A 127,794-nucleotide genomic window follows, 5' to 3' on the forward strand; every position below is an offset into this window, starting at 1 on the left:
TCATAACCCGAGGCACGCGTCACCATATATATATATATATATATATATATATATATATATATATATATATATATATATATATATATATATATATATATATATATATAGATATAGATATAGATATAGATATAGATATAGATATAGATATAGATATATATAGATATATATATAGATATAGATATATATAGATATAGATATAGATATATCTATATATAGATATATCTGCTCTGCGCACGCTGTAGAATAAACACCAGATTTATTTAGTCTCAAAGTAGTGTTGATCTGAAGTTCTATCGTTTCTCACTCACTGGCGGAGCAGACAGCTGTGGGGCACACACTACGTCACGGGTGGGCGGGGCACACACACGCTCTTAGACTACGTCACGGGTTGGGCGGGGGAACCGGATCACTCTTCGCAATATCAAACCAAGCCGTTTGCATTTCCGGGTTGGTGAGGGGGTCCAAGGTCTGGGTGATATTTCTTAACTATTATGTTAAGGGTGTTGCACAACCCTTATTATTATCAATTATACACTTAGGATAGACTACGAAACGTGAAAAAAAGCATGTTATGGCACCTTTAACTGAAAGATCTGGAGGAAATTATACATTGAATAAAGTGTCAACTTATGTCAGTATCAGCACTCAAAATGAATCCCTATTGAAGCAGCTGTATTCTCAAAAATACCTCACATTTTTAGACAAACAAGACACAAGAGGCATTGGGTGAAAAAAGCACTTTTGGTGTGTGTGTGTGTGTGGATGAAAGATAGGCTGGAGTTCCAGAGAGTGTCATCTGATTTGATAAATAAATGAGCAAAGTTGAGCATCTTAAACTGTTTGCTTAATCAGATGCTTCTAGCAGACAGTTTTGCAAATGAGTCAAACATATTTCTGGCCTTGTGTGCGCTACATTCCTTTAAAATGATTGCTTCCTAATTTAATTTCCTGCTCTTGCAATATGCACCATAAATACACGCGCCTTTACAATAATGAAATGACTACGAGCTCTTGAGCTGAGAATCGCGGGTCCGTTTGAGGCTCAGTCCCTCTCTAGACCCACAGAGGAGAGCTCCTATTGGCCAGAGTGTCTTGACTGTCCCCCGGTGGCACCGGGAGCGGGAGGAGCGAGCGCGCGCCGCCACTCGAGCGGAGCAGCGCGCGTGAGCCGCGTCACAGCAGCGGGACGCGTCTTGGAGAGCGAGACGCGTAAAAGGCGCATTTTACGCACGGCGCGGAGCAGATCGGAACCCAATACCTGACAAAACTGAACTCTTCCTGTCCAAGTGCGTGTCATTCTCAAGACAGTTATGTAGTGTCAACTTTCCCACGCGGGTGTTTTTTTGGAGATCTATTATAAACCATTTAGCGGCACAATCCTGTCACTCAAACTTGCAGAAATGGACCCGCTCTACAACAGTACGTGGGCCCCTGTCGGCACCGCCAGCGGCCCCAATGACACGCACAACGGGACCGAGTACTGGAACCAGTTCGTGCAGCCGGTGTGGCGGATCGCGCTGTGGGCCGCCGCGTACAGCTGCATCGTCGTGGTCTCCGTGGTCGGGAACGTGACGGTGATCTGGATTATCATGGCACACAAGCGCATGAGGACCGTCACCAACTATTTCCTGCTCAACCTGGCGTTCGCCGAAGCCTCGATGTCCGCGTTCAACACCGTCATCAACTTCACTTTCGCCGTGCACAACGAGTGGTACTTCGGCTACTGGTACTGCCGCTTCCACAACTTCTTCCCCATCGCCGCGGTCTTCGCCAGCATCTACTCCATGACGGCCATCGCCCTGGACAGGTAACTCTAATGTGACTCTAATGTGACTCTAATGTGACTCTAATGTGACTCTTATGTGACTCTTATGTGACTCTAATGTGACTCTTATGTGACTCTAATGTAACTCTAATGTGACTCTAATGTAACTCTAATGTGACTCTAATGTGACTCTAATGTGACTCTAATGTGACTCTAATGTGACTCTAATGTGACTCTAATGTAACTCTAATGTGACTCTAATGTGACTCTAATGTGACTCTAATGTGACTCTTATGTGACTCTTATGTGACTCTAATGTGACTCTTATGTGACTCTAATGTAACTCTAATGTGACTCTAATGTAACTCTAATGTGACTCTAATGTGACTCTAATGTGACTCTAATGTAACTCTAATGTGACTCTAATGTGACTCTAATGTGACTCTAATGTAACTCTAATGTGACTCTAATGTGACTCTAATGTGACTCTAATGTGACTCTAATGTGACTCTAATGTAACTCTAATGTAACTCTAATGTGACTCTAATGTGACTCTAATGTGACTCTTATGTGACTCTAATGTGACTCTAATGTGACTCTAATGTGACTCTAATGTGACTCTAATGTAACTCTAATGTGACTCTAATGTGACTCTAATGTGACTCTAATGTGACTCTTATGCACACAAAGAGTCAAGGAATTCATGCTGTAATAAAGCTGAGTCTGGATCAAACACGTCTTTACGCAGAGCAAAGTGGAGATTGAGGTCAGGTTCATTGATAATTGTGATGATTCCGGTCGCAATATAGTCAAAAAAAAATAATAGATAATTTTAGTGCCAAAATTAAGTATTTTAGTCCAAAAAATAGACTTAATCGTAAAGTACATTTTATCTGTTTTTGTCATTCATAAAGTTTGATTTTGTGACGCTGATCACCATGAGGACGTGTTATGTGACAGTATGAATGAAATAATGTGACGTTTCTTCTCACAGTGATAGCAATACTAAAATGTTATGTTGCGACATCCCCAATTGTTCATTTAATTAGTCTCTGCTAAGCCCGTTAAAAATTTAAAATTGGAGATGTATTGATTATGGGTGCTACTGCATTTAGGGCTTACTTGTAAAATACATGAAGAGGATGTTATTATTATAAATATTAAGAGGATGTCATTATTATATTTAAGAGGATTGTCATTATTCTTCCAATTCTGTAACAATTTTTATGACAATTGCTAATGCTTATTTTTATTATTGAGATCTTGAAATAATTTTGCCATGCTGTTAATTATAGATAGTAAGTAATCTGCTCAAGAACTGCTCACTCTGATCCCACTGACCAAAGACACAGAACAGAACACACAACACACAACAGAACACAGGAATCTCAATATGAAGACATTTCAGATTCAGACTGCAGAAGGAATAAAAAGCACAACATAAAGACTTCTGCAATGAAAACAGTGTCTGAACCAGGTTTAGATACAAAAGCTCCACTGTCATCAGGTAATAAACAGTACATTATTGATTGTTACATCAATTATTAGTCTAATATATTATACATTATTTGCAGCATAAACCAGGCTCTAAAACAACAGAAACCGTGTCCTTTTTATGTGAGCGTTTTCCATCTTGTTCACAAAGTTCACAAACAACCTGTAAATACAGTTTTGGATGGTTGGAATCCTTCCTCCGCCACCATCTCTGTGACTTTGTAATTACTTTGTCCTTTTGCCTCGTATCGGCCGCTTCAGCTGTGAAAAGGGTTCTCGCTCCTGTCCACACTGACTTGTCTTCATTGATGGCCGGTTGATTGGAGCAGCTCTGTGGTTTCACACTGGTTCCAGCATGTGGCATCGGGCTTGGGGTAATTGTTCTGAGACGCAGCAGGATGTGGCTATCGAGGACTGCATGGAGCTATAATGAGGCTTTTTGTAAGCGTATGAATGCATAGGTCTGTGGAAATAGACATTCAGATTGAGCTTTAAAAAAAACATAATATTGTGAAAATAAAATGTGGACTAATCCTTCAAAGTGAAAAAAAAGCTGCAAAAATAAATAAATAAAAGAGCTGAAATAAGGGTATATATGGTGATATTTTTGCAATTTTGTGAGCAATATCAATTTAAAGACATGTTTGAGCTTTTTTCTGTTTGGATTGACATCATCTCATTTGACTATCGTTATCTGGAAACATTTTTTTTCATCAACATCGCTCCAGGCCTAGTTTTTGTTGTTTTCGGGCGCGTTCACACGCGCAAAAACGTTAAATCTGGGACTAAACTAGAGCTAAAAACGGAACAATCTGTCGACCAGGCCAAGGCTAAACCAGGACTAAAACAGGTCCAAATTAGGGCTCAAACGAGAAAATGTGAACGCACCTTTAGTGATGGTTTGAAATGTCAGTTTGAGCCTTCATCCGTCCTGGAATGGTCCATGGTAGTAAAGTTTGAAGTGAAAATTCATTCATTCCTTTTCTACACTTGTTCCCGGCTGACTGGAGCCTATCCCAGTGACTTTGGGCCATAGGCGGGGCACTCTCTGGACAGGGCCAGCTCGTCGCAGGGTTAACACAGAGACAGAGACGAACATTCACTCTCACATTCATTCACTAAGGCCAATTTGGATTTTGCCTTGCCCATGCTTGTGTTTGGACGTGGGAGGAGAAGCAGACATGCAGACTCCGACTACAGAGATCATGTGACGTTGGGCTGGAACTGAAGCTGAAGCTAGACACAGGGCAAGTTTCAGGGTACAATTCCTGACAGTATCTTCGGAGTGAAAATGGCTTTAAAAAAACATCTTAATTTCTAAAACATTGTTCATTAACCACAGAGCTGTTTCTCTTTTGACTTATTTATTGTTCATTGTTTTATGTTGCACCGGATCACCAAGACAAGTTCCTATGTTTGTGAATCCTGTTCATTGACAAAGGCAATAAACCCTTTCTGATTCTGATTTTGATTTTGATTTTGAGTTTGATTTTGATTTTGATTTTGATTTTGATTCTGATTCTGATTCTGATTCTGATTCTGATTCTGATTCTGAGTTTGAGTTTGAGTTTGAGTTTGAGTTTGAGTTTGAGTTTGAGTTTGAGTTTGAGTTTGAGTTTGAGTTTGAGTTTGAGTTTGATTCTGATTCTGATTCTGATTCTGATTCTGATTCTGATTCTGAGTTTGAGTTTGAGTTTGAGTTTGAGTTTGAGTTTGAGTTTGAGTTTGAGTTTGAGTTTGAGTTTGAGTTTGAGTTTGAGTTTGATTCTGATTCTGATTCTGATTCTGATTCTGAGTTTGAGTTTGAGTTTGAGTTTGAGTTTGAGTTTGAGTTTGAGTTTGAGTTTGAGTTTGATTCTGATTCTGATTCTGATTCTGATTCTGATTCTGATTCTGATTCTGATTCTGAGTCTGAGTCTGAGTCTGAGTCTGAGTCTGAGTCTGAGTCTGAGTTTGAGTTTGAGTTTGAGTTTGAGTTTGAGTTTGAGTTTGAGTTTGAGTTTGAGTTTGAGTTTGAGTTTGAGTTTGAGTTTGAGTTTGAGTTTGAGTTTGATTTTGATTTTGATTCTGATTCTGATTCTGATTCTGATTCTGATTCTGATTCTGATTCTGATTCTGATTCTGATTCTGATTCTGATTCTGAGTTTGAGTTTGAGTTTGAGTTTGAGTTTGAGTTTGAGTTTGAGTTTGAGTTTGAGTTTGATTTTGAGTTTGAGTTTGAGTTTGATTTTGATTCTGATTCTGAGTCTGAGTCTGAGTCTGAGTCTGAGTCTGAGTCTGAGTCTGAGTCTGAGTCTGAGTCTGAGTCTGAGTCTGAGTTTGAGTTTGATTTTGATTTTGATTTTGATTTTGATTCTGACTGCCTTTGAAATTATGGAAAATTATGGAAAAAAATCCCTTTGGTGCTATTTATTTGCTTTGGCTACTGTTTTAGCACCTGTTGTTTGGTCATTGTTTCATCCTTATTTTGTGACTAAATGTAAAATGGCAATATATTTTCTGAGATGTACTTGGCGTAACTACTAAGCTAAAACTGTAATGTAACAATTTGAAAATATTCACTATTGTTGGCACCAAACAGTGAAATCCTTCATTTAACGATAACAATTCTTTATGAAATCACTCTTTATGAATTAAAACAGAATTATATTATTACACATAAACCATCAGATAAAAAATGTACACAAAGTTTGATTTTTTGGAGCATAAATGGAACTGAAATGACTAATTATTAATTCAATATTCTAGTTCTTACAATGACTATACTGTGATTTGAATAATCACACTTATTGAATAACTAAATAATCCTGACATCTCTGGCTAAAACATTTGAAAGAACTGATGAACAACCTGTGAATTTACATTTTAATGGTGTCAATGTCGATTCTCGTCACCTGAAGACTTGATTTGAGGATGATTCACGGTCTGTCTCTGTACACTACACCTTCATACAGTTCTGCTTGATCTGAGCATTTGTCCTCAAGTAAAAGTACAGTTACATTTCTCAAAATTTCCTCAATCACAAGTACAAGTACTGAAGCCAAAATCATACTCATTTTGTGTGAATGTCAATGAATCTCTCGGTTAATTAGACACTTTAAATGTTTCACTTTCTCTAAGCTCTGTCCAATCAGAGGCGGCGATGCTGTCATGTGTTTGTGGATGTAGAAATCAGCAGAGGCAGCGAGACAAGCGTGATTTGGGATGATTAGGACTGCAATCAGTACTCCGTAACTCCTATGGTTTTAAATGTCATGCTAGAAATACACTCAGGTACAAGTACAAGTACATACAAACATTACAATACAAAGAGCTATTCAAAAAAGTACAATTGCCCCAAAAAGTGAACTCAATGACAGTGATGTGAGTATTTTTAATTTAGTTGCACCACACAATTTTACAATAGTTTCAGAAAGAGGCTTTGACCATATGAAAGAAGGCCCAAGACTAAAACACTGTCTAGACATTGTACCAAAGTATAAAAGTCATAACCTTCAAGCTGCTGGACGTAGTTATGTGGCTTTAAAGTCATTCCAAAGACATTGACTTCCATTAAAAAGTGGGAATCAATCTCCTTTGATGTGACTCCTCACTGCATTGACCGCGTCGGCATATTTTACCTTGCCACCCTTTTGAAAGATATTGTAGAACTAATCTTCAATGATTCATATCTCTACCATGGGCCATATACTGTTACTTCAACAAATGTTACTCTGAATAGTTGTATAGTTGTATAAAGTAGTAGTCCATTAAATCACCATTAGGGGTACAAAAAGTATTTATGTAACGTTTCATAAAGAAATTACAATACAATTAAATTCAAATACACTTGGTGGTCAGTATATTGAAAATTAGATAATATTATCAATGTTATTTTGAAGATATGCAACATTTTGATATCAAGCTTCAATTGTAAAGGTATAAAGTGATATTTCTGCACTTTTAACTAATTCATTCATCAGACATGTCACATTTGTCTGATAAATAAACCTCAACTCACACATTTAAAGACCTTTTTGAACACATTTCTGTTGGATTGACATGAAATAGTCTGAATATCGCAATAACGTGATAAATATGTAGATTTGTCACCTTTGGAGGAAACTGCTATCGTGATTTTGGGCGTTACAAAAATGTTTAGATAGATATATATGTTTAATGCTACACAGTGGAACTTCCAGATAAACCTGTAACTTCTACAAGCAGGTTTCGAGCTCTCCGGCAGAAAGACAACACATTTCCTCTTATGTGGACCCGTGCAGCGAACAAATAGCCTCTAGTCGATAGATAAACACGTATTCAGACGCAGTGATTGTTACGATCTCTATGGGAGCGATCATTAGCGTGTTGTACGTGAGGAGTCTTAACAGTGGGGGAGGAACATGTTTTTAAATGCCTCTTCTTTGCTTGATGAATGAGGTGTAGAATGTTCATTTTCCAACCACATCCAGGAGAGAGTCTGCAGGTCGACACCAGGGCTGCAAGATTAATCACAATCCAATCGAAATCGCAATGGGAATGGGCACAATTAGCAAATCGCAAAGGCTGCAGTTATTGAACTAACATCATTTCCTGCACACAATAAATGATCCTCTTTTACTGCATTAAACATGGCCAACCCTGTAGTTTAGATTAGATTGTTCAGTCTTTTTGTCAGTTCTCCTGGATGCATTTAAATTTACTTCTAACAGAATCCTTTTATTCAAACAGAAATTGCGATTCTTGTCAGAAACAAATGCATTTAGATAAGTTTCTCCTAATCGTGCAGCCCTGGCCTACAGACTTATCCCCACAAAGTTGTCTGCAATAAATATTCAAATCATAACGTGACCGCTCATACGAATCCGTTTTTCTCAATAAGACATTAAAGTCAGTGTGACGTACAGAGCAAATGGCCTTGGCGGTGTCTGAATGGATCATTATTCTCTTTTGTAAAAGCCCAATTGCAGCAGGACGAGTCACGTAACATCTGAAGTATCATATAAGTAATAAAATAGGGGAATAACAGATTGTGATGCCTTTAAACCAACAACACACTATCTTAAGCTAAACACGTGATATAGCAGAGTTTCACAGTGCACAGAGGGGTGGACGATATTGAAAATGGTTGATATTTCTTTGGAGCATCCCCATAACGATATTTATTATTATTATTATTATTTAGACAATATGTAAATTCAAATGAAATATGTTAAAAAAATAAATGAATCATCAAAGAGATGGGAAATGTCTGTAAAATGAATAATTAACGTGCCAAAATACAAGCATTTGCACTTGAAAGTTTACAACAGAACCTTTTTGTCATTTTAATTTTTAATCAGTTTCATCAGTATAAACACACTTTGAATATCTTCAAAACTACAATCACTATATTATTTAAAATTTGAAAGATTGTGCACCTTTTAATGCCACTTTGATCTGATTTTTACTATTTTGAAATGTGAAAAACAGAAAATTATTGATGATGACATGATTCTTTTGGCTGAAAATGATAAATCCAAATCTGTTTTCCCCAAGTAAAGATATATTACATCAATTTGGAGACTGCTTTCTCTGCATCTAAAGATAAAGCGTTTTTATTCTCCGAGAAAAAGGAAGACTCTTGAAATTCCATCAGTTTCCACCTCTATGGCAAGAGTGTCACTTTTCTACATTGGACAAAACTAAATGTCGTGTTGCGTTTTCCCTCAATGACAAACTGCGTAGGTTGTGATAACTCCAGTGTCTGTCGTATCTGATCGTTCCATACAACATATACAAATGAATTCCAGCTGAAGGTCAATGTTGTCGGCCCATAATTCCTGATAATTATGCGTTTCTTTTCTGCTCTAATCACACAATGCACCCTATATATGCCTGTATACGTCTGCTTTGTCGCCTCTCAGGTGATAATGGACAGCAATATCCCAGCATGCATCGCTGTTAATGCACAAGCCGTGAACCTGACCTTTGCCTAAATCAAGTTAAATCTTGGTGCTTAGAGAGAGGAGCTGAGGGAAGGTGGTAACAAAGCAGGACGCTGCATGTGAGAATGTTGGAAAGAGTTTGCATTATGTTCTCTCTTATCAGGGTCAGTGAAATCACTCGGTTCTTACCGTCAGCAGGCGAGCGTTTTGGAGAAGAAAGATCAGCTTATCACAGAGGAGGAAGACGGGCACAGTGTGGATAAGCGTTTGAGATAAGCGGATGTACATACATTAAAACAAGCTACACAAAACTAGTTTATATTGTCCAATATTGTACACAATTCAATCTTCTACCTTATTGCATTTCACAATTAACAGTTGAAAATATGTATGTGTTTCTTTGATTGGTTAACTCACCTCGCCTATCAGCTCTACAGGGGACCAGCAGGGGGCGACAGGGAGCAGTTCTGCTCTGTTCTTTTAGTCAGAAACAAGTTAAAGGAGACACATTCTGCCGTTTTCAGGTGCTTAGTATTGAACTGTAACAAAGTAGATCATCATTTTCCATTTTGCTTCATTGTGAATCACAATACTGACCTAAAGCAGCTTAGTAATAGTAACAGAATAATTTACTTCCTGTTCAAACCTGTAGATCTGATAAGCACCGTCTCTTCAGAGTGACATTTCACTGTAACAAGCAGCAGATTTTCATTAACATGTTTGCGTGACATGTTTAACTCTACGGCATCACTTGTAGTTTTAGTTTTGTCCAAAACATCACAACTAAGTACAGGGGTGTGGGCGGGGATAGGGGGGAGGTGCAGTACATTCAAACATGCATGAATCAATCAATCAAAATATAACTTTGAGTAAACCAATGATGAGGAAACACAGTTCTTACAAGGTAATACGCTCATTACAGTTTATTTTGTATAATATGTCCCATTTACAGCAGTTTGCTTTAGATTAGTTTATGTCACACAATTCTAAATAGAAGAAAAGAGTCCGTGGGGTTCAGAGAAATACAGGATTATTCAAACAGGTGTGAATAAAGACATGATTTCACGAGGAACCAGCTGAAGCCCGGGACATGTTGCACACAAGGGGACGCTCCCTGAGGCCAAATGGACATGTGGTGAAAAGTCTCAATTACACATCTTAACATTACAATTGTTTTAATATTTACTTGGTATTTATAGTTAATTTATCCCTTCAGTGACGCTGTTCTCTCTCCTGTGGAACGAGGCGCTGCAGGATGTTCAGCAAGTTCAACCATAGTTCACGGCTGATAAAATACATAACCTTGTGTCAGGCTCCAAAACTCTGCGTATTCGATGAAATTGGCCTCATATTCACAGGGAAAGGTGAAAATGAGTGAAAAGCCAACGACAAACAAAGCAGCAAAGGGTGGCCTGTCGAGCCGTGGCGTGTTAAGGCATAGACAGCACTACTTAAACGCCCTAAGAGGAGCGTCAGTCTTGTCTCTGTCGGCACAGCACAGAGCGAAGGAGGAGAGGAAGTGATGCAGATAAACTCAGGGGCCATGGGGTTGGGGGGGTCAACAAATAAAACATCTGATTCCCGACTGCCAACAATTCTTCCAAAACTGGAGCTTCGGTCCCTAGAGCTCACAGCAAACCAACTCCCTTGAAACCACAGACGAGATACTGCAACTGACTTCTATAAGGTGTCTTTCAATCTCATAGTGAGTCATAGTGCTCTAGATTTTTTTATTATGCTGATTTAATAAAAACCTTACCCATATGGCCCCAATTAACTCATGCTAAACTGCCTTTTAGTTCATTTATGTTTATGTGATAACGCGTACTCGCCAACCAAACTTGTAAATTTGTTAATCTATTGCCCTGTAATATTAGCGCTGTGGGCGAGTACGCTAATGGATATTTTAATAGGACCAAAGCTTGGTTGTGCTGAGTGAGCAACCAAGCAAAATAAATAATAACAAATCATTATTATCTCATTGGTGATGGTAATTAGGCTGCTGTCCACTGCAGCCTGCGGGCCCCTGCTTATACTGCGATAGACGCCCCCTTTTGTGTCGCAGATCGTTCATAACAGGTTCTGCTCGTGCACAATAACCACGAGAGTGCACGAGTGAGCGTTTGTGAGTGTTTTTTTAATGCGCTCTTGATTGTCCGGACGAGTGGCGCGACACACTGTCTCATGCAAATCACAGCAAACAACGTGGACAACATTTGCATAATTAAAGTGAGCCGAAAGCAGCGTTCTTTTCAGCAGAGATAAAGGAAGCTGTGTAAAAATGTTACACAAATTACCGTGTGTTTATTTACTTATTTATTTATTAAGTGGTGACTGTGGTGACTCTGGTGTGTGGAATTTTAAAAGGGGTCATGTGATAAATGCGTTACCTGTCCTGTCCTGAAATAGGTTGAATGGCCTGCAGAGGGCAGGGAACTGATCTATTTCTATATATATTTATGTATTTATTTATTTACAGTAAATATGGCAGGTAACACAGAAGACAATTACAAAATATCACAAAAAACATAACACAGAACAAAAAAGGCCAGTTAAAAGTGATCACAGACTTGGTTTTCTTTTAGTTTAAGGTGGAATTTGATGGACTCTTATGATGGACACCGCACTCCCTTTTTCCTCTTTCCTTTTGTTTTCAATTAACACATGATTTAAATATGAAAGAAAATGCCAAGGATATTGCCCATTATACATGCGATTAAGCCATGTTTATTCAAATGTATTGACAATTCTATGTCAATAGGCTTGCTAACTTTACTGTAGTATAATTATTGATGATAAGGCCTTCAGTCAGTCAGTACGTTTACATGCAAACGAAAAAACCGAATAGTTGCTTTAATCTGATACAATCACACTTCTTTGTGTGCGTGTAAACACCTCACTCCGATAGAAATTGGCGTTCAAAATCTCCGATTGAGACACCCAGATTATGCGGTTGCATAATCACACTGAAACTAGACAAGGCTTGTGCGCATGTGCCACGACCCACGCTGACCTATGACCCCGGAACAAAAACATTCAAGGAAGAACAACACCATGCAAGGAAGAACACAACACCAGGGTTAGCGTGCACTTTATCGGCACAATAACTAACGCGGACATTACATACGAGATGAACAAAGCTGTACGACTGCTGTTGATCGAAAATGCGCATGACAGTTGTTTATATGTGACGCAAAAGATCAATCGGAATGGGGGGCGTATTAGTCCGCTGAAACGACGCATATCGCCACCTAGTGTTAGGAGGGCGACACGTTCTTGTCAGAAATTCGATTTTCTCGTCTGCGTGTTTACTTGGACAAGGACAGAGCTTGTCCAAGACCTCAAAACCGATTTTTTGAGTGGTATGTGGAGTTTGGGCATCATGTGATCTCATAACTGTGACGAGCTGCTGTTCTGTCGCTCTATGCCAAAGAGGAAAAGTGCGTTTTTAAAGAAGAAACATAATTCGAGTCTTCCTCCCTGAGAGAGCGCGCAGGGCTGCAGCAGGTCCGACAGATAAGGTGATGTTTATCAGTGCCAGTTAAAAGCTGAACAGTGCAATCCCGCATTATTTAAAGGTGCGCTGAACAGCTCCTGCACCCACCGTGAATAAATTTGCTGAGGATGCAACTACGGCAGGGAAGATATAGCGGTAATAACTGACAACGAGACTTTTGGGGTTATGCAGTTGTGACTCAATGTAATAAACACCCAACAAACTGTAAGCAAATGAAAACCCAAATCGATGCAGAAATACATTTGTAACTTAAGTCTTAGTTTAGTTGCAGAAATCCACTTCACTCTTCAATCTGGAGCGTTGTGAATCTGGTAAAAGGCTCCGGTTTTCGTCTGTCCTCCATCATTTGTACATCCAGGTGCACAAAATGAATCCACACACATGCAGACGTCGTTAGTTTCAATGCCACCGGACAACAGCAGGAGCTCTAGATAACCATTCTAGAGAAGGGTCCGCTACCTGCTGCTATTGCTTTGCCTTGGGATAGTTCACAGTCTGGCATTTACAGTACATAACACTGAACCTCCAACATTTAAACATGCAACGGAGCCGCTCAATGCTTTTCTGTAGCACACACACAATCATTGCCTCATGAAAGAAAAGCATTATAAAAAAAAAAAACAGCCTCCCCCACGTCAGGCCTGGACCAGAGTAACAAATCAGAGCATGACCGGTTGAGACGCTGTTGAATAAAGCAGTACGATCACTGCACCACAGCACAACGCACCTCCTCCACGGCACAACGCACCTCCTCCACGGTACAACGCACCTCCTCCACAGCACAACGCACCTCCTCCACGGCACAACGCACCTCCTCCACGGCACAACGCACCTCCTCCACAGCACAACGCACCTCCTCCACGGTACAACGCACCTCCTCCACGGCACAACGCACCTCCTCCACGGCACAACGCACCTCCTCCACGGCACAACGCACCTCCTCCACGGCACAACGCACCTCCTCCACGGCACAACGCACCTCCTCCACAGCACAACGCACCTCCTCCACAGCACAACGCACCTCCTCCACGGCACAACGCACCTCCTCCACGGTACAACGCACCTCCTCCACAGCACAATGCACCTCCTCCACAGCACAACGCACCACCTCCACGGCACAATGCACCTCCTCCACGGCACAACGCACCTCCTCCACGGTACAACGCACCTCCTCCACAGCACAACGCACCTCCTCCACAGCACAACGCACCACCTCCACGGCACAATGCACCTCCTCCACGGCACAACGCACCTCCTCCACGGCACAACGCACCTCCTCCACGGCACAACGCACCTCTTCCACGGCACAACGCACCTCCTCCACGGCACAACGCACCTCCTCCACGGCACAACGCACCTCCTCCACAGCACAACGCACCTCCTCCACAGCACAATGCACCTCCTCCACGGCACAACGCACCTCCTCCACGGCACAACGCACCTCCTCCACGGCACAACGCACCTCTTCCACGGCACAACGCACCTCCTCCACGGCACAACGCACCTCCTCCACAGCACAACGCACCTCCTCCACAGCACAACGCACCACCTCCACGGCCGCACATCGGTCATGGTTGTGTATTCATAACCCCATATGTTCTCCTGTCTTCTGCTCCTCCTGATTTACATTTCTCTGCACCCGCTTGTCGCCCAAACGTTGGTTTTCCGGAGACATGGTGGTTTCAGTGAGTTACGGTGGGTTCAGGCCTGGGCTCGATCTGACAAATCTGTGACTCAAATCCACTAGGCAAGGCAAGGCAAGTTTATTTGTAGAGCACATTTCATACACAGGCAATTCAAAGTGCTTCACACAGCAGGAAAAATACATTCAAATCACAAAGAAATTACAGAAACAGAAATACAATAAAATTAACTAAATAAAAATTGTAATAAAAAAAAAAAACACCTAGCCACAAAGGGTAACGTGTTTCCTTTTTAAATCCTTTTTAAATCAGTCCAACTGATTGTACATACTTTTACACGTCCAACGTGTTTCGGAGTCCAACTCCCTTTTAAATCAGTCCAACTGATTGTCTAAACTAATGAAATCACAAACAAAAGAGAAGAGGGCAAATAAAAATCCTTTCAGTAGCTAAACAAAACAGTTTTTAGCTTAGATTTGAACATTGTCAGAGTAGAACCTGTCTCACATCTTCAGGAAGACTGTTCCAGATTTTAGCTGGAGAAAACTGAAATGCAGATTCCCCATGTTTTGTCTTGACTCTGGGCACCAGCAGGAGGCCGGTCCATGTTTAGTCCTGACTCTGGGCACCAGCAGGAGGCCGGTCCCTGAGGTCCTCAGAGTCCGAGATGGTTCATATGGCACTAACATATCCAAGATGTACTTTGGTGCTAGGCCATGGAGAGACTTGTACACAAGCAGAGCTGCTTTAAAGTCTATTCTCTGAGCCACAGGGAGCCAGTGCAGAGACCTGAGAACAGGACTAATGTGATCATACTTCCTGGTTCTAGTCAGGACCCGAGCAGCAGCGTTCTGGATGTACTGCAGCTGTTTTACAGCTCGTTTGGAGAGGCCAGTGAGCAGACCGTTACGGTAGTCTAATCTACTGGAGACAAACGCATGGATAAGTCTCTCTAAATCTGGTTTTGACATTATATATTTGATTTTGGCAATGTTTTTTAGATGGTAAAAAGCTGCTGATGTTATTGATTTGACGTGGCTATTAAAGTTCAAGTCTGAGTCCATTATTACCCCCAGATTTCTAACTTGGTTTGTAGGTTTTAGAGCGAGACTCTGGAGGTGACCACTAACCCTTGCTCTTTGTTTCTGTGGCCAAAAACGATTATTTCAGTCTTGTCCGAGTTCGGCTGGAGAAAGTTGTTTTGCATCCACACACTGATCTGTTGGATGCAGTGACAGAGTGAATCTACTGGTCCATATTCACCTGCCGACAGTGAAACATAGATCTGAGTGTCGTCTGCATAATTGTGATAGGACACATTTTCACTGCGTATCAACTGACCTAACGGCAGCATGTAGAGGTTGAACAGAAGGGGACCCAGGTCTGACCCTTGGGGCACTCCACAGGTCAGGGTCATGTGGTCTGAGACACAGCTACCAATTTCAACAAAGTACTTCCTGTCTTCCAGATAGGACCTTAGCCAGTTTAGGGCAAAGCCAGTGATGCCCACCCAGTCCTCTAGTCTCTGTAAGAGGATCCCATGATCGACAGTGTCAAACGCAGCACTCAGATCTAACAGAATTAAGACTGAGGCTTTGCCCGTGTCAGTGTTCAGGCGGATGTCATTTGTCACCTTGACAAGATCAGTCTCAGTGCTGTGATGAGGTCTAAAACCTGACTGAAAAACATCAAATGAGTTGTTTATTAAGAGGAAATCAGTGAGCTGTTGGTAAACAACATTTTCAAGGACTTTGCCCCAAAATGGCAGATTAGAGATGGGCCGGTAATGACTCAGTACTGCGGCATCAAGACTGCTCTTCTTTAGGAGAGGCTTTATGACCGCAGTTTTCAAAGACATTGGGAATGTTCCAGATTGAAGCGACATGTTAACTATGTGAGTGAATGGTGCAAGGAAACTGTTCAGCAAAGACTTTAGAAATCTGGTGGGTAACACATCGAGGCAGCATGTAGATGAAGACTGGTGATGATCTCATGGACAGTTTTGTCAGTTACAGGTGCAAAGTGGGTTAGCTCTAAGTGTCTTGGTGGTTTTAGGGTAATTTTTTGCATTGTAGGATTTGTAGCATTGTTAATGCCCTGAACTTTGTCATTAAAGAATAATGCAAACTCATTACACTTGGATGTGGAAATGAGTTCTAACGGCAGCTGAGCTGGAGGGTTTGTTAATCTTTTTACTGTGGCAAACAGGACACGCGAGTTGTTACTGCAGCTTCCAGTAATTTCAGAGAAATATCTTTCCCTAGTTCTACATAAAATTAGGTTGTACATGTTCAGCTTCTCTTTGTAAATCTCTTTTTGAACCTGGAGCTTTGACTTGCGCCATTTCCGTTCGGCCCGGCGGCACTCGCTTTTCTGTGCCCTGACCGAATCATCATTTCTCCACGCGCCTTCTGCTTATTTTTAACCATTTTAGCCTTCATAGGGGCAATGGTGTCCAGAACATTCAAAACACTAGATGTAACAGAGTTCAACAAATCATTTACATTAGAACATGAGACATTTTCAAAGTTTATCATTTCCATAAACAGTGCACCTGTGCCATCACTTATGTGTCTCCTCTGAACAACTGCAGGACTAGCCGGTGGTTTGGGAAAAACAGACAGGTCAAAGAAGACACAGAAATGATCAGACAGAGCAACATCGATCACATTAACATTTGAAATATTTACCCCCTTTGTAATTATGAGATCTAGAGTGTGTCCTTTGCTGTGGGTGGGGCCCCTCACATGCTGAGTAAGACTGAAGGTTTCAAGGACAGCATCAAGCTCTTTAGCGTTTCTGTCACAAATATTATAAACATGTACATTGAAATCACCTGTAATGACCAAACCATCAAAGTCCGTGCATAAGACTGAAAGCATCTCAGTACAATCATCAATAAAACGTTGGCAGTGCTGGGGAGGCTTGTATAAAACAATGAAGAGAATGGATGGAGACTGTTTTAGCTCCATTTTAAAGGATACATACTCAAATGATGAAAACACCCCCAAAAGACTACCTGCGGGTAATTATTTCATCTCTAAAGACAGCACAGACTCCACCCTCTTTTTTGTTTTCTCGTGTTTTAGATTCAAACTTAAAGTTAGGTGTAGCAGATTCTATCAGAAGTACATTTCCTGTGTTTTTGTCAAGCCATGTTTCAGTTAAAAACATAAAATCAAGATTATAAGGAGAAATAAAATAATTAATTAGGAGTGATTTGTTACATAAGGATCTGACATTTAGCACAGCAAGTTTCAAACTAGTTTCAGTGGGACTGGGCTTTATCTTTTCACACGGAATATGAATCAAATTTCTCAGATCGGGCCGCCTGACTCGCATTTTGTTTTTCCATCTGTGTGATGTGACTACAGAAATAGCACTAGGGGGGGCTCTTTTTACAAAGGGCCCCGGGTTGGTTTGATTTCTAATATGACAATAAGTCGCAGCAACGCTGAGACCCAGTGCATCCTATTTATGGGAGATACCAGGTGAAATGCGAGGGGGGATGGGTGGTGGGGCTTTTGTAGCTGAGGAGAGTTTGGGATCAGGTGAGAGGCGAGGGGGGATGGGTGGTGGTGTAGTCGGCTTGTGCAGGGAAGAGTTGTTAAGTATTGACATAACCCTTGATCTTGCTATATTGGGAGTGAGTGGAGCCATCTTAATGCCTGATTTGATTAGACTTTCAAAATGGCTGGGAAGGCCCATGGGTGAGAGTGGAGATGAGAAGGAGAATGATGAATCTTTAGTGGGAGTAGATGTTGCAGGGGGAACCCAGGGCTGGTCTGAAGGCACGGGCAATGACAGGGATGCTGTTGGGCCTGTCACAGATGGGTCCAAGGCCTTTGAAGATTGTTGTGGTGCTGTTGCTGATGAGTCCTTCGCTGGAGGCGGTGGAGGTGAATGTGGAGCAGCTGGAGCTGAATCCTTTGCTGGTGGTGGTGGTGGTGGTGGTGGAGCGGCTGCTGATGAATCCTTTGGTGGAGGCTGAGGTTGTGGTGCTGTTGATGTTGAATCATTGGCTCGGTCTCTGGCTGATGGAGCAGGAATTCTTCTCTCATTCCTCTCTTCTCTAACTATCTGCTCAGGACCCTGTCCAGGCCCAGTCCAATGCCTCAGAGCGTGGAGCAGGTTCTCTGTCAGCACCCTCACTCCACCTCTGCATAGGTGGGGGCCATTTCTCTTATACAGGTCCTCTCGTTTCCAGAATAGATAGAAGTTCTCAATGTAGTGTAGTCCTCTCGGTGCACACTCTTTGGACAGCCATGTGTTCAGCTGAAGCAGCCGGCTAAACTTGTTTATCCTCCTGTCGATGTTTGGAAGAGGTCCACTTATGAATGTTTTGATTTCCACTTTATCAAGCACGTCAAAAAACTTCAGTCTCAAAACTAAATGAAAGTGCAGAAGGAGCATGTGCTGTGGATGGTGTGGGAAAAGGCTGCAATTGAAAGTAAAATAGTTAAATGTAGAGAATAGATATAAAAAAGGAGACCATGTTATGTCTTCAATCAGATCAAAATGCTAACGATTTAAGGAAACTTAAGTAACAGTGTTTACATGTCAGGGAGTGAGCTTCACTGTTACAACATGTGGAAAGAATGATATTTTTCACCCTCATAACTGTATTTGATCTTCACAAAATATAATCTGTTTTAAAATATACAAATTATCTGTAAATACAAAAACGTAATGTAAATGTTTGTCAAATAAGACCTAAAAATTCAGATTTTGTCCTCATCCAAAATGCGATGTTTGTGTGATAATCTAGTAAATAAGAAAATAACTTAAAATACAATATGTGTTTGTATCTCTCATGTGTATTGAATGGTTTTCTTGTGTTGTGTTGCACAGTGTGTTGTGTTGCGCAGTGTGTTGTGTTGCGCAGTGTGTTGTGTTGCGCAGTGTGTTGTGTTGCGCAGTGTGTTGCGTTGCGCAGTGTGTTGTGTTCCGCAGTGTGTTGAGTTGCACAGTGTGTTTTGTTGCACAGTGTGTTGTGTTGCACAGTGTGTTGTGTTGTGTTGCACAGTGTGTTGTGTTGCACAGTGTGTTGTGTCACACAGCGTGTTGTGTTGCACAGTGTGTTGTGTTGCACAGTGTGTTGTGTTACACAGCGTGTTGTGTTGCACAGTGTGTTGTGTTGTGTTGCACAGTGTGTTGTGTTGTGTTGTGTTTCCCTATGGGGACAATTAAGTCTTAAGAGAATATTACAGCTTGTCTAATTATTACTTAAATTGGTATTTAACATAATTTTACAACATTGAAATCACAGGAAGTAGAGCTTCTGTTCCATCAACGTCAACAAACACATTTTCATGACAGTTTAGACAATCTTTTCACAATCATATGAAGTAATTTTCATCATATGAAGTCAAGTTCCTCAGATTGAAAAAGACTTTCAGTTGGAAGTCTAAATCAAACACTGTCCAGATGACTATCTTTGAGACTTTTTCTACGAAAGATATTTTTTTACTTCAAATATAAGTAATTCTACCACAATCTGAATACATCACATTGTATTGTATTGTATTGTATTGCACAGAACCAAAGTGTTGAATGTACCCATCTGAATGACTCACTGTTTATCACCGTCTGGGCCCCATGTTTCATGTGTGTGTGTGTGTGTGTGTGTGTGTGTGTGTGTGTGTGTGTGGCCCTCGCAGCCCTGCGTTAAATAGATGATTCCACAGCACAATGAACATAAGACACTCCGTGATCTCACAGTTCTCAGGCTCGTGCCGCCCTTCGCCCTGTGGCTGCCTGCCTTGCCCAAAAACACCACTAAGCTGCACAGGCTTACCACTCAGTGGAGAATGAATAATGACTAGCGCTCCGGGGGATTGTCAACCGCAATACAAATGTAAGCCTTTATGAATTAAACTACATGAATGTATTTAGTCATTAGCTCTAATAGCTCTACAAGGGACAACTATTAACAGGCGATCTCGGCATCCAAGAAATGCAAAGTGGGTTTATGACTTTAAATCAGCAACATCATGTCTGTGGCTATAATGAGCACAACCTTATCTTCATGTGGATTTGATAATATAATATTTTTTTTGCTAAAATCCCAAACCAGGCTTAAGGGAATCATCTAATGTACCGTTTGTGCCAATTTAATCTGAAAATGGAGATGATTACATCAGAGTAAAATATATCATTCCATTAATCATGTTTTAGACCACGTTGATTGAATGAAACAAAGCCATGTATATTCTTACATGCTGTTGAAAGGCAGCGGATGCCTCACAGCCATATCTCTGTAGTAAACAACAGTTTAAGCAACACCCGTCATTTCTGTCACATTTGTTCAGAGTGGAGACAGATACAAGCCTCCAGGAGACAATGTCCCTGTTTCAGCTGCTGTAAGATGTCATGATATTAAACTATACCACCAGAATATGGTGGCCCTGCAGGGACAATCTGTTTAACAAACTGTGGACATATTGTTTTCCGTGTCAACATTCTTTTCAGTTCAGTAGATGTTTTTACTTTATGTCTTCTTACTTTTTACTTTTTATTTTCTTCTATCTAGAAGAGAGCTACATTTATCTTTATAGCTTTATTTATTTATTTATTGACTTTATTTAACCAGTAAAGTTGCACTGAGATGTATATGTTTTTGGTTTAAAAAGGCATATGCTGAAAACTAACCACAAAGACAAGCCTACAAAAAAGTACATAAATCTGTATATTTTAATGCAAATTGTGGTATTTCCATATATAGGTATTGAAATTGTGATAATTGTTTTAAAGATATGTAAAATTTAAATATTAAGTTTATAGCAAATATGCAACAAATAGAGCTGATGTAAAATAACAACTTTATATTGAAATAAGGGTAAAAAGCAATATTTCAGCACATTTGTGATACATTTTTACAGACATTTCACATCCTGTTCTGCAGAACAAAAAGAGGATCTAGAAAACACTACAGACTACTGTTGATGCTTTCTGTTGCATTTATGAAAACAAGATTTAGACATCTGTAAGAAGTTGAGCCACTTTGTCTTTGCATACCTTCGCCAACAGGACGCATCACACGTCTTGTTTCATTCTCTCTTTTTCACGGTTTTTGCACATGAGGCTCATTTTCATCATCTAAAGACCGTTTTGCTCTTTGTGGTTTGTAGAATATGTGAAGGTCACAGCTGTGTCCCTAAACTACAATTAAAGCCCATATAACAGGTTCTCGTGCTTTTTAAATTATGTTGTTTGAACTGTGGCTAGTGTCCCTGCGTCTGCGTCTGCGCATCTCGAACTTAATATGGAGAGAGGCGACGCTTGAGTCCTCGCTTGAGTTGATAAAAACTGACAGACATATGACTCTTTAGACTGCACTTTTCTGTAAAACGAAGGGAGTATGATTATATTTAAGATTTTACCAAACATTTTGCATGTTTTTTTCTCCAATTTGACCATTTTGATCATGTTTATATTGTCACTTCCTTTGACATAGAGGTGATTCCACAGCTGTTACCTAGCAACCAGATCGCAAACAAGGGCCAAAATCTATTTAAATCCTATCTATAATTTGACAAATAACAACATCTGACAACACCTTTATTTTGTTAAATTTTATAATTTTCTCAACATTTTTGGTGGGAATGGCGCTTTTTGGACGACATCATAGAGGTGGAGCTATTCTGTTGTAGAATTCCTCTTTTTTATTTGTCAAATTTTCTTCACAAACTGCAACTTGATCAATGGAAAACTATGAAAATGATTTACCACAGGGACTCTCTTACCAAACAACGTAATTTAAAAAACACGAGAACCTGTTATATGGGCTTTAATTGTAGTTTAATTGTAGCACAAACAGCCCTTCGGAGCGCTTGATGCCCTTCGGAGCGCTTGATGCCCTTCGGAGCGCTTGATGCCCTTCGGAGCGCTTGATGCCCTTCGGAGCGCTTGATGCCCTTCGGAGCACTTGATGCCCTTCGGAGCACTTGATGCCCTTCGCGCTGCTCGTTACGTGCTTAATGGAAGCAGGGCAGGAGCTCAATTCTGTAAAAGGTCTTTACCTCCAGCCACTTCAGTTTATTGACGCCGAATAGTTTTCTCTATTGACTGTACCAGACTGTATCCGTGGCCCTTTGCCCTGAGCATAACCTTCATCTAATTTAAGCCATAAATCAAGTCTTAACTTCAGCTCCTCCGAGTAAACAGGATATTTCCATTAAGAAATAATGGTCTCACAGGCGAGAGGCGAATCTTGTTTATTTTAAAGGGACAATACTGAGACGTACAAACAACCACTCTGAGCTACATTTGTACAGACATCTCTATTGACTTGTAGTAATTTCCTGATGGATTCAAATAACAAGATCCAATAAAGTGCTGTTTTTCTTGCGCTTCCTATGTTGATTAATCATGTTTGTTTATGCCAAAGACTGCACTCCAAGGGTATGTTTATGCAAAGATTGACTTCAGATCAATAGTCATTTTAACTGCCGGGTCATACGTGGCACTCAAGGGCAGACGCAGGCTTCTTGATTAAACATTGCATTTATATCTTTCCTGTTCCAGCAAACGGTGACCGGAGATGATTTTCTTAGGTGCCAGAAGACTGAGTTCAGATGGGCGTGGTTGACATGTGGATTAGCCAATTAGTTTAATTATGGCTGTTAACGATGAAAAAAAGTAAGTAAACAATGACAGGGAACGTTGGCTATTGTCACGGTTCATGTACGCTCAACTTTCAAAGCGCGGCCACTGTAGCATAATTTAAATGTACAACCGTTTCTAATGTTCAAATAACAGCTAATAACAACAACAAAAAACAGCCAAGAAAACGAGTTGAGAAAATATTTTTTGTTTTGCATTTTGTTCACTTTTTAACATGTTGAGCCCCCACTGCTGTGCTGTGTTCACTACTGCCCCCAGTGGTCGCCACATGTTGCTGTGCATTCATAATCTGGGAAAGCAAATCTCATACAGTTCAAATGAGCATAAATAAACCTTGAATCCGAGGGCAGAGATGTCTGATTTTGTTCTCCTTTGTTGTTTTTTTGTATCTGGTTGCACGGTTCTGTCAGAGTTTGGCTCGAGGCACGATGGAGGTGGTGGTGACCAGACGGACATCTCTCTGTGTAAAGAACAGAATCTATGTGTGTTTTATTGGCTGATACTTAAAAACATACAGCGCTTCTTGTGGCCGGGCTCGCCTCTCTACACATCTGGAGCCACATTTATAAAGCTCGCACTGTAGAGGCTGCCCGCTGTGTCATCCATGGTATTTATACAACTTCCACAAGGCGCAGGACTTTGCTTATCTCTGCGTGAATTGAGACCCTCCCGTAAGTTCTGGAAAGTCTGGAGACACTGGGGAAAGATGACACTCGTGGAGAGGAGCAGAAATGAAGAGAGGAAGTGTTTGATTCAGGAACTCGTCAGCGAATGCATTTGTTAGCCTGAAATGATTTAATTCAGACAGAAGTTGGCGGAGAAGGGCTGTTTATTCCTCTCATTATTCTGGACAACCCATGACATGAATGAAGCCGTGCTCTCTCCCCGTGACCCTACAGAGAAGACCCTCTGCTTGTCTCTCTTCTAAAATAAGCTAATTAAACCGTGTTGGGTGGCGTTCCATAAACAGTAATCTTAAATGACCTGCCCCTTGTCTACCTTCAGGCCTTGTGTCCTCACCGCATCTGTTTTATTTTTAGTCTACAATTTTCTAAACGCGCCCAGCACACAAACAAACCGCAGGCTTTCTCACATTTCACCTTCAAATTATTAAGCGGACTAACAATGGACCAAATTCATGAACACGTTTCTATGTTCCACTTTGAAATCTGTTTGTGAGGAAAAATACAGGGAATAATGTGAGGTGAAGGTTTCTCTCAAACCTCATGGCAAGCACCTCGACACCTTGACACCTTGAGGAGGATCGGTATAAAAAAACATGAGAAAACAATACAATGAGACTAATATTAGAAAATGTGAGACGAATATGCGTTCAATGGATTAAGATGTTAATGCTGCTTGAGTGTTATAAATAACTTACTCCAAATTCAAGCTTTTCTGTTGATTATGTCAGAACAGGGCACTAAAACTGCAAGTTGCCTCCACACTTATAGGCAGGTGTGAACATTTGTATTTAAAGTACCATATTTTCCGCACTATAAGTCGCACCAGCCAAAAAAAGCATAATAGAGAAGAAAAAAACATATATAAGTCGCACTGGAGTATGAAATGTGGTTGCAAGTGTGAAAATAACAAATAATATTACACACAAGTCACTCCAGAGTGTAAGTGTAAGTATATAAGTATAAATATAAGTCGCACACCGGCCAAAACTATGAAAAAAGGTGCGACTTGTATGTAAAATTGTTCTACTTTTGCCCCTTTCTCATTCACCCACTCACTTGTATGTAGAGTGATTCATGCACGTTTGAGTAATCTTTATTCTCCTGCAATCAAGACGCCATTAGTCCTGTCCCCATTTCTATCGACCACAAACACGCCCACTGCCCGGTACTTATGTCGTTTTCTGTTGTTTGTGTGTTTTTCAAACGGTGATACGTACGATTCAGCAGTGCCCTGAAGCCTTTTTGGCACAATAACCCTAAAGCAGCTAAGAATAAAACCAAAAGGGCTGTCCATGATGTGATGTGTCCTCGATATGAGACAAGTATTGTATTTTCAACCAGGGCGACACCTTGTTTTGTCTGTTGAATGTTCTGCTGAAGTCTAACAAACGTATTTACAATGTTTTATGTTGTTTTCTGTATATGCTTTATTTTCCTTTTATATGTCATGAAATAGCAACACAGAGAGCAATACAAATATCACTTGCACTTGTTTTTTACTCAAGCATCCAAAGAACCAGACTATGTACCAGCAATACCACTTTAGGAGCTATTCTTTTCTACACAGCACGAGAATGTTTAAATCAATAGGCTTTCGGGATGAAGGAGTCATTTTTTTTGAAAGTAAACGCAACCTTTTTCGCAGGCGTATGATGATGTGAATGGGAAGGAATGAAAAGTGCACCATGCTCCGTCCGCATGCTGAGGCGGGGGCTTTTTGTTTAATGAAGTCAGTGATTTACAGCCGAGGTGGAGGCGAGACCCTGTGAAGGAGATGTTTCTAATCAAAAATAGGCTTCCACTCGCTCTCTCAGGACAGGAAACATGCTGAGTGGATTAAAAGTGAACAGAAAAGTGTGAAAAGACAAAGGCTTAGCGTGTGGAAGTGCAGTGTTAAAGTAGATCCACTGAAATAAGACAAGACACTGAGTTATAAATGGAAGAAATTTTGACCTTTCCTGAGGTTCTCTTCTTTTAATCAGGATTAGCATGAACCAAAAAGTGTTATCAGTGCTGAAAATGACATTATAGTGTCTAAAAAGGATCATTGTGGTACTGAAATAGCATAGAAGTTTAAACCGTTTAGTGATGACAATAAAAAGCACTAAAACCCAAACTGGATGTGTTGATTTGGCACATTTTAGATGATAATGTTAAACCTCATTGATCTTGTCTGATCTAGGAAGCTAAGCCGGGTCGATCTTGGTTAGCACGAGAATGCGATACTGCTGGGAATTCAAGGTGCTGCTGTTGTGTCCTTTGGCAAAACACATCACTCACCATATGACTGTGGTGTGAGTGATGGTGGTGGATGATACAACTATAGCTCAGCATGTAGAAAGGCTCTCCCAAAACTCCAGATCGTTCCATGTTTTCTCATTTCTCGGGTCGAACATTTAAAGCCTTAAAGGTGGTATGGACGATTTTTTTCAGCAAATTTTTTATCATATTTCCTCGTGGCGTGGATAAATCATTTGTCCTGCCACGTATCAATCATAAAACGCACCTACCGCTCACCTGCAGCCGCGTCAGGTTCGTCCCCACGTTTCCGCGTGCCTAAGCGCATGGATCTATCATAATATAGTTCCCTCAGTGTACGGGGCAAAATGAAGACGGAGAAAGACAGTTCGAGCTGACGCAGAAGTGGACAGAAATCTACGGGAGACGAGAGATGCGATGCGATCCATTGCGCTAATAAACAAACGCACGTGTGTGTTGTATCAGTCCGAACGGGGGAGTGCGCATGCGCACTTCCGCCTGCGTTCTCAAATCGCCGAAAAATCGTCCATACTGCCTTTAAGATCATAATAAAATAAGTTGACTAATAAAAACGTGTGAAGACCAAGACTAAGATTGATTAATCAGCTAAACGACTGAATAACTACAGTCCTCACAAAATTTTAAAGCAACTTTGAGCATCTAGAACAACTCAATATTAGACCATTATTATTCTTTAAATGTGATTTTTAACTATATAAATGCCATTTGTAGTTTGAAAACCACATTGAAAAACACAGTGAAACATTTAAAACAACCACATGCCAAGCAAGTGTCAAGAAACACGATAAACACGATTAAGTTGCTAAATAAATAACATTTAAAAAAGATAAGTGTTCACAGAGCGTTGGGAAGAAGCTCTTGCATAACAGCTCATTATAAGGTGCCCCATGTAACAGAATGGTTTATGGTTTATGCATAGAAGCAGCTATTTGATAAAACACTAATTTCTTTGATGAAAAGGAGATAATTACACGCAGAGTACATCGTGGCCCTATATGTGATATGTCAAAAGTACACTCTGTAAAGCTGAAGTGGCTCAAGGTGTGTTAAGTTGTTTTTTGGCCTTCAACAGTAATAAATCATTGTAACTACACATATAACCTTCTTTGTAAAAATTTGTCAATGCCAATCATGTATTATCTTGTTGTTTACAAGGTCACGGACATCCAAAACAAGTTGAATCTTGTATTCTTTTGAAATATTGTCATGGAATCAGACAAACACCAATGCTATTCCGTAACACATCGAGAACACAATTCAACTTAGAATATGAAACGACACAGAAATATCAGACATTTGTATGGCAAGCTTGGGAGAAAACGCGGGGACTGATCACGCAAGCTGTGGTAAGCAGCCTGCGTGATCCTCCTGCGTCTCACCCCGTTTTTTCCCATGCTGGTTGGTTTTATTAGATATTCTGGAATAGGCGGGTCACATTTCTCATTGGTCAGCCTCACATCAAGGCACTTGGTATTTTTCCGTAGAGATAAAGCCTGCAAAGGGGGCTGCAACTCCCCCCCCTGGGGCAACATTCTTTGGCCCATCTTTAGGATAACTTCACAAACAAATGCAGTTTGTCACACATCCGTTCTTCTCTTAGACTAATGATGCAGATAATATATCACTATTATGCAGATAAAATACATCACAGAAATATAATCATATTTTCACATTTTATCACAAATATGCTTCATAAAACCAAACCAAACACCCAAATACTGCATATACATGGCCTGGAGAGCAATACACACAATGGAAAAGGCTTTGTGGGGGCGCATGGAGGACGGGGGGACTGGGAAACTGGCCACTGGGGCCCCACAGCCGTGATGGAGGAGTTCGTAGTCCCATTCAACAACACATACTGTATTATTCTGCTGTAGAACTCTGAACCCAAGCATTATATTCTTCATAAATGAGGCTCCTGGTCACACTAAAGCACCGGCTGATGGAGGCGGGCTGCGGCTGAGGCGGTGCACGCTGACATTTTTGGACCTTTTGCAGCACATAGCTCTGCCTAATGTTCCAGCACCAAACTGGAGTTCAGCATTTCCATTTTAGGATTGCCATGGTCGTGTATGTAACTTTGGTCTCTAAATAACAAGTCATTTTGTTGGCCTATCACGGCAATAAAGTCTGAGACAGAGTTTGTGTATTTTAAAACTTTCACAACTTTGATCTGGGCTTTTCGCTTCAGATATATTTGCACCGAGCCTGGACGTTGAGCTCCTTTAAAACAGTTAAGATGCAGTCGTAATGCTTTTTCTCTTTAGTTGAACTGACACAGCTTGGTCAGTTTGCTCTCTATTTCATTTAATCCACTTCTACCACAGAGACATAAAGTAGCACCTACACACACTAAACTTTACAATCTTGTACTTAACAATAGTTTGATGGAACATACTGATAGATTTGCTGTTTGATATTCCAGTTTTAACCCTAAAAAATTGGCACATTTTGAATTTTTAAGCCAATTTTCAGTCGGATACACACAAAAAAGAAATAAGAGATCCAAAATCCTTTCGATAAATGCTTTTGTAACTATTATGCTTTGAGTACAAAAGGAACAAAGACATTTAAACCTGGCTCTGTCCAATTTTCAAATTAAATGTCAGAATATTGAGAAAATTGGACATTTTTTACACATATTTTATACACTTATTTTTCTATATGAAAACCTTGTATGATAAAAAACATGTACATTTTATTTCTTACATTTACCACAAGAGAAGTTTCAAATGTATATACGGTATTTAAATTGTATATTTCATTGACACACAAGGTAAATGATGACAACATCGAACATACAAAATAAAATAAAACAGGAAAATATGAAATACAACAACAGAGAAAACAGTCTTGGTCGAAATAATTGGAATGGACATACAATACTTTTCCTGTCTTGTATCAGATGCCCTTCCGGACACGATGCTCGCCATGTGGTTTACTCTGGCATTCTCAAAAGAAAATAGCCAGACATAGAAATTGTACAATCGGCATCCAGAGCTGGACCTGGATCGTAACACATGTTGACAACACAATGGGACAGAAGATGAGCTGTCAGAAACATAATTGAAGCGTACGTCTTTACCATGTCAAAACCAAACTCGCAACGGAGCGGAAAATGCAGGCGCTGGTGCTGATTCTATTGGTGAGCCATTAACTTGCCAAGAACCATTAGGAAACTTCAACGCCTAGAATTATTGCCATAAACTGAGCGCGTGATTGGAATTGGAGCTTCTTGACTTTCAAACTGTGAGAGAAGGAAGTACGTCTGTGAAATGTTAAACAAAGACAGCCCGCAAATGTCTGTTTTCTTTAAATAATCTATGATATGAGGGGGGGAAATGAATAAAGTTGAGTATCCTAGTTTCAATTTGAGTTTGTTTAAGGATAGCTCTCTAGAAAACGATTGAATGCTACTCTAAAGCATGTGGTCTTTGTCTGTTGTGGGACCAAAATAGTGTTAGCCCTGTGAGAATGTGCTAATTATTCTGGGATGTACTCCGTCTCATGCTGCTATGACGCTCAGGGCTTCTCAAACTATTAAGACTTTGCCGAAGTCGGATTGATTGTATTTGTTTTCCTTTCGTTTCGTCTACAGAAATAGAGACGGTCGCTCCGAGGGAAAACCATAAGTGGCCCATCTATTCTTTGTGTATGAAGAGGACGGATAGGATTACGCATGAGTATGTCTGATATTTTGGGACGTTTTCAGAGGAGTAATGGGACGATGTGTCTGTAAATTGGTTTTGTCACAGAAGCCCTTTAACCAGGAAAGTCCCATTGACTTTCGGAGATCTCGTTTACACGGGAGTCCTGGCCACGAGGCGCCGCTTATTCATTTCAAGTGCGCGTTCGATCGTGGACAACGTGAGCGTGTGCAAAGAACTCCCTCAGGACAAATGACAAATGCAGCGCTGCGGACTTTATTTACACGTTTGTACTACGTAAAGCAGGAGAAGAAGCGGGGAGATATCGATTTACCCGCGTGTGCTGTTTGTAAAGGGCGATAGTGCACCTTTAAAGCTCAGATAAGACACCTTTAAGTATCAGCATCGGATATTCTCCAAAGCTTGTGTGCCAACGTCTATATTTTTGAACTTTTAGATATGTTTTTTGAAGGCGCTCCGGCCTCTCTTCACCTTTATCCTCTTGTTGTTTCTTGTATCATTCTGTTTTTGATAGTCCAGTCACTTTTGGCTGCAGGTGTGCGTTTGATACGTACAACTCCCCTCACGAACCTTTCTCTTTTTCGTTTTTTGAAGCATCAAGAACATACACACAGCAGTTGGGAGCGACTCATTTCAAAGGCCGCCTCGTGTCCCTGGTATAACTGAGTGGGGACGTCCATTTAGCTGATTAATTTGTCCTATTAGCGGGATTAATCTGTCATTTACACCTTGTTAGCGCCGGTTGTCAGAGGCTCAAAGGTGATACAAACACACTGGACTTGATTGGCTCATAACATCATTTATAGATCTTTTAATGCACGTTATTCTTGTGGTGGAAGTCAGCCGGTGATGATATTGGATTTTTTATGATATTTACGAGCTTTATTTACGGGCTAGTTTGTTTTTGCCATAAGAAAGTTGACAAAGAACAGAATTGGCAACAGTACGAATGTGTTCTGGTATTCACAGTGATTATACCAGCAATAGGAGCAATGGTGGTGGGAAAGTAAAGTTTATTTTGGGTAAACAATCTGTCTTTTCTCACCAAAAGTGGTTGTTGTTGTTGTTGTTGTTTATTCTTCGATGAATGGACAGGTGCTGCTTTGAGGGACACATTTCTTTCTGAGCACTCTTTTATGTGTCATTGTGGTGTCCCAGGATTGCCATTTTCTTTTAAATTGGAAATATTTTTTTGATTTATTTTGTATTATCTTTTTTATTTTTTACAATTTGTAGAGTCCTATTCTTTCCATTGTTACACTGCAGAGGTTGTTAACTGTTCTCAATGATTGTCTTGACCTCTCCACACCACAGTACATACACATATATATTTTGTTCTCATTTGTGTTAGTGCTAGAGGGCATTTTTCTTATTGCATTATGTACATTTGATTGACATAAATAGCTTTTGCCGTTGTTATTTTCTGGTGTAGATTTTGTTCATTCCTCAGACTTGATCTTGATTTTAATTTTGCAAAGAGTTGAATTATTTATTCCCTGGTGTTGGGAAAAAACAATCACGGTCTAATCCAGATTTAATCCAGGTTTATTAATTGAGGGGAAATGGAATGAAAAGTTGAAAACTAGTTTGTCCTGATGAGACTGGGTGTTAATGAAGTAAATGTAGAGGTTTTATTCATGCTTGTCTGATTAAGGCATGAATATTACATGTCCAACTGATTGATTATAACGCGCTGGATAATTAAAGTAAATGCTAAGTTTAGACCTCTCAACTCAATTCTAAAGGGAAGTTGTCTTATCTTTCAGGGTGGTTAGCAATAGTCCATGTGTCTGTTTGGGATTCTGCTCAGTTTTCATCAAACTTCTACTCACATAAACTAATCTTTACCTTCCAGTGATGAAGGTTAAATAATTGTATTTTCTTTAATGTTACCTTGTGGGCTTTGACTTCTGATACAGTGTGTATATTGATTTAATTTTTTCTCCAACCTGGTGTAAACGGCGGCTCAAGTTGCCCCAGCAGCGGCATTGAAAAGTGGATCCTGAGTCTGGTCACGCCTCGAGCCAAACGCAAACAGAACTGTGCAATCACATCAAATATTATCAGATCTACATGAGTGAGACATCATTGGAAAGCTTTGAATTCACACTTGCAGAATCTGTGAATAACTCAAAATGTCTCCGGGTAGACATGTAACTGGTTTAGCCACGGTCAGACACATTTGTTTATTTTAATGGCACATGTGAAACGAATGAGTTCATTGGTTGTTTAAGCTTTAGAACCTAATCGGAGTTTAGGGCTTCACTCTGGGTTGTCAAACACATCGGAAATCAAATCGATAATAAAACTATTGAAACTAATGTAGAGACTCATTTGACTAATTATCACTACTAAAACAAACGGCATAAAAATAACTAGATATGATACAGTTTTCTTGAGCTATATCAGAACTAGTGTAAGACAACATGGCAACATGAAGTACTATTATGTCTTGAAAATGACAATTATCTACTGTGTGAAAAATCTGTATCAAGCCTTTTCCTCATTAACACAATCGAGTTTGACATTGTTGTGACAAACACCACTTTTACTCATAAGTTCTGCACAAATCAGCAATGTTTATCGTTTTTTTGCTATGACATTATTCCCTTCTTTTTTCGTATTTGTTTTTGCCATGCGTGCCCCTGATTGGCCCATCCACCTGTCAATCACACCCAGACTGACATCGATCTGTACTGGGAGATATCATTTCAGACTTTCCTGAACTATGGCTAGGCAGGATTGGGAAAGTTGCATTATCATTATAGAGTTTCAGGGATCGAAACTAAAAACCAAGTACTAAAATCTATGAAATGCCAATGCTCAGTTACTTTCTGATCTCTAAACAAAGACTACAAAAATGTGTTATGTGTTATGTTATGTATCGTTCCCTTTGTAGATTTCATGTTCTGTTGAGTCGCTGCTGGACCGACAGTGTATTCCTCAGGTACATTGCTTATTACCATAAGAAGAAAGACCAAAGCAGTCCATTCCTGTTCTTTGCATCGCAGCGTGGGTGTGCGAATCTTTGTTTCCACGTCTGGTCTGATTTAACAGCGTTCTATTTTAGGTCCATGCCTTTCACACGAATTAGCCTTTTTACACTTGTCTACATTGAGACGTTCACAGTTCAGTCTCTTCGTGCACTTACTCATCCTTAACAGCTTTCTTGAACATGCGCCACAGAAAATGCTGCTTTAACGACAGCGAAATAAGAAACAATCGTCTGTCGTTTCTATAAATTACACAACGGCGCGTGCTCAGACTGAATCGGCGTGTATTCTGTCGAGCGGTTGGCGAGGCAGATGGCGCAGATGTGCAGTGTTGCTCGTGGCGAGAAGTGGCTCACAATCACCAGGTATGGAGAGTGCACTATAGAAACGGTGTATCAGCAGTATTTTTGCTGCCATGAGGAAATATCAACTTTTTCAGTGAATGTGAAAAAGAACACATGGGTACTTTTTGTTTGTAATAGTGTGGGCAGTACTTTTTGTTACTTATTCAACTGGCCACAGCTGAAATCTTATCATGTTACAGGAAAATAACTACAAATGAACAACTAATTCTGCTATTTATTTATCACAGCTCAGTTTTTCAGTTGTTTTTTTTTAAAGTATTGTACATTTCGAATACATTTTTTGGGATTATCCTTCTTTTCTATTATGTCAGTGTCATGAAATGCAACATTATCGTTTATAGTCCACATTCTCTTCAATATATCACAGTTTTAAACGTTTTATGGACGGGCCCAGTTTGTACGTTTGTATGGCTCGAACTGCAGAGCCTCCTGTTAGTGGGCGCATACTCAACCCCACTGCACCACCGTAGCTCCAAATGGAAATCTTGTCTTTGATTTTGTTCATAGGATGTGCCTGACAGTGAAGTAACAGGAATGACAGCGGAGTCTTTGTAGTGTTCATTTGCATTTGGCCCACAGTCACTTTCTGTTTATCTGTCTGTGCAAAGACTCAGTGAAGGTCAAACAGGCACAAGACCACCCCAACAATTAGAGCTAATTAGAAACTGTCAAATGTTAAGAACTGTGGTGTGAGCTCTGACTTCACCTTGAAAACGGAATAGAAGAAAATGATTTGCTTTTTAAAATCAGCCTGAAAGAAAACCCTCGCCAATTTGCAGTTTTAACAATCATTGGTTCAGGATCTGGACCAACTGGACTGAACAGGAGAAAGTACTTTTCACTTGGTTTTCTGGAGTTATTTTAGCGTTTCATGGTGACATCCTGACATGTTAAGAGTTCAAGAATGTTCAAAATAAATGCTTAAAATTCCCTTTGACATGAATTGACCTTTGTTAGCATTCAAAATCACCACTTGTAAAATTAATATAAAATACTTTTACTTTTTACTCTTTTAAGCTCATTTTTAAACAGGTACTACTTTTGTATGTGCTATTTACAATTTAATTTGAGTTTACATTTATTTTTGTCTGCTGTATCTGTCCTTTTATCGTATTTTCCGGACTAAGTTGCACCTTTTTTCATAGTTTTGGCCGAGGTACGACTTATACTTCTGTTTATACTTATATACTTATACTCTGGAGCGACTTATATGTGATATTACTTGTTATTTTCACACTTGCAACCGCATTTCATACTCCAGTGCAACTTATATATGTTTTCTTCTGGTGCGACTTATACTCCGGTGCCACTTATAGTCCGGAAAATACGGTACTTGAACTTGAGCACTTCTTCCACCTCTGGTACAGTCATATTCCTTTATTGAACAACGTTTGAACGGGGAGTACATCTTTTTGATTTCCTACAACAGGCTGAAACTTCAGAACATTCAATCATTACATAAACATGACTGTGTGATGCAGTTTGTCCTCAAAGCTTGTGGCTCCCAAAGCTTCTTCTCTTCAGAGACTTTGCAGGTGTTTTGTCCAGATGCTGTGTGTATCAGCCGCTCCATTAGCCTTGTGTTTTGTGTGACAGGTACATGGCCATCATCCACCCCTTGAAGCAGCGCATGTCGTCCACGGAGACCAAGGTGGTGGTGGTGGTGATCTGGGTCCTGGCTATGCTCCTGGCCTTTCCTCAGTACTACTACTCCGACACGGACCAGCTGCCTGGCCGCGTCGTCTGCTACATCGACTGGCCCGAGTACACCTCCTGTGACTTCAAGAAGATGTGAGTCGGCACGGGGCTTTACACACCGCTTGGGCACAACGTACACACTCGATAAATACATACATAAACTGATACACAGCTCTTGATAAGAAGAAGTGAACCTTTATTCGTCAAACAATGGGGAAATTCAATGGGGAAATGGGGAAGTTGACTACAAATGTCTCTAAAATGTAGTGTACATGATTGTAAACACACATAATGATGCTTTGTACATTTGTGGATAAGAAAGGTGACTCTCTGCTGGATTTAACTCAATTTAGATTGTTCGGCTTCTTCCTCTTTTGTGGCGCTTTCACCAATCAGTGTAAATCTTTAACGTCCCAATGTCTTTCGGTGAAAAACATTCCAGATTGATTCATGTGAACAACTCAATTCAGAGTGAGACACAGATCACAGTTCCACACTGCCCTGCCACATGGGTTATTCAAATGTGTAAAAAGAGCAGTAATTGAAGCCGAAGGACCGGCCGGGTTGCTGAGTGACCATGAGCCCCGAACGCAGCATCTACTTATGCCTGTGTTAACGCTGTCTGCCTGTCTAACGCTGGAAATTGCTCAAAATTGCGCTATAAACCATTGGTCCTCACTTTATGACAATATTTGCATGTATTTTGTCCAGCAAATGCTTTATTAAAAAACAAAACAAAACATAAAACAAGAATATTTGGATGAAAAATGCAAGAAATTATACCACCTATTCATTTTTTTAATACAATACTTTACATTTCGTTGTCAAATGCAGTTCAGGTGAAATGCTGAAGTGAACTGTACTGTAGCTTTTCACACTCATGTTAAGGCCTCCTGTAGCTTCCCCTTTAATAGCACTTTAAAAGGTTGTATAGTCCATAACACACGCTGGTGACGCACTGCACAGTAAAGCACTTCATTTAGCCGCATCTCACAACTCTGCATTTGTCAGTCTATGGCAAGTTGGAAGTGACTTGGGGAAACTGCAGATTTATCATCCAACATTTTGACCATGGTGCTCAGTCATTTAGAGTTTGTGGGGGGAAAAACTGTCTGCATTCGCTGTTCAGGAAGCCGGGTTTTCATCTCCCCATCTGTTCACTGTGCTGGGTTCAGGGCTCGAACAATCTGCGCTAATCCTCTCACACAGACGAGAATGGCCACAACGTGAGGCCAATATGTGACTCTAATCATATTAGAGTACTAGGCATACTGAAGTGTAGCATTGTAGAGGTGTGAGCAAAAACACTGTTCATTTAAATAGTGTTCAACATCAATACAAAACTACTGTCTAGTGATAAAGGAAAGATGAAGCTGCAAAAATAATTCATGAACTATTAACAAAAAGAGAGAAACGTGTAAATGGTGTTATACCACAAATCCAATGGTCTTTTCTACAAATTCCTCTATCTTTCCCGTATCCCCCTCATCAAATCAGTATTGACAAACTCGGCTGCGTTTATATCCACGTTCAAAAATCTAATTATGAACAAATCCTCTGTTATACCCCTGATTAAATGATTTTATCCATAAATGAGATTATAGTTGGCTTTCGGTGTGCATGTGAGTGAGCCACTGAAGCAGGGCTGAATAATTTGGTAAAAATATCAATATATTTTGGTTGAGCATTGCATTTCAGAGCATAGAACATAGTAACAAGACAGAATATGTGTTTTTTTGTCACTTAAAACCAGAAAATTACAAAAAACATGCATGCGTGTGTATGTTACTATGAGCACGTTTGCATCTCCCTGAACCTGACTCCATAAAACTGCTTGTTTCCATGGAAATGTTGTTCCTTTAGCTATAATAGTGTGGCAGAAATCTAACTCCATGAAATGTGCATTGTATACATACTCAAATGAGTGTACGAGGCAGACTTCATCGTGCCAGTGTCCTTCTAAACGCTGTGGACAGTTGTTTTACCCTGACTGGGCAGAGGCCGTCCTGTCCCCTTTGCTCCAAATATCATGTTTCATCAACCCTCCAAAAATAGATGAGAACATATTTTTATATCACACTTCTCACCTTATAGTGGTAAAGTTATGCAGATGACAGGAACCAGAGAGCTTTCAAACCTCCAGGAAGTCCTCCTTAAGTCCCAAAAAGAACCGTTTCTTTTCTGAGTGGTGCTGAAGGAGCTGATTGAGCACTCTGAAAAGGCTCGTTCATGATTGCACTGTTCAAACGCCTGTTGCATGCAGTAAGTGACAGGAAACGTCGTAGAAGTCAAACAGGAGTAAAAGTAGAACAATAATAACGAGGCACTTTCTTCTAAATCCATGTAGAGAGCATTGGACAGTGGCAACAGGCCAGGTTACAGGTTACATCTGTGGACAGGTGTCAAGAAATTACACATAGATCAATGCTATTCCGTCAAAGAACATAATTCAACTTAGAATATAAAACGACACAGAAACGTCAGGCTTTGTATGGCTTGCAAGGGAAAGACCGGCCGGGTCATCAGGCTGTTGTGTGCAGCCCGATGACCCACAAGTCTCACGGCCTTTCCCCCTCTTGCAAGTGGTTTTATTTCACATTATGGATTTTACACATAATAGTCACTTTTCTCATTGGTTAACTCGACATCCAGCACTTATCTTTACAACTGTCTTGGTATTTTCCTTAGAGATAAGAGCTTGGGGAATGTTTACCTACGTTCCTGGGGGAGATGAGGGTAAACATTCTTCACCTCCTAGACTAATGATGCAGATAATAATATATATATCACACAAATACAGTAATATTATCATTATGCAGATAATATATATCACACAAATATAATCATATATTTACATTTTATTAAAACAGGCCACTCCCTTCACTTCACAATAAGAAAGCATGTTTTTTAAGGCATGACATTCTTTTAATTGAAAAATGCTCCTCAACATTCTGACTGAGTGGCATGAGAACGAGCAGCACAACAGACTAAATGTGTTTCTTTACTACTTTGCACTATATTTTCTCGGTGAAGTTTTGAGCAAAATTCTCGTTGTCGCTCCGACTGCAGAGTTTAGCTACAGTAGCTTGTTTGCGCGCTTCAGTTAGAGGTTTAGGCCACTTCAGCTGACACACAACAGTTAAGCTCCTCAACGCATGAGTCAGAATCATATTTGAAGGACAGAAAGGTAAACAGTTCAACCGTGTGTGATCCCAAAGCCTGTATCGGTGGTAACTGTGACTGTCGCTGCAGAGTTCTGTTGTTTATCTGGGTTTGTTCAACTGTTTTCCTGATTTTCTACTTTTAGATGTCAAGTACAAACTAAATATTCATTGTTATAGAGTTGTTGACTTATTTGTTATTAGACTGTAGCAGCTCTTTCACTTTAAGATGTGTTCTGAGCTCATGTGTTTTTGCCTCTCACTGCATAATCCAGAATGCAGTGTTGTCACCTGCTGAACCGCTATGAAATAAAACTGTAACTGAATCAAAGCAAGATACACGTTTAATGCCATATTATGGGACAGTCCAGACAAAGCAATAACATTTCTGTGGATAAAAGCAGGTGGCGGACGCTTTAAACGTTTATAGGTGTATTTATGATTTATTATGTGCTCAGTTGCATTATTTTCCCTGATACCACAGCACCAACAATCTATTTTCAGGTGTTTTGTTTATTATTTAGTATAATTATATTGTATTATCATATTTTTAAGTCCAAGCCTTTAACTCCACCATTACCAGTGGTGAAAAAGTGACATTTTATTTGTACTTAAGTAAATCTTAAAGTGGAAACTACATTTAAGAGTGTACTTTCTACTCCACCACATTTTGAACTGAACTGAAAAGTAAAATATTTTTTTCTCGTGGTTTTTGACCTGCAGAAATGGCTCAGGGGTTTATTTTTTAGTTTATGACAATAATACAGTTTGATGCTTTAATAGTTCTGTGTATTACTTTTACTTTTTACCCTTCACGTACATTTTTACGATGTACTTTACTTAGGTAGATTTTTGTATGTAGTACTTGATATTTTATCCTCCTTTATCTGTACTTTTACTTAAGTAACAATACTGAGTACTTCTTCCAGCACTGCTTATCACAAACCCTTGATATTTTGATTGTGTGCCAATGGAAAACAGCCATAAAATACGAGCTTTCGGGGAACTTGGCTGCTTGATTGCTCTAGATCCTGAGTTTATTTATGTCGCACAGTGAAAAATGATGCTCGCCACCTCAGTAATGCAGTTTGGACTCTTTGCCCGATAAGATTGATGATCAAAGCTGAGCCGAGGTTGGGAATTATTGTGTGAATCTTGTCCACTAAAAGCTCCCTGTTGTCCCCGTCCCTCGTGTTTCCATATGAACCACTTAATAAAAGTATAAATGCACAGTCAGCTCCAGTTCCAGATAAATTAATCATATTTTATGGCGTCAAGAGGACACCTATGGCAGAGGTTTTGTTTTTGTTCTTTTCAGACTTGAAGGGCAAGTACGTGTAGTACTTTACAAAATATTTAGTATGAAACAGTGGTTCTCAAACCTTTTTTTTTTACGGACAATGAATATGGACTTATGATGTTATTTCTGATATGAATGCTGATATCAAAGACCTGTGGGCTGTTTCTGCTCAAACTCAATATGAGCTTATTATTTTTGATGGTTTAAGCAGCTTAAGCTTAGTGATAATCTATATATTTTCATGCTGTCTGGTGAAAACAATGAGTATTCTAATTGTATTTATCGTCACAGTGTCCAACTCATCTGTCACTGTCACATTAGTGTGGACAGAGGCATAAGGGCGGTCGGAGCTCACAGCAGCTTCGCTCTGTCATGTTTTATTACACGACCTGTGTCAAACGTTACCTGTAGCTCCTGATCTGTCCAGGTTTTGCACTTGTTTTCCTCACATAGAATCATCACAGGAGTTTGGTTTCTTGTTGTTAGCTCCACGTTTAGCGTAGTTCAAATGCTCATAAAACAGTGTTCTCGCTTTCATGTGTTTCCCAAAGCCACATGTTCCATTCCCCCGCTCATTTGTCGCTGCTGAAATCAAGTCGGTACATTTTGGTGGGAAGGGGCGCCTGCTGCAAAGGCTTATGGGACTCGTATGCCCACATATGCCCGGTGGTCGAGTGGTTATGGCACAGGACGCGTATGCCTGGCTCCGAGTACAGCCGGCCGCAGTGTTGTAGATGTTGTTCCTTTAGCTATAATAGTGTGGCAGAAACATATCGCCATGAAATGTACATTTTATACATTTATACTCTTCTAGACTGTTCACCAAATAGTGTATGAGGCAGACTTCGAATCCCGACTCCGACAGTGTACTGCATGTCCTCCACTGTCTCTCTTCCCCATTTCACACTGTCACACATCTACTAAAGAAATGAGAATGTCTTTTAAGTGCTTAGCACAGTGTGAATGTGAGTAGTGAGAAAGCTCTAAGGACATGACAGCCTCCTACTAGACCGCAGAAGTTTATATCCAGGTTCTTTGTGGGCTCTCGCCATCAAAAGTGTGGCACCCAACTGAGCAAACATGGCCAATCCCCTTTTTAATTAGTCACAGCGATCTCTACCTGGCTACAACAGCAGTGGTAATGGGCTCCTGTGCAGCCGTCCTGTTGCGCCTCTCTTCCAACTTCTGACAGGAGAGGAGCAAACGGGGCTTGTATGGAGCGCTGCTAGGAACACAAGGCGTTCTCCCGACAGGATCATCATCATCAGTGTAGCCCGCTTTGAACCTGGGTTACATTAACATGAAATGACTAAACAAGAAAATAGAGCAACAGACTGACTAATGCATTGGCCTCTGCATTGGAAGAAACACCTAAAATACAAATTCACAAACATTGAACATGATCTTTATTTGTTTGAGATTGGCTCCACAAACCTGGCATATTAACGTTATTTCTTAAAGTCTAAAAGAGGTTATTGTGAACAAATAATTTCACTATAAAAGCAAATTTAATAATTGAACTCTGACTTGCTCCAGCTCAGTTTAAAATATAAGTTTTAGAATGTTGTGATGTCACGTGAACGCAGCTTATTTGATGAAAAGATAAACCAAAAGGCTTGTTTAAAATACATATAGTCCCTATTGGCTAATCCACTTGTCAATCACACCATCGGATCTGCACAATTGGCCCTCTTTAAACTTCAATTCTTGTCAATTCCAAGAAAATATTTCGACGTGACACTGGTCTGATCTATTTCATTTACGGCTTGTCAGGGTGTTGTAAGTTTTGTGTCAGACGTGTTCTTTGTTTCTCATATTAACGTTTAACGATTGGATGGATTCAAGTCTTCTCACTAAATCATTTCTATTAGAGTTTCAAGGACGGGCTATAGCATTGCACTGCTGTCCTCTGGTACGATATGTGAAGACTCCCACACACTGACGCACATATGCAGCCGCTCTGGTCAGCACCACACTGTTTCCAGCCTCCGTCTCTCAAACAGGAAACGATTACCAGCAGTAATGTGCACCATGTGGTCGCCATCGCACTTATTCTTACCGTTACATACAACCCTAAGACAACTGAGAGAAATGGTGTGGAACTGGAGTTGAAAATGATATTGGACAGGTTAAGTTAAAGGGCAGGTTAAGTTAAAGGAGCTCTTAAGCATGTTAGATTGGTTTTTCTTCATCGTTGGCTTATACTCAAATAAGTCTTTTGATTGATTGATTCATGAATGTCTGAGTAATCCTGCCTTTCCTACATGTGAAGCTTAAGTGCTTAGCTGTAGACAGTTATAGGGGGTCCTTGTAACTGCCCACAGCCCTGCACTTAGTTCATTGTTTTAATTAACACATGTTGGGAGGGTTAAAAAATGTTGCACAGCTATTTAAAAAAATAAAAACAGCAAGTTACAGTAAAGTAAGTTGATATGCCACTTACAAAGTTTAGGTGTTTTTGATCAATGAAGAAAATGTTGAACAATATAATGACATTGAGCATCCTGAGGAATACTTACAGAGATAATTATCACAGTGCAGGTGTAAGGTTGATGTGAGAAGTTTAAGTAGCAGAGAAAGCATAATTCCACTCCAGGAATTGAACCTAAGACCTTGTTTGGTAGGCAAGAGTTCTAATCACTCCACCATTGTACCACGCAGGCACCATTTGTAGCTTGGCATCAAGAAAAATGAAATTGAACACGCCATGGAATTATAAACACCACTTTTTGTGAATATTTCCCAAATCTGAAAAGAAATCATTATTCATCGTTCACCAAGAAACTGAAGCACTTGCAGAATACATTTACAACCAGATATATGTAGAATAATCATGACGCATCATTTCAATAAATTACACAATGACAAGTATTATAAACCTAGTTAGAATTTGTAAGGCATAAAGAACATTATAACACGAGCTAATTATGTTACATGCATTTGAGTGACTTGCTTTAAAGGCTGTGAACTATTGAGATACAGAAATAAGCCTGTTTTACGATTGTCTCCTCTTGTACCATTGATGTTGAAGTAAGCATAGCACCATGTAGTCAAAGAAAGAGCAGAATACATACTGCACTAAAGCACTCATCTCACGCTTTGAGCATATGGCACTGTGTTTGCATGTTTACTCACGGACTTTGGTGTTTTTTGAAGCTGATGCCATCGTCTGGAGGAGCTGCTGTGGGTAAACAACTCTGGCTTCCAAAAGACTTTCATGCAGATGCCTCTGCTTGGCCTGTTTCATTGACTGAATGACACGTGTTTATTTTATGCTAAGCTTTGTGGGATCATTACTCACAGACTAGCACAAAAGGTCATTTTATGGTTACACAATAAATAAAAACATTTCAAAGATAAAGTTAGCGGTGGAATAGACCCATCACACCAGCGTGATAGCATTACTTGAAAAGAAAACACTCCTCTAAGACCTGGATCAGCAGTGGTGTGTGCACAGAAAGGAGAAGCACCAGACACAAGGGAAAACAAGCAAACTCCAAACAGAAAGGTCCCAACAAAAGGATTTCAACCTTCAATTGTTCGTATGTCAGGAACTTTGCCACTGAGTTTGCTCTGCTGCCTTGAACAACAATACTAATATATTGCTAAAACTACCTGGTTATATAATGAATGTCATTATTTCCGCTCCAAAACACTTTGAAAAGTAAAAGAGCCAGTGTCCTGCTGTCAACTAGGGATGTAACAGTAACCGAAATATAGTGCTAATGTACGACCAAAACTCTTACAATAATCCAATCCAACTTTATTTCTATTGCACTTTAAAAACTACAGAGTTGACCAAAATGCAGTTCTCAACAGTAATGAAAAACTAAGAAAAAATAGTATAGTTACAATGTAGTAAGGCATGATATGTTGTTTACTTGCTGTGGTTAAAAGACAGCCAATCGATGCTCTAAAATGACATAGAGGGCAGAAACGTACACAAACAGATAATCAATAAAGGCCAATGTATACGCCAGTGTTTACCCGCATCTTCAAGCCCAGGGACACTTGGGTGTAATAACAGACGTAGCCTTCACACTAAATTGGTGTATGGGTGTCAGGGTGCTGGGATAAGTGGTGCCCTGTTTGCTAGACCGCAGACAGCTAAAGTCAAAAGTACAGCTGCCCTTTGCCAAAACGCTCATTAATTATGTACAAGTCTCAAAACTCCCACATGCAGTAAAATACAGGCACCCTTACAAGTTCATCATGGCTGTAAACATTTCACCTCTGAGGTATAGTGTGCAAATGGAATGACGAGGTGTGAGATGATGTGATTTGTATTTCTTAAGTGCACTATTATTATATATGTATTCTGGCATAGAACAGTGAAAGAAATGCTTTACCCCAGATAATACGTACATATCTCACTATGTATGTCCATAGATAATATATCATTATTATTGAAATGTTCTGTTTAAATTAGGCCTGACTTAAAAAAGTAAGCTTATATACAAATTGAATACATTCTTTTTTTTTTTTTGAGAAAGTAAAAATAATAAATGTTTATACTAATATTGCAATGTATTATTTTAATTTTGAAGGTAAATTCTATATGTATTCTTCATACCATCCACTTTTCTGCAAGTAATAAATACACAATAGTAATGAATGGGCTATATAGATGGTCTATATATGGTATATTGTATGGGGTATGACATAACAACATTCCTGTATCAAATAAAAATGACTAAGCAAAGAGTATCATTCAATAACCTAACTTTAATCCATGCATGTTATTGAAGCAGATCCAGGACTTGACCAGGTTTGAATTTAAGATTTTAGCCAAAACTAAAATGTACCTGACCTAATCTAATCGAATCTTGACCAGGTCTAGACCACAACATCTGAACCAGGACTATATGGTCTTAATATATTATAATGGCATCGCAACATCTGGTTCAGTTGACGCTAAAAGCATTTGTATTACTATTTAGTGCACAAAGGACAACCGCAGAGTCTGTTCCCATTCAAACAATGGGACCGTGCTGTTTTTGCCAGATTTAGTCTGCGGGTTGCCATTTGAATAGGACTGGTATTACCAACATTATTCCTTGTGTAGTTATGGACATTTCACATCTTACAAATGTTACTTGTGTGTGCTGAAGAACCAATTTGAGCAGAGCAAACACTGAATTGAATGGAGTTGGCAGTGCTTCCAAGTGTAATCCACGTCTGTAGCGAGAATGAAGTCGCCCATTATGAAAGCGTATACTCACCTCTTTCAAACTGTCTCAGTTTATTGATTTACATTATCATGGCTTAATATGTCCCACACAATTTCATTCACAACTTCTTTTCAGTTTCCTCTTAATTGTGCCATACTGCAGTTCAGGGATGGAGTTAAAATTTGATTACTAATTATGGTAATGATGGTAGTATAACTAATAATAATTTTATGTAATTGTTATTTTGTTGGTTTTTGTTTTTGTTTTAGTAAACGAGCTGCTGTTTTCTTTTTCACTCTGTATGTATTATGTGTATGTATATGTATGTATGTATATGTATCTATGTGAGTGTATTTATATGTATATGTATATATACTGTATGTATGTAGGTAGATATATATATATAATACCTTGGGCTTTTGTGTGTGTGTGTGTGTGTGTGTGTGTGTGAGGTATGTGTGCGTGTGTTTTGTGTTTAGGGGTGTTAGTGTGTGTGTGTGGGTGGGGTATATAAAGAAATGTATGTAATGAATTTGAGGAGACCCCTGGAAGAATAGCAACTGGTTTGCAGGAGCTAATGGGGATCTTAATAAACTAAACTAAACTAAACAGTGAACATAGAACCCAAGTAGACACTCCTTATTTTCAAAGGTGATAAGTTTTGCATTTAAAGGCTCGTAGCTTAGTATGAGAGTCTCTGCGTCTCTGAAATGAGCAAACTGTGACCAGACAGTACAGAGAATGTAAAGACATCTCCTATCTAGCTGCCTGGTTATGGGTTGAGCACCACAAAGCTTTAATGGATAAACAATCATAGAATCTGTTAGGTGCACATCAAGCCACACACCTCTGAACTGTAATCAAATCAAATTGTGAGATAGATTCCCACCCGTGTTCCCAATACTGTAAACCCCTGTGAATCAATTCTAATTCATTTTCACTGTATTGTGTATTTTGAGGGTCTTCGTGTCTTGAAGGCCAAGGCCCCGAAATGAACACATCTTCCCTTTTCACAGCGGTCACTTCTGTCATGTGGAATATTGATTTGGCTTGTTTGTGACAGCTCCCAGACACTGCGCAGCGTCTCGTCTCCTAGCGCCATCTATCACTGGGGCTGAAGCGTTCAAGCAAGGACCTATATGGACACGGAGTCTGCAAGCTGCATCATACAAGACTCACTCAAGCTAAATTGACTGTCAAAATGAATTATGGGTAATATGGAAAGGGGGGAAGAAGATGTTTCATGATGTGTTTTGTTCAAATGAAGCTGTGATAAGAACAACATGATGCACTAAATTTACAGCTGGTATTACTTCTTAGTTGGATCAAATAGAGGCTGTAATAGAAAGATTTATGAAGTTTGAAAAGTAATGGGTTATAATTTACTGTTGTTGACAATAGTAAAACTAGACTTTGAGGTCCAAATCAAAATCCACTTTATTTATTAACACATTTTATAAACCGTTTCCAAAGTGTAGCACGGACACAAAACATACAAATTGCTAATAATATTCAGAAACAGAAAATGTTTATTGCCAATGTCAGTGAACAAAATTCACAAACAGGAACTTGCTTTGGCAATATTCTGCAACATGGCAAAAAAAATAGTAGTAAAATATAAACTATGATAAAACAATACATGCAGTCAGAACAAGCACTGCAAATGGATAAGTGGACAAATATTATGTATAAGCAAGGCAAGTTTATTTGTAGAGCACATTCATACACAAGGCAATTCCACACAACAGGGAAAAAAAGCATTTAAATCACAAAGACATGACAGAAATCACAAAACCTTCTTTTCTATTCATTCAATTGAACAATTTGGCTGACATGAATCATGAAAAGCTGACATTTTGTCCGTGCTTAGTGATTTGCCAGATGGAAAACCACATCTATTGGACCACACTGGCAGACACTCCAGACACTCTTTCCCATATGTATGTGACATTGCCAGCGTGACAGGCGTCTCCGGGACGAGCAAATCGCTTTTAGATTGATTCTTTCCCATGTTTGACCGTCCCTAGATGTCAGCGCACTATCTGCCTCTGCACACGTCTGTGCCGGGCGTATGTTTCTTTTACCACGACACTCTCTTCGACGCCTCCACCTTATGTGTGGAGCTTTTGTATCTTTAACAACGGACCTGGTCTCGTCTGCCCCCTCACTAAACTAATATCCCAGACAAAACTCGACTAAAGCTTTTAGTTCAAACTCTTGATCAGTGGGTAAGTGCAACAGGCTCTTCCTGGACTTGGCAGTGGCCTTAGTGCTGACTGACTAACCGTTGGGTATAAAGGTATAGTAAGTGTTCAATTTGATCTTACTAGTCCCTAAAACAAACAAAAACAAACATAAATTTGAGTTTATTTATTGATTACATGAAGTAAAATGTCATCATAGCTTAATTTCCCAGTGAAAGCAAATAGAAAGCCATCAAATATGAATGATTAAAATGTTTTAATCAAAATACTATCCAATATTTTCTATGTCTACTTTTTAAGTATAAGGGTTCAATAATAAACAGGCGAACATTACTTTAAATATATTTAAAAAAAAAAAAATTGGTGGAACAAATGGAAGAACGTCAAACCCAAAAAAGACGATTCTGTTGGGCTCATTTTGATGGAATTAAACTTTGAGCTCAGTTTTGATTCTGCTCGTTACCTACACCACAAAATCAACTGGCAACAACCCCATCAACAGCAAAAAAGGTCACTTCAAAATTGGGACTAGTGGGACTATTAGAGCAAAGCAGGGCTGGATCAGGACGACACCAGGATATGAACTGGACACATCCATACAGTTCATTTCTTTGTACCAAGGATGAATGAACACATTGTAAATATCCTCCCCATCCAGCCCGCAGAACATTTCTAATTTATCTCCATTCATTTCTGATCCATATACAGAGTTTTCCCCTCGCTGCCCGGCGGTGTTTTATTAAAATGTTGTGAATTTAGGCTTATTGTCTGTGGGTTCAGTGTACAAACGGATCCTGATTCACCCCAGAGTGGATTATAGTCTTTTATCTTTAACATGCCCAGCAGCTTGATTGTGTTCTTTTATCAGATGCAAAAATTGAAAAGTTATCTTTCATTGCATTTGTACTATTCATTCAAAGTAAAATGACTATAAAGCTGCACCAGATACACTTCAAATCACTAACACAAAAACACATAGACATTGCAGACAGTTTCTCTCTCTCTGGCTTAAGACTTTTAGTTCTGATTTGGTCCTGGTTTAATTCCACCTTGTCGCAGCCCAAACATAAAGTAAAACGTTTGTACAAAAGGAAATAGCTTTATTTAAACTAACAATAGTTATTTGTGGAGAATGTGAAAGTCCATATTCATGCATTAGTAACAGTGCATGAATATGGACTTGATATGATATGAGTTCTGCTGAGACATGTTGGCTGTTGCAAAATGAGCTCACTATGTTTTATAGCATAAGCTCAGAGATAATAAACTATATATGTAGTGAATAGGGATGTGAAGAATATTAGGTGAATTGATATTTGTGATTATTCAGGTCACAATATATTCGTAAGAACCAAATTATTATGATCCTGACAAGTTTAGAGGCAAAATTAAGTATTTTTAGATCAATCTATAGAAAATATATCTAAATTTAAATAACCTTTTTGTCTTTCAGAAATGTCAGTGTCCTAAAGCTGGTCACATACTTATATAGGTAATTTTATATTTCACTGTTGTTTAGAAACAGTCTCAATAATCATGAAGAATCGTTACATCGTGATGTTTTTTCTCACAATAATCGTCACGCTACAATTCGATATCGTGAGATCCCTAGTAGTGAATCAAATGAGTTCCTTCTGATTGTATCCAGTGTCCAGCTCCTCTCTTATATTTATGTCTGTAGACACAGGACTCATGGCGGTCAGAGCTCACAACATGTTATTTTAATGCTTTATTACACTCTGCAGAGAGTCCTGACCTGTGTCTTTACCTGTAACTCCTGATCGGTCCAGCTTTTGCACTTGTTGTGATGTTTTCTTGTATTTAGCGCCACTATTAGCACAGCTCTAACATCCACAAACACAAGGCTCGGATCCAGGCCAAACTGGGTGCGAAGATTACACTCTTCCATTAAGTGTCATTATTTAACACACTTGAAATGAGGGTGCAATCACTGTTAATTGAGGTTACAATGCACCTTTTACACCCCCCTGTAGACCCGGGCCATATCTCTGACACCCGTGTTCTAGAATCAATAAAAAAAAGCCACATAATCCAAATGACATCAACGTTACATAGTGTGAAAATGACCTGTAATATATATATATAATAATAATAATGTGTGATAGGTGAGCTGTGGTGCAACATTCACACTCCCCCTCCACTGTCCCGCTGAGCTCCTTACAAAACCAAAGCAAACACATGGCAGCCTCTGTAATAAGAAATCAATACAGCTCACAAATACATCAACACATGCTATAGTGACTTTAGAGCCTGCAGTGCACAGCTGCTCTTTCTGCCTCGTGTTTTTAACTCACTATTGACTTGTGTCAATCTCACCTCATTTTGTTCTGCCCTGAAATCAATTCTTATAATACGATGCAAACAATGCTACTGTCTGATAGTGACACTGAATAAGATAAGATAAAATAACATGATAGAACCTTAGTTTATGTTGCAACGCACAGTTTAAGAACAGCAGAACTGAAACATGCTAGAAAAATATCACTAAAGGTAGAGCAAAAAACTAAACACAAATGCTTATGTAAAATGGAAAAAATATGGACAAATTTGACCAACTTTGGACTTAATGAGACAATTATGTTGGACAGTATGTGCTATAGCTTCTTTGCATCTTTTGTTTGCCTTTATTTCTTTAGCTCTATCTGTTCTGTGTGTCGTTTTTGTTCACACATTAAAAACTGTAAAAAGCAGATAAAGGGACTTATATTGTTCAAACTACTTAATACGTAATAATGAAATGTACTCTTTTACTCGATCAGTGTGTTGATGTGTGGATTTGCCTGAACGTTCCCGTGTGGTTTAGAGCTCATCTGCAGCTGTTCATTGTGTTCTGAGACAATCTGAGAATTGTGTGTGAAATTATCAGGTGGCAAACACGCGAAGCACCTGCTGCTGTCGACGGAACCGGGCGCGCTCAGACTGAACTGTGTGGGCGAGCCTGGCACCGGAGCCCGATGCAGATGTTGTATTATGTGGCGATTCCCAGGATAAATGTAGTATTTAGTGGCCATCACAATTGTGCACAGACATGAACAAGGAATGTGCTCTCCATCCATTGAGAACCAGTAAACAAGTCCATTCAGGATTGTGTTGCTCCTTAACACGTTTGTCAAAAGTATTTGTTATACTTAAACTAGGATTGGAACAACATGATCATTTGAAGTATTGATGCTGAAAAAAATCACCGTATTTTCTTTTTCTTTTTTCTTTCTATTCCTTATTAAGAATATGAGAGGTTCTTGTCTTTAAGAGTTTTGTTTTTAAGAGTTTTTCTATTAAGAGTGTGTTTTAAAGCTTCCTATAAGTTATCTGCTCTTTTACTTCTATATCTACTTGCGTTGCAACACCGACATTTCCCCATTGTCTGGACAAATAAAGGCTTATCTTATCTTAAATTGGACAAAATTTGACCTTTCCTGAACAAGCTGGGACACTCCAAAAGTTCTCTAAACAACTGGAAATGTGGTTTGTAATATTAAAATGTTTTTCCTTATCGTTGTAGTATTTAAAGTGCTATTGAGTATCAAGCCTTTTCCAACAAAATCTTCCCTAAAAAGAAGACTATTAATTAAAGGTGTTTGCTTTATTCATATGTTACAACAAAGTGTAAATATAAAGCACAGTTGCCCTATAAGTAATTGTAGTTATAATATCAAATCAAAGTCAGTTATATTGCATTGGTTCCTGGGACTTTCACACAGACTTGGACACTAACTATGCCGATGCTAACTTTTCCTCTCTGGTTCTTGCATTCTCCTCACCCTCCATTGGATTGTCTGCGGCTCGGAGAAAGCTCTTGAATCAGGCTGATAACAGTGTGGTTGTGCAATCATGTGACGATGCTTCAGACAGGAGAAGCGGCTCATGCATATGTCATCCACGGCACAACCACAGAGCGACTGCGACGGCTCTTATCAGGCTCTGTTCACTGATGATAGAGCACTGAAGTCACCTCCGAATAGCTCAACACTGAACAAGACACATGACAACTGACTTCAACTACTAGTTTACCACCTGCCGTCAAAGATTACACCTCTGAACATAGTATTGCAGTTGATGTTTATGATTGCACAGTGTACTGGGGTCTTTGTCGTTCATTCTGGCTGCAGTGATGAAGTACTCTGCTTCCCACATTATTTATTATTTGTATTTAGTTTGAATTGCAATGCTATACTGGCCATCTATTTGAATGTGGGTTTAAAAGGGCACATGTTGAGTAGGAGTGTCTTTGCCATTAGTGCTCATTAAACAAATGTATTCAGTGTGATGCATTTGATTATCATTGTGATTACCATTGATTTTTATATCATCTAGCTTCATTTGAATGAGCCTTCATGGTCTTTTATTCTCCTTCTGTCTTACAAGAAAATAGCCTTTTTCCGAACAAAACAACAACTTGAAATTGCCCTTGATGAAGTACATGTTCGGTTGATGACAAAAAATGCTTTTATCGCTCTGAAATTGTAGTCTTATTTTGAACAATGATCGCTGTGGTTCAGAAGAGTATAGTCATTACTTACTTCACCACCAAAGTGACTGCATGAAATCCTAGTTTGTTATTTCCCCTGCCACTCAGTGTTTGTTACTAATACTTACAAGTACTTTATGTATTTAAATTACATTAAAGGTCACACATAACCATTTGAAGTAACTAAATACATGTGTCAGAAATACTTTTTCAGAAGACTCATGTTAGTAATAGTAGTTAGAGTAACAGTATTCCAGTCGCTGTACCGTGGGGGTTTCCAGAATACAGTCACTTTCCTCAAATACATGTTGGTACTTCATGATATACTTTTGGTATATACTTCTGTTCACTGCACATAAAGTAACACACAACTGTATCACAAAACACTCCCAAACAACAACAAACACCAGCAGAGCATTTCAGCACCACAAATTAAGAAGTGGTTTAAAGAACATACTAGTGTTACGCATTAGTGGGAAATACGTGTAATTAATTCACAGATAAAATACATTGTTATTGACGGATGTTAAATGTGCATAAACTTATACTGTCAGGTAAAACACCTCTAAGTCAGAGAGGAGCCGCGTGCCACCTTCAACGATAATGTGCTGGTTAAAAACATGTTTTAATGTTGTGAAGGGAGGAGTTCTACTACAGACGCCTGTGGTCATCCAGACCCACGGGCACAGGCCATAGACAAAGGAAATGTTGATGTTGAACGCAGTCTGCAATGCCTCATTATAAGAACAGGCCCAAAAACATGACAGTAATGTGCAATTTGGAGACCACAGTATCTCCAGAAACAAGTGAAAAATGTGCACTTTAACATGTCACAAAATACTCAAAGTAGAGCATTTTCCCACAGAATTCAAACGTCTCAAGACTTTGTGCTTCCCCATTTTTCTTCCCCATGTTCCCAGGTAATTACTTTCTCAAGTCACTGAAAACACGATCAAAGTTCACCTTTCTCAGTTATTTTAGTATCTTTACTTGCTCATCATTCTTTTGTAATGATCTAGTTTCAGGACCAATTCACTTACACAATTTGAATCAGATTTTTAACATTGATTTGCTCTTTTTTTTAATACGATTTGTAGAACATGAGCAGTGCCTAGTCAAGGTGGTCCAAGGGATGTAGGCTACAATAACCAATAAACCTGATCATAATACGCACTACTAAGACATGTTTCTACTTAAATGATGAAACCAACAGAAAAGGCTTTTTTTGTGACTCAAATGTGACTGATGTCCCAAACCTGACTCGAAATAAGCCTGGACAAAGCACTTGAGCTAAAACATACACAGAGTTAAAGCAGCGGGAAGAAGTCAACAAAACTCAAGCTACTTTGGACAAATACCAGATTTCTGAAACACTAATTGCATTCCTTTAGTTTCTCTGCCGTTCATTATTTCTGAAGGCTGAGTTATTACACCTGGCACTAAACCATGTAAACCACTAATATTCCCAACACGACAGCAGCTATATTTTGTCTTTGCTGCATTAGAAAAAAGAAATCACATCATCTTTTTATACGAAAATGTCACATATCTGAATTCTTCTGATATCTGCTTCACAAAGTCTTGAATCAGACCCATCGGACCAACGTCAGGGCCACATTATAGTTTGGGCAGAATCAATACGTAAATCACAAAACTCGGTGACGTCGCTGGACATAAAACATACTCTTTTAGCAGACTATTTAAGTTTTGAGCAGAGGGAAGCGCTTTGTTTATTTGTGGATGAGATAGATGTCTTTTCTCTGGATTCAGCAGAAGTTTGATTCATCACCTTGTCCCGCTGTTGTGATGCTTTGCCCAATCAGCCTGAAGTACTCAACTGAACGTTTCACCTTTACCAGATTGCTTTTAACAGGAGCCATCCCAGATTGCTTTGTCATGTGTAAAAGTCAGTGTTTCACATCAATCTGGCTTCTGTCAGGTTAATGGTTTATTTAAAATGTACCATTTCCTGTTTGTTCTGTTGAGCCCGTCTGCTTTTTTACACCAACACATGAACAAATGATGAACCACAAATTGACTTGAACGGCAGTGACAGTGTGCAATGATAAAACTCACTACTTATACGTTTAGAGCAAGAGAAAAAGTGTGTTTCTTGTTTTTTTTGTATCATTAATGTTTCCTTAGGATGGATACAAAAAGTTGGTTCTTTTTCATAGTTTTACCAATGGAATCACCATCATGTAGACACAAGTTCTGTGCCAAAAACATGGTGTATTTCCCATATAAATGATGCCAAGTCATTTTAGTTTGTGAAGATATAACCGGCCCCAGACAGACCAAACATCGTCCAGAAGTTTTTTTTAATCATCTTTTAGTTTTGTGGTTGTTTTGAGAAATTGGCAAAACTTAAACTTCCTCTTAACGTTATTTTTCACACGAGGTACTGCCGGTCCTACTCGAAAAGAAAGAAAGAGCAGATGGTTGTGATGCTTGTGCCCGTGTGCTATAGCTGGGGATTATCCAGAGCAGTCCCTGTAAGCTCTTCTGGGTGGACAGGCTCTGCTTCTGTTTGCTCTCGATCGATTCTCCACGGCTTCACTGTGAAAGACGACTTGAGCATGCTCCGTGCGTCCCTGCTGGTCTTTATGGTGCTTCATATCAGGGCACTTCCAGATTAATTATGCAGATTAGATTAGACCCAATCACGCATGAAGATGAACAGCACTATGTCGGCGTTATGTGAAATTGTTAAGGAAAAGAGGCTTGTGCTTTGAATGTGGGATTTAAAGCACTTCCTAATTGGGTTAGAACTGTCTGATTAATGAATGAGAAAAACAAGCTCATTTAAAACAAATGAAAGAAGACTATGTGGATTTTTTGGCACGAAGGCTTTATTAGATAAGAAAGGAGTTTGAAATGGGGGGTGAGTGAGAAGGAAGGACATGCAGGAAATTGAAATAATTGCAGGGATTTGAACTCGCAACACTGCAGCCGCCGTCGAAAAATAAATGACACTGTACCTGATGTTTACTGTTTTGAAACGTGAAAACAGAACTAGTTCCTTTTAAACTCTTCATACCACATGTATCGCTCACTTTCCTAATATATTCTGAGCATCTTAAATAGTCACCGTGATGAGTTCAAAAGCACTTTTCACTAATGTCTGAGCCAAGAGTTTTGCCGTCCCGGGTAAAGCCACGCCCCCAGGAACCAAGATGGCGGTCCATTCCAGTCAATGGGCCGTGCTCGCTAACGCATGTCACCAATTTAGCCTTTAGCGTCTAGCTATAGCCGGCAGCCGTGTGGCCCGGAAGTAGAGTCAACTGATGCGACTGGTGTACACGTGACCGCTCTGACCAATCACAGAGAGCTCGTAGAGTGAAACCTGTTTTTAAGGAGCATTTTGAATCAGAAAAAGGGTTGAAAAAAGGCGTAAATCACCACAAAATCCAAACTTTGTTAAAGCTGTATGTGGCCCGCACTCTATGGAAAAAAGGCTTTCTGGACATCTAAGGATTTTTCCGCTATAGTTCCAATGGACTGGCCAAAGAGGGCAACTCACATCAGTAAATATCGGTAATCGGCAACAACAGCAAGACAAATATTGGTATCAGCTCAACAAACTTCACCCTAATTATTAGCTGCAGACAGAGTGCAGCGGTCTGATTTTGTCACAAACTACTGCTCATACAATATAAACCCATGCTGTTTAGGGGAAAACACTAACACTTTACAATACACAAATGTAAATATGTGGTGCTTGGTGAGATTAGAAATGGGGGGGGGGTAACGCACATTTTAAATACAGCTAACAATGAAGCTAAATTAAACATACAGTACAGGCCTTTTGTTAACTAGAAAATTCTTAATTAAATCAGAATTCAAAAGATACAAGGCAGTGTCCAATTAATCTTCTGTTTATGTCATTAAATCCGTCTTAAATATGTAATATTTCCAGTGTGTGCGGAAACTGTCACGCTGCTGTTTGGATTTACATAATTGAGCTTAATTAAATGAGAAATGGTTCACACCGGGCTAACAGGCTATCCCGTGAGCAGCTTTGAACTCACTGAACAATTTCACTATCTGTGCGTGTGGGGTATTTAATGGCCATTGTCTACTTTGCAAAGCATTAATCACGGCCTCAGAACAGAGACTGGACATTTAACGCCGAGCTAATCTGATGAAGCAGATAATCGGCAAAGTATGCAAAGTGCCAATCCAAATTTAACGGTGAACTGTAAATTAACTGTTGAAGCAGCAGGACAAGGGAAGCGGTGCAATAATAAAACAAATGATGATTGATTTTGATGAATGACGGATTTGCTCAAATTTGTGGTGTGATACTTAATGCATTGGCCCGACATCATTTGGTTGAAGTCAAAAGTCGTAAGTTCATTGTAAGTTTGCTCGAGAAGCTGAGAATGTGATTTATTTAAGCACACTTTGAACATAGTATACGGTCACTAGATAAACGATTCACTATGTAACTTGCAACTGCACTTCAAATTCTATTATATACTATTTTATACTGAGGAAGTGTCAAAGAAAGGCCTTAGAGCTTAAACGATTAAGAGTGTTATCTCCATGGGCAAGTTATAAGTGAGAGCTCACAGTGATGCTGCGTACCAGTCGTCCTCGGAGATCGGTTTCTGGAGCGGAGATTGAGCGATTTTCCTTGGTTGTCTTGTTGTCTTACAAAGGTTGAATATTAAACCAAAAAAAAGATGCTGACCACGAGGGCACCCTGGCTCCATGTCCCTGGCTCCATCTCAATTTGGCTCGAACAAAACATAATTCAAATCCTTCTTAGTTCAAATACATTTTCCTGCCTCTTGTAAATCACCTATAGATACTTTTTTACTCGCTGGCTTGTGATTTGTACTACACATTCCTCCCTCTGTGGTTGCAGGTACTACGTGTGCGTGGCCATCCTCATCTACTTCCTGCCTCTGCTGGTGATGGGCTGTGCTTATCTGGTGGTGGGCTTGTCTCTGTGGGCCAGCGAGATCCCAGGCGACTCCTCAGACCGGTACAAGGAGCAGCTGACCGCCAAGCGCAAGGTGAGCGCTGCCAAAGCAATCTAATGTGAAGGGGACTGACCTATAACGCCTCGGGAATAGAAGAACTATATCGGATCATGCCAACGTACGTCACTTATCGATACTAGAATTGGGTCTGAGAGTTAGGCTGTATGGATTGATCTGAGAGGAAAGTGACTTGCAGTAGCAATAAAATACAATATAAAAATAATCTTGTCTAAAAGAAGGCAGGATAGTAAGTATGTAAATATGATTTCCCAATGATTTTTATAGTTTATACTGAAATGACACAATTTGCCATTTAAACAAGCCTCTGTTAAGAGAGACATTGTTTCCATCCTTTTCTTTGGAGCTCTTTATGGATGTATATTTGTATTTAGGAAGAGAAAGTAAGAGATGGTTTGAAAGAGGAGTTTTTTCCTCAAAATATTGTACATATGCATTTTGAAGACATGGGGCGGGACCAGTCCATTCAGATGCTAATCAAGTATGCATCAGTGATGAGGGAGCTGCAGTCAGCAAGATTCCATAAGTAAATTTCACATTGATGTTCCCCTTAGACTTGAAAAATGTAAACAGAAGTTATTAATTAGCCTCCATCAAGCATTAATATTGGATCATTTTTAAAAGGCTATTGAAAAATGAATTGGAAATTTCCTTGCAGAACCTCAGCTGGTTCATAGTGTGTCATACTTTCATACATTTGTTGTTCTAAACCTTAATTGGTTTAAAGCAAGAACAAGGAAACCACTAAAGAGCATGCCAATCACAGCTAATGGAAGTGAACAACCAATACAACTAAAACAAACACAGGTTCTTCCAGGAACAATACAGCTCATAGTTCCACAATCTGCTTGCTCTGTCATATTTACAAATGGGATGAAATCTACTTCACCACAGCAGCGACCACAATGCATTCCTGATCGTCTTATCTGCCCTATATTGATGACACAAGCCCTTGATCCTGCTGTATCTGCACCTCGCTGATGCCCAGCTTCTTGATATAATGAGACGATCTCTACATAAAAGAAACTGTCCAGCCCTGCACATATTTATACACCGTGTATCCACCACTAATGATTTACTTCATTCCTCAGGTGGTTCTGGTTTGAGCTAGACGTATGGGAACAGGAGTATTGACCCTTCCTAGAATGTTTAAAGAATAGCTACGCACACTTCCACACGCGGTAATGTTTAAAGAGCCAGCCTTAGATTTTCATACGCTTGGGGGCTAATGCTAACTCTCCTTTTGAAAAATCAATGGAGCCAACGTGTGGAACGACACCAGTGTTGGGAAGAATTCTTGAAAATGTATTAACTTGGTCTTGGTCTAATCAGAGTATTATATTATGAATGCTATCACACTGGATTGCATTGTATCATAGTGTAAAACAGCTTTTCGTTTCACTGTTTTTTATGCATTTATTTATAAGATTAAACCTTTATCACAAAATAGAGAAGGACAAAATAGCACATGTCATGCACTCACTATAAAAGCTGCGTTTTCTATTTTTCTCACTAATTCAGCGCAGTTCAAAGCCTAAATTTCACAATCAAAAAAGCTCCTCTGAGCACACCCAACACTCTCACTCACACAAGACAACTGGACGGTGAAGTGTCATGCCCAAGGACACAATATGCACAGAGCTGGGTCACCTTTTGAGTTTGTGAGCCATTACTTCCACGATTTAAAAATCCCATAACCACCAACGTGTTCCTCCATTCGTCTGATTAGTGACACATGGCCAGCCCCTCAGTTTAACGAGTTTCCTGTCTATATCAAATACTCCTGTCCAGCACCACTAACGATACCTCTCCCTGCTTTACATTGACATCTGACTGTGGGTAGCAGGTCCTCTTATCGCATGCGTTCGCCTCTGACACAGGCTAAGCAATAGGAGGAAGCAAAGCGTGCAGACCTCGAACGCATCCCGCTGTACCATTTATCTTTTATGACACTTGGGGGGGAAAGGAAGCCAATGAACCTGCGGAGGTATTGTAAAAGCCGAGATGGCGTGGTGCTGATTGAAATAACAGGGGTGGAAGCTCAACAATTGTATCTCTAGAGCGTTCACATTTCAAAGCGTACGCACCAATTAACAGGTTGTCAGTGACACAATGGGGTGAGAGAGCTAGTTTCCATCTACAGTGTCTGATTTACAAGAATACAATGTATGTCGCAATTGCACACAGTCAACAATTAAAAACAACTGACTATGTCCACTCTCTTTAGTCAGCAAGTATTGACAGTACACATACTTTTGTCTTACAGAGTGTGCATTACCTGCCACCTGTCTGCTTTTCACTGTTAAATATGTGCATAAGTTACATATTACAACTGATGTTACTGTAATTCAAAGGACAAAATATTAGATAATAATGATAAAAAACAAATCTGGTATTTTCAAAGTACATATCACAAAGAAATAATAATAGAAAATAAAACTTATTTGGGATTTGTGAAAGAAAGCACAAAATGTAATGTTCAGAGTTTTTAAAGTTACATTACTGCACTGTAAAATATACGGTGTTCAATATCAGAAAAGTGCAAATGAGTCAGTTATTTTACTTTGAAAAATTAGTTTGGAAATGTTTAATCAGCATTTTAGCTCGTTGGCTGTCAGAGCAAACTGTGGCTCAGTGTGCACTGATTAAGAATATGACTTTACAGCAGAAATGTTGGTGCAGTACCTAAACCACACACAGAAAACACCCACACCACACGTTCAAATCAAATCGCCCACATAAAGTCATCCAGCGTTAGATTTGTATTTGACTTTATTCACTCTCTTCTCTTAAAGGTCCCATAACATGCAAAATCGACTTTTCAGAGCTTTTAACCTTCTTACATTGCTATTTGTGCTTCATTTATTGATTCCCGCAGTGTTTAGCTATATTACAGACTATCTCCTTTCCTCCAATCTCCAAACTGACGGGCGGTGGGGCAAGACCGCGTCATAACCCGAGGCACGCGTCACCATCCCCCCTCCCCCCTCTCCACCCCCCTCCCCCCTCTCCACCCCCCTCCCGCCTGCCGCCTCGCCCCCTTCCCCCCGGCTCCGCGCTGCTCCAGGCTAACCCGTGTCTCACCATACAAGCCCCGGAGTTTTTCTGCTTCGATTTACGACGAAACACGGTTCAAAGAGGCCCAAAACGTCATTAATGATATCGCACTCTTTACTATTATCACAATGGTGAAGGTTTATGTGGCAGTTGATGCAGCAACCGGGAAAATAAACGAAGAGAAGTTCTATCCGATACCGAAAAAACAGGAAATAAGAGCGCGATGGACATAAGACTTTTATATATATATATATATATATATATATATATATATATATATATATATATATATATATATATATATATATATATATATATTAGATCTATAGATATATAGATATATCTGTTCTGCGCACGCTGTAGAATAAACACCAGATTTATTTAGTCTCAAAGTAGACTCTTTCTCACTCACTCGCGCGGAGCGGCGCACCGCGGCGCACCGCGGCGCTTACAGCACACAGCTGTGGGGCACACACTACGTCACGGGTGGGCGGCGCACACACACACGCTCTGAGACTACGTCACAGGTTGGGCGGGGGAACCAGATCGCTCTTCGCAAGGGTGGGGGCGAATATCAAACCAAGCCGTTTGCATTTCCGGGTTGGTGAGGGGGTCCAAGGTCTGGGTGATGTTTCTTAACTATTATGTTAAGGGTGTTGCACAACACTTATTATTATCAATTATACACTTAGGATAGACTACGAAACGTGAAAAAAAGCATGTTATGGCACCTTTAAGGTTTCTTCTCGTTAAATCTCTCACTCTCACGCACCTCTGGAAATGGTAAGCTAAACAACAACACAGTCCACAGGTTTCACTACATCGTGGAGCGCTCCATAGGAAACAATACATGCGAGCTCCACCCACAATGCCTTGCAGCGTCAATATCTATTTTTGGTCATGCTATCCACTCAACATCAATTTTCTGTTTAAATTGTAGAGGCAAGTAAAAAGGCAATACATTCATAACAATCTTTCTGCACTGTTACAGCCTAAACCTTTTGGTCTGACTGCTCTATCTATTTCATTTAAACTGACTATACATAACAATAACAAAACAAGTACATCTTTTTGTCAGGCAGTGGTGACATGTCTCGGAGGCTCTGCTCATGGATTTACCAGACAGAAGGGAGAGATCAATGTCTGACCCAGGTGTGCAATAAGTTGCATGCTCCATCGTCCCAGTTCATAGAGTTAATAGTTTCATCGCTCAGAACCGTTTTAGCTCGACGGCTCTTCTCACTGATAAAATGACACTCTTCTGCTGCAGGTCTCCAGTTAAAATTGCTCGACGATAACTATCTGACATTACAGCTCTTAAAAAAGCACAATTGTGAGATGATGCTGATCACCTTTGACCCCTTCTCTGCTCTGTTTGGCCCTCCCTCAGGTGGTGAAGATGATGATCGTGGTGGTGTGTACGTTTGCCATCTGCTGGTTGCCGTACCATGTGTATTTCCTGCTGCACCAGTTCTTCCCCAACATGTTCGATCAGCCCTACATCCAGCAGGTCTATCTGTTCATCATGTGGCTGGCCATGAGCTCCACCATGTACAACCCCATCATCTACTGCTGCCTCAACGACAGGTCAGACACACATCACTACTGGATAAGTCCAATGGTCTTTTTGTGTGGGGTTTGGATTGCGCCTTGGGCTGGGTAATATGGGAGATAAAAACTCAACTGTGATCTGATCCCTGTGACATTTTGGTCAAATTGACAAATAATGATTCATTTTCAAAGATATCAAACTCAATTTTGATACTAAGGAAAAGACATGATACTCTATACTAATTTCAATATGACAATAAAATAAAAGTAATTTAGTCTATGTACATATCTACTGTTTGACTAGTTTAATATAGACCAAGAATGAGCATTTGAAAACAGATATTTTTTTATTTTACTTCAAACAAGCATCTAGTTTTGATATGTTATGACAAAATTGTGATACACATTTTGGGGCATATTGTCCAGCCCTAGTTGCCCACATCTGTGTGTGTGATTACTGTGTGTCAATCCATTCACTGCGGCTATTACTGAGCTCAGTGTTTGTTGTTGTTTTAGCACAAACACATTTATCTGATAGGCTCCTCCGCCTGTAAATCACGCCTATCTGAACTCGTGGGGCCCAGATTCTCAACATTTTTGCCACCATGAGTTACTTTTACTAAAACGAAACAAGTGTGAGCTACTCATGCTCCAAACCATTTATTTTAGCTTTTCTTTTGGCTGTAAATTAAATGGATTTTGTATTTTCTGAACATTTATCTTAATATATACTACTCTTATGTACTATTTAGCAGGTCACTGCCCATTCACTTGGCTGTAATGTGGCTTTATTATATTTTCCTGAGTGGTTCTCTTCCAGGTATCAGCTGCATTGGCTTTGGTTTGCACTTTTACATCTTTCTCTGTGAATATTAAGCCCATTAATGTAAAATAAACACAATTTTACATCAGCAGAACAAGGCTGTGCCTGTGTCAGTGGCCCTGTGACACTCAGAGAAGTGACTACGAGGAAACAAGAGCGTAAAGATTCTGCGGGTCTAAACATAAAGAAAGAAACCTTACGCATCAGTGAGATCAATACGCCGGGTAAGCTGTATCCAAGCTTGCCCGAGACAGCAGCGCTACCATTTGATTGATAGCTAACTGACAAATAATATGTTTTGTACATGTAGGAGGCGGGCTAACAATAGATTTAACAGTATAAACTCCTAAGTTTAGTCTTGGAAATCCCTTTGCAAGCTTCTCAAAATGGGGCCGCGAGCTTGCGCGCTATAGGCTGCAGACCCTGTCGTAGAGTGTACTGTACATTAGGCCGGCAAGATTAATCGCTATCAAATCGAAACTTGAGTGGCCACAATTCGAAATTTGCCTGCAATTTTTTAAGCACCATAATTTACTTATTCTGTGATAAAGACAGCTAAACCCTCTTGTTTAGATCTGTACAAACATGTTCTGGAAAACAATTTGTCATTTCATATTTCAGTCTTTTGGTCAATTCTCCTGGACGGGTTTATAATTTCAACTTTGAACAGAATCTGATTATTAAAACACAAATCTAATCGCAATTGCAATACTTGTGAAAAAAATGCTCCGCTCCAGTAAACATAAAGACAAAAACATAGCAGACATAGTCCTAAACATGCATTCCGAGATTCAAATGGCACACCTTGGTTTGAACACTTTTTGAAACCTTTAAAACTCAAACCTCAGAGGTGAGAGGAAGCAGTGCCATCATGCCCTGCTCCTGCTGCTGCTATGACAAGGTGCTGTCCCTGTAAAAGTCTTGTCACTTTCCTGCAGAGAATCAAGTCTCTAGAAAAACCTTGTCAAACTCCGAAGATAAAAATGTTTGAAAGCTTAAGGTCTCGAGGGACTTGAGTTTTCTCACTTGTCGCAGAAAAGGCAGTGCATAAAAACACACAGACATGAAACACTGTAAGTCATCATTAACCATCTCATGCTCAGCACAAAAACATATATCTGTCTTGGGCAATATGACTCGATACAGTCATATTGCCCAAGACTTGATTTTCTTAATGTCCTCAAATAGGCGAGGCCGTCTTATCCTTGGGTTGCAGAGTGATGAAAATACACCAATGCCAAAGCAATTATCAATTCAAAATAAACTGTGAACAAAACTCATCAAAGACGTGTAAACAGAAAGCAAAAATCCATAGAAATAGAACACGTATCCCGAGGGTTCTGTTTTAGTCTTGAATTTGACCTGTTTTATTCTTGCTTTAGTCCTGTTTTAGATTAGCTTTAGTCCTGGTTTTGCCATGGTTTAGTCGTGTCATGTTTAGACCTTTGTTTAGACCTAATTTAGCCTACTTCAGTCCTGTTTAATCTTGCTTTTGTCCTAGTTTTTTCCCTGGTTTAGTACTGTTTTAGTTACATGTACTACTACAAGATAAACTGACCAGAAAGCACAACACTTTTCAGTCATCATCATTCGGTCTCAAAGGGTTAATGGCAAAAAACTCCTGACAAAAGAGTCGGCAGCCTCTGATTGGTTTGGAGCCTCTGTCCTCAGCGTGGCGAGATTGAAGGAGAGGAAAAGAGCTTCGAGCAGAGGAAGTCAAGGATGGATGATTTGTTAAAATTTCCCAGAAGGGGAGTTCGACAAATGGAATTATGCCAACATAAACCACAGTGAAAAACACAAACACAAGAGAGCTAATAGCAGCGCTTCAGTCTCTGCTTTATTCTTTAAAAAATGAACATGGCATTCAACTTTGAAAAAACACATGGACACGTCCTTTCACAATAAAATGCCCCGTCCTTTGTGTCTGTGTCCTGTCTCCTCTCGTCTCGCCTCTTCTCCCTGATAGACTCCTCACTCTTTCACCTTTGCCCTTTTCCTCTTCCTGCCTCCATTCTGTATCCAACCTTGCAACTCTGTCATTAGTAATCATTTATGTTGGCTCTGCTTTAATGCAGCTCATCGTGAAGAGCTGCTCAAATTTGTGGCTTCCTCTAAAAGGTCAGAGAAAATGTGTGTGTTGACATTTGTGCTGATTACCATCACGAAACTGACTGATGGACCACAAACTCTGTCAGGATTATTATTATCTCATTTACACACAAAGCACTTTCCTTCATGCACGGCTCCAAAACCTCTGAGTTTGACTGTGTGGCGTGATCATTCCTGATTGGAAATGGAAAATGCCCCTTTGGTTACGATAAATGTGTGAAAACTCAAAATTGAAGTGATATATTTATTTTCTGAATGTTTTTCCAATATATTTTGTGCAGGATTATGTCATGCAATCCAGTTTTTCTGTTTTTAAATATGTCTAAAATAACAGATTCTACTCTCTAACTGAGCACATACTGCGCAGAAGGAAAAAGGATCTACGAGGCAGTGCTCCAAAAGTTAATAAAAAAGCCTGAGCTGCTGCCACCAGGATGAGAGCCAGTTTGGCAAAAGCACACCGTGTTCACACAGGGAAGTTTTTGCCCAGGTTAGGGATATTGACCAACAACAAAATGCAATCTCTTTGGAACACTCGGATGTGGTAAAGGAGCCAAACATTATGTCCTCAAGTTACTTCAAAATAATATCACTGATTTATAATTCTAGTTATTGCAATAAATGATTCACAATATTTGGTATTTTCAAAGGGTTGACTCATGATAAAAAATTAATTCTGTATTTTCTGGACTATAAGTTGCACCTTTTTTCATTGTTTTGGCCGGGGTGCGACTTATGCTTATATTTATTCTTATATACTTATATTATTTGTTATTTTCACACTTGCAACCGCATTTCATACTCCAGTGCAACTTATGTATGTTTTTTTCTTCTCTATTATGCATTTTTTGGCTTATACTCCAGTGCAACTTATAGTCAGGAAAATGCGGTAATATCTGAAGGAGCAGTGCAAGAAACTCAAATATTCAAAGCATTTAATATTGTCAGCATAAAACTTTACATAAAACAGTTACTCACAGTGGGAACTCACTCAAAAAGTTACTGAAGTAAATGTTTAATCATTTACTTTCCAGAAAAGGCCTTAATTTAGTTTAGAAGGAGCCTTTGACTAGTGATGGGAAAATCAATACCAAATATTGTAATATCGATACTGACCGAGGTATCAAAAAGTATCGATACTCATGGATGTTTTTTTGTGTAAATGTAAAATCTAAATGTTTACATACATAATACATTGTTATATTGTTATAGATTATGTTTAAAAATGAGAAAATAATGTTAACCAAGGTCAAATTGTTCATAGTCGAGAAATTTCAATGCCTTTAGTACAAAAAATATTAGTATTGGAACGGTATCACGATATTTGCCATAGTATTACTTGATATCGGATCGAATCATACGATTTACCTTTCGTTGACGAGAAAAACTTTCCAACCTTTCCAACCAATCTAAGTTGAAAAGCTTAAAAAGGGCAATCATATTTCGAGAACATGCCAAATCAGTGTCGCCAAGTCCTAAGATTCCATCAAATGATCGATAAAAATACAGATAACTTGAGCTTTACCCATGTGGATAAAGCAGCGACTACTTCTGTAAATGTACTTTGTTCACATGGAGCGCTGCGGGCTTTCATCCGTGCATCGCTCCCACCTGTCTGAGTGCATGGTGCAGGTGTCACTCATGTGGACAGAGGATTTAATGAAGAACGTGTTCCTGAACATGTGACCCAGGCTCCTCCGACAGATAAAAGGCTGTTTCATGACCAGTTGTTTGATGTGCGGACAAGGCTGGTGCGACGTGTTATAAACAGAAAGACAGAGGGAGGGAGATATGTCGAGGGCAGAAGCTGAACAGCAAACTTAGCACGGGGTCTGTCAGTACTTAATATGTCGTAAACAAATGTATGAAAACTATAGCCATGGTTCTCAAACACACCAGCAAAGTGAAAGAAAAAGTGTTGGCCTTCTGAGTACCAGCTCTAAACCAGGTCTAAAACAGGACTAATCCTAAATAAGTCTAAACAATGTGTCAAATGGTCCTAAAGGACTCACACAAACAATGATACAAATGTGGATTTAATTGACTCTAAATTCAGTAAATAATTCAATTTAATCCAGTTTATTTTTGTAACGCCCAAAATCACAGGGGCGACAATGAAAAAACAGATTGAATATTGTTCATAGGGACTTGGCAATGTCCCAGCATCCTGTGTCCTTGACAGGATCAGGAAAAAGTAACAAACCTCTTGGAGGAGTTCCACAGTGAAGGAGAGATCCGACTCCTTCAGACGGACAGACGCGAGATAGACAGGGGAGCAGGAGCCACTCAGGAGGAGAACCAGTTCTTCAGGAGGAGAACCAGTTCTTCCAGGCAGATGAAGAACATATGAACTCGAGGATCATCTGGATCCACAGGTCATCAAAGTGCCTGTCAGAAGAAGAAGAAGGAAAAGCAATGAAGAGATTGCAAGTGAAATTAAACATTAAATATAGTTTGATTGAATAGTCAGAAGCAGAGGATAGTGCTCAAGCTGCCATACTTCCCCCAGCACAGTTGCTCCTAGGGCAGTGTAGCTGAAACTGTAGGTTTTTATTTCTGTTCCTAACTGGCCTGACCATAAACGATTTCAAAGAGGAACGTTTTAATCCTGGTCTTAAATGAAGAGACTGTATCTGCCTCTTTAACATGACAGTATCTGATTCCATGTCTGTTTGGATGATATGGTGCAATAGTATATTGTAGATGGGGCTGTGTCATTTATGGCTTTGTAAGTAGGATTTTAAATTTGATTCTAAATTCGACAGGAGCCAGTGAAGAGACTCGAGCACCGGCGTAATGTGCTCTCTTCTTTTAGTTCCTGTTAGTAATCTTGCTGCTGCATTTTGAACCAGTTGAAAGCTTTTTATGGAGCTTTTAGGACACGCTGCGAGCAGGAGTTACAGTAGTCTAATATAGACATTACAAATGCATGGATACGTTCAAGCATCGCTTTTAGGCAGGATTCTTCCGATTTTGGCTGTATTGCGCAAATGGAAATAGGCTGTTTTACAGTCTTGATTTATATGTGCTTTAAATGAGAGTTCTTGGTCTCTCTCTTGGACTCTGAGGTTTCTTACAGTAGAACTGGAGGCTACACTAACATTGTCCAGTGTGACTATCCATCCATCCATTTTCTACCGCTTGTTCCCTTTCATGGTCACGGGTGACTGGAGCCTATCCCAGTGACTTTGGGCTTTAGGCGGGGTACACACTGGACAGTGGCCAACTCGTCGCAGGGCCAACCAGTGTGACTATCTGCTCAGATAAAGCGTCTCGTAGATGACCCCGTTTTTTTCAGGGTTAAGAAGCAGATAATTAAGTGTCGTCTGGGTTTTTATCTCCTTCACACAAGCACTAAGTCTGTCTACTTGATCGGTCTGATCGGGTTTCATTGATAAATACAGCTGAGAGTCATCCGCATAGCAGTGGAAGTTAATGTCATGCTAACGGCTGCATATAAAGAGTAAACAGAACTGGAGTACTGACCCCTGTTGAACGAGGAAACGTAAGACTCAAGCCTGAAGTCAAATATTTACTTTGTTTTGACAAATATTAATTTTACCTGAAAAAATACAACAAAATGTGCATAATTCTAATGTTCACAAATAAATAGTTGCCCCGTTGCAGTTGATTCTTAAAAAATATTTTGTCAAGCTATTTGTGTTTTATCATTGTTCTTCACACAACAGGAAAAAAAGCGCTGAAACTGATTTTACTATCTTCAAAAAACAGAACGTGTGTGTTTATAATGTTTAAAAAGGTCTGTTTTACATGTTGTTTTCATGTTAAAACTGAGGTGCAGCGCCTTAAAAAGTCACATAAATATCACTAGTGTCAATAATGTTTTCTGCCTTCTATCTTCAAGCCATTTTGCTCTTACACTTCCCCCTCCTGGTGTGGTCTTATGTGATCTTATGTGGTCCCTATGTGGTCTTACGTGGTCTCATGTGGTCTCATGTGGTCTCATGTGGTCTCATGTGGTCTTATGTGGTCTTATGTGATCTTATGTGGTCTTATGTGGTCTTGTGTGGTCTTATGTGGTCTCATGTGGTCTTATGTGGTCTTATGTAATCTTATGTGGTCTCATGTGATCTTATGTGGTCTTATGTGGTCTTGTGTGGTCTTATGTGGTCTTATGTGGTCTCATGTGGTCTCATGTGGTCTTATGTGGTCTTACGTGGTCTTATGTGGTCTCATGTGGTCTCATGTGGTCTCATGTGGTCTTATGTGGCCTCATGTGGTCTCATGTGGTCTCATGTGGTCTTATGTGGTCTTATGTGGTGGTCTTACGTGGTCTCATGTGGTCTCATGTGATCTTATGTGGTCTCATGTGGTCTCATGTGGTCTCATGTGGTCTTACGTGGTCTTATGTGGTCTCATGTGGTCTTATGTGGTCTCATGTGGTCTTATGTGATCTTATGTGGTCTTATGTGGTCTTGTGTGGTCTTATGTGGTCTTATGTGGTCTTATATGGTCTCATGTGGTCTCATGTGGTCTTATGTGGTCTTATGTAATCTTATGTGGTCTCATGTGATCTTATGTGGTCTTATGTGGTCTTGTGTGGTCTTATGTGGTCTTATGTGGTCTCATGTGGTCTCATGTGGTCTCATGTGGTCTTATGTGGTCTTATGTGGTCTTATGTGGTCTCATGTGGTCTCATGTGGTCTCATGTGGTCTCATGTGGTCTCATGTGGTCTTATATGGCCTCATGTGGTCTCATGTGGTCTTATGTGGACTCATGTGGTGGTCTTACGTGGTCTCATGTGGTCTCATGTGATCTCATGTGGTCTCATGTGGTCTCATGTGGTCTTACGTGGTCTTATGTGGTCTCATGTGGTCTTATGTGGTCTCATGTGGTCTTATGTGGTCTCATGTGGTCTTACGTGGTATTATGTGGTCTCATGTGATCTTACGTGGTCTCATGTGGTCTTATGTGGTCTTATGTGGTCTCATGTGGTCTTATGTGGTCTTACGTGGTCTCATGTGGTCTCATGTGGTCTTATGTGGTCTTATGTGGTCTCATGTGGTCTTACGTGGTCTTACGTGGTCTCATGTGGTCTCATGTGGTCTTATGTGGTCTTACGTGGTCTCATGTGGTCTTACGTGGTCTCATGTGGTCTCATGTGGTCTTACGTGGTCTCATGTGGTCTTACGTGGTCTCATGTGGTCTCATGTGATCTTATGTGGTCTCATGTGGTCTCATGTGGTCTTATGTAGTCTCATGTGGTCTTATGTGGTCTCATGTGGTCTTGCGTGGTCTTATGTGGTCTCATGTGATCTTACGTGGTCTCATGTGGTCTTATGTGGTCTCATGTGGTCTTACGTGGTCTCATGTGGTCTTATGTGGTCTCATGTGGTCTTACGTGGTCTTACGTGGTCTCATGTGGTCTCATGTGGTCTTATGTGGTCTCATGTGGTCTTACGTGGTCTTCTTCTTTTCCCCCCAGGTTCCGTGCCGGTTTCAAACAGGCTTTCCACTGCTGCCCATGCGTCCCCCCGGGCTCCTACGAAGGCCTTGAACTCAAGTCGACTCGCTACCTCCAAACCCAAACCAGCGTCTACAAAGCCAGCCGCATGGAGACCAGCGTGTCCACCGTCCTCCAGGTGGGGGACGACGCGGACCACGCCAAGCCCAAAACGAACGCCGCCTCTGGGTCCGCGCTCCTCGGCTCCTCCATGGAACTCACCTCCAACGGATCCATGTCCCGGAGCATGTCCAAAACTGTATCGGAGGCGTCCAGCTTCTACTCCAGCAACAACCTTCACGACTAGAACGGGTCGGACAATCTGGAGAGCGTGAGATTGTACTTGTCACTGCTTAGGGCGTGGTCTGAAAATCCAACGTGAATTTGTAGAAAGTGGCGATAGCTTTGTAAATATGTTGGACCATGTAGGACCCAGGTCATTCACGGTGGTTGGTCTTTGAGGTGGAAAGTAACAAAATACAAACGTGAACGTACTGTACTTAAGTAAAATGTTTAAGTATCTGTACTTGACTTACTTCACCTCATTTGAGTACAGGCAGCTGTACTTTTACATGTTTGAACTGTACAGAAAAGTCAAAAGTACTTTCATAGTTTGAGTTAGCCTCCCGAAATCAAAATATACAAATATATTCATTTTATTTTTTTCTGTTGGAACAAAGATCTGCTTTTTTCCCCTTCTTTTTTAGCTCACTAGTTTTGACACTTTACTTTTACTTTTGACTCTAAAAGCGAATTTTCAATCTTTTTGTTTTTTTTGTTACTTGGAGAGATGATTAACTTTTACAAAATGAATTTCTTCTTCCACCACGGGTCTTTTTTCAGATCTTTTGGCCCAAAGGTTTTATTGGACTGGACAGCTGAAGTGTGAAATTAGTAGAGAGGCTAGAGACATTCAGCATACCGGCGCTGAGGTGGCCAAATCAGCCACTTTTTGTTCATTTGTTCAGCGGTGTTATGATATTTACTACTTTGATTAACCCACGTCATATTTTTTGGGTTAAAACTTGTATTTATTCTTAATTCCGATGCTTGCGATGGATGCAGTGTAGTTGGCGCTCACGCTCACCTGGATGCGACTCTAATACCTGTTTCTATGACACTAAACTGTGAGATACTAATCCAGGTTTGTCCCAGTTTAGTGAACATGTTGTGCCCTTGGATTATCTTCTATTCAGGAATGTCAAAGCGAATGGCTGGCCACCTTTCGATTTGAATATTCATTTGGCAAAGGGTTTATGCCAGGTGCCCTACCAGATGTGCCCTACCTCTCCCTCAAGATGTGCAATGAACCTTCAGTGACCAGAGCAACATCATACTGCAACCATCGGAACTCGTTTCAACTTTCTTTTCTTCTCTCATTCTCTTTTCTTTCTTTTTCCCGCTTTCTCCCTCTCGCTGTCTCTTTCTCCCTCTCTCTCCCTCTTTCCCTCTCTCCCTCTCGCTGTCTCTTTCGCCCTCTCCCTCCCTCTTTCCCTCTCTCTCCCTCTCGCTGACTTTTTCTCCCTCTCTCTCCCTTTCGCCGCCGTCTCTTTCTCCCTCTCTCTCCCTTTCACTGTCTCTCTCTCCCTCTCACTGTCTCTCTCTCCCTCTCTCCCTCTCTCCCTCTCACTGTCTCTCTCTCTCTCTCCCTCTCTCTCTCTCTCTCTCCCTCTCTCTCTCTCTCGCTCTCTCTCTCGCACCACAGCCGCACATCCTCATTCACACAAGCTCCATGACTTCACACTATCTATTTTAGAGGCAGGTTCCCACATGTAACGGAAAAGTCGCTAAGACACCAGCAGCCTGTCTCCTCTGCTTCTCTCATGCAGGGAATCTTCTCACAGTTCCACCCTTCCCAAGAACAACATGACCTAATACATTTGTGATTTGTTCTCAGAAGTGAAAAATACAGGTCTGAACGTTTGCAGCCCAGGAGTCTCTCATTTTAAATACGGCCAGTTTCCCCTATATTCTGTTTGTAACCATGGACACAGACTGCGTGGAGGTAAATTATCTAGAATTAGGTAAACATGGTAGTTGTGAAAGAAGTGCAAGTTTAAATTTCGAATTTAACTTTCTTAGGTACTTTTTCTCATCTCCAAACTACTCTAGATAGTCCTTTGTGGAGATGCAATGGCTTTGTCTGGAAGGTATGTAGGCATTCATCTTTTTACATTTGTTGTTCACATTTAAATGCATTCTTCTTACACTGAGTGCTAGTTTCCATAGAGATTGATTAATTTAATGCAGTACTGTGGAACTTTATTGTGCAATTACATCTCTATGGAGACAAGCAGTTGGCTGATCCTCCACCAGCAAAACTACAATTATAGAACTTTAAAATAATAGTTTGAGTTATTCCTTATTCATAAATTGCACTGAAAGTCATATGTTATAAACAGTGAGGATATTCTTGACTCCAAATGTGTGGCAGAGTGGTTAGCACAAGAACTTGTGTTTGATCTGAGCAGTGTGAGCATCAGGCCTCAGCTTCACTCATGCTGAATATACTCAATATACTGAAGATATGTCATGGTATTGATCGGTTGGTCCCATAGTTGCATCTTGTAACCTTCCAGACAAGACTTCACATATAATAAATGTGCAAAGACTACAATCCTCCTCCTCTTTGCCCAAGTAGGGCCTATCAGGTGTGCTTTAAAAACTCCTCAAATGCCTGCGGTGTTGGAGGAGAAAAGTGCTTTGCTGAAGAACATTACCTGAATTGTATAATGGGCCCATAGAAGCACACAGTAGTGGACTGAACAGCTGCAGGGTTTGTCACTGAGCAGCAGCACAGTTTCACCAGACCAAGAGGATCGGGAGAGGACTGCTCACTTTAAGAGTGAACCAACTGATTAGTGTGACCATTCACCAGCTCAGCTCACAAAGTACCACAAGTTAACTAAAATATGTATTAACTCCAGCTTGAATGGCAACGTTTGCACGCCCCTGATCTATTATAATAGCTATAATTACATCTCCTTCAGTAGAGCATTTTATTCATTTTCCTTGAACATACATTTGCATAATGTGTTTCACACAAAGTAGCTTTCCCCTCCCACTACACAATGCAATACTGAAATCATCCTTCCCCCTGCATGAGCACCCTGTTTTTACACATCTCAATTCCAGTGTCTCATTTGTGAGCTGTTTTTGTTTTGTTTTGTCAGTGGCTGCTTAAAGAAAACAAGTGGTTCATGCCACCTCCAAAGGAACTTCTTATTCTCTCTGAGTGCAATCCAAGCCAGATGTTAGGGAGTTTTAAGTGGGGCTCCGCACTGTGCTCAGTGTGAGGGTTTCAAAAGGCTCATAGAGAGCAGTATGTTCTGTTTGGAGACAAGTGTAGAGAGGACACAAAGGGATGACGACTTCAGGGCGTCTGCAGAGAAGCTGGGAGGGAGAGGACAATGTGCCAATGCACTGGTTTGAGTTCGCTTGATCTCACTTGATTTTATTTAACAGACAAATATATATACAACTTTTTTCCTGTTTTTATTGCTGAAAGATTACTTTAAAAACATGCATTCTTATTATTACGAGTGAAGTCGCCTCTCCACAGATCTGACCTGTAGCTTGGCCTGACCTCACCTGCTTGTCTCCATCGAGACAGATACGTTTGATGATGTGGTAGAACATTCCTGGTGAAGTCAAGCCTCATGCTTGTCACCATGGAGACCTCAAGCATGTGCACCTTTAACAACACAGCCATCATAAAGATGTCAATTGCACTTTGATTGATCTATTATCTTAAGTCTTTTCTTCGATCACTGAAGCCTGAAATGTGGTGGAGAATTTGTAGTAGAATTTGAATTACTTTGACAAGGGACGAGTGAGATGCCTGATTAGACCATCTCCGAAACTGTAGCTTTGTGTGCTGTTTCTGGACTGCAGAATCAGCCAACTCAAAATAGCCCAAGCAACAGTGGTGCACCGGTGACAGGTGATGCATACACATGGGGTAGAGACTGCCCCAAGTGGTCACCATGTCGCCATGACAGACGAGCGCGAAGGCATGGGAAATGTAAAATCAAACCTTTTATTAGTAGCTACTACTGCTGCTCCTAAAATAATAGCAAATACGATTCTCACAAAAACTACTTCTACAACATCTACTACTACTCCTACAACAACACCTACTACTAATCCTACAACAACTACTACTACTCCAACAACAACTACTAATCCTACAACAACTACTACTCATACAACAACTACTACTACTCCTACAACAACTACAACTCATACTACAACAACTACTACAACTACTACTACTACTACTACTACTACTACTACTACTACTACTTATACTACTTATACTACAACTACTACTACTACTATTACTACTACAATTCATACAACTCCTACTCCTACAACAACTACTACAATCATACTACAACAACTATTACAACTCCTACAACACAATAACACAATAACACAACAACTACTGCTCATAAAACTACTCAAACAACACGCCTACAACAACTGCTCCTACAACATCAAATACTACTATTCCCACAACAACAACAACAACAACAACAGCAACAATGACTTGCTGCTGATAACACCTCAACAACTGCTCCTACAACACCACTGCCTCCATATTCTGTTGCCGCGGTGTCATTGCAGCAGCTGATGGTGGAATGCATAACAAGAGCTTTTGTGCTGGAAATAGCGGTGGAGCTAAAAAGGGAGCGGGTGTGACTGCTCCAGTGATCAGGGACAACAGGTGAAGGCGCTCTGTCTCTGAAATGCCACCAGCGCATTAGCCTTTGTCTCTGCAGATATTCCACACAAGTGATCTCTGCATTAGTTAAAAATGATTTGAATGATTGGTTGTGAACAAAAATACAGTCTAATTTTCCGACTGGAGACAAAAGTGAAGTGAAAATAATGTGGTTTCAATGGATGGCAAAGGAAGGTGTTTTTGGCAAATGAAAGCCACTCAGATAAATGTGACTGATATCACAGCCTGGTTTAAAGACATTTACCCTAACCCTATTTTATTTTACTTTGTTAATTCAATAGGATTTTGATTAAGACAAAATTAGATTTTTAGATTTTACTGGAAACATACAAAAACAATTTTGACCAGTCAAAACACAATAAATTCAATGTATTCATATACTGTATGTATATTTATTTATATACTGTATGTATATATTTTTGCACGCTCACAGGTGATTATTTCAATTCATTTTATTATTGTGAAAAAAGTTACTTCAAACTACAAACCACAGGGCCTCACTAGAAACATAAAAATACATAAAAACATAAAAATGAAATAAAACGTCTTCATCAGTGTTAATTTTCTGGCTGTAGCTGTTAAAGTCTCTGCAGGATATTTAGATTGTCTGCCTGAATTAATTAACTTCTCTTTGGTCATAAATCAAAAGTGAACAAAAGTAAATCCCACATAAAAACTTGCAAGTAGAGCTGTTAATACATTTTACAAGCCAATCTGGGGTGGTCTGTGGGCCTGGTTTAAAAGGGGGTCCCTAAAGACAGCTGATTAAATATACTTTGAGATTATCTTTTTTGAGCAACACACTATTACACCCACGGGCCTTCAATGTGGGCTCCCGCCACACGTCCATACTGACCCCTACAGTCTGTAGAACAGGGGCAACATGCATGAGCTGCCGGTTTGAGGCGCTCTCAACAACTGTCTTTACCTGACAATTACACCCGTAAAAGTGACCTAAATGACCTATCTGAGGTTGAAATGTCTGACAAATGCATCACAAAGTGCAGAAATATCCCTGTATACCTTTATACATTTCAATTGTCCACCCTGAACATATTTCCCTTAATGAAAACAATATGCATGCTTTAGTCCAGCATTACAATTGGCCCTTGTTTAGAGCTGGGTTGTAGCTAGATGTAGGTCCAGCTCTGGAGGTTCCTGTAAATATTAGTAATAGTAGTAGTAAAGTGTGTGAGTTTGTACTTAAAATGTGTGAGTTTGTACTTAAAATGTAAAAATATATATAGATCCTTATATTTTTGTTGTAAATACTACTAATAAGTATACGTTTTGCAATGCTTTTACCCATCATAAATTAAAAATATATATTATTTCCATTATAATACACAACATTAATTATTAGAATGCACAAATCAAGTTTCCAAAAGTGATCATCTAATTGTAAATCCGCCTGACAGTTGTGACAGTGCAAATGCAAATGAATGGCTGGTGTCGTAGTACAAACTTTCTTCCCTTTTTTAGTCAGTCAGCAACAATAGTGATATCTACAGCCGCTTTGTCTGCAACACAAACACATATGTGCATGTAACATAATCACATTGGTCAGATCATGTCATAGTGTTTGGCAGATCAAGAAGTTTCACTCTTTCCTCCAGCTGAATTCATGCCACAATAACTGTAAAATCTGAAGCACTGCAGCATTATGCAAAAAACGTGTTTGCAAGCAGAGTTGAGCGCTGTGCTATTTCTGATGTGAACACAATATCGTTATCAGATTACACTATAACAGAGCAGCTGTAATTCAGTGATCTGGACTGACAAATGTTCCTCGTTCAGTGCTGAAAGTCAATTAGACATGTACAAGTCTAGCTAAACAAATAAGACAATTCTTCAAACGCATGTCATTAAGTAGTTTCAACTGCCAGCAGCTTGATCAAAGTTGAGTTAGAAATAGAAAGATGGGGACTTGGGTGAGTTTGTGGAGAGCCACTGGACGACTGTGGGTCCAAAAGGGACTGAGGCATGTCCATCTTCTACAAAACTATCACTGAAATAGTTCTATACATGTGGCATCATTTTGAGAAGCATACAATTCCTTAAAAAGATCCTAATTCCTGCCAAAACTACATACACTTACATGTTACGTACTACATGAGCGTGATTGACAGACGGATTACCGGATTGCAGTTTACGGGTGAAAATAGTTTCACTTGCAAGGACAACAACCACAGCAAAGTGTTGATTGGCAGGCGAGAAACATGAACAACACAAATTCTTCTTGCGATGAGGGCTGAAGGCTCCCGGGCCTCGATACCCCCATCTAGGAGATAAATTAGAATAATTAGAACAATTAAAAAGAGGGTGGGAGGGAGGGAGGGACAAGAAAATCATGAACACAGGTGTACGTGATCTGGATGAGGAAATAGTGTAGCCGCAGGAAGGGGCGTGGTCCTGCATGAAGGGGCGTGGTCCTGCTCCAGAACTTAAGAATAACAAACTTATCTTCATGTGAAATTCTTCAACACTAAAAACTGTTAACCATTTACGATCTGCCATATATAGAATCCGCCTGGACATTATTAAAACATTTTGGTAGTATTGTGTTATGTTATACACTTATACAACCCTCACACTTCAAATTCCCGCAATTTATTACTAATGCGATTTAAAGTATATATATTTCTAGCTAAGATGCCAAAAAAATTACAAAAAAATGTGCCAAATTGCAGAAATTTTTTCAAACCCGATAAAAGGTATTTGAAGACTCTGCCTTGATACATTTTTTGAGATACAGATGTGTTATTAATATCAATAAAAACAAATTGACATTTTAATATGCAAGAGCTGAATCAAATAATTAAAAACAATAACTAATTTATGAAGTGGCGAATAGTTTTTAGTAATTCTTTACAGATCCAAAATAAATACACTTTTGTCATTTGAGCAACATTTTCTTTCATTGAATGTGCAAAAGATGAAAATATTGAAATGTGAAATCTTTCAAATTATCAACAATTTGCTTAAGAAAGACACCACATTATTTCACTTAACAACAATACGTTTTTATATATTTCAACAAAAATCAACAAAGAAAATCAATTTAAAGTTATTCTAAGGTATTGTCGCTGTTGCTTGTGCGTTTCATGATCTGTTTCACGATTCTTTTTCACTTTGTTGCACACTTATCCCTTTCAACATTTGCTTTGCGTTAAAAAGTACCAGTGAAGTTTATCGGCACGGCTAAACCAACAGTGCCCAACTATCCAATGTCCTTTCAGCTTTAACAAAAGTGATTAAACCTTGACAGAGGGGGGTCTCACTTCTCATCGAGTTAATTAAAATTGACCCCAATCTTAATCAGCCTCCCCTCTGCTTGTGAGGAACGCGCTCAAAAAAGACTGTGGAATAATGAGAAGGGGTGCATCGGGGCGACTTGACTTTGAGGATGTAATTTAGAAGATTTTTATTGTCAGAAATAAGTAAATGTCCTCAAATGAGACACTACAAAGTACAGATGTTTTATTATTTCACTGAATAATCTTTCATTTACGTGGGACATCGTGAATTCAAATGTATTTTCTCATTAATATTGATGGCATGATCCAAATAAAGTAGAATAATGTGATTTAAATACACCAAGAAACGAGCTCCAAGTAACGTTTACACACGTACTGAACATTTAGATGTGCATTACCCGGTAACATTGCTCTATTTTGATGTCATTTCACAGTGCAGTGGTTGGCATTAGTGCGTTTAGGGGGAAGTCTGCTCCTCTCAGCAGCAGACGCTCAGCTCTCCTGCAGGTCTCTAATCAGGATAATCACACCAGCACCAGGCAACAGGCTCATGCTGAGTGCTGTTATTACGCTCCTGGTTTGGTCCTGATCTGGTCCTGGTTTGCTCCTGGTTTGGTCCTGGTCTGGTCCTGGTCTGGTCCTGGTTTGGTCCTGGTCTGGTCCTGGTTTGGTCCTGGTCTGGTCCTGATTTGGTCCTGGTCTGCTCCTGGTTTGGTCCTGGTCTGGTCCTGGTCTGGTCCTGGTTTAGTCCTGCTTTAGTCCTGGTTTAGTCCTGGTTTAGTCCTGGTTTGGTCCTGGTTTGGTTCTGGTCTGGTCCTGGTTTAGTCCTACTTTAGTCCTACTTTAGCCCTGGTTTGGTCCTGGTTTGGTCCTGGTTTAGTCCTGGTTTGGTCCTGGTCTGGTCCTGGTTTGCTCCTGGTTTGCTCCTTATTTGGTCCTGGTTTGGTCCTGGTTTGGTCCTGGTTTGGTTCTGGTCTGGTCCTGGTTTATTCCTGCTTTAGTCCTACTTTAGCCCTGGTTTGGTCCTGGTTTGCTCCTGATTTGGTCCTGGTTTGGTCCTGGTTTGGTCCTGGTTTGGTTCTGGTCTGGTCCTGGTTTAGTCCTGCTTTAGTCCTACTTTAGCCCTGGTTTGGTCCTGGTTTGGTCCTGGTTTGGTCCTGGTTTGGTCCTGGTTTGCTCCTGATTTGGTCCTGGTTTAGTCCTGGTTTGGTCCTGGTTTGGTTCTGGTCTGGTCCTGGTTTAGTCCTGCTTTAGTCCTACTTTAGCCCTGGTTTGGTCCTGGTTTGATCCTGGTCTGGTCCTGGTTTGGTTCTGGTCTGGTCCTGGTTTAGTCCTGCTTTAGTCCTACTTTAGCCCTGGTTTGGTCCTGGTTTGATCCTGGTCTGGTCCTGGTTTGGTCCTGGTTTGGTCCTGGTTTGGTCCTGGTTTGGTTCTGGTTTGGTCCTGGTTTGGTCCTGGTTTCATTATGGTTTGATTTAGTTTTGCTCTGGGTTTTGATTTGATGTGTTAAAATGTGGACACAACCTTAGTTTGAAAATTACGCTACAAACAAGCAATTTATGGTGGTCCTCTTTTGTGGTTTACAGGTTGTGTTTCATGTTAACATTAGGTAATTTTCCTGCTTTTGGTCCCAGAAATTGTATGTGGACTAGAGCCAGCTATTGTGAGACTAAAGGTGTGTTCAGACTTGCACATAGACCACAACGAAACTGGGATTAAACCGGAACTAAACATGGAACTATAACAAGTCTACCAGGGCTAAACCAGGACTAGAACATGACCAGAACCAAGTCTTTATCAGGACTAAATTTATACTTTTGTCTTTTATTGGCTTTTAAACATTTTCATTCATCTTGGCCTTTATATTCTATGTTTTAGAACTTAAAATAGCTCAAAAGTAGATCATGAGCGTATATAATATCCCCTTTCAATTATCCTTTTGGATGTAAATTTAGGTTGTGGGTTCAATCCCTGAGCTATAGATGTCGTCCAATGTATGAAAGTAGCTCAATGTAACTGTGGACTATTTTTGTACTACTACTGTTGCCCAGGCATTTTCTCTTTGCATTTTCAACACTGTGAATAACCTGGGTCATCTTGTCCCTCTAACATAGTGAAACGCAGTCAATACAATGTAAGGCTCTTGCTGTTGATGGGAAGAAAACGTACTGCTTTTCTGTATTCAGCGCCAGCCATTCTGCAGTGATCTAATCTGTGTTCTGAATGTGAATTTTCGAGGTGGAACCGCCTTGAACTGTATTACAAAAAAGTATCTGTGTTGTGTTTTAAAATGGACAAATTCAGTGACCGCGTTTCAAATTCAGAAAATAAAAACATAAGAAAAATGTTTAATTTGTTCCGCTAAAGGACACTTGTTTACAGTATAGCGCCTGTGTTGAGTAAATGTTCAAAAATGTTCATGTTTTTGCAAGTGTTTGGTTCTGTAAAGATATGTACATTCCACTAATGCTTGTCATTGAGTGGAGACCATGGCATTTTGCTGTTATCGAAATGAATGACTATTTTATGTTGTAAATGGTGTCAACAAACCGGAGCTAACACACATTTATAAGCCATTTTGTTTGTGTGTCTATTGCTGTTTGAACCTGATGCCTTTAAAGTTCTTCTGTCGTCCAAAGGGATTTTGCATTGATTACAGGAGAGAATAAATGATTTCTATTTTTTATCCAAATTCCCAAAATATCCAAATTGTATCCATTTCTCCCATGTATAAAAACACAATAGAAGCTCTGCAATAAATGTGTGATAAAGTAAACCAACACTGCGGCTAATGCGGGGCAGTTTGTTAACCAAATACCTGAATCCAGAATCCCATAGTGAATGAATCATGAATTAAGCCCATAGCGGATGTTCTGTATATAATATCCCAGAAGCTGCAGAAGTATTAAGAGCCAAATTAGCACAGGCTTTATTACGTAAGTGTAATTTCATTCACTGATGGAGCGCCCCCCAAAGGCTCACAGTCATCTTTATTTACACAAGAATCTCTGTGGGATCATCAAACGGCTCTGCACAAGGAAGACTATGTGAATAAGAATACAGCTTCAATATCTAGTATAATATTATAATTAACATAGTCCCAAATATGAAAGAAATATGTTCAACCCAAAAATATATTTAAAAAAGAAATGAAAGCAATGTCTATTTTTAAAGTGTTGTTGATTAAACGTTTGAGAGTAGAATAGAGACCAAAGTTTGTGAGCTGATGCAGGGATTTGTCAAAACTGTTTCTGTTGCTTAAGTTAAAAAAATAAAAAAAAGTGTTTGCTTTATTTATTATAAAACATTGATCAATTTCGTATTTTTGAAACTGTGGAAATCATACAATTTTGACAAAAGGAGAAAATGCTCTTTTGTCATAGCCCAAAAAAATATATATGTTCACTTTTCTGGGCTTTTTTTTTTTTTTTTTTTTTTTTAAATCATTTTGGGGTTTACCACTTCAGAAGATTTGAAACTTGCCATTATACAATAACATTTCAAAATCCCTGCTCTGGTATTTGCTTGTAAGTAAAGGGACATATTTTGTGCTTTACAGAATCTGATTGTGTTCTGTTGATGCCTTCGTTGTACATGACGTTTACTGTACAGTGGATGTATATTTATGTGCCAAATGTACCTGTGCTTAAGTGTCTCTATTATTAAAGAAAATTACTATTTGCATATTTCTTCAGTGTTTGTGTTTTTGCAGAAGATTTGGTGTCAGTGTGTGTCACCGAATACTGATGTTACATGAACAAGACGGAACTGCAGCTTTAATCAGTTTGATTAGATTTCATTGAGTGAATTTTATTCATGTTTTGCTCTTGGATGTTTTTCTTTTTTGTTTTCTTAATTAATTAACACTTGATGCCTGATGCTGAGACGGGTCATTCACTCAAAGTATTTCCTGTGGAAGTTCTTCAGCTGCATTTGGTGTAAAAAGTCTTTAGCATTTCAGAGGTCCATATCCACAGTTCAACATACATCAGAATTCTGAACTGAGGATCTGAGGTCATAAAATACCACATATACTGTCTGGCCAGCCCCTGTTTAGGCATGACTCTGGTCAACAGCAGGAGGCCGGTCCATGTTTAGTCCTGACCAACTTTACTTAATTGTTGTAGTTTTTTTTTACTGTGGATACATTTTATTTTTATTGTCATGAGTATTTTTTCACTCATGTATCTGTACTTTTACTCAACAAAACAACAACACACTAAATTGAGTACTTCTTCCTGAATTCATCAGTAGCAGCACCACCACAACAATCTTCACCCTGGGTCCCCCCTACAATATCTATTCCCACTAAAGAATCCTCACTCTCCTTTCCATCTCTTCTCTCACCCAGGGGCCTTCCCAACCATCTTGAATATCTGATCAAATCAGGCATTAAGATAGTTCCACACACGCCCAATATCGCAAGATCAAGGGTTCTGATGTCAACAATGTTGAACTCTTCTCCGCTCAAACCTGTGCCCCCGACTCCTGCAACACCAACAGAAGTTGCCCCACCTATACCCAGAGCGATTTCACCTAGTCCCAAACTCTCCCCGGCTCCCGCTACAACAACAAAAGCCCCACACCCCACCCCCCCTCACCTTTCACATGGTATCTCCCATAGCTAGGATGCACTGGGTCTCAGCGTTCCTGGGATTTACAGTCATGATAAAAATCAAACCAGCCCGGGGCTCTGTGTAAAAACAGCCTCCCCTAGTGCTATTTCTGTAGTCACATCACACAGATGGGAAAACAAAATGCCAATGCTGCCGAATCTGAGAAATTTGATACATATTGCCAGTGAAAAGATCATGCCCAGTACCATTGAAACTTGCTGTGCTAAATGTCAGATCCTAATGTAACATATTCTTAAATAATCATTTTATAACAGAGGAAATTCAGTGCTGATATAATCTGCTCCACCCAACTTTAAATTTAGATCTGAAACACGAGAAAACAATAAGGGTGGAGGTGTCTGTGCAATTTTTAGAGATTGAATAGTTTCTTTAGCATGTTTTTATCATTTGAGTATGTATCCTTTCCATTTTATAAAAGTTATGATTTTACCGAGATGCTTTCAGTCGTATGCACAGACTTTGATGGTTTGGTCATTACAGGTGATTTCAATGTGCATGTTGATAATGTTTGTGACAGAAACACTAAAGAGCTTGATGCTGTCCTTGAAACCTTCAGTCTTACTCAGCACATGAGTGGCCCCAACCACAGCAGAGGGCACACTCTGGATCTTCTAATCCCAAAGGGTGTTAATGTTTCAAACGTCCATGGGTCGATGCTGCTCTGTCTGATCATGTATGTGTCCTCTTTGACCTGCTTGTTTTTCCCAAACCACCGGCTGGCCCTGCAGTTGTTCAGAGGAGACACATAAATGATGGCACAGGTGCACTGTTTATATAAATTATACACTTTGAAAATGTCTCATGTTCCAATGTAAATTATTTGTTGAACTCTGTTACATCTAGTGTTTTGAATATTCTGGACAACATTGCCCCTATGAAGGCTAAAATGGATAAAAAAAAAATAGGCAGAAGGTGACACTCCCGGGTTCAAAAAGAGATTTTCAGAGAAAAGTTGCACATGTAAAACCTGATTTTATCTATACTAGGGAAGGATATTTTTCTGAAATAATTGGAAGCTGTAATAACAACTCACGTTACACTGCAGACTTCAGACACGACACGGACAGCTGTGTCCTGCAGAAGTTCTCTGACGACTCTGCCATCATCGGACTCATCACGGACGACGATGACGCGGAGTACAGAGGACTGGCGCAGGACTTTGTGGACTGGTGTCAGCGGAACCACCTCCTCATCAACGCGGGGAAGACCAAGGAGATGGTGGTGGATTTCCGCAGACGCCACTCCACTGCCCCCTCACCAGTGAACATCCAGGGACGGGACATTGAGAGAGTGGACTCATACAAGTACCTGGGTGTTCATCTGAACCACAAACTGGACTGGACTCATAACACAGACGCACTGTACAGGAAGAGCCAGAGTCGGCTCTACCTCCTGAGGAGACTCAGGTCTTTTGGAGTGACAGGGCCACTCCTGAAGACCTTCTACGACTCTGTGGTGGCATCGGCCCTCCTGTATGGTGTGGCCTGCTGGAGCAGCAGCATCACAGAGAGGGAGAGGAAGAGGCTGGACAGAGTCATCAAGAAGTCCAGCTCCGTCCTGGGCTGTGCTCTGGACTCGGTGCAGGAGGTGGGGGACAGGAGGGTCCTGGCTAGATTCACATCTATGCTGGACCATGAGTGTCACCCCCTGCAGGACACTCTATCCACTCTGGAGAGCAGCTTCAGTGAGAGACTGATCCACCCTCGATGTGTGAAGGAAAGGTTCCGTAGGTCTTTCCTTCCTGCTGCTGTCAGACTTTATAACAAAAACTGTTAGTACTGAACACTCGCAATACTGACCTAACCTAATACTGATGTGCAATTCTGTCATATGAGCAATTGCTGTTGGAATTCATGTGCAATTCATGTGCAATTACTGTGAAATTCATGTGCAATCTATGTGCTGTCGTGACACATATTCATGTGCAATTACTGTCGGGATCACATGCAATGGTATTTATGTATTTATTTATTTGTCTATGGGAGTTTTTATTTATTTATAGGAGATCTTCTACTGAAAGTGTTTTTCAGACTTCCTATAAGTGATCTGTTCTTCTGTATCTACCTCTGTATCTACCTGCGTTGCACCAATGAAATTTCCCCATGTGGGACAATAAAGGAATATCTTATCTTATCTTATCTTACGTGTCCTGGCTGCCACAGTAACCAGATCAACAAACCCTCCAGCTCAGATGACGTTAAAACTAATATCCACATCCAAGTGTAATGAGTTTGCATTATTCTTTAATGACAAAGTTTAGGGCATTAAAAATGCTATAAATTCAACAATGCAAAAAATAACCCTAAATCCACTTAGACACTTAGAGCTGACTCACCTTCCAGTTGTAACAGACAAAACTGTCCAGGCTCGATGTGTTACCCACCGGATTTCTAAAGTCTGTGCTGAACAGTTTGTTAGCACCATTCAGGGGGTGCTCATAGTTAACATGTCACTTCAATCTGGAACATTCCCCATGTCTTTGAAAATTGCCATAAAGCCTCTCCTAAAGAAGAGCAGTCTTGATGCCGCAGTATTGAGTCATTACCGGCCCATCTCTAATCTACCATTTTGGGGCAAAGTCCTTGAAAAGGTTGTTTACCAACAGCTCACAGATTTCCTCTTAATAAACAACTCCTTTGATGTTTTTCAGTCAGGTTTTAGATCTCATCACAGCACTGAGACTGCTCTTGTCAAGGTGACAAATGACATCCGCCTGAACACTGACACGAGCAAAGCCTCAGTCTTAATTCTTCATCGATCATGGGATCCTCTTACAGAGACTAGAGGACTGGGTAGCACTGGAACTGCCCAAAACTGGTTAAAGTCCTATGGAAGACAGTACTTAGTTGAAATTGGTAACTGTGTCTCAGAATACATGCCCCTGATCTGTGGGGAGCCCCAAGGGTAAATCCTGGAACCCCTTCTGTTCAACTGTTCCTAATCTGTGTTGCAACATTGGAATTTCCCCATTGTGGGACAAATAAAGCTTATCTTATCTTATCTTAACCTCTACATGCTGCCGCTAGGACACATTTTTGCTACGTATCAATTGACTTATCACAATTATGCATGACAGTGACGACACTCAGATCTAAATTTCACTGACGACAGATGAATATGTACCAAAAGATTCACATCAAGTTAGAAATTTGAGGGTAATAACGTACTCAGACTTGAACTTTAACAGCCACGTCAAATCAATCAAAAGTGTCTAAAGACTTGGAGAGACTTATCCATGCGTGTTTCTTCAGTAGATTAGACTACTGTAACGGCCTGCTCACTGGCCTCTCCAAACGAGCTGTAAAACAGCTGCAGTACATCCAGAACGCTGCTGCTCGGGTCCTGACTAGAACCAGGAAGTACCATCACATTAGTCCTGTTCTCAGGTCTCTGCACTGGCTCCTGTGGCTCAGAGAAGAGACTTTAAAGCAGCTCTGCTTGTGTACAAGTTTCTCCATGGCCTAGCACCATAGTACATCTTGGACATGGCAGTGCTATATGAACCATCTCAGACTCTGAGGACCTCAGGGACCGGCCTCCTGCTGGTGCCCAGAGTCAGGACTCAACATTTGGAATCTGCGTTTCAGTTTTATGCAGCTAAAATCTTCCTGAAGATGAGAGACAGGCCTCTACTCCAACAATGTTCAAACTTAAGATGATACCAATTTTGTTTATATGACTCAAATTATTTTCTTTGCACTTTTCTCTTTTGTGTCTGTTTTGTGATGGATCGGACGCAGTGTGTGCAGCTGGGGATGAATGTCTCAGACACTCGAACTATAAGCACAGGATCTCCACAGGGCTGTGTACTTTCTCCTCTGCTCTTCTCCTTGTACACAAACTGCTGCACCTCCATCTACGACTCCGTAAAACTGATCAAGTTTACAGACGACACCCTCATCAGGGTCATCTCGGACGGAGATGATGAGTCTGTCTACAGGAAGGAGGTGGACCGGCTGGTGTCCTGGTGCAGCAGTAACAACCTGGAATTCAACGCCCAGAAGACAGTGAAGATGATCTTGGACTTCAGGAAAGTCACAGCCCCCAAGCCCCCCTCACATGACAGACTCCCCCCACCACCACCGTGGAATCCTTCTACTTCCTCGGCACCACCATCACCCAGGACCTCAAGTGGGACCTCACCATCAGCTCCCTCATCAAAAAGGCCCAGCAGAGAATGTACTTTCTGCGGCAGCTGAGGAAAGCCAAGCTGCCAGCGGAGATGATGGTGCAGTTCTACACGGCCATCATTGATCCATCCTCACCTCCTCCATCACCGTGTGGTGCCTATTTATCCTATAGCAGATTAAAATATTTTTTGACCGATAGAGGTTGTTTTATCATTGTTCATTGTTTTATGTTGCACCGAATCACCAAAGCAAGTTCCTGTTTGTGAATTCTGTTCATTGACGATGGAAATAAACCTCTTCTGATTCTGATTTCTGTCATGTCTTTGTTATTTGAATGCATTTTTTTCCTGTTACGTGAAGCACTTTGAATTGCCTTGTGTACGAATTGTGCTCTACAAATAAACTTGATTTATAATTGTGGTTCTACTGATGTTTTCAGTGGACTAGATCAAACACCTCCATCTGGCCAAAGAAGAAGTGCATTAGTCGTTCTGTTCTGAAGCAAACGGGAACAGACAGTGGCTTCAAAACAGATGCATCTCCTCCTGGTCCATAGTAGGTCTTTGTTGTGGCTGACCCTGGATCTGGGACTGGAGGCTGAGAGAGGTAAACACAAAGAACAGAAACGTGGTAAACGTGTAGCAGGAGCATCGCGAAATATACACAATATATTGAGAGGGAGACAGGAAATTAAGAAATTTGCACATGATTTAATTTACATTATTTAAAGTGCTATTCAAGATGGATTTAGATTTTTTTTGCCTGGAAAATGGAAAACCGTGTCAGAAAGTGTACAGGGTATAATGTATAGTTCAGGCCATATTTGCAATGTTCAAGTCATACGAGTTGTCGAGCACCTTTGACTTAAAAGCCTAAAAAAGAGGATTATTTTAGCTTCTCCAGGACTCAATTTGCAGTTGTAATTGTGGAAGAAATATTATCATTTCAGCCTTTGCTTGAACTTGCAAATATAACTGAGAATAAAAACTCAGCCCAAGGGAGGCGGTTGATTTACTTTAGTGGAATTGTTCACTTCCTGGCTGTGATCACCACTGCACGGTGCTGTCCACATGTAATGCTGTCACCGACTGGGAAAAAGGACCCCAAAATAAAGAAAGAAAAACCTGGACAGTCCGAAAGAAAAAGACGACACAGAGATCATGAACAACACGGAACAGAGGAGCACAAGTAAATTACTCAAAAGGATGTAAAGCACAGAAACACAATGATGAGATAACAGACATGTGGAAATAAAACAGAAAATACACATAGGACCGACTGTGGTGTTTGTGGTTGTCTGTTCTTGATGTGAATATTGTTACTTTCTGTCTTTTGTTGATGCAGGAAATTGAATAATTTGCACAGGGTTCTATATGTTCTATCTCAGGGTTCAAATATGAGCTGTATTCAGTATTTAACAAGTTTGTGTGCAAAGATACACCAGCAATTGTACCTTCTCTGGAGATTATGGGTGTTTGCAGGCAAAATATTACGCAAAAAATACTATATCGAGTCTGTGCTGAGGTCTGGTACAGTTGGCTGGTTCAAAAACCTGACAAAAATATAAATCACTATCCTCAGATTGGTAAACTGGCTGGTGAGATCATGTCAGTCAGTGAAAACTCATCTAAAGCATAGATAGAATCCCTTTATGTAAAAACTGAAATAAATAAAATGAAATGAAATGTTCCCTGTGTGTTGGGAATATGATGGTCTGATTTCCCATTTGGAGTTGTCCAGTCTGCAGCTGCTCTCAGTCCCTGTCTCTTTGGAATAAACTGGTAACAGCTGAGACCAGAGAGTCCAGAAGTAACCAGCTGTGGAGAAGAGCCTAAGGGAAACTGTGACAACCAGCACGTGAAATTTCAACACAAAATATGTGTTTGTTTTGTATTTTGCTTCTGCTTTTTTTCAATACATATATAGCTTTCTGTCATGGAATGTTGTTCTAATACATTTGTTTCTGATGAAAATCAAGCAAACATTTTCCCGTTTAAAAAAAAAATAAATCTAACAGATGCTGGAGGGTCCAGAGAGAAGAATAAGTCAAAAAATAAAATAAAATACAATTACTTAGCCGTTATTCTATGAGTCATCTTTTGATCTTTTGCAAAAGTCCTCAAATAAGGTGAAGCTGAAACTTTCTTTAACTGCAAAATCCAGCAAACTATTATGTCAGTTTCTGCAAATTTCAAAAAAGAAAAAAAAATCTTTAGCATCCTCATTTTAATCTAGTTAAAATGGCATAAAATGTTTTTAAATAGTAAACATCGGAGGTCGGGACTCGCACCTTGGAGAGATGGTTTCTCCGCAATTCTGTGTTCCAGTTGTCAAATCGGGAAATTTTTTCGCAGTGGATTATAGTTTATGAACATTAATGATATGAAACAAGTAATATAAACAAGGAAAGTGCTTCAACAAACCTAAACGCAGATCCAATCAAGTTAATTTATCAACCCGGACAGTGTTATTACATTTGCAGTTTTTAAAGCATCGTCTGAGAGTGGATTTTAGCTTCTGTTGACGTTAGCTCCGTGTTGACGTTAGCGACATTAGCATCACAGAGCATTTTAAACTGCAGCTGCTCAACGGCAGGAGCAGCTTCACAGCGGAGAGACTGTAGGAATAAGTAAAGGTTAAATAGTACAAGAACTATCAGTATTTTACCTATTGGATTTTAAACTTTATTCAAACCCAGATCGCATGTGTGATTGTCCAACTCGGATAAACTCATGTGTTCAGATGTTCCAGTGTGAATTTACAAGTAGGCGCTCCGAAAACTCGACCTTTGAGGACAAACGTAACGCAGCATTAGTCGACCATACATGCGTTCTCACTTCCGGCAAATTACCAGTACATCCGGGAACTTGTATCCGCCGCCATTTTGACCGGGTGACGCTTGCAACAGCTGGACAGCACGTCATTTTCTACGTCATACTGAGCGCGGCATAATACTTTACAACTGCATGGCTACTATATTCACCAAAATGCCAAAATACTGCGTTGTTTTTGGATGCAATGTTCGCGTATTGGATAGTCAGAAACTTAGATTACTGCGTTGTTTTTGGATGCAATGTTCGCGTATTGGATAGTCAGAAACTTAGATTACTGCGTTGTTTTTGGATGCAATGTTCGCGTATTGGATAGTCAGAAACTTAGATTACTGCGTTGTTTTTGGATGCAATGTTCGCGTATTGGATAGTCAGAAACTTAGATTGCCGGGTGAAAATTCCCGGGCTTTAAATCAAATAGTCGTAGATACTGGGCCAATCCACATCAGGCCAGTCAGTCGGGTTGTCCTTCCACAAACCCTGCGGCATTCTGTAGGGACATTCCGCTGGTATCAGACCAAGGAATGACAGCTTTGTCATGTACCTTTTTCTGCCGTCATCGTCTAAAGAATTATAATATTCGTAGCTCATTATGCCGCGCTCAGTATGACGTAGAAAATGACGTGCTGTCCAGCTGTTGCAATCGTCACCCGGTCAAAATGGCGGCGGGTACAAGTTCCCGGATGTACTGGTAATTTGCCGGAAGTGAGAAAGCATGTATAGCAGTCCTCAAAATGGCGCCTATAGCAGGAAGCTGAAACAGTGTTCATGGGTCCGAAGTGACGTCACACACTCGTTTCAACTGCCATCTTGAGCACGAAAGTGGACTTACAAAAGTCACTCCAGACTGAGGCTGAGCTGTTTCAGGTAGTTAGCAGCTGGCTAATGCTAGTTTACATTTTATTGTGTAGCTCTGCTAATAATCGTTAGCCTACTTGCAGACAGTTTTAACTAGCCCAATTTCAACTGTCCAGGTGTTATATTTTAGGATCCGTGCTCTTGAACGCTTTGAGGCCTTAGACGAGGAATCTTAGATGTAAATGTCCACAAAAGTTTGTCACTGCTTTGAAGTGTTGTCAGTGACTCGTCGCTGTAGATAAGGATCAATTAAAACCCATAACTTCTATCTTCAGGCCAACCCTTTTTATTTTCAATTTTATGCACTGTTTTACAGCGTAGATAGGCAACAGAATGTGGCGAGGTCTTAAAAATGGAGATAACAACAAGACTGAAACTCATGAATAACAAAATTGCTGTTGAATAATAAATAATAAATCTATTACATTCTCCATGGCAATTTAAAAGTAAATATTAAATCATTTGAATTGGAAATAGACATCAAAATGTTGCACATAACGGAAAGCTGAAAGCCTTGAATATTCACAATTTTTTATTGTTCATTATTTTGTTATTCAGAATAACTTCGATCTAACTTTCCAACAAGTGAATGATTCTAATTTCTATAAATTAAACTTATATAGTACCACTGCAATCTACTGCCCCCTGCTGGTCTCATTCAACACTTGTTGATTTTATGCATAAGTAATATATTTGTTGTCTCGTTTATGTCGGATAATGCCTTTACTCAAGAGCAAATATAGATCATATGTAGACTCCTAATCTATATTTACCAATCGAACTTGAGCTGAGTGTTTTGCTCTATAAAATCCAATCACGGCAGTGGCATGCGTCTGACACATTTATTAGCACAGCCTCAGAGGAACTCCATGAATACTGATGTGTCATATCAGTGGACCAGGTGCTGCCAGAACCCCATTGATTTGACTGTGATGTAGTGATTAGAAAGGGAACATTTGATTTTAGCAGGAGTGATGCAGTTTTTCATTTTTTACTGTGCACTTTGTTGAAAGCGACCACATCATGCAGAGGCTGAGAAGACTTTGGTGCGGTCGATCATGGTGACAGTTGTGGAGAGCAGATCAATAGCACGTCTTTCAGTGGTGTGGCAGAGATAAAAGAAGAAAATGAGTGACTTATTGGACATGTCGTTTGTCAGTTCTCATATGAAATGTTTGACATGGAGAATTGAAGCTTTTAGGGACGTGCACGCAACAATCATGACTACGATTGCACTGGACCTTGAAATAAATATGTTGCAAATAAGACCAAATAAATCACAGAATACAGGTATAAAGAAGATGAAAAAAAGAGTTAATTTGCAACTCTACAACAGCAAATGCAGCGTGTTGGACTGTGGAAGTTTGAGGTTCTCTTGTTCAAGATGGGAATGAATAATGTGGAAATAATTCATAGTCTGTGAGTTATAAAGAGAGGCAGGATGTGTATCACAAGAGAAGTGTTGAAGTTTATTTACCATCAGTACTGGACCCGGAGACTGGAACACATGTAGGTCTGTGTGAGCTTCCATTGTTAGCTGTATTTGATTAACTATTCACAAAGAAATGTCAAAAAGGACCGTGCTGGAAGTCTCCTTGTCACAGCAGTGCAATGGAAAACCACCATCACTAAGGATGAGGAATGTCAGAGAAACACATGTCAGTGATGCTACACCATGGAGGATCTACTCCTACAGCTACTCCTCCTACAGCTGCTCCTCCTGTAGCTGCTCCTCCTGTAGCTGCTCTTCCTGTAGCTGCTCCTCCTACAGCTACTCCTCCTACAGCTGCTCCTCCTGCAGCTGCTCCTCCTGCAGCTGCTCCTCCTGTAGCTGCTCCTCCTGTAGCTGCTCCTCCTGTAGCTGCTCCTCCTGTAGCTGCTCCTCCTATAGCCCTGTAGCTCCTGTAGCTGCTCCTCCTGTAGCTGCTCTTCCTGTAGCTGCTCCTCCTGTAGCTGCTCTTCCTGTAGCTGCTCCTCCTACAGCTACTCCTCCTGCAGCTGCTCCTCCTGCAGCTGCTCCTCCTGTAGCTGCTCCTCCTGTAGCTGCTCCTCCTGTAGCTGCTCCTCCTGTAGCTGCTCCTCCTATAGCCCTGTAGCTCCTGTAGCTGCTCCTCCTGTAGCTGCTCTTCCTGTAGCTGCTCCTCCTGCAGCTGCTCCTCCTATAACTGCTACTTTTGAATCAGAATCAGAAATGGTTTATTGCCATTGCTAAATAACTGAATTTACAAATATAGGAACTTGCTTTGGTGATTGGGTGCAACATAAAACAATGAACAATGATAAAACAACCCACATAAGTCAAAAAGAAAAACAATTTAAATCTGCTATGGGATAATAAATAAGATCAAATAGGCTTTCTATGTACACAAAATGTACTGTTGAATTTACTGATGTAGTGCAAAAAGTGAACAGAGCAGTGAGTTTTGGATTAAATTATATGTAAAGTGACAGGTGTTCTGTGACAGGTGTTCTGTGACAGGTGTTCTTCTCCTGCAGATCGTTCTCCACAGCTTCTTCTGCACATCCTCCTCTCCTTGTTCCCTGACTTTGAAGCTCTCATGCTGTTGGAAACACTCCCATTGTGTGAGTCAGTCCCTCAGAGCCTCTTTGCTCTCTGCAGTCCACCTCTTCACCACATGGGGCATCACATCCTGGCTGCAGGGATGGACTGTGTGTGTTGTGGTCAGCTCTTCCTGGGGTATGAGGGGAATATTCCTCTTTGGTCAGTCTCTGTAGAGCCTGTTCATGCCCGCGCACAGACCAACACACACTCGTTCATTCCTCACTTTCCCCCGCTGTTTCATTCATTCGCACCAGACGCACCTCACGCATCATTGACATATTTCCCCTCACTTCTCCGACACTAATTTGCCAAGAGCACATGTTATGATAATACTGACAATCATACACACCAGCTCTTATCTGTTTCGTCTTGTAGCGTCGCTCCTTCGATGCGACGCGTTGGACCAAACCGAGCCAGGACTTCCAGGTAGTTTAAATGTGATGCTGACAGTGTGACATTCATTCATTTTATTTATTTATTCATACAGAGAAATGAGAAAAGTTATATTTTTCATATGTATCCTGTCATCCATGATGTAACAGTTTTACGCATTTCTATTGCTGTATTTTGAACATGAACGTGTAATTAATGAGGTCTTGCTTTGTAGGGGTTAGGGAAGCTGCCACATGTTTGTTGCACGTTTATTTTGGGTTTTAATTATCCATGTGTTTTAGGAGTCTTCCCCATTGCCTCAAGTATGCTCTAACGGTATCTTTTTATTGTGTCCATGGCAAGAGTTTTGAGGCCCAGATACATCATTCTTAAAGGTCTCATAACATGCAAAATCGACTTTTCAGAGCTTTTAACCTTCTTACATTGCTATTTGTGCTTCATATATGTCCCCAGAGTGTTTTTTTGATTGATTCCCGCAGTGTTTAGTTATATTACAGACTATCTCCTTTCCTCGAATCTCCAAACTGACGGGGGGTGGACCGCGTCATAATCACAGGCACGCGTCATCATCCCCTCTCCCCCCTTTCCCCTTCCCCTCCCGCCTGATGCCTCCCGCCCCCTCCCCCCGGCTCCGCGCTGCTGCAGGCTCGTCTCCCCATACAAGCCCCGGAGTTTTTCTGCTTCGATTTACGACGAAACACGGCTCAAAGAGGCCCAAAACGTCATTAATGATATTGCACTCTTTACTATTATCACAATGGTGAAGGTTTATGAGGCAGTTGATGCAGCAACCGGGAAAATAAACGGAGAGAAGTTCTATCCGATACCGAAAAAACAGGAAATAAGAGCGCGATGGACATAAGACTTTTACATATATATATATATATATATATATATATATATATATATATATATATATATATATATATATATATATATATATATATATATATATATATGTATATATATATAGATAGATAGATAGATAGATAGATGGATAGATCTGTTCTGCGCACGCTGTAGAATAAACACCAGATTCATTTCGGCTCAAAGTAGTGTTGATCTGAAGTTCTATTGTTTCTCACTCATTCGCGCGGAGCGGCGCATCGCGGAGCAGACAGCTGTGGGGCTACGTCACGCGTGGGCGGGGCACACACGCGCTCTGAGACTACGTCACGGGTTGGGCGGGGGAGCCAGATCGCTCTTCGCAAGGGTGGGGGCGAATATCAAACCAAGCCGTTTGCATTTCCGGGTTGGTGAGGGGGTCCAAGGTCTGGGTGATATTTCTTAACTATTATGTTAATGGTGTTGCACAACACTTATTATTATCAATTATACACTTAGGATAGACTACGAAACGTGAAAAAAAGCATGTTATGGCACCTTTAAGTCCAGTGGGATGTCGAAAACAGCCTGCAGGCCTTTGTTTGTCTCAACATTTCATTTTCTACATAACTCGTTTGGGTTGTAAAATGCAGTTGTGCTTTTGTATGGTGTAATTTGTCCTTGTACAGATAAATGTCAGAAGGACACAGCTGACAGCAAAGATTTGGACTTTTCTGATATTTGCGCAGTTTATGCAGACTTTCTTTAGAGTTTATAATTGTTTAGATTAGCGATCAGAATCAAGATGTCTCCGGGTGGCGCGCAGGTCACACGATTCGATTGCCTTCACCTTCACCCGGGCAAAGACAGGTCTCTCAACAGGAGCCAACTTCAGGCAGTTCAAGACCTTTGAGATGTTTTACAGCTGCATCGATCTCCTGCAAAGCCACACGTCCCAGAAGCGGGGAAAAGGTTAACCCTGCAGCTGAACATGTGCATTTCATTACCAGGGGACAGCTTTAGTCCTCTCACTGTTTTGTGTGTTTCCCTCTTCACGTCTGTGTTGTGCTCGTGTCTGCCCCGAATCTTGTCACTCCAGACTGATCCATGTCTCACTCTGAATTGAGTTCAGGGTCAAACTGGGAAGGCTCTCAGCGAAAGTTAAAAAAATACTTTACGCTGATTGGTAGCAAAAGTGGCGTATTGTACCTCTGACAGCCGTACAACAGTAAAATGGACTGATATTACAATTATACAATTAGGTATTGTTCTTTTTTGTCATTACACAAACAAGTTGTAACAAGAAGTGGGTGACATGGACAAAAATCAATATCTCTCTAACAATATTCAGTCCGTATTATGTCAATCAAACAGAAATGTGTTTAAACGTGCCTTTAAAAGTATTGGTTGAGGATTAATCATCAGACAAATGTGAAATTATTGATGTGAAACTGTTTAAATATTGTTTTAAATCAGCTCTTTTTGTGGTGTTTTTACTCCAAACAATAAACTCAATAATCAGATTTTGCATATCTTCAAAAAACATTCAGAATATTATCTAAATGTTGATACATTGGCTTCAGCTATGAGATGTCTTGACTTCATATTCTCCCTGTAGCAGCTTGTCGGGTGAATTTAAATGTCCTCAGTGTGACTTCGTGCCTGATTGACAATAAAAGCCCCTGCCGAACGGAAATTGGTCCTCATGTCACAATATAACCATTTAATAACTACATATTCATGAGGTAATGACGTAAGTAATCTATGAATGATTACAGAAAGTACTTTATCCATAGTTTTATCATGTGAAAGGCAGCTGTAGTGATATATTCCTCTTATCTCTGCTCCATGGAGAATCAAAGGCAGCGGGTGGTACTTTGGAATGCTCCATGTCTAATTTGGCCCGTTGCTGAATTTGAATCCACCGCTACGTGCGGGATTAATTAAAAGCGTCGGAGGCTACGCAGCTGCATGAGAGAAAATATCACTCCATTTTTAATCAGCTCAAATCAGGATCCTGTCAGTCATTGGTGCACTATCGATTACTGAGATGGACAGAAGGTTCATGGGAACGGGCGAGGCTTCCCCCATTCGCACAACGTTCTCTTTGAGCCCTTTCATTTTGATTGAAGTTTATATATTTACATTTATACATGCTCACCCTTCCCATCAATCTCTCAAATATGCAAAAATGTGCAGCTTTCGTTAAAGAATAAAACCTGAGCATATGAAAAGGTTTGGCTTTCTTTATTTCAATACTTGGAAAGCTGAATCCACATTTGTATGTAATGAATTGTTATATATACATGTACATTGTGCCCATCTTTGTGCAATAGTAGTAATGAAAATACATTGAATACATGAAGATAGATTTGTTTGCTCAAAACGTGCACATAGAAGCGCTTTGTGTATTGGAGGACGAGGAAGACGTTTTGCTCTGACTGGATTTAACAGTTTGATTTCTCAGCTCTTTCTCGGCGGCTTTCGGCGAGAGTTATTTAATAGTGACATTATTATTGATTGTTAGTGAGCTATGACAGGATGTATCTTTATGAATCTGACAATAACACACATGTCTAGAGTCAGATTTAGTTGGGTTTATTTCTGAGCTGTAAAAACGGCACAGTGAGGTGTTGGTGGAGCGATTAAACTCACACTGAAGAAGGAAAGTCGGTTGTGTATGAACGGACGCCAAATACTGTTATTATGTCTCACTTTGGTTCAAACTGAGTAGATATAAAAACATAATGATGCACTTCCAGGTCCTGCACCATTATCCCTACATGTGTTTTACATCAGTTACATTAACTCAAGTACGATTACGGGAGTAACTTTTTGAAATGATTGTTCTTTGCAGTGAATTTGTATTGACATGATCCTGTTCTTGTTCCTGTGTGAAGTAACATTACTCTAACTGAGTAAAAGTGTTGGCCCCTTTTCCCACAACTGACAAAAGCCTTGTCTTGACTTTGTTAAATCATTTGAACAGTTTTGTCTCTTTCACCGCTCCTTCAGAAATGTCCATCCTTTGAAAATACCAAACTTATAAGTTATTGTCTTGTCCTTCAAAGTACATTCACTAGCAAGGACCACGCCCCCAGCTACGACGCAAAGTGTTGATTGGCAGGGGAGAAACATGAACAACACAAATGTACAGAAGATGATGCCTTTTTGGGGCTTCTTGCGATGAGGGCTGAAGGCTCCCGGGCCTTGATACCCCAATCTAGGAGATAAATTAGAATGATTAGAACAATTAAAAAGAGGGAGGGCGGGGCAAGAAAATCATGAACACAGGTGTATGTGATCTGGATGAGGAAATAGTGTAGCTGCATGAAGGGGCGTGGTCCTGCTCCCGAACTTAAGATGACAAACTAATCTTCATTTAATTTCAAGCTACTCGTTACTCTCTTTGGAGAAAACTATTGGACCATATTTTGAACTTCTACTTGAAGCCTAAGGACAGGGGCGCATCCACTTAAATCCTGTGAATGTTGATTAAATTGCTTCTCTTCATAGATTTTCCATCGTTCTGCTGGTACAATCAAAAATGTTGCTCAGCCCTGCGAGGCAACAGTTGTGATTTTTGATTTTTATACTCTTATTTGAGCAAAAATGTCTGGCTTCTCTACCAACATCTGCTTCTGTCCAGATAGATTTTTGCTCATTTGCACAATCGTTTGCCAACTACAGCCCAAAAATACATTCATGTATATTTTTGTCTACAGGAGTAAAATGTACCAAATGAAGCTCATCCTGTCACAGAGGCTTTCACACCAGCAGCTAATCAGTTTAATAATTGACTTGAAGAAAACCCACACGGCGGAGGTGAGACATGAATTATTACGAGGGGCCATGAATGCATCACGTGTGACCTTTTGAACCTAGAGGGACAGACAGGAAATGATGGAAAAGATCGTGCAAACGTCCAAGATCGTACAATTCACTCTCCGACAATGCGATCAGCTGCAGGGCTAAACATAGAAGTCGTCCGCCAGGAGAAGGATTCATATTCATTCTTTTTTATTTGTGGAAATTGCATTGCTGGCATTGTTAGCCATCAAATGTGTATCTTTAAAAAGAACAGGGACACTTTGTCACAGCCTGAATGATGTCATATTTGAAGTATATTAACTTTATTCATATATTTTGGACTAGGCTGAAGAGAACTCGGTGTGTTTAGACAAGTATGTATAGTGAATATGACATTTTAAATCAATAAGTTGGATTCACAATAGGGAAAAAAGGTAATATGATCATTGTTTCACTGAAAAGGTATTGCTTTGTCTGGAATGTTCCCGCTATGACATTAAACTCATCTATTTTCAAATCAAATCAAATCAAATCAATTTATTTTTGTAAGGCCCAAAATCACAACAACAGTTGCCTCTGAGGGCCACAGGGAGAAATGAATCAACAATGTCTGTGGTGGCGATGGAGTCAGACAATGTCTGTGGTGGCGATGAAGTCAGACAATGTCTGTGGTGGCGAGGGACGATGTCCCAGGGTCCTCTGTCCTTAGACTCTCCTTCTCGGCCAGGAAAAACTACAAAAAAAAACCTCTTTGGGAAAAAAGCGTAGAAACCTGGAGGAGTTCCAGTGAAGGAGAGATCCGACTCTCACAGACGGACAGACGGACACAAGGAGACTGGAGCTGGACCCACTCTTCAGGCAGAAGAGGGACCGTCTGAGTCGAGCTGGACCCACTCTTCAGGCAGAAGAGGGACCGTCTGAGTCGAGCTGGACCCACTCTTCAGGCAGAAGAGGGACCGTCTGAGTCGAGCTGGACCCACTCTTCAGGCAGATGAGGGACCGTCTGAGGCGAACTGGACCCACTCTTCAGGCAGAAGAGGGACCGTCTGAGGCGAGCTGGACCCACTCTTCAGATGAGGGACCGTCGGAGGCGAGCTGGACCCACTCTTCAGGCAGAAGAGGGACCGTCTGAGGCGAGCTGGACCCACTCTTCAGGCAGATGAGGGACCGTCTGAGTCGAGCTGGACCCACTCTTCAGGCAGATGAGGGACCGTCGGAGTCGAGCTGGACCCACTCTTCAGGCAGATGAGGGACCGTCGGGGGCGAGCTGGACCCACTCCTCAGGCAGATGAGGGACCGTCCACACAGGGCAGGGACCACTTCACCAGGGGAGGGGCATCTGGGTCCACAGGTCCTCAGGAGTGAGAGAAAGAAAAGAAGGCGGTGAACAATGTGCAAGTGGAATCAAAAAATAAATATTGTTTGATAGCATAAGTAGTCAGAAGAAGAAGAGGATAGTGCTCAAGCTGCCATACTTCCCCCAGCATAGTTACTCCTAGAGCAGCGTAGCTAAAGCTGTGGGTTTATGTTTCTGTTCCTAACTAGTCTGACCATAAGCGATTTCGAAGAGGAACGTTTTAAGCCTGGACTTAAATGAAGAGACTGTGTCAGCATATTTAACATGGGTCGGGAGCTGATTCCATAACACAGGAGCTTGGTAGTTAAACGCTCTACCTCCTACTGTACTTTTAGAGACTCTTGGGACCACCAGAAGGCCGGCATTCTGAGAGCGAAGAGCTCTGTTTGGATGATATGGTTCTATAGCATCTTTGAGGTAGGATGGGGCCATGTCATTTATGGCTTTGTAGGTCAAGAGTAGAATTTTAAATTTGATTCTAAACTCGACGGGGAGCCAGTGAAGAGACTTCAGCACCGGCATAATGTGCTCTCTTCTTTTTGTTCCTGTTAGTAATCTTGCTGCTGCATTTTGAACCAGTTGAAAGCTTTTTATGGAGCTTTTAGGACACGCTGCAAGCAGGGAGTTACAGTAGTCTAATCTAGTCGTTACAAATGCATGGATAAGTTTTTCGGCATCACTTTTAGGCAGGATTCTTCTGATTTTGGCTATGTTGCGCAAATGGAAATAGGCTGTTTTACAAGCTTGATTTATATGAGCTTTAAATGAGAGCTCCTGGTCAAATAAGACTCCAAGGTTTCTTACAGTAGAACTGGAGGCTACACTGACATTGTCCAGTGTGACTATCTGCTCAGATAGAGCGTCTCGTAGATGCTTAGGGCCAAGCACAATGACCTCGGTTTTTTCAGGGTTAAGAAGCAGGTAGTTTAGTGTCATCCAGGTTTTTATCTCCTTCACACAAGCACTAAGTCTGTCTACTTGATCGCTCTGATCAGGTTTCATTGATAAATACAGCTGAGTGTCGTCTGCATAGCAGTGGAAGTTAATGTCATGCTTTCTGATAATGTTGCCTAATGGCAGCATATAAAGAGTAAACAGAATTGGACCGAGTACCGAACCCTGTGGCACACCGTAAATTACTTTAGAGATTGGTGAGGAGCTCTGGTTTACATTAACAAATTGGAACCTATCAGATAGATAGGATTTAAACCAGCTGAGGGCTGTTCCTCCAACACCTACATCACATTCTAACCTCTGCAGTAGAATGTTGTGGTCAATGGTGTATTTTGCAGGGTAGTGCGCTCGCCTCTCCACAGATCTGACCTATACACTGTATTCTGCGTCTTTAATCAAACTGTTGAATGGGGAAAGCAAATTTCTCATCAATAAATGGAAATTGAGTTTTATCTCTCTGACTCCAAAGAGAAAGTCATTTAGGTTTTGCGTTTAACCTTTTGTCACAGCAGCTTTAAGCATCTTTGTCAGCACAAGCACAATTATGCAAACAATGACAACTTTCCAAACTATGATATATCACCCAATTCAGACGCTCGAAGATCATTTATAGGACTTAGATTAAGGTGCCAAGAAAAACGATTTTCTTCAAATTGTAGTTTGTCAATTGTCCATTTGCTCCATAGAGGTTTTCCCTTTGGAACTGTGAAACTGTCTGATTTACACCTAAATATGCTTGTTTTTTTGTTTTGTTTTCAAATTGGCTTCTACTAAATTCCGTAGAATGTAACTTCAGAGGCTGTTTTGTCTAAATGCAATTTCTCACCTTGGGACCCAGTGGCACCAAATGTTTCACCTCCTTCACAATATTTGGACACAGTTTGTTGATCTATAATTTCAAGATTGATTTACAAAATGTAGTGCAATATTCAATCATATGTTTGCTCAAATACAAAATAAGATATTCAAAATGCCCTCTGTAAAACGTTTGGTGTCAAATGTGTCATTATAAAGTAATTTTGGATGTCAGTCAAATGCATTCAGAGCTGCTGCAGGTTCACTCTTTGTACTTTTATGTCCTTATGCAAACTCTACCTCAGAATATGTCAGTCTGTTGAAAGCCCTCTCAAAAGTCACTGATTAAGTAATGTTAGTTCTGGCACTATTTGATCTCCCTTGGCTTTAATTGCGGCTCCTCGTCACACTATTTATCACTGTTGGCACATCCTGCTTTTAATTAAAAAATATCATTACCCTTTCCGCATTTGACATCTAGTAATCCTCAGTTTTGGTTTCACTTCTAATCAATAAGTTCATCATGATTTGGGGTTAAACAGTGCCTAAAATTGACAACTTTTTGATGTGAAATGTATGACAGAATCTGCTTTTATAACCTCGCTTCAATGCGCTCTCCTCTCAGGCAATCCCTACTCATTTCTTTTGGCGGCTAGATCAAGTTTAAGCGTGAGGTTTTGAGTATATTGTGATGAGATGGACTGTCGGCCAATCACGGTATACTAATGGAGCTGAGTTTATATTCTGACAAAATCATTCCCGTCTCCAATTACTTCTGCCCTGCGCTCCCCTGTCAGAGCGCTGAAGGACCCGGCGTCCTCCCAAATCATACGAATGGCATTAAACGAGCAGATTCAAGAGGATGAGCATTTCGACTCTTCTCCTCAACATCTTGGTACGACCTTTCACGGTGACGCTGGCGCAGTTGGTTAAGTGTCCGTCCATCAGCAGAATCAGAAAAGGTTTTATTGCCACTGTCATGGAACACAGTTTGCAAACATAGGAACTTGTTTCGGCGTTAAGGGGGAAACATAAAACGAGGGTAACTTTATTAATCCCACCAGGGGCAATTAGTCTGAGCAGGTAATGAGCACGTAAAGAACAGCCAAACATGCTACAAAAACACACAGGGGAGCGATTATGAGGAGCTCTGAGGGCAAAAGCACCTAATTATAAAAAACATAATATTGCAGCACTTAAACCTTATGTTAAAAGGCCAATGGAAGTGTCAGATACATGTTTGCACCTTAAAAAATACTTTTGTCTGCTATAGTTTTAATCGCCCATGGATCATTATATGTATTTTACATTCTGGACATTTTGAATTATTACAACAATTTAAAACTGCTTAATAAAACACAAGAAATCTGTGTATCTGTGGCGCTAAAAACTTAAACAACTGATTTTTTCTGCAAATGAGAACGGAAAAAAATTATGACATGGCCAAAAGCTCTTCAAAGTTTATTACTTGCGTCAGAAGTGATGCTAAAAGCATTTTAGACAGGATCAAGAAAGCGTGTCCACCCACACATACAAAGGACTTAGGGCTATTCAGTCTGGCTGCTGCTTTGGATAATCCCTTTCTCTTCCCGTCGTCCTGTGGCTTGTGTTGAACTCAAGGTCAGTGTGTTTGACTGTGGATGTGTTCCTGCTCTGCTCCTGCACACTCCAGAGGTAATTAACAGCGCCCATATTCACGACCTTTGAACTCTGCTGTCATCAAATGTTCAGAAAAGGCCAAAAATAGAGAGAGCGAAGAGGTGCTGGGTAAAAAGATGAACAGAAAATAATCCAAGATAAACTGACATACTTTGACCTTGTCACAATCTGTACAATCATAATTGTATGTCTACCCTTTACCATTTAGTACAGACTTTTGATGTTAAACATTGACAAAATTACAGAAACTTTGTTTTTGGTACATAAAATCTGATTTACTGTGGCAGACAATGCTCTGACTCACAAAACACTGTCAGGATGTAGTTTTTGAATTGTTTTGTTTTTTATTCTCTCTGTTGGAAGTGCATAAAGCAGAGACTGAGACGCTCCTGTCGTCTCGCTTAAAACAAACTTCCACTTTGGCGACACCAACGTTTGGAACGTGTCAGTAGAGCTCTTCCCCTGCCGCTCTCCCAGCAGCAACTCTCCCAGCAACTCCTGGATTATTGGCAACACGATTTGCAATTAAAAGTAGTCATAGTTTCTTCTGAAATGCTGAAATGCTTTGTTACATCAGATGTTTTCAAATTATATTCTATTAAAATACTTACTTTTTGAGTTATCCAACTACACAAAAACCTCTAAATTATACATCGCGGGAAGTGTGGTCTGAATTGTAAAATCGACCATTCAAGACATCTCAAACCTGTACGCTGACCTGGCTCTCCACATGAGAGCCTCCAGTTATTAGCCAAGCCCCGTGTAGTGGGAGGACAATAATCTCTTGTCTACAGCGCTGCAAATGACAGAGGCAGAGCAGGAGTGACATCTGGATATGAGGGTGGAGCAGTTCAGGGCGTAGGTGCACCTCAGGCTCATGTGGAGATAATCAGAGTCGAGCTGTGGAGTAAACAGCTCTCAAGCTAATTGTTACAGTGCAGCGAGGTTCAGGAGCAAAATGTGGAGAGCTTACAGAGTGTTGTGAATGGAGCTTGAAAAGAGAGCTTTAAGTGCACAACGCTGAAAATATTCAAACTATAACTATCTATAGAGCTCCTACACCCACGGGGCTAAATTTGTTGAAGACGCCAGCACGGCAGGGAAGATGTAATAGTAACAGTAATGAATAGCAACGAGCCCGAAATGTAGCTTTAGGGGTTTATCTTTGACATTAAATGAAGCCCCCCCCGGCCCCCCCACGCCGTACCGCGTTTACACAAAGGAGGAACTCATGAAACTGCGGAGAACCGTCGTCTTACCCGGAGATCGTCACGTTATCCCGGCGGACATCCTAAGATTTTTATAAGAGATCTTCTACTGAGAGTGTTTTTCAGACTTCCTATTAGTGATCGGTTCTGTTCTTCTGTATCTACCTCTGTATCTACCTGCGTTGCATCAATGAAATTTCCCCATGTGGGACAATAAAGGAATATCTTATTTTATCTTAAATCTACAAAATCGTGACATCTGATTTTCCACCTTCTAATATCAGTTTCCTTGGAGATCTTTGTGAGAAAAACACTTTTTTATAAAACCCTGTACATGACGTTTGCTCAAATTGGACATTTAAATTCTGTACTTAATGTGAAGCTGTTGTACATGACAACAGGCTAGTTCACTCATTTCAATGAAATAAACAGCCCAAAAGTATTGGATTAACTTTATTATTTTTATTTTTCAAATTAATTTTCCAAAGGAAAGCACAAATTAAACATTTGTATTTAATTAATGTGAGGCTTAACTCACTGCTGTTTAGCTGCAGAAATCCACTTCTCTTGACATCCTGGAGCTCTGTTTTGTTTGCTGCCCTAGATCAGATTAAATTATAAATCCCAGTGCGCAAAAATAATCCACAATCTCTGAAACTCAGATGTATATTTCTAATTGCATCCGACGCCTTTAGTTTCAATGCAAACTCTCAGCCGCCATCTCTGGGCAGTTTGGTGGTGCATTCTGAGATAGCGTGAGGACAACTGTAGGTGCTCTATCCATCGGGTTCAGTCACGTGACCTCACCACATACTGTTTCCTGTCTGCTGTTAAAATAGTCATGGAAAACAGTGCTGACCCTTAGAAGCACCAACAACTTGAAACTCAAACTCTTGATATTATTCTATAATATTTACACCATTGGACCATGTGGGAAACAAGCAGTCAAGGCGTGACAATAAGCTGTGGCTTCACTGGTCTGATGGAAGAAGCAAAGTATTCAGAGTTAATCGAAGGCCAAATTAATCTCTTTTTAGGTGGAACACGCAGAGAATATGAAGTTTACAAGAAAGACATATTTTAATTCAAACCATTGAATTGTGTGTGTAATTTCTTTCTGGGTTGAATGCACTGAATTTCTTCATTTGAACAGCTTTTGCAGATATTGAACACTACCCACAATGCCTTGCTCTTCAGCTGTGTAATGGGCTTAGGTAAGCGCCGTGATCTGCGAATGCTCTGTGAATATGATTTATGACCAGTGCCTTCACTCAAACTGCCCTAGTGAGCATCTGCAAATGAATGAATTCAGATGTTTTCTTGCAGTAGCCGCAGCAGAACTTTCTTAGTTAATGCAGCACACGCCTCGTGGACTTGATGAAAGGGTTCAGCACAAAACAGGTACTCCCACCTGAATACGGAAGGCAAAGCAAATCACAGTTAATCAAAGGAGGAGGAGGAGAATTCTATTGCAGGGTTTTTTTGTCCTGTAAGTAAATTATATAGTATTTACAGTGTATTTACGGTGTATTTACGGTGTGTTTACGGTGTGTTTACGGTGCACTACTTCTAATGAGCTCTGTAAAGCCCTCGGGAGTGGTTCTGTTTCAGGCACCGCTGATGCTGACCTATGGATACAGGCTCTGCTCCTGCAGAACGGCCCTTCACCTGCAGAACGGCTCTTCACCTGCAGAACGGCTCTTCACCTGCAGAACGGCCCTTCACCTGCCGAACGGCCCTTCACCTGCAGAACGGCTCTTCACCTGCAGAACGGCCCTTCACCTGCCGAACGGCCCTTCACCTGCAGAACGGCTCTTCACCTGCAGAACGGCCCTTCACCTGCAGAACGGTTCTTCACCTGCAGAACGGCCCTTCACCTGCAGAACGGCCCTTCACCTGCAGAACGGCCCTTCACCTGCAGAACGGCCCTTCACCTGCCGAACGGTTCTTCACCTGCAGAACGGCTCTTCACCTGCAGAACGGCTCTTCACCTGCAGAACGGCCCTTCACCTGCAGAACAGCTCTTCACCTGCAGAACGGCCCTTCACCTGCCGAACGGTTCTTCACCTGCCGAACGGCCCTTCACCTGCAGAACGGCCCTTCACCTGCAAAACGACCCTTCACCTGCCTCTGTCTCCTCGAGGTTTCTAATTTTTCCCAAAGTGGTTTTATAGTTTTCCCTTGTGGAGGAAAAACTATAAAAGAGAGTCTAAGGACAGGGGATGCTGGGACATTATCTAATTCCCTATGAACATCGTTTAATCTGTTTTTCACTGTCACTACTTAATAATTTAGAATCATATTTTTGGAGCTATTGAGTCCAAGTAATTTCAGTTGAGGATCAATAAAGTTTGTCTAAGTCTGAAATTGAATCTCCCTGAACAAAGGCCATGTGGTTGTATCAGTTTACATGTCTGACAAAGCAGTGCAGCACTGTGGGACATGAAGCGTCCCTCATTCAGATCATTCAGATCAACTATCACACAAGACATCTTTGATTGTCTCTGAAATCATTAGATATTTCTTATATTTAGCGGCTCGATGAGCATGCATTTTCATGTTGATGTGTGGTTCTCAAAGGCTAAGCTGAAGCACTGAATATTACATGTCCTCTGCACCCACGGCAATGATTAAAAAGTCAATCACCAGGGAAAGGCACAAAATGGCAGATTCATTTTCATTGAAGGGCAATACAAAACATCTTTATCTTTTGACACGGCATTAAAAGCACAATGATGAGTGTATTAGCTGAAATATAACTCATGTATTTATAACGAACTCTCAAAAGATCATTGGCAATGCAATCAATGAGACAGTGGTTAAGGACGAAGGGTGTTATTAATCAAAATACAGAATTACATGCCTCACTAAAAGATGTCATATTTCAAGCACGTGGCGTTTGTTAGAGCTTTCTTGCATTTGAAAAGACAGGACACTGAATACAATCAAGTATTCAGTACCATTGTAAAAAAAAAATAACTCAAAGTGTTTTACATACATTAAAACATACATTACATACTTGTACACAAGGAGGGCTACTTTAAAATCAATCCTCTCAGCCACAGGAAGCCAGTGCAGAGACCCGAGCACATGAATACCACACAAATATTTACAGCACTGATTGTATTAGATGTATTCCAACCATACGGCAAGTCCCGAGCACGGAGAATCCAAAAGGCAGGCCAAAAGTAACACCTGTCAGACATGGAAGTTATTCTATGCCAGTCTCTAATCACCTCCAAACACACAGTCCAATAGTATTAGACCAGAATGCTGAGAGCAGTGACACACCTCAATAAGCAGAAAGATTTGTTATTAGCGATTACGTTTTCAGAAGGCTTTGAATTGGTTGAGAGGAAAAGTGTAATAGGAGGAGTTTAAAGCTGCAGCAGGTTGTGTCAAGGAGCGGCAGTGGCTCAAGTGCCAACTGCGTCCTTAGACAAGAGTGAGTGACAGATGCTCGTTGGAGGGGTCAATGGCCTCTATGAGTGTTTCAGGACGGCCGTGGCTGTAGTAGACGTTCTCCACCACAGAGTATGGAGTGAATGTTGAGTTGGATGCACTGTAAAGCACTTTAAAAGGACTTTATGAATAAAGTTTGAATGATTGACTGAATAAAAATGAATGCACTTTGCTTGTCAAGTTTGTAAAAGAGAACTTCCTTTAAATCCAGCTTTATACTCTGTTTATTCTCTGCAAGATTGTTGTAAAGTTATGTTTCTGCAAAGTAAAACACTGGTGGATAACTGAGCATTAAATGTGCTGGGTGTATTTCTTTACAGCCTGTGGTGCTGATCTGCTCATTTCTTAGCCAAAGTGAAGTTCTCAATATGTTTCTTTATTTTTTGTGCAATTCTTCAGCCAAGCGCCAATGTTGCAACACAGCCAGAAATATCTTCATCCCTCTTTTTTTGGGAAATGTTTATTCGGAAGCTAATGAGCCAAACGATAAAATAAGTCAGCAAAAACAAATATTTGAGATTGTGATGAAATTGTCCTGTTGCATTCTGGGTAATGAGCTGGCAGATTGACTCACAGAAATGGCCGGTCAATAATCAGAGACATCTATGGAGCAACACTAGCCAAAATAATCTCACCTCATATCAAGCGCGCTCCTTTCCCATTGTTCAGAACACGGCTCGTTTACAGTGGAAGGCCTCAACAAAGATCATCTGTTGACGTCAGCGAGTGACAGGCAGGAGCGCTCGGATCACGGTGCCACATGCTTATGCCACATGAATAATAAACAGAGTGAAAATGATACATGAATAATGAAGACTGCTATTAATCTGCCAAAGTGTGACTTCTGTCCAACGCTGCATCTGTGTGAACATCGGCCAAACACATCACGGCCCCTGCATCAGCGTCACTGTAATTAAACAAAATGAGATAAATATGCTTAATCATAGTGTTAATTATGATGTCTTTGTTTTGATCATTCAGTCATTGTAGGACAGTTAATGATTGTTGATGCTTTGTTGATACTTGAGGATGTCTTTTTTCTTTTCTGTTTTCATCGTAAGCAGCCATATTTATTTTGATGTGGACAGACCATGTTTGATTGGCTGATCCACCTGTCAATCACACCCATCTGAACTCCTGCAGCTTGGAACTCCCTTCAAGAGGACTTGTGTTCGGGAGAACGCGTCTCAATCAGGGGTTTACGAGCCATTTTAGAAGACAAAGAGTGAGAATCGTTTTAAGAATTGTCTGCGCTTTTAAATGTGAACTCTAATTTTATTTGTTTTTTTATTAGTCTAAATGTTTTTATGATTTGTGTGCTGTCAAGGCATTCAACCTTGTTAAAGAGGTCTCGCTCTCGGTGGGCTCTTACATGGTTAAATAAAGGTTAATAATGAAGTACAAATAAATAAATCAAATGATGGAACCAGTGAAAACTGTGAAAAAAGGTCAATACAGTCATGAGCTCATATTATCACTTTTACATTAAAAATATATATAATAATGAAGTTATAATCAAAGAAGTTGAACAGTTTTCTTCACTATTGACAATAACCCCACACACAGTCACTCAGAAATTCTGAATAATCCCTTTTGAATGGCATTGTGAATTTGAAAAGGTCTTTGTGTTGTGGGTGAATAAAATCAATTTGTTTTTGTGAAAGACTGAACAGAGAATCCAGCTGCTTATTCACACTGCCCAAATATCCAAGGGAACAAAAAAAGGAACTTTTTCTCTTCTTTGGCGACAAAACAAAAAGATGCTTGTGTTTTGATGATGTTCAATTGAACAGATGGGCTTTCACGCAGAACAAATACGATCTGAACATGGAAAAAACATCCGTCATGTTGGTTGTTGTGGGAAAAATAACATTATTTGGCATTATTTGGATTTGTTTTATTTGTTTGTCTGTTGGCGTCAATCCCCATTGAACGCTTCGCTCGCTCTGGTGAAGTGAATGCAGGCAGCAGATCCGGGAGATAAAAATGCAATCTGTAACAGCTTTTGAGGACCACGGCTCACTCTCAGCACCTGCACTGGGACTTGTCTACTCCAGTGTCTATGGAAATCTACAAAATAAAGCCTCAACATTCACAATTTAAATTTCAGTGAGTGTCCAGTACCAAATTTGATTTCGTGAACAAGTGGTAGAAAATGGATGGTTTAATTTAACGGTTGAAATAACTGATGGAAATTACTGTGCCAATAAAAACTAAATCACTCAGAATTTGGTTTCTCCAACAGTTTGACATCACATTGATTATACAATCAACACCTGCTACAGTGGGAGGGAAAAATATGAATAAAATAGACTTTAAACTGAGTTAACACTACTGCCAAGGACTTTGCACTGTAGTACCCGACCCACATATATATATATATATATATATATATATATATATATATATATATATATATATATATATATATATATATATATATGTATATGTATGAAATTTAGCTACAATTTCATACTCAAATAGACAACTGTTTTTTCATGGTACGAGTACCAAACTGTTATTAAATAAGCCTTTTTGGTGTAACTTTAACTGCACGTGCCCGGACATACGTATAACTGAAACATGTCGTTTGAAACCTTTGTTCATTCGTACAAAATGAGCCTTGTCATTATAACTTTAGCTGCATGTAAAGTGTATGAAAATAACCTTAGTAGCCTTTATTCAAATGTTGATGTCTGTTAATGAAAAACATAAAGCAAACTAGGAAAAAAAAGAAACAGTAGAGAGAATTGTGTTTTCATGTTTTTGGTTCATGCATAATGCAGAGGTTATGGGGGAACAGGTAGAGATGATTGCATGATTAAAGATGGATTGGTTTTCAATATCAGAAGTGCTTATGATATGATCAGTGGAGAGGAATGTGAGTTAGTGTAACACTTACAGTAATGCTGCAATCTGAGTTTGAATGAGAATTCTGTCAATGTGCAGAAGTTTCAAAGTTTCTGAAAGATCTTAATATTGCTTTGATAATGGAACTAGAATCCCTGAGGAATGCAACAGTGGATGTATCATATTCTGTACTGTGCTCTTGATGTGGTCCAAGTCAGCCTTCCTGATATAACTGTATTAATAATCAGTCTTATTCATGGTTTTCAGGCAAGTTATTTATTCATAATAATTGCTTTATTGCTATGGTCACAGGGGACCCTAGATACTGCTTGAAACCCATGAAAAAAACACTTAAAGAAGCACTATGTAAATTTGTCTGGTGGAGGGTGCGTTACCTCCTTGTCTCATGAAAACATTACAGTTTGTTGGGAATGTTCCACAGTATGAAATGATCCATATTTCATTTAATTAATTCCAGGCACTTGATTCACAAAAAATACCTGATTTGTTTGTATCATCTGCTCAATGCCATGGGTATTACTTTATGCCAATTTGTCAAACATTCGAGGCAAAACAACATTATGAACAAAAGGTTTCAGACCCTCTTAAACACAGACATAGAGCATCTTTAAGACACTTTACAATGTGGTGCATCATTGGATCACTTTACACACAATCCCTTGAGCACATTAAGACACTGTCTCTTGTGGAAAATATTCCTCACAGTTTCAAATCATTGACAGACGGAGATTTTGGCCTTGAATAATGACTGATTAAACAGTTCCTCACCGTGGTTTTTATTCTGTACCATCTGTTCCACAATGTGACACATCATGACTTCAGAAGCAAAGAACTTTTTTTTAGTATCTTTTGTGTTTTCTTTCATTGTCCTCTTTGGTCTTCCTCGTGTCTGGCTGCTTTGAGTCTCATCCCTGCACCCCAATCTAATTGTAATGTCTTAATCCAACTTTATTTCTAAAGCACAATCTAAACAAGATAGTAACCAAAGTGCTGAACATGACAGCAATATAAAAAGTCAGCAAAAATGAAAACACATTTAATTTCAACCTTTAGGCCTAATAAAGTCAGAATAAATACAAACAAAAGCAATAAATTAGATTCATAAAATAAATAGCAACTGTTAAAAAAATGGACCACACTACTCATGGTGTTAAAAGCCAGAAAATAAAAGTGGATCTCAACACGAGATTTAAAACACTGACTTTAGTGCCAAAGTCTCATCTTGGCACCACGAGCTGGAGCTGTCCCAGATGTTATGTGGGGCCAGACCCACGAAGTCAGTGCAAAAACACAAGAACTGTTTTGATGTGTCGTGCCGTGGAGTTCTGGACTGGACTTCAGGCAATTAAGTGCATTTCGGCTGATTTCTGTGTAAAGTGCAGTGCTCTAGTCCAGACGAGAAGAGAAGAGATAAAAGCATGCATGACCTGTTCAAAATGTCTTTAAAAATGTAAAAAAAAAACTTGGCTGAAACACAAAGATGATGAAAAAAAATGGCTTAAAAGTTTCACCATCTTTATGTCAACTCAAAGAATGGACATATCGCTAGAAAACTGTTGTCAACCTGTCTTCACCATCGACACATGGATACATTACATCGTTGGCGGGTTGTTTTCTACATTACATCGTTGGCGGGTTGTTTTCTTCACCTGTACAAATCAACGTGACAGCCGTGCGACCTTTCCTTTTCATTTAACATTTATAAACAGCGGTGGTGGGTTGCAGTGCAGTTCGCCGCCCCCACACTCTCCACAGGAATCCGCCGTTTGACACGTTTCCTTCCGGGTCTCTGTTTTCGAAGGCGGGCTGAGTAAGATGGGATCAAACTATTTGGGATGCGAGCGAGGTGGAAAGTCAGGGTATTTTTCACGTTATAGAAATAGCTAGTTGAGTGCAGTTTTGGAGGCGCTTGTCCCTCGTTAGTGTGGTTTTTGTGGACTTTCGAAATTGAAATATAGCTGACAATAACTGGGAAAGTGGACAATTCAGGGATATTTTGTTAGTGAGACGGACAAGCGTTGAACAATTCACTGTTGTGGCTACTAATGTGCTGGTCCAGACACGCAACAAACTGCAAAATGTTTTCAGACACATTTCTATAAGAACCAACAGTGACTTCTTCAGCAATTTGAGCTGCCGGTTCATGTCCGCTGGATGAGGTAGCCCAAGACAACCCTCACTCCCCCACATGCATCGCAATCACAAATGTTTGCCAACTTTTTACAGAAACTGACTTCTGCAGATATAGAAGACCACACACACGTTTTGGAAATACTAATCAAGTCATCTTAAAATCAAGAATCAAATGCTCAAGTCAGTAGATTTTTGTTTACAGGATAGTTTTGCTTGTTAGTGGTCAAACACCAATTTTATCAAAGTATTTCTTGTCTATGTCACGCGGGAGGAATCAAAAGTATTATCTTGAAACAAAATGTCAAAAATAATCCAGGGATAAAATGCTCAAACAAAGGCGCTTACAGGTTATAGGACAAAGGACAAGGTGAAACATGGGGCTTGAATACACTCAGAGACACAACGAGTGAGGCACATCAGGGCAATTAATAAACAGGAAGTTAAACAGAAAAACAGGCACACAACAGACATGTCAAAATAAAACACTGAGGACATGAACAGTAAAAACCAAGACACAGAAAACATCCAACTAAAAACACGATCCATGACAGTCTATGTGGCATATTTCCAATCATCTAATGCAAGCTATAGATTGAGGTCAGATAAAGATAAGATAAGATATTCCTTTATTGTCCTACATGGGGAAATTTCATTGATGCAACGCAGGAAGATACAGAGGTAGATACAGAAAAAAAGAACAGATCACTTATAGGAAGTTTGAAAAACTCAGTAGAAGATCTCTTACAAACAAAAACTCCAATAGACAAAACCTCCCATTTCCCAACAAGGGATGGAGGGAAAAAATAATAAAGCTAAAAATAAATACATAAATACATAAATACCATTGCATGTGATCACGACAGTAATTGCACATGAATATGTGTCACGACGGCACATGGATTGCACATGAATTTCACAGTAATTGCACATGAATCACGACAGGATTCATAAAAGGATTAGGATTGAATTAATTTGATCCAATCCTCACAATTAAAGGTGAATTATAACTTTATTGTGTAGTTTTCTCAGCCTGTACATGATCGTCTACATGGCTGATCTTTGTGAGTGGATTTAACATACTGAGAAAAAGAAAAATGAGAGTCAAACGCTGCCATTTAATTTCTGTCAGACAAAAACGATTAAATAAAAATAGAAAAATGCATCTAATACTATATATAGAGCTTGTGCATACATAGCAGTATGTTTATTTTTATGGGTTAAAAGAAATAGTCATTATTGCAGTAAGTAATTATAATATGTTGGGATCGTCCCAAACGCATATTCATAACGTAACATTGTACATTAACTCATAAAAGCGTAAAGTATGAAGTCATAATTTGCCTAAAAAGTTACTGGATTGGCTGAGTCACTGTAGAAAACAGTTCATCCAGGCTACTTTTCTTTCAGTTCTAGATTATGGCAATATTAAATATATGCGTTCTACAGCAAACACTGCTAAAAGCTCGGAAGTTACTAGCGTTAGCCGCTAACATTAGCCTGACAATCACAGCACAGGCAAAAAGTTGAATAATCCAGTCCGTTTGTTGTTGAATGTCAAATCAATGGCTTGTATGGCAAATATTAGTCCATCGACGTGTGCGTGTCAAACGTGTTTTTACCCTGGTGTGCGGCCTTGACCTAGAAGCCGTGGACGTGGAGTTTCAGGTGCGCAGAAAGCTGTGCGTCAAGCAGTAATACACCATCACTCCTTGACATTAAAACACACCACACAAGCAGGTGACAAATAAGGCTAGGCAAAGTCTGTTTGCCATAACCCGACCGGCCCTTATGAAACTAGCCGACTGAAAAAAAATATCATCATTCTGTTGAAAAAAACGTTAAAATCTTTTATTTTGCAATTATTTCACCGACTCACGTCAAATATTTTTATCACAATGGCAAACCTGACTTTCATTTCATAGAACTGATGACGCCCTGCGCACAGTTTATGCGACTTCATTTTCAGTCCTCCACGTCTGTCTATAAGCACATATTGGTTGACATGTGGCCTTTTACGAGATGGTTTGCCCTTGTCGGCGCCACTGACATGTCCATAGTAATGTCACCCTCTGTCAGGGTGTAAAATGCATTCTGGGACATAAACACGCCCAGCAGCTAAGCACAACAAACATGGCGGCGCCCGTGTCCCCCGCATGTTCCCCCCGCTCGCCTTCGCTACCAAAATAAAGGATAGCGGTGTACAAATGGTCGATTGAAATATCTAAAAATTGTGAGATTTAGTCTCCTGATCGGGTTGATCGAGACGTTTTCCGTCATTGACTGTTGAAGCCTGACTCCTGGTGGTCACTCCGACTCAAAAAATGACAACATTTGGATCTTTTTTTTGTTGCCTTCAAAGTAAAAAAAAATAAGAATTTGCCTACCGTCCGACCCACTTAAAAATGTTGACTCGGGTTACAGCAAACAGACAATTTATTTGGGGTAGCCTAAAGAATATTTATTTATTTAACCATAATGACACAAACATGATTTGAAATAGACTCCTCGTTTTCCGGCTCTCCGTCTGAGCCAACAGCAGAGCCGCTGGGCAACATTTGAATCAGACCTCGGACCGACTCAACGAGAACTGCACGTAAGTTTTATACATGTCTTAAACTTTATCAATTCATCTTAAACTGACTCTGCTTTTATTAATGGCCATCGGTAAATTTTCAAACGTTACTCCCATTCATTCAAGCTACGGTACAAATTAATGTAGTGAAATGTTAACTCAACAGTTTAAAGAAATGAATGGAATTAATGCTGTTTAATTTTAGATTTCAGTATTTCAATGGTTTATCTGTCAAAATTAAGCCCGTCTGAGTTCCACTTGTTTCAGTGAATACGGAGCTATTGCCGCCATTTCCTTGAACATGTTCTGTTCAGTCAAGCGCCCGCCACAAAGGGCCCGCAAATACCTATTAAACCTATCAAAAGCATTATCAAAATGTCAAACCCGCGCAAAGAGCGCGTTGAGACGCGGCGAGCGCGTGGAGCGGTGGCGCTGCGGGCGCGTGCGGCCTCGCACCGCACATAGCACCGCGTCCGAAGCGCTGCCGCTCCACGCGCTTAACGCAAATATCTATCAAAACCATTATCAAAATGTCAAACCCGCACGTTAAGACGCGGCGAGCGCGTGGAAAGCGGCGCGTGCGGTGGAGCGCGCGGTGCGACGCGGCACGCGCGCTCACGCACAAGCTGCCGCTCCACGCCCCACACGAGGCGTCTCCACGCGCCGCCGTATCTATCCTTTGAATTGCGCTTCGTACGAAGTGTGCTCTATAAATAAATGTATTTGATTGATTGATTGATTGATTGATTGATTGATAGCTCCGTGTTGGTTACTGGTAGAACTCAGATGGGCTCAATTTTGACAGATAAACCATTGCAATGCTGAAATGCACAGGTTACATCGATATTTATAATATGAATACATATTTAAATGTATGTTACATAAATGAACAAGATAATGAACACATTCAAGTTTTCACAATGATAATGATAATGTGTTTTTATTTGTTTTACATTACAGAATGAGTCTACAGGCACTGCTCGCACCTGACAGGGCCCTTCCCTACCCCTTGCCAACCCTAAAGGTTTTCGTGGTGGCAGAGACACAGAGGAAGCACGGGGGGAAGTGGGAGTACGGTGAGGAGGAGGTTCTGGCCAAGAACATTAAGGCCAACAAATATATAAGACAGACGGCCAGACGGTCATGTGCGTGACCCTGTACGAAGAGGTTGCCGCCAAATTGCAGGCGGGCGAATTCTACTCGCTCAGGAACTATACATCAGCAAGAGCAATATGCTGAATATCACTTGGGGAACACAAATCTTCAGGTCAGGGGAGTTCCCGAGGAACTGAAGGAGAAAGGGCGACTGGCCATCCATCCCGAGGAGCACCTGCTCGATGACCACGAGGGGGAGACTGGCCGCCTCCTCACTCTTGTCGCCCGGATCACACAGGTAAAAGGATTATCGACTACAGCTGCTGATTATATCCGTTGACTTATTAAGTAATCTGTTCTTATTTTTTACGTTCCGCGCATTATGTTTAAACACAATACATATTTCTGTAATAAATGTTATAGTTCATAGTAATAGACAAATAGCAAATAAGGAGTTCCTACTTAACATTACACATATTAAGCTTAATTTCACATAAATATGTCCCCAAATTTTCTGTTGATATATGTAATCTGAACTTCATTTCATTCATAATTTATTGTTTTTTCTCTGTTCCAGATCAAAAAAGCTCAAAGAACACAGAGCGGGGCGGGACCATTTAGGGCAGTCATGGTGGAGCATGTAAGTATTTCTGTCAATGCAAGAAAGACAAATATTTTGTCTGAAATATTTGCCTAATGACATACTAATGAGCTAAGTGTAATAGCATGCTAACTTACTATATTTTGAATATTATTTTATATACAATTCAACCATACAATATTTACGTACCCTATTTCCAAAATGGATTAAATTAATTATTTGGCCAAATGTACAATTTTGACCACCCCATAATTACAATGTGAGAAAAGTTTAAATCCCTTACAAATGTTTTTTTTTTTTTTAAACGTGTAAAAAAAAGACTTCTGTGCAGGAGGAAGACAAGGGTAAAGCAAGAAGGGGCAGGACAGGGGGAGGACAGGAGTAAATCTCTGTGTGTGTACGTGTGTGTTGTACGTGTACGTGTGTGTGTTGTACGTTTGCGTGTGAGTGTTGTACGTGTACACACACACGCACAGGACCAAACCCTGTCCAGACCTGGAGCTGAATATAGACCTGACCTGGAGCTAGATCCAAACCCAGCTTTTAGGCGGGTAAAGGCCTCAACAAACAAGCTTCAAGAGGCTGTAATAAGGGCCAAGGGAGCGTCTTTTTCAGTTTAATGCCACATGCTCATATTTATGGGCAGTTTCTCCCATTCTTCTGAATAAACATTTGTGTATGATACCGGCTAATGTGTTTATGTACTTACAGGGTGGCAAAGCACTCCAGATCACCTTCTGGAAGGAGCAGGCGGTGCCCTTCAACTTCAAGGTGGATGACTATGTCAAAGTCACCCACCTGAAGGCAACCATCAATGATTTTGGCTTGAGGCTGGGGTCCACTGGATTCACCCAAGTTGTGGTAAGTATTTTTTGATGTAATGTTTGTTTATTAGATTTGCAAGCTCAATTTTAGGCAACGTATGCCTAAAACGTGCACTAGCTACCGGAAAGTCAGTAACAACTGTAACTTATACCAACAATATCATTGTGTCCTTTACAGTTACAGGACTCTCCCATCCAAAAAAGACGCATTTAAGTGGATCCTCGACCACTATGATGGACAAGGGTTACGAGGTCCTCACACAGACCGACGAGGTCCTCACAGTGATGGAGGATGGACAGAGAAGACATTGACCAAGAAAGAAGCTTCACACTATGTAATAAAGACTCTTGTTGAGGAGAGAAACCACAGGGGAGTGAGGAAACAATGAAATCTAATTCAATAGCACTCAATTACCACAAAAGGAACATATTCCCAATAATTAAACTATAAACAATGGCCCAAAATGCATCAATTAAATATTTTTTTCCCCCTGCAGTGGAAACATGGAATCCTGCTGTGTGGAAGAGACTCTTCAAATGAATGCAATAGAATTTACTTTCTGGACAAAGAATATGTATATTATTTAATGTTTCCATATGGACAAACTATATGTATTAGGTTAGCCGTATGTTCAGATTACTTAACGACTGAAGTTACATTCCCATAAAATGATTCTGACGTGCGTGCGACACATGTATTCACCAGGGTCGATGCTCGTGGGTGGTTTGCTTTATAAAGATGAAAGAATACAGGCTCTGAATACCATTTGATTGACAATGTCTCTATTGACGTGTGTTTTGTGTAGATCTAATATTATTCTATTTATCGTTTCTGCCTCATGCTGTTCTCTGATTGGTTGAATGGCCATCAGTTTTGTTTGCAGCACCTGCCTAAAAGTTGGAGTGTGCTAGTAAGGGCATCTGATATAATGTACTCTATGTGAATCCCAAAGCATGAAGAATGAAGTTGAAATGAAATGAAAAAAATAAATTGATACGATTATCAGATAACGTATGAAACCCAACCTCAGTTCATTGCGTGGTTTCCTTCACATTTGAGACAGTTTGGAGGTGGACACTGGTGAATGATGCCACACTGGCCACACATTTTAGACACTGATTTTAAACTCTGACAGGTCTGCGCCTTGCTAAATACATGAATATTTTGACAGTGTTCAGCCGCCTCTTCAGTTTCCCCGGACACATTTTTGCAGCAGGATGTTAATAGATGCAGCCTAATACAAGCTATTATGATTTTTCCGATCCCTTAATTCAACAGGGTCACTGCTATGAAACACATTTGGCACATGTTTGTTTCTTTATTCTCAGATGCTTTTCCTTTTGCCACAGTGGTGTGATACAGGAGACAGGGGTGATGAGTACCTACTCCATAAGCCGCGGTGCCCCTAACTCAAGTATTAGGCAATTCTGTTTGCAGTAGTAGATATCGTTCATTATTAGGTTATATTTTCTTGCTTTAGTGATACTGATGTCCAAAATCATCCAAAACATTCTTAAAGGTACAATTTCATATTTCATTGCTACAGGAACACAGCAAAGTTTGAACCAGAAGGTGAGCAAAAAGTTCACCTTCTTGTCATTTTTGTTCCCCGTGGGTCGTCAAAATGTGCCTCTTGTGCCCAAAGTTTCTAGACCTATGTAGAGAATGAAAGCTTGGTCCTTCTTGTTGTGAGGTGATGGTGCTGCTGGTTACATCGGGGGCCCCAAAGAAAGTTTCAAAAGACTCATTACATTCCAGCAGTGTCCATACATTTCAGAACTTTATTCAAATTGTGCATTAAGGTCATTGGGATCACAACATATTAGAGGATATAATTAAGGAGACGCATATTTTATTCATGTCTTTAAACCATAACATTAAATTCATCATTATGCCTCAATCTGACCTATTCAATGATCCCATGACACCAGACGTACTTGCACTTTATTGTCCCAGCAGGAGACAATAAAGCATACCTTAACGTTTCTGAGACTATTGTCATTGTGTTCTTGGGCAAGACACTTCTATCATGTTAGAGAAAGTTGATTTACGGGGACAATAACCAGGTTTATTTTGTATTGTTACAGTAAATAAAAATCAAACAAATGAAACTAATTAAAAAACAAAATGTGCAATGAAAAGAAAGCACCTGAAGGACAGCATAGAATTAAATAATGACGTTTAAGTAGTTTAATTAACTTTCCGGTACAAACTTGATTCCACACGGCACCAGATTAGAGCAGGCTTGGTTCTAGGGTTAAATTGCTAGAAGCTGCTCATCCGGTGTACGGTAGATAGTCTTAGTTTTACTGTCTCTACTGCTTTAAATCGCACCATTTGCTCCGAGCTGGTGATCCCACAGAAGCAGAGCGCTAATGAAAAGCCTATCCCCTCGTCCTACTGCTCCGGGGCCTCCTCAGAGCGTCCCGTGTGTGGAGAGCAGAGTCAAGCACCAACAATAATCATCTGCGTAAACACATTTGGCGTTTGCCACTAAAAATTGGATTGTACTATTAAAGTGGCAGCTGTTCTTTTCCACTGTATTACTTGAAGTCTGGGTTAATTGCGTTTGCTGTACATAGATGGAGATGGAGCACTTCAAACGTCCACAGATGTTTGAAGCGTTGTGAGGAGGAGCTGCAAATGAAAAACCACATGAACAGTACAGACGTGGACTTGTGTGAGCTCAACTGGATTGCACAACTTATATAGGTTTTGAGATGTAACATTTATATTTGATATGATATATATGATATTTTATTCAAAGCACATACTCAAAAAACTTGGGATAGTCCAAATGCATTACAGTATATCACATAACGTTATGAATAGAGGCTGTCAGGGTGTTAACTCATGCGATATAACTCATAATCATAAATTGGAGAGCAGTTTGGCTTCGCTCCGCGCCGCAAAACATCCAGAGACGCCGTGGAGATCTCTGAGCGATAACGAATCACATCGGCCATCATTACGCCATCTATTACAGTACACTGATAAGTAGTTTGTATCTGTCACAGTAAAAGCCAGTTACACCCGCAAGCGGCAATGAAGAGCCTCTGACCCAACCAAGCATTTGGTCATGTAAATTCCCTTGAAACATGTGATCACAGAGATTTATTATGAAATAGACTTAAATTATAGCCAATAGGTCTTTCAAATATTAACATTTATTTGTGAAATGGATCACAGCACACATTCACAGTGGCATAGTTTCCATACACTGCAATATTAAAAATGTATTTCCATCCAGATCTTGTGTTGATGATGGAGAGTGACACTGCACAAAGCCTTCTCCAGCTCAAACACTCTCACTGGGGTTCAGATCTGGAGTGCATTAGTTTCTGCTTCTCCTTAGATGTTTCCTCTGATTGATGCCAATGACCCGTCTCAAACACACTGACATCTTCTCCATGACCACGGGATTCGTCTTTCCACATGGTTGTTTCAGAAATGAGAAGACATACACCGCATCAGTTGGGCTTGAATACTGTGTTGCAGCTGAAAGATCATCACATGCAGCAGTGATCCAGCAGGAGGAGAGGAACTACTGGATTTACTTAGTTGAATCAAAGTGGAGACTAGTGTATTTATTTTAGAAAGTTGTATGTTTTTTATAAAAAAGGATATTTATGTATCTGCACTGTGCAATTTATCGATTAACAGCTCTAATAATATGGGAGTATAAAAAGTATGTTCAAGGAAATTGCTTGAACAATGGCCGTGGCTCCGGCTGTCACTGAACTGCGTTTGTCATCTGTCGCTGTTAGACATTCAAACATGGAGCAGGAGCCAGGGCTGTGCTTTATCGCCTCACACAAGAGACGGGACTTTTGTTTTAACAAAAGCAGATGTTTAAATGGTTCAAACGTTTGTGAATTGGCCAGGAAGACTGTGGTCTCTGTTTGTTTATAAAGATGTGTCAATATAAATGTATTTTCAGTTCAGGGATACAGGTGAAGAACATGATGTAGCTTACATTAGAACGTGAACAGGTGTGAACAGGTGGTAATTTCATTGGTTGGCTCCAGATAATACAATTCGTCACTATATTTTGAAATGCCTATAAAGAAGAAGAAGTAGAATTTGTCAGATTGCAAATTTGTTGACCTGGTTCATATCGCTGTAATAACTGGACCATCCGCATGAAACAAAAAATGAGTCTAGGTCTAAAGTCTTCTCTGTCAGCGTTTTTTAGTTTTGTTTTCCAACGGCCTCAGAAATTGGTGCCATTATTCAAATAATATTCTAAATTTAATGAAAGCACTCATTTTCATTGTAAATGTAAAATGTACTCTAGTATGTCACTATTGTTTGTTGTGTATTGTTTTTGAATTATTGAATTAATTACAAACAAATTCTCTGCTCTCTTTCCAGATATTTATCTTAAAAATCAGACCAAACAAATCCACCTCTAACAAAACCTTTAATGAACACAGAATAATCATTTCAAAATATTTTGTGTGCTTTTTGAGCTTGTTAGAGAAAATTTAATACTACTGAAAGATGAATTTAATTTGAAAACTCAAACTCTTTGTAATTGCCACAGCTGCATGACTTTTCATAGGCTGGAAATACAAGAAGTGGAAATGGCCACAGCCACTTTAGAGTTCCAATCAGAGAATTACTCCTTCCTCTCTCGCAGACACAAACACAGGAGCACAAAACAGAAAGTCCACTTTGAAATGAGACTTTAGATTGGTTGAACCCTGGACTGCTTATTACTGTGGAAAACAACATTTCCATAAACAAGTCCCAAGGTAAGATAGACACAAAAAATGATAACAAGGGGAAAACGTGTTTTAAATTTTCCCTTTCACACAGGCCTTTGTCTGTTCATAGGCAGGGCAAGACCATATCTGTCACAGCACATGTGCAGAAGCTTTGCAGAAAATAATGTTGGTCTTTATACACTAGAAAACCAAAAACTAATCTGCTGTTAAATTGTCAATTAAATGTCCTGTAACACTAAGGTCGGTCAAGGAACACATCAACCAAAAACAAGTATAAAGAAGACATATTGTGCAAAATTAACTTTGAAAAGCTTTTACCTATATTATAGTTGTTTTCTCTTCTCATTTACTCACTCAAAGTCATATTCAGAGTGATTTATGTGGTTGAGTATTGATCGGCACAAATGAAGAAAACAACCTGGCAGAGCAGCACTTTGCTTTGATTAAGTTAAATTAAATTAAGTAATGTTCTTTATTTAGTCTTATACATTATACGTTTATGGTTATGTAGTGTGAAGGGGCAGTCGGAAATCAGCGCCGCAGTTTGTTTTATTGAGTAATTTTTCACCAACATCACAATTCAAAAATGTATAATGTATATTTTTTAAAAGATGAATGAAGAAGACAATTGATATACAATATGAAGTGCACTGTCCGTGGTCCTGAAAATGCTCAACCAGCAAAATGTGTTTATGTTTGTTTGTGTTATCCATTGTCTTGCTTGTCCAATATAGTATGCAAAGTGTTCTCAATTACTCCATATTATTAAAACAATCCGTAATAGTTGATTTGGTGTTGCATAAACCTCTAACTACCCTTGTGAACTAACCTGCAATAAACATGAAATCCACATGAATCAATTTAACTGTGGCTTTTAATTCGGTTCATTTGGAGGAGTCACTGGTGGTTCATTTATTTTCATTTGTTTCTTTCTGGAAGTAATACCATCATTCAACGCCTGCATTTGCTGACTTTTGTGGCTGTCCCGTCTCCCCAAAACCTCACTGTGGGCGATGTATGGTGCATGACAATGAGGGAAGTCAGGGCCGTTAAACAATGGACCCTCCCTGGACGTGTTTCCCCTCCTCACTCCACGTGTGTCTGTGGCTTTGGCTGCTGCAAATACGGTAATTGCACATCATATTTTATTTCAGACACCATAATGATTTAATGTTGTTTTGTCCAAGAAATTATATCAACTTTGACTTACGTGAGCAGCAGTTTCCCCAAATACTTTTATGCTTTTACTTGAGTCTTTTCTTGGACCACTACTTTGTACTTCTACTTGAGGAGTAATATTATTCTTAAGTAAATGTACGAACCTGCACAAATAAAACCTGCAAGCACAAAATCCAATATTGGTCAATGTCTTGTCAGGGATTGATACTAGGGATGTCCCGATCCGATCACGTGATTGGAAATCGGACCCGATCACGTGGTTTCAGACTTGATCGCAATCAGATGTCGCGTTCCGATTAGTGCTCGGATATAAATTTTATTATTATTATTCTCTCATCTCCATATAAAGCATGAATGGATCACGACATTTTACTGCCGTAAAGCCCACACTTTATGGCAGTAAACTTTAGTTTTGTTTTGCGCCGTGCGACCCTGCATGCCTAAGGAAGTTTGCGGATCCCACACAACAGAGCGCATCAAACAGATTAAGGAAAAATGCTCAATAACTGGGGCATCGACAAGCAACCGGTCGATGTAATTTTGCACGGCAAATGCTGCTAATATGAAGAAAGCCATGGGTGAGACGACGTGCGGTTTGGGCGAGGGCGTCATCACCATTCCGGAGCACAGACACAGGGAGCGGAGTGTGGGGCTGATAGCGCGGCGTGATAGACACCGTGGCAAAGAAAGGTGCACTGTTAAAGTGTTAAAAAATAAAATAAAAACTGGGGACAACCTGTTTATGTTGCATCTGTGCATTTTTCAATGTGTTACAAAAGTATCGGATCGGGACTCAACATCAGATGACTCGAAATCGGATTGGGGCCAAAAAAACCTGATCGGGACAAGTTACAGGACATTTAACTGATGACGTAAGGGATCATCTCAAAATGGGTTGAAGCTGAAAAGACTTCGTCTCTCTGAAAAGACTTCGTCTCTCTCTGGATCCCCTCCCCCCCAAAAGACTTTGTCTGGCTTCACATACAATTTTACGCGTTGATAAAACGATAGTAGCTTGATAGACCCTGCTCACCTCTAGTGAACATCCCTGAACATCCTTTGGTATGTTTATCAGTAGAAGTTATGAACTCTCCAAATAATGTCACCTGTCGCACATGTTTGTTTACTCAATCCACATGGTCCTCGGGCCCTAGGGGCCCTGGGGGCCCTACGACACATCCCATTCAACCCAAACTCTGAGATGACCACATTGAGATAGTCTCAAGAGGATGAGAGAGTGAGAAACTTGTCAAAACCTGTAATTGTCAATTGCCTCACGTCTACTGTGATTGGCCGAAACCTCATGCGGGTTTGTTTTGTTTCCTTCTACCGGTCAGTGCGTAGCACGTCACTAGAGCATAATCTCTTGATCATTTTCTGCGCGCTATGCTCCCCTGTGCGCTCCCCGTAGCACTCGCGCACGCACCCGCCCCGCTCCTCACACGCACCCGCGAAAAATATTAAGTCTTTTCAGCTTCAACCCATTTTGAGATGATCCCTAATAGCAAATTTGTTGTTAATTTTCTAGTGCAAAAAAGCAAACTACATTTTCTGTAATGCTTCTGCTAAAGAACATTATGAAATGATATAAATATATTACAATTTAAACATAAAATACATTTTCTTGAGCTTGTTTCTTTCTGCTTCTAATTCAGCCTGACAGTTCTAATCTTTCCACACCAACTCAATCTGTGCTCAGACTTTATCACTCAAACATCTGAGATTCAGCCTTCACTGATGTCTTGAAGAAGCTCTTAGACATGTGCTGATACAATAAGAGTAATTACAGATAAAAATAGCCCTCGTTTCTCATTGACAGGATGGTGCGTTGTGATGTAAAAGGCATTTTATTTCAAGTAGGTCAGCTTTTAAGGAGCAGCGCTGATTAATGATTTATGCAAACATTTTGGCGCTTAGACACCAGCAGTGGAGTGGACTCAAGGACACAAAGGAAGGCCTGGAGTGGACCAAACTTTTGATTTACCCCTTAATATATATAATATCAATGTTGATTTTTATCTGTAGTACTGGACTGAATAATGTGCAATATGTATGTACTTTCAAACGTTAAGGCCGGCCCACTGATTGATCATATGAGTCGGATCCACTGGTTGGTGGTTGGTGCGATCGCAGCTGCCTCACGTGAATACTGTTGTTGTGTCCTTGTGCAAGACCCACCTTGCCCTCAGTGTCTGCCTACACTGGTGTGTGAATGGGTGAGTGGTTCTTTGAGGTAAAGTACTTTGAGTGCCTTGAAGGTAGAATATATATGTCACCATTTAAATAGACCACCTTCTGCCTCACAAACAAGAACTTTTACACATTTTCAGAACCGAGTGCTTTGGATGCTTTCATTTTAACTGCTTTATACATTTTTGCGATTCACTTTGCAAGTAATTTTCTCCTCTACACAATGTTGCTTGGCCTCAAAAAAGAGTTTTGCAGATCCATAAAAAAGCACTCGTCACATTTCATTTTCCACCTTAATATCAACTTCATTGAAAAACGTTCTTTACTCATCACTTGTCAATCGCTGTCAGACAATCAAAGCTTATTGTTGCCCCTCAAACAGAATATTATAATACCAATGTATGCCATACTCTTGTTATCTACACTTATGATCATCTACTTTAGATTCATTCACAGCTGCAGAACCATCAGCCACTCGCACTATGTAAGACTATATATTCAAAATCCAATCACATTGTTTTCTTTAAACAACAGCAGTCAGAGCTAGTGAATATGTCATGAGAAATTATAATGGTTTATTTGTCAAGTTGCTGTTAATTTGCAAATTGACAAGCAATTTACATTCGAGAGCCATATTTATTCTGTCAGATGAGCCATTATGGGCCACTTAACCACATGAGGGATGTTGTTTTAATGGCTACATGAAAAATCTCTGCAATATCAAGAGCTATGGGTCAGCGCACTTAAGCATTAGTGGTTTATTCACTGTTTTATAATCAGAGATGGTTGTCACCGTCATAGAGGCGTATTTAAAGGTGCGTTTGATTGTTCCACAGTTAAAACATCACATCCTGTCTGGCCGAAGGACATAACAACAGTATTCATCTTTGAGAGCCGGAATTATACTTTTTTTGAAGTTCCTATACAATTATGAGGGCAGAAAATAGTATATTTCTCATCCTTTCTAACAGAAAAGCAAAAGAACCCATTTTACACTGGAAATTTCAAATTGTTCCTTCATTTTTGTTACAACGGCTTGAAAGTGTCATCATTTAGACGTGATGTCAGGTCAAATGTGTAAGATCTACTTTTTGTCTCGGCCGCTCCATTCTGTAATTTTGAACATGACAGAGAATTATAAAGGATCTATTGGCGGTACTTGAACCAGCAACTATTCGATCAAAGGGCAATCACTTTAAATGAGCTACTTACTTAATGCCACATTATGGCGTTAAACATATCTGTCGCCACGGAGACAAGAATGTGACGCCATCATAGGTCAGATCTGGGGAGAGGTGACACCCAGTTACATTAAGAAGTTTTTTTTTTTTTTCACCTTTAAAGGAATAAATGCAAGGAAAATTAATTTAATGCCATACAAGGACATTCCAGAATAAGCAGTAATGAATCTATGGACCTTTAAAAAGTAATTTCAAAGTCATCTGGACAATGTTTTAAAAAGAAATAAACAAATCTGAAGGAGCTGGTCTGAAAAGCTAGATTTCATACTGCTCTGAGCGGTATAAAATCTAACGTTAAGAGCCTTTATCATTTATATACAACTTATTCAAAAGATAAGACACATTTCTCAGTTGTCTGGCTTCCATCGGGATGTGAATGACTGTGCTTATGATGAGGCACACAAGAAAATTATTTAGTAACACTGACAACACAGTTTACATGACAGGTTCTTCAAAGGTCCATAGCACTCAGCTCTTTCTATTACGTCAACAAATCTCATCTAAGTTCTGTAAGGTCCACTTTATTTTTTTAATTCCCATCAATGTAATATCAAGAAAGCCCAAAAGGTCACAGTGGAGATTTGGCTTTTATAGATTCATTCTGCACGGTGCAATGGTAATAAAATGGCTGTATCCTTTAAGACCTTGCTCCCCAGACACACTGGGTTTGACTGTTCTGTCCTTGTCCGGAATTTTGTTCATCATGCTCCTCTCATCGTCTGCCTAATTCCATTAAAAGCACTGGAGCAATACTACAATGACTTGGATCTTAGCCCACTGTCATGCAGCCAACAATCAAATGTATGTGGCAAAATATTGGATGAAAATGTGGCTATAAATGATGACAACATTGAAAAAAGCAAACACATTTAAATGAATATGAATAAGAATTGAATCACAAATTCAATCATCATATGCATTTTTAACATGAGTAAACTCCAGACCAGCACCAGCATTAAACAACAACACCAGCTCACAGATTTCCTCTTAATAAACAACTCATTTGATGTTTTTCAGTCAGGTTTTAGACCTCATCACAGCACTGAGACTGCTCTTGTCAAGGTGACAAATGACATCCGCCTGAACACTGACACGGGCAAAGCCTCAGTCTTAATTCTGTTAGATCTGAGTGCTGCTTTTGACACTGTCGATCATGGGATCCTCTTACAGAGACTAGAGGACTGGGTGGGCATCACTGGCACTGCCCTAAACTGGTTAAGGTCCTATCTGGAAGACTGGAAGTTGTTGAAAATGGTAACTGTGTCTCAGACCACATGACCCTGACCTGTGGAGTGCCCCAAGGGTCAGTCCTGGGTCCCCTTCTGTTCAACATCTACATGCTGCCGTTAGGTCAGTTGATACGCAGTGAAAATGTGTCCTATCACAATTATGCAGACGACACTCAGATCTATGTTTCACTGTCGGCAGGTGAATATGGACCAGTAGATTCACTCTGTCACTGCATCCAACAGATCAGTTTGTGGATGCAAAACAACTTTCTCCAGCTGAACTCAGACAAGACTGAAATAATCGTTTTTGGCCCACAGAAACAAAGAGAAAGTGTTAGCGGTCACCTCCAGAGTCTCGCTCTAAAACCTACAAACCAAATTAGAAATCTGGGGGTAATAATGGACTCAGACTTGAACTTTAATAGCCACGTCAAATCAATAACATCAGCAGCTTTTTACCATCTAAAAAACATTGCCAAAATCAAAAATATAGTGTCAAAACCAGATTTAGAGAGACTTATCCATGCGTTTGTCTCCAGTAGATTAGACTACCGTAACGGTCTGCTCACTGGCCTCTCCAAACGAGCTGTAAAACAGCTGCAGTACATCCAGAACGCTACTGCTCGGGTCCTGACCAGAACCAGGAAGTACCATCAC

At 40.2% G+C, this 127,794-nt stretch overlaps 1 protein-coding gene across 1 annotated transcript; it reads left to right on the top strand.

Annotated features, from left to right (window-relative positions):
• Positions 1 to 1,400: 1,400 nt before the first annotated feature.
• On the top strand, positions 1,401 to 69,474 carry tacr1a (tachykinin receptor 1a). The gene is made up of 5 exons (XM_072433689.1): positions 1,401 to 1,807; positions 34,542 to 34,736; positions 55,842 to 55,992; positions 60,425 to 60,621; positions 68,968 to 69,474. The coding sequence occupies exons 1-5, from the start codon at positions 1,401 to 1,403 to the stop codon at positions 69,290 to 69,292; spliced, it is 1,275 nt and encodes a 424-aa protein (XP_072289790.1). The 3' UTR covers positions 69,293 to 69,474.
• Positions 69,475 to 127,794: the final 58,320 nt, after the last annotated feature.

The sequence above is a fragment of the Eucyclogobius newberryi genome, unplaced genomic scaffold (genome assembly GCF_026437365.1).
Source record: "Eucyclogobius newberryi isolate DKJ021-1_F unplaced genomic scaffold, fEucNew1.0.hap1 SCAF_6, whole genome shotgun sequence".
In the NCBI taxonomy this organism is placed as follows: domain Eukaryota; kingdom Metazoa; phylum Chordata; class Actinopteri; order Gobiiformes; family Gobiidae; genus Eucyclogobius; species Eucyclogobius newberryi.

Excerpts from the sequence above, each read along its gene's own strand:
- tacr1a (XM_072433689.1), top strand. The coding sequence starts at position 1,401 with ATGGACCCGCTCTACAACAGTACGTGGGCCCCTGTCGGCACCGCCAGC. Across the intron at positions 1,808-34,541 it reads ACGGCCATCGCCCTGGACAG|GTACATGGCCATCATCCACC; the intron begins GTAACTCTAATG and ends TTTGTGTGACAG. Across the intron at positions 55,993-60,424 it reads AGCTGACCGCCAAGCGCAAG|GTGGTGAAGATGATGATCGT; the intron begins GTGAGCGCTGCC and ends GCCCTCCCTCAG.